The sequence below is a fragment of the Mesoplodon bidens genome (assembly GCF_964165515.1).
Source record: "Mesoplodon bidens genome assembly, chromosome: 10".
Classification (NCBI taxonomy): Eukaryota; Metazoa; Chordata; class Mammalia; order Artiodactyla; family Ziphiidae; genus Mesoplodon; species Mesoplodon bidens.
In genome coordinates, this window is record NC_138172.1 from 43,347,720 (window position 1) to 43,491,378 (window position 143,659).

General features: G+C 50.1%; 1 protein-coding gene and 1 long non-coding RNA gene across 8 annotated transcripts; one reads left to right on the forward strand and one right to left on the reverse strand.

Annotated features, from left to right (window-relative positions):
• Positions 1 to 9,599: 9,599 nt before the first annotated feature.
• Positions 9,600 to 12,360, forward strand: LOC308623616. The gene is made up of 3 exons (XR_014016855.1): positions 9,600 to 9,754; positions 12,091 to 12,191; positions 12,287 to 12,360. It is a non-coding gene; the product is annotated as an uncharacterized lncRNA (long non-coding RNA).
• A 20,327-nt stretch (positions 12,361 to 32,687) lies between these two features.
• On the reverse strand, positions 32,688 to 119,181 carry SCN5A (sodium voltage-gated channel alpha subunit 5; the record flags this gene model as incomplete). 7 transcript variants are annotated; one of them, XM_081247693.1, is made up of 27 exons in its annotated part: positions 32,688 to 33,928; positions 36,950 to 37,220; positions 38,408 to 38,508; positions 39,174 to 39,315; positions 39,888 to 39,941; positions 42,081 to 42,362; positions 44,201 to 44,323; positions 48,267 to 48,440; positions 62,949 to 63,103; positions 64,017 to 64,137; positions 66,806 to 66,964; positions 68,396 to 68,836; positions 73,301 to 73,657; positions 74,946 to 75,119; positions 84,208 to 84,443; positions 85,433 to 85,565; positions 90,981 to 91,352; positions 91,982 to 92,161; positions 93,171 to 93,368; positions 93,871 to 94,012; positions 95,401 to 95,464; positions 96,828 to 97,058; positions 100,299 to 100,390; positions 107,388 to 107,516; positions 108,834 to 108,914; positions 116,269 to 116,414; positions 118,909 to 119,181. In XM_081247693.1, the coding sequence occupies 27 exons, from the start codon at positions 119,179 to 119,181 to the stop codon at positions 32,688 to 32,690; spliced, it is 6,072 nt and encodes a 2,023-aa protein (XP_081103819.1). The 7 variants fall into 7 exon arrangements, with proteins under 7 accessions (XP_081103819.1, XP_081103817.1, XP_081103822.1 ...); XM_081247691.1 differs by having other exon boundaries at positions 66,806 to 66,967; XM_081247696.1 differs by lacking the exon at positions 100,299 to 100,390 and adding an exon at positions 100,525 to 100,616 and having other exon boundaries at positions 37,040 to 37,220.
• Between the last annotated feature and the right edge of the window lie 24,478 nt (positions 119,182 to 143,659).

The window sequence follows — 143,659 nt, forward strand, 5'->3', positions numbered from 1 at the left end:
ATTACTTAAGGGAGTCTGTGATAAAATTGAATGATCCCGGAAACAGAGTTAGGAAAATGAAAAGAATTTTAGGGTATATTCTGTCCCACTTGACTGGCTTATTATCTGCCCATATGGCTCTGATGAGCAGTGATGTGTAAGTCTCCAAGTGTTCACACAGGTGCTCACACCCTCAGAGTATGCCAGGGGTTCTTGTGGGAGTGAAGGAGTGGCAACAGAGTTAGTATTCCAAGCAGAGTAATCTCTCTCCTCTCATCAACTTACTAATTTTCATATTTTTTTGTAATATTAGAAGAAAAAATGGCTTAAAGCTCTCTATATTCTCTTATTTTTCAAATACTAATTATTCTTGAGCTCTGGTAAATCCTCTTTACTCTTACCTTTGGAAAATAGGTTCTCCCAGCTTTTACTTCTACACCTTAAGTAATCAAATTACAGTTTTGTGAGTGCTGTGTTTTCATAAAATTGAAAGATTTGTATGACTAGCTTACCGTGTAGTAAAAGAAAAATGTATACAAAGTTTAAAAGGGAAAATTAACCAGTAATTAAGGGCATTTCATGAAACAGCTTTTTGTGTGTGTGTGTGTGTGTGTGTGTGAGTATTTCTCTTAAATGTGTTTTGGGGCTTCCCTGGTGGCGCAGTGGTTGAGAATCTGCCTGCTAATGCAGGCGACATTGGTTCGAGCCCTGGTCTGGGAAGATCCCACATGCCGCGGTGCAACTAGGCCCGTGAGCCACAACTACTGAGCCTGCGCGTCTGGAGCCTGTGCTCCGCAATGAGAGGCCGCGATAGTGAGAGGCCTGTGCACCACAATGAAGAGTGGCCCCCCCTTGCCCCAACTAGAGAAAGCCCTCGCACAGAAATGAAAACCCAACACAGCCTAAATAAATAAATAAATAAATAAATAAATAAATAAATAAATAAAAAGCCAAGCATTTGTAGCCCTTAAAAAAAAAAAAAAACTTGTATAAGCAATCGGCAGGCTAAAAGAATAACCTCATGTAAAATGCAGAATCCAATTACCATTTAAAAAAAATGTGCTTTGGCCAAATGCTGTCGTGGAAAGTTGTTTTTCTTAAATTGGATATAATTTGTATTATCTATCTGCTGAAAGGGCCTAGAAGCAGTGATATGCTGTTAGCAATGTACCTTGAGACCAGATCTTCGTTTCTAGAAAAAACATCTCCTGCTGAAAGAACCCAGCACTTGCAAAAATGGCTGATTCCAGGGATGGTGCAGGGAAAGTACAAACTGGAACATTTTGTGCCAGGAAGCAAGAAAGTGCTCAAACAAATGGTGAGGTCATGTCAAAAGGACACAGGAGTCCGCTTTATGGAGATCTAACTTATCGTGTCGGGAACTATTTGATATCAAAATAAAATGGATTATAGAACTAATAAATAGGAATCCATATTTTAATACATAAGTAAACAAGTGGGTGTAAGGAGAAGCTTCTGTGTACCATGGACTGTCAACTAATAAGTTTGTAAGAATGAAAGAGAAAAATCATTTCACAGCCGTCACGGTAGTAAGTGTTTCAGACAATCATCAGTGGATGTTAAAACTAGAGAGTGGAAGTTTTATGAGGAATAGGACATGTATATAGTCTAAAAGAATCCCACTGCAAATTACTTATTGATAACAAAGCAAGAAATGATAACTTCACAGTAAAGAAACTCCCCCTTAACTGAGTGATCAAAGTTAATATTGCATGTATGGGACTTGCTGATAAACTCTACTTCCTGGTATGATGCGCTAAGAAGGATACAGTATCACTTCTGTTATATTTCTGCACAAAATGCATAATGTTGAGTCTCATCATGCAGGAGTATCAGGCAAACCCCAACTGAGGGACATTACATGAAATAGCTGACTTATATTCTTCAAAAATGTTAGTGTCAAAGATAAAGCCTGAGAAATAAACTGTTCCAGATTAATGGAGACTAAAAACTAAAGATGAAAATGCATGAAAACAAATTGCAGGGCTTCCCTGGTGGCGCAGTGGTTGGGAGTCCGCCTGCTGATGCAGGGGACGCGGGTTCGTGCCCCGGTCCGGGAGGATCCCACATGCCGCGGAGCGGCTGGGCCCGTGAGCCATGGCTGCTGGGCATGCGCGTCCGGACCCTGTGCTCTGCAGCGGGGGAGGCCACAGCAGTGAGAGGCCCGCGTACAAAAAAAAAAAAACAAAAAAACAAATTGCACTGTGTTATCTTAGATCAGATCCTACATCAGAAAAACAAAAGTTGCTAAATAAGACTTTATTAGGACAATTGGTAACATTTGAGGTCTGTAGATTAGATAATTATATTTTATCAATGTTAAATTTCCTGATTTTGATCATTGGACTGTGATTATGTAAGTGAATGTCTCTGTGCTTAGGAAATACATCCTTAAGGATGTGTCTATGACTTATTTTCAAAAGGTTTAGGGAAAAAATATATATAGAGAGAGGAAAAGAGTGATAAATTGGGAAAAATGTTGAGTTGATGAACTTGGATGAAGGGTGTGCAGGTGTTCCATATGCCATCCTTACACATTTTAAATTTGCAATTAATTCAGAATGAAACAAATATATACATACATACCTTTTAGTATATCTTTTCTATAACAGAATTCTTATTACACTGGAATATATAAAACTAACCACTAAAAAGACTTAACCTTGTTTCTCCTAAATAGTTTATCAGTGAATGATATTCAGGCATGCTCAAGTAGCCTTGAAGAGAGTTTCAAAAGAGACCTGTCAGCTCTTCTTACCCTAACTAGTGTCATAATGATGAATGTATGAGGGCAGTCAAGATCACCTTCCTGAAGAGCATACTTTGAGTAATGGTCTTGTTTTCTTGTTTTTATTTTAAAGCATTATTGGTCTTTGGTCTTTTCTTTCAGATTCTGGGCCTCTGAACCTATAACGTTAGTTTTCCATGTCTATATTAATTGATAGGACCTATTCATGCTCACATTGGCAAATCTTTAATTCAACAAATCTTTAAGTATCTCTCATGTGGGAGGAATGTATATGGAATTATAAATGACATGCTTCAAACTACATTCTTGATTACTTTCTCCCTTCTTCCTCTATTTCACATCCTGAGAGTCATCTCTCTCTCTTAATTTCTTTGGTGTCAGCAACTTTTATCAGTTCTTTTACTTAGTAACTTGTACTCCGATTTTGCTGAAGCTCTGAACACCTGCAATATTGCTGCAGCTTCCACTAAGTTTCTCTGCACTTCCTACTTTCTGGCATAACAGGATGTTCCAGACTCATCTTGGGCAAACTCTGGAATCATCCATTTCTCTTGGATCGTTTTAATGGGGATTGGTATTTAGAAACCAAGATCTGGGCAAGTTGATTCTCGAGTACTCGGTCTGGTGTTTGGCTTGTCATGTGTGTTCACCACATTTATTTTTAGACTTTTTTAGTGGGTGGAGAGAGCCCCAAAGAACATAGTATATGAATTATTTTGCCTTTAGTGGCGTACTGTTGGGAAGGCCTTTTTTCTCCATCTTCAATATTCCTATGCTTTTTGAGAAGGAGATTTATAGACCCTGGTCATAAGGGAAGCAGATTGCCCTGTGTGTTATGTATGTGTATGTAAAGTTGGATGTTGATAGGAATCTATATCCCTGGATGGGTATGTAGTTTTTCATCTTTCTGGGAAGCATATCAAAGTGGCATCTACTTTTATATACATATTTATGTTTTTCACTAACAATTTCTATTATATCTTTTGTTAGATTTGGCATCATTTTTCAGATGAAACTTGATTTCAGGTGGAATTTTAAATTTAAAAATCTTTAGTATGTCTATTAGCATGAAAGCAAAATATGACCCTTTAATAAATTAAATTGGAAAAATTGTCTCAGAGCTTGCCATTTTAAGAATTTAGTTGAGCCAGAAATATTATATGTGTGCATACAAATATATACACATATAAACTTGGGCAAATTTGGTTAAGGAAAATAGACATGGGAGACAAAGGTAGGCAAGGGGAAGAGGTAGGAAAAGGTAGGATGTGTGCTGAGAAACAGTAAGTCCCAGACAGTTGGATTAGAGCACTTGTATAGGGAAGGAGACAAACATAAAAGGAAAGGATAAACAACAAGGACCTACTGTATGGCACAGGAAACTATATTAAATATCCTGTAATAACTATAATGCAAAAGAATCTGAAAAAGAATGTATATGTGTGTGTGTATAAAACTGAATAACTTTGCTGTACCTGAAACAAATACAACATTATAAATCAACTATACTTCAATAAAAAGTTGTTTTGAAAAAAAAAGAAGAAAAAAGGGAAGATTTGCACCAAGTGGTAGAAACCTTTAATGCCCAGCTAAAAGTTCCAGTTATTTTCTAGCAATTCATAATAAAATCATTGTGGATAAAACCATGTCCTTTAGTGATGCTGAGAAAGGGGACACAGCATTGCCCAGCCCTCGAGGTGGGTCTGTTCCTCTCAAGGGATAAATACGTATTTGAATCATGAATTCCTGTTTCCCAGGGAATGTCTTACAATTATGTGTGGCAATTCAGAATGCCTGAGAAGTGTTCGTGTTTTGTTTTCTTAAATCCAGCCATTTAATATTTATTTCTTGTTTATGACTGTACTCTGAACCTTATTCTAGGAGAATATACCTAATAAAAGCGAGGTATTTATTTACTTTTCTATCTAGGTAATGAAGCATATATGTGTCTACTTTGGAGGAAGTGAAGCGGATGAGCTGGTGTTTATCGAGGGCCATATATACCACCCGGTGTGTAGGTAGCTTTGTTCACGCCATCCCAGTCAGTCCTCACAAACGGCTCTTACAAACAAGCAGTGGTTATCTTCTTTTATAGGCAAGGAAATTGAGGTTTTGAGGGGTCATGTCCAAGTCACATTGCTAGTAATTGTCAAGGGGGAACTCCAAAGGTGCGTCTCTCTACTTGTATGAGAATTGCCAGTCATTCATAGTATTGTTTTTTAAGATCTCATAAGTCTACAGTGAAAGGATTGCTGTGCTCTTCACATATAGAAGCTTAAGGCCAGGAGGTAAAACATGGTGTGGATGGAGAGCAGTTACAAGTGATATTTGCTAGCCTGCAAAAATAAGAACAGAAAATGGGCCAAGAGGAAGATTCGTTATAGCCAGGCAGAAACGTCTGCTAGAATATGTAGGAAAGAATCACAGCATCATAGGACTTGAGTAAATGTGAGCCTGAGGGAAGATTGGTAGCAATGATTTTATCAGAGTGAGTCATCTGACAGCTCTAATCAGAATCACCCCCTTTATTATAGCTTAGGTCATCCATGTGCCTATTTCTAGAAAAGACTGAATCAAGACAAGTGAAACATACCTGAAGATCCTGGCCTGAACATTATAATTGACCTGGCAGGAAAGTGAGCTTCAGATTTGACAGCTCAGTAGTGGTGGTGGTGGTGATGTTAGAAGTACTTAACAGTCTGGGTTTTCCTTCTACAGCATTATTTTCCAAACTTCCACAGTTCCTGGAGGGGGAGGAAATTGAAAATATGTCTCCAGGGATCTTGAGACATCAGCTGAAGTGATCGGGAATTTTTTTTGAAATCTCCTCTTTTATCTTTAGGCAATCTTCATTTTCATATCTGTTTTAATTGAAATTACTTCTTTTACTGGTTAAATATTTCTTTACCCCCATCCTAAATCACCCAGTGGAATTGACAATTTGGGAAAATGTGCTTATTTCACTGGCCTGGCATCTCCCACCTCTGCGCCGGGTGGGTGCCCCGTCTGAGAAGCACCATCTCCCAGGGTTTGAGCTCCCACAGAGGCTTTACCGGTAGCACACGGGGCTGCCACACCCTTGTTGACTCCCCACCCCTGTGATTTCCTCACTTCTGGTTCCTCTCTATTTATCACACTGTCATGGTATCTTTCTTTCACTTGATTGGCATGACTTTATTTTAAGGGCTTTATCTCTTGATGTGTCCAGCAGTTTTATTTTTAGAATTTCTTTTTTTTGTCTTACCAGGGGAATGTAACCAAATATCTATCTATCTATCTGAGTCTTGCAGGTACATATTTTTTCCTCATGATGCTGCTTGCTATTTCACTTAAGGCACAGTTGCTGCAGATATGACATGACAGAGGGCAGGCTTAGCCTGGGTGTTGTTTGCGACCAGTCTCTGCTGGCACTGAGTCAGCATGAAGGCCCAGCTCTGTGTGTGTGGAGTTGGGGGTGGGATGGGAGAGCAAATTGTCATCTCTGTCTCTTGGATAGGAGGGAACGAGCGCAGGCCAGCACGTACAGAAACTAATTTCAGGTCACGAGTGCCAGCTTTATGATTATTATATATATTGTATTTTCTAGTGATTCCCAGTTGATTTCCAGCTTTTGTTACAGCCTTGACAAGAGTTCAGTGCTTTCTGGTAATTTAACAGCAACAAAGATTTCCTTTGTAAAGCATTTTTATACCTAAGTGTTATATGAAAAGGATTATTGATGATTTACTGATACTAAAGACTTGGTTCACGTTAAGCCCTCGAGTCCTTTGTTTAGAGCATCATTTGTGTCCAACCTGTTTTCTTCTCCTGAAACCCTATTGTCCACCTTGAACTGGTCTAATCTTGCTTGATCCCATGTTTCCCCACTATCCCTCTGCAGAACCACCTTTTGTACCAAATGCAATTGCATTCCTGTCTTTTGAATGACATCTGCTGCAAAAATAGCTTTTTACATAGGCCTTGCAGATTTCAAAATATTTTTTTTAAACTAACCTGTCTTTATATCTTCGGAACTATTCTATGAGATAGACAGCTTGGGGATTGTTATTACTCATTTTATGAATGAAAAAAGAAGATACCAATGGTCGTGACTTGCAACTTCATGCTAAAGCCCCAGGTCTCTGGGGTTTCAATCTGCTGAACCATTCTGCTTCAGTACCCTAGTTTCTAGAAACATTTCCAGTTTTCCCAAAAGTGGGAAGAATTTATTATGTAGGTTGAGTTGTCTACAGAGAAGATAGCTCTAAGATATTTCAGGGTTTTTTTTTTAAGTTTTAAAATCAGGGAAGAAATAAGTTTTCTGAATTTCCAAATAGGACTGGTTCCTATATTAGATAGGTTAAATATTTTTACTTCCTGAGAGCAAAGTGGACTGAATCAGAGAAGATAGTGAGTTGGCTAAGTTTTCCTTTTTCTCTTTATTTCTGGGACTAGTATTTTATCTCCTCTTTGTTGAAATATTGTAAGTCATGGGTGAAAGAGTCGCACTTTGTGGTTCTTAGTAGAACTTCTGTGTTCATGAGGTTTCTCAAAGGTAGTATTAGAGGTCCTCTAGCTATGTGAGAGTTTTTGAAAATCTAATAGAAATGGTAGATTTCCATGTGGTAAATCCATGGATCTTAAAATGTCAAGCTTCTTTACTTTTGGCTGGAATTTAATGCACCTGATTAGAAGCCCTGTTTGGCAGCACATGGGCATGACTGGTTAATTTTTTTGAGAGTTGTCATTTGTTTGTAGACAAGGAGTCGGTGAGGAGAGAATATAATCAAGTGACTGGTCTCCTAAGGCTCCAGATACTTGGGAGTCTGAGATCTGTGCTGCAGTGAGGGAAGATGTCCACCAGGTGGCACCAAGGATTTGCTTAACTGTTGGCTCCCCAGCTAGTTAGTGACTGGACCACCTGAAGCCCATTTAAACTTCTCCCCCACCTTGTAAACTATGGCTCAGCTGCAGCCACACCTTCAGCTCTGGTCCCTGACTTCCCCTGCACCCACCCACTCAGCGCTGCTGCTGCTGCTCTGTATCGGCGTCTCACCACACTGTGGGTGTTGACTCTTCCCCTGGATGGGAAGCTTCTTGAGAGCAGCGCCAAATGAATTTACTTTAAAGCTTATTCCTTTCGCTATTTCCAGCAGTGCCGGGCACAGGACCTCTGAGTTGCAGTGTTGAGTTAATATCTCTTGGTGATCTGTGGGCTAGTTGTGACCCTTTCAGTATGTTTTTTATCTTGAAGGGCATGTTTATTTTCCCAGCTGCATAAATGACTTGCTGGAGGGGGTTGTGTAGTTTCATAAACCTTACTCTAAACTGCCCCCTGACCAACCACTTTCACTAACTTCCAAGACAGTTATAGAGACCATTCCTGTGGAATGATGGGTCTTCCCTGCAGCCCTGCAGTTGGCCTTGGCGGTGGGACTTCCCTGCGTGTTAGGCAGCAGATGGCCTCGGAGTTGTTAGGCTGTGCGCCGTGTGGGTAGGAGCTTGGGAAAAGCAGAAAAGAATCCTCTGTAGCTCTCATCCCTCTGCCTTATCTGGGCTCCCAGCGGGGCCTCCCACAGCAAGTGGGTTTGGCCTGGAAGGAAGGCCTCTTGCCAAGGAAGGGCCGGCCCGGGAGGAGCAGTAGTACCACAAGCATATAGTAGCTGGATTGTGTCATTTTATTGGAGACCATTAAGGAAATGGACGTTCATTTTTTTCTTTTTCAGAAAGCAGATAATGGCTTCTAAGCCAATTGGAAGGAAATTTGAAAAGGTTTCATAACAGTGTTATTTCATTATTACAGCCAACCTCCACAGGCAACCAAGTTGTTTTCAGGCCTGACCCTGGCTCTGGCTTTTTCGTTGTGTGGATACCTTTCCAAAGTGTTTGATCTGATGACACATTCAGGGGTTCTGTGTTTGATAGCAGACCCAAGAGTGTGCGGAACTCTGAGCAAACAGCATTTACATTTACCTAATGTAATTTTAAAAATGAGCCACAGTCTAGGTGATACTGGAGATGGTAATACTGATGTGGTGTGCTTGGCTGCTTCTTGAAAGGCTGTTTGTTTAGCTCCCTAGTGAATTTGATAAACCAAGGCCATATTTTTATTTCTAGAGCTGGGAGTTCCCCAAGCTGGCCGTTTTGACCTTTGAATGTTAGGAGCCCCAAAAGTTCTGATTATGAGACAAGGAAAAAGCAACAGCTTTTCTTGTCCATTAAAAAACCCAGGACCCACTCCTGGCATTCCTTTGTCCTACAAACAGAGCAGAGAATGGGACCCTTGCTCTTTGGGGTGGTGTTACTTTAAAGACAATCAGAATCTACCTGTTAAATGCTCATCTTCTCTGTGAGTCTGTGTTTTGGTTTATTATTACCTTTGGCAGCTGAATTTAAATCCATTGGGGGTGGGGTGGGGTAGGGTAGTTTGTAAGTACGTTTTCAGAAATGCATCTAAAAGTCTTTTCAGGAAAAATTTGGGACCTGCTAGTGCAAATTAGCATCGCAAATATGGCTGCTTTGTTTTTAGGTGATTGGCGAGGACAATGTGGCGGTGCCCTCCCACCTCTGCAAGGTGATCCTGGCGCGCAGAAGCCCGGGGTCCACTGAGCCCCTGGCACTAGGGGCTTCGTGGTGCCCAGCAAGGCCATTGGCTTCCAGCCCCAATTAAGTGAGCTCCAGGTGAGCCTGCAGGACCTGGAGAAGTTGTCAGGACTAGTGTTTTTCCCTCATCTGGATGGAAATAGTGACATCATGAACATCTGCTTGGTGGACACCTGTAAGCTCCTGGATTTCAGGAAGTTCACTCTGAGCACAAGAAAGATTCAGGGAGCCCAATCGGTACTCAGACTGGAAAATCCTTTCATGGAAAATTTGCGGAACGCAGGCATTGAACCCAGTGAGGACTTCATGACTCACTGCAAGAAGAAGCTGGAAGAACTCAAAGCTCAGAGCAGTCAGGAGTCCTGGAAAGAAAGCCCTCGTAGTTCACCTCTCAGAAGTGTGACGTTGTCTGTAATGAAGCAGGTGCAGCCTCTTTGGGGTACTATGTTTTAGTGGCTCTGCTTTAAAATGATGGACTCCTAAATTTCAGACTAAATTTCTCCCCCAAAGATCAAAGATGTCAAATGTTTTGGCTGGTATTTTATTTGACGTGGGAAACTAAGGAAACTGTTAACTTGTGTCAAGTTAACAGGAGGGCTGTGTCTGTAGGATGACTCTGTGTGTGTGTCCCTCTGGATGTATTGTATGTGAAGGCATTATATTTTCTGCCTCCAAATCATACAGTGTCTTTGATGTATCTGCTCAGCCTTCGTGGAACCCAATATTGTACGTGTTCTTTCCCTGGGACTTGAACTGGTCTTAGAGATGGCTTTTGGATATCCCCTATGCATTGTCCTTACCATGTGTGTCATATATTTGTTTCTTGTTCCTCCCCTCATGGGCCTGCTGTTCCTCCTCTTCTGTCAACTACATTTTCTGCTCACTTAGTATGTTCTATATACTAAGCTCAGTGCTTTACATGTATTATCCTACAACTACCCCCTGAGGGAAATACCACTATCCTCATTTTACCCAAGAGGAGATTGAGGCTTAGAGAGCTGAAGTATTTTTCCCAAGGTTCATCTTCCCAAAGAAGTAATCCACAAGGAATGGGCACACAACATGGGGTACATTAAAATCTTCCCCGACACAGAGGCTTTTGACTCAGAAAGACATATGTCCTGAGTGATGTAAGGGGTGTCTGTGATCCTGGGGCCTGCTTGGTAAGAGGGGTCTGGTTCCTTGTCTGCCATCAAGCCAAAGGGACTTTAATGTCCTCTGACTTGAACCCTCCTTAGTTCTTTGGGAAGAAACAGTCACAGGTATTTGAAGGTTAAAGGTCAGTGCTTTGGGGGGTTTATCAGAGTCCCTATTTGCCTTCAGAAATGCAATTCTTCTAGTGCCTGGCTGGTGCCAAATCGATGTGTTCCCTGCTTTCCAGATGGGCTTTTTGTTCTAGAGATTGAGGAACCTTAGAAGGGTCTGTGCCCACAGATTCACCAGCTTGTGGCCCACTCACCTGTGTGCCAGCGTGCCTACCTGGATGGCATACATAGGGCTGGTGGTTGGCCCAAAGACCCAAAAACAGTTACCTCTGGGGAAAACAGTGGCTGTTTTCTGAGCCAGATCTCTAGATTTAGGTTTATGTGGAATCCTTTCATGGGCTGTCATAAGTGTAGGCAGTAAAATATCTTAAAATAGGACACAGGAACTTGTCTGACTGTGTCCTATCACTGCTGTCTTTCCAAGTGCTGTTACTAGAACAGTTTTCATGGTGCCTTGTGTTTGTCTCTAACAGACATGCCAAGGCTTTAAGATAAAGGTAAGATGATAATGATTGACATTATTCTGCTTTATTTGGGTAAAAAAGAAAGAAGTTGGAGGGTCAGAACACTGCAGCCCAATTAATACCTGCCTGTTTTATCCCACAGTTCCCCATTAGCTTGTGCCAGTCTTTTTCTTCTCAGGAAGAAAGAGCCAGAATGTCATTGTGACCAAAAAATCTGTTACTTTCTCTCCTTGTTGGAGAGGTGACAGTGGGGTCTGGGGTTTTTTCCAGGAGCCCGAGGGCGGCTCTGTGGGAGAGGTCCTACCGCCCATCTCAAGAGGCAAGCCCCCATCCGCTGTCCCCGGGGCCTGTCACTACATTCTCCTCTGACCTGAATTTCCAGCAGCCCTGGGGTTATTCCCATGCTGTTCTCACTCCTGTGTCACCACCTCAATGGTAGAGAATCTTGATTTTTAGGTCAATAAATTAAAGTGTCTTAACATGTTTTTAGTTCCTATGAAAAATGTTACCTGGTCATTGTGAAAAGAAGAGATAACTACTCATAATTAAAAAAGCAGTCTCCCAGTCCTCATTTTTATATGTAAAAGTTTTGTTGATATACGACAAGTGATGCTTGAATTGTTGTCTCAACACTTCCTCTAAGAGTCCCTCCAAAACAAACTTTGAAATGTAAACACTGGGTAGAGTTCAGGATTTTCCTCTGGATCAGATCACTTCTGCCATCCCCGTGGGACTGTTGAGTACTTGGACTCAGATGCAGCAGAGCCCTAGGCCTCCCCCCAGCATCAGGTGTGTCCCTCTGGTCAAAGAAGCACCTTATTACTGACCTGAGCCAATCACCATCCAGCCGGGCCCTCTCCGGATCCTGCCGTGGTCTCAGGCTGCACCTGGGACTCTGCCTTCCACTCTGTTTATGCTCAGGGAGCCCCTGGTCTGAGGGAGGCTGCCGAGGGAGAAGGACCCAGGCTCTGCTGCTGGGACCCCCCTCTGGGGGTGAGGGACTCACTCCCTAACCTCTCTCCACCTGCAGTAACATCTTTATTTCGAGACTTCAGGCTCTTTGGTCTACGGATTGAGACTATTTCACCAATATCGTATGCAGCAAAGGGGAACCTTACACAAGTGGCAAAGGTAGGATGGGTGTGCTAGCCCCTTAAATACCTGCTAGTGTTTCTGCCCTTGTGCCTCCATCTTCAAATGACTGAAAACCTCCTTCCCTCCTTCAGGACTTAGAATAGAGCCCAGCAGGAGATACAGAGTCTGATCTTGAGGGAATGGCTTCCTGCAGAGCTGGGCTCAGCCTGCAGCCCTGCTCTTGGAGTGACTGAGTATTACCATGTCGCCTGTGTTCCCTGCCTTGATCACGAGTCCATAAATATCATTGGCATTAACAAGATGAATCTCAAATTTCCCGTCAGCGGCCTGTCCCCGACCCCAGGGTCCACTGTTCTGTTCCCTGCTAACTCCCTACCACGTCCACCCTGTGTGCCCTTCCCCTTTCTGGGCCCTCACTCTTCTCCTTGAGCCTCTAATTCATTCTGGTGGAGCTGGTCAGGGGTGGCCTCACATTGACCATGGAACCCCTGCTCTTGCCCACCTCCATGTCCAGCCTCTCCATCCGGCCTGCTTTTCTGGATGTCGTCATGGAGACGGTCTATCAGCGGATCCAGTGCTGCTTTTCCAGTCCAGCCCCACCTTCAGGGACCAACCCTCAGGTCATCAGAGGGCCGAGTGGGATGCACTGCACTCTGTATAATTTGGGGCAGGGGAGATGGGGTGCTTGGATGGGCTTCTCTTCCATGTTCCTGAACTTGACAATTCGGCCAAGGGCTGGTCCACCCTGAGTGCACAGCACCTCTAGGGGTCACTGTGGCCTAATGCCATACCGCTGGGACCTCATCCCAACACAGAGCCTCAGTAGGCAGGCTCCAAGCTCTCAGGCTGGATGGGACCGGAGCAGGTCATCTCTTCCAGTGCGCCTCATGTTTGGCTCATGTCAGAGAAGCCTAGAGAGTTTAATTTTGCCCCCCAATTTTATTTTGAATAATTTCAAGCTTTCAGAAAAGTTGAAAGTGCAACGAGTGCCCTGTCCCTCCATACTGTGTCTCTTTTGCGTTCTTGTCTTGAACCATTTAAAAGTAACTCATTGTCTAAAAAATGTAAGTTGTAGACACAGCACTTCACTTTTTTTTTTCTGTTTTTTTTTTCTTTTTTCTTTTTTTCTTTTTGGCTGCGTTGGGTCTTTGTTGCTACATGTGGGCTTTCTCTAGTTGTAGCAAGTTGGGGCTACTATTCATTGCAATGTGCGGGCTTCTCGCTGCGGTGGCTTCTCTTGTTGCGGAGCACGGGCTCTAGAGCGCAGGCTCAGTAGTTGTGGCACACGGGCTTAGTTGCTCCACGGCATGTGGGGCCTTCCCGGACCAGGGCTCGAACCCGTGTCCCCTGCATTGGCAGGCGGATTCTTAACCACTGTACCACCAGGGAAGTCCTTTGCTATTTTTTTACTTTATTTTTTAAAATTGAAGTATAGTTGACTTACAATGTTAATTTCTGCTGTAAGGAAAGTGATTCTGTTATACATATATACATTCTTTTTTAAAATATTCTTTTCCATTATGGTTTACCAGAGGATATTGAATACAGTTCTCTGTTCTATACAGTAGGACCTTGTTATTTATCCATCCTATATATAATAGCTTACACCTGCTAAACCCAACCTCCCACTCCATCCCTCCCCCAGTCCCCTTCCCCTTGGCAACTACAAGTCTGTTCTCTGTGTGTGTGAGTCTGTTTCATAGGTAGGTTCATTTGTATCATATTTTAGATTCCACATATAAGTAATATCATGTGATGTTTGTCTTTGTCTGTCTTACTTCACTTACTATGATCATCTCTAGGTCCATCCGTGTTGCTGCAAATGGCATTATTTCATTCTTTTTTTATGGCTGAGTAATATTTCATTGTCTATATGCACCACATCCTCTTTATCCATTCATCTGTCGATGGACATTTAGGTTGTTTCCATGTCTTGGCTATTGTGAATAGTGCACAGCACTTCACTTTTTCATACTTCAGCCTGAATACCTAAGAAAAAAGACATTCCCCTATTTCCAAAGTAACTATTATCACATCTAAGAAAATTATCAAGAATTTGATATCGTCTAATAAACAAGCTCAATTAGAATTTGCCTGCATGTTCCCCAAATGTTTTTTATACTTTTTTGAAACATCCAGGCTTCATTCAAGGCTCCTATATTATATTTTGTTAATTATGTCTAGTCTCTCAATCTAGAATAGTCTGCCTGGTGAGCTTCAAAAGAATAGTAGATTCTCCAACCCCACAGTTGAAGATTTTGATTCAGTAGATCCGATGTGAAGCTGGAATCTGTATTTTCTAAACAAGCAACACTGGCAATCCTGAGGAGCAACCAGGATTTGGAACCGGACCCTATGCCCTTCTTTGCTCCCACCCTCCCCCAAGGCACACAGTCCTTAGACAGAAGTCTTCTGGCAAGCAGGTGGTCTTTGAGTTTGACCTTGTGGTTATCAAGGGAAAACTTTCTCCTATCCCCTTGGGCCCCCAGGTGCCCAATTTTCTTTATAGAGGAGCTGTATAACATTCAGCTGCAACCTTCCCCTGTAACTCCTGCTCATCAATGACAGGCCCTAACTGCCTTTCCAGGCTACACAGAACTGGCTGGCACCCCCTTTCACCTGATAGCCCTTTAGAGATAAGGTGCTCCTAATGACATCAGGGCATCTCATTTCATGCCCAGGCATTCGTGGATTCCAGACCCTTCACCATGATTTCACATGTCTTCCTGGTGTGGCGACCACGTCTGGACAAAGCATTCAGGGTGGGGTGATAGCAGTGCTGAATCGAGGTGGGGGATTGACACCCCGCTTTCCTCACTACACCACTGGTTCACGTGGGACTCGCTCCAACTAACGGCTTCGGGTCTTTTCCACCTGATCTACTGTCAAACCACTGTCTCATCATGTGCTCACATAGTCGATTTTTGGAACACAAATATGGCATTTTATGTGTGCCCAACTATTAAGATTCCACTTGATTATAGTGCCTACCCATCTTCAGGCGAGTTCACATGCTCGATGATGCTGATTTGGCCATCTGACATGTTAGCTATGCCTCCCAGCTTTGAGATTGCAGATTGGAAAAACAAGCCTTCAATGTGTCCGTTAAAAACATTGAAGGAGACAAGAGCCAAGGAAGGTCCCTTTGGTAAAAAATTCATTTTACATGGCAACCTGCTTCACATACCCGTGCAGCAAGTTTCATGTGATAATAATGGGCTCTGATATTTTCAGAACTTAACGTTCAATTCTCTTCTATGTCTTTAAAGAAACAAACACTAAATTGATTGTACAATGCAGAAATAGGTCTCCATGAAAATTTGCCTGTGAGTCACTCTGGGACAGGGAGATTGCCCACTGCACCTCTGGGTGCACACAGCACGGCTGGGCCAGCACTTTGGACACCTGTGCTGTGCAGGGAGACTGCCCAGCCCGTCTTCCCACTTACACATCTAATGTTTGCCCTCCACCCCGCAAGGCTGTTGCCATTATTTTACTTTGCTTTGTAGTTCAGTCATTCATCATTTACTTGTCTTTGCCCTCCAAGGCCTGCTAACTCCCTGGAGGCAGGCAGATTGCAGAGTTGACTCCTTTCTGGGGCCTCCAGAGGGTTCTGTAAACAGCACGTGCCCAAGACGTGTTATGGAGTTACCAGCAAGTCAGAAATGTTGAGCTTATCCTGCTTGAGTGTCACTGTGCTCATGGTCCCTGTGAGGGAACCCAGGAAGGCTGAGGACTAGGGCCTGGCTGGGGGGCCAGTCCCCCTGCAGGGAACAGAGAGACAGGCCTCTGAGACGATGGCTTCTCAGAGGAGGGAGGAAGGCACGTGCATTGTTCTGGCTGTGAGCTTGTGGGCAGGCGCTGCGTGGAGCAGGGCCCTGTGCCTGGGATGACTCCTGGAGGCATGCTGAGCACCGCTTCCAGCCGGCTGGAGTTCCCTGGGCGCTTTCCCCACTCACTTTTCATCAGGATCCACAGGGTCTGGTCCTGAGGCCACCCATCCCAGTGGGAAGATGAGAGCAAGGAGGTGCCCGTCAGAGTGTGCTGAGCAGGGCTTTTGTGTGTTTGGCCCAGAGAGAAGCGGAGTTCAATTTAGGTCTTCCAGCTGTGTGCAGGTGTGGAACCCTGCCCTCTCCCCTGCCCCCAGCCAGGATCTTGGAATTATTTCTCTCCTCTCCCTCCCCCAGCCCCAGTTCCTCGACAGGCACAGGATGAACCATCATGCCCCTGGTGATGCCAGGGCTCATTTCTGCCCATATGTCTTCTAAGGCTGGGGACAGTGGCAGACAGTGGCCTTGAATTTACCAGGCCTCCCCAGCAGCTCCGAGGCCTTGGCACATCTGGGGCCCAACTGGCTCTCTCTTAGCCCACTAGGCAGGACACATATTTTAGTTACCACCACCTCCCATGATGGGCCCTGACTTCTCCCCTGGCCTCCTGATTTCTGTGCTGTGTGCCCCCTCTCACCTCTCTGCCCCGCACTGCAGAGGGAGCCTTCAACCTCTCACTGTCATTGCCATTCAGACACGGGCCGAGACCTTGGATCTTCTCCAAGGTCAGTGGAGTCCAGAGCAGTGTGACGTGTCTGTGTCCTCTTTCCCCATATGAGGCTGAAACTTGAATAGACTGGGATTCCTCAGGGGTAAGTGTGCTGCGACGCCTCCTTCACTGTGCCCCTGGGACCCTTCCTCTGGGGTCCCTGGCTGAGGCTCAGAGCCTTACAAGCTCTGGTCTAGGGTCAGAGCCTAGCCCTGCTCCTCTGCATACTTGCAATATGATTTCAGGTAAGTGGCACCCCCTTAACGCCTAGTCCCCTGTGTGCAGCGTGAGGTTGGGCCGGACACTCTCCAGGGTCCCTCTGTGCTCGGTGTTCTGACTGTCCAGGGCAGAGCATTCCTTCTCAGAACGCAGCCTGCAGGGGAGCTTTGCAGGGAGACATGCAGGGGCAGCCTGGAGGCGCAGGGGATAGTGGGCTGAGGGGCCTCAGAGGAGGCGTGAATGAGGGAGAGGCTGAGCAGGCCGGTGTGGACAGCCCTGTCCCAGCCCTATCTCCCGTCCGCGACACCCTCTCCACACCCCAGCCCCGATAAGCGGGTGTGAGCCACGGCCACCTTGTGACAGGTCCTTTAGTGGGGAGGGGATGGCGGGGGTCCAGGCCTCTGCTGAATCTGGACGTCAGCGCCTTCCACCCCCACGCGCTTTTCCCTGCTGGGCTGGACAGGCCCAAGCAGCCCCATCCTCCCTGACACTCGGCCAGCGAGGTTCAGCCTCCTCAGGGGTGCAGGGAGCAGACCCCCCTCAGTCCTTTCTGGCAAAGAGCCGAGGAGGACGGTCACCCCTGCCAAGCTGCTCCTGCAGTGACCGTGGGGCAGGGGCCTGGCTGGTCCTCTCGTCTCCTGCCCTCACCCAGTCTCCTCCAGTCCCTGTGGCCATCAGCTTTCAGTCTTACCCCCTCAACTCTGACTTTGGGGACACTGTTTCATCGGGGCCCACCTTCTTTCCTCCAAGGCCCCAGCCAGTGTTCACCACCAGCAGGCCAAGGCCAGAAACCCCTAATTTCTGGGTTTGTGGGCCTAGGGGTCTGAGAAGAAGAGAAACTGAGCTTGGAGCTCTCAGGAAGAGGAAGGGAAAGGCAAACAGGCTGGGCTAGAGGCTGCAGGACACCCCCAGGAAGGAGGGTCTTTGCCCCCAAGCCTAAGGCACTCAACTCGGAGCTTCCTTCTGCTTTCTCAGAGGCTCGCTAACATGTTCAGAGCTGAAGACTGCTTTGATTCTCAGGCTGCCACCATTGTGCATCGGGCAGCCCATCCATGTGCATTTGGGTGTAAAGATGTGCGTGTCCTCTGTGTGTGTTCTCATCCCCGGGTTCCGTTCTCAGCCTCTGCACAGCTTATGAGGCATCAAGGCCCACTGGCTAAGAGCACAGACTCTGGAGCCAGGCAGATTGACCTGGGGTCAGATCTCAGCTCTGCCATCTTAACTGCTCTGTGCCTCAGTTCCCCCATCTGCAAAAGGAAGATGACAATGTGCACGATAGCACCACATACCTTGTAGGACTCTTGAAAGTATCAAATGAGTTACTACATGTAAAGTATTTGAACAGCACCTGCCACAGAGTAAGCACCATGGAGTTGTTGGCCATTATTATTATTTGTGTAAATTTTACTTTAATGTAATTTCACATATATCCTTTATGCAGAGTCACCAATTATTTATATTTTGCTCATTAATTTTATAATTCTCTCTACATTATGTATAATATACTGTATATTCTATATTGTATATATACTATACATAGTATATACACATACACACTTTTTTCTCTGAATCACTTGAGAGTAAGTTGAAGACATCATGCCTTTTTACCCCTAAATACTTGAGAGTGTATTGGTGAGGACAAGGATATTCTTTTACAAAATCACAATGCAGTTAACAAAATCAGAAAATTTGTTATCTAATCCACAGGCCATATTCAAATTTCATCCATTGTCTCAATCACGTCTTCTTTCTATTTATTATTTTTTCCTGTTCCAGGGCCACCTGTTGCATTTAGTTGTCATGTCCCTTTAGTCTCCTTTAATCTGGAAGAATTCCTCAGCCTTTCCTTGTGTCTCTTGAACTTGACATTTTTGAAGAGTTTAGGCCAGTTATTTTGTAGAATGACGTTGCTCAAGTTCTGTTGCTGTTTCCTCATGATTTGTTTTAGGTTATGCATTTTTGGTAAGATTACCACAAAGGGGATGTTGTATCTCTCTCGGAGTATCACATGGGGAGGCACGCAATATCCATTTTCCCATTTGGTAACGATGTTGTCTCCGATCACTCGGTTTAGGAGGTGTGTACCAAATTCCCCTGCTGTTAAATTAAGAAAATTAAAGAGCAGCTGTGGGAGGATACTTTGAGACTATGTTCCTCATCAAACTTTTATCTTAATTTTCATCCATTGATGATTTGCTACTCCCTCCCTCCTTCTAAACTTACTAACTGGACCATTCAAACTGGCTTTTGACATGTATATACCAGTCTAAGCACTCTCTTACTTTCTAGGATGGTCCGGGGCTCATCTTGTATTTTTTCTCTGCTCTAGCAATGAATCAGCCATTTCACCAAGGAGTCCAATTTCCTTTGAATGGAGAATGGTATTTAGAAACCAAGACTTGGGGCTGCCTGTGCTCATTGATACTGGTGTATTATTGTTCCTCCTTGACCATTTTATCATCTGTTCACTTGTATGCGAAGGTTGGGGCAGCACCAGTGAGACTGCAGCTTGGAGATGGGAGGGGCAAAGGAGCAAGGTGACCTGCATAGAGTCCCCTCTCCTCTCTGGCTCTCTGCGTCCTCCCCGCCTTCTCTCTCCTTCTTTCCCTCTTCATCATGACCTCATGTCCCCCTTCTTGGTCGGAATTCCTCTGGAGATTCCAGCTGTGGGAACCTCTGAAACCATTTCCCCAGCTACGTGTGTGATATCAGAGACAGACAACTATGTAACCTTTGTGTGTGAACAGTCAAAGGCAAAGATAATTTACAAGAAAGTTTTTGCTTAGAACAATCTGGTGACAGGGTGATTGGGGAAGACACATTTGGAAGATTTCCACCTGGAAATGTTCCTTTTTCCGGCATGAAAAGCACACAGACCCAAACCTGTGCTGAGGTTAAGGCTGGGGTGCCGTTGGAGGTCTGCTCTCCAAATAAGCCTCTGCAAGGCTCAGGGGACCCGCAGGAAAGGTTACAAGCCCCGTGCAGCCCACTTGCCACGTCCACAGGTAGCAGGCACAGGTGCGGCTTAAAAAGAAACTGCCTGGAGTCCGGGGAAGGCCACTTGGCTGGCTTTGTTAGTTAATCAAATGTAGGGTGAGTACATATCCCTGGTCCCCCACTTGGGTGTTAGTTAACTGTTTTGAGTCTATATTCAAGGCTTCCTCTGTCTGAGATCCGGGGTATGGAAAGCTGGCCTCTGGAGGAAGTGCATTAATTTACAGAAGGACCCAGAGCCTCTGAGATGGAGGAAACAGTATCCAGTTGCTACTTCCTGAGATGAGAAGGGAAGGAGGTATACTGTGGGGGAGTGGCGTGACCACAATAAAGGCCTTGGACCAGGGGCTTCTGAAATGAAATGATCTTGGGGAAGCAGAGGTCAGGTGTAGTGACAGGATCCCAGCAAGGGCTCCCCTGTGTTTCATGGGGGAACGCTGGCTTCAGCGTGGAGTCAGGCTACTGTTGGGAGGTGCTGAGCTGCGCTTGTGCTCTCTACTGGAGACTGTGGTTATTTATCCACAGGAGTGTCACCTAGAGATGAATCAAAGTGGGATTCCCTCCCTGGGCTCCCCGTGACTTTGAGGAATGGTACCGCCTTCTGGTAGCCTGGGCTGGATCCTGCGAGGTGTCCAAGTGTCCTCAACAGTGACATGGCAGTGCCATCAGACCTCAACCCCAATTTTGTTTTGTAAACAATTCAAGCAGAAGATGAAGTTCCCTCAAGAGAGGGACTGGATATGTCATGTAAATTCTTGATAGGTTGATAGAAAACATTAAAAGCTGATTGAGAGTGTTCCCTGTCAGTCCAGTGGTTAGGACTCTGAAGCTCTCACTGCTGAGGGCCCAGGTTTGATCCCTGGTTGGGGAACTAAGATCCCCCAAGCCGCACAGCCAAAAAAAAAAATAGCTGACTGAGGCCGCCTTTGTGCTCTATGCTCAGGGGGCAGTTCATATAGCTACATTCACAATGACCAGAGAAGTAGTGTTTTCCTATCAGCAGCGACATGGTGCAATGCCTCAGGCAGGTACAGGAACTTGCTATCTTGTGGAGCTTCTGCTGCCTGTGGTAGAGATAGGAGGTTCTTTTCCATTATGGGTTATTACCAGATATTTTCCATTATGGGTTATTACCAGATATTGAACATAGTTCCCTGTGCTATACAGTAAGTCCTTGTTGTTTATCTATTTTATATATAATAGTGTGTATCTGTTAATCCCAGACACCTAATTTATCTCCTCCCCTTCCCCTTTGGTAACAGTAAGTTTGCTTTTTTTTATGTCTGTGAGTCTGTCTCTGTTTTGTAAGTAAGTTCATTTGCATCATTTTTTAGATTCCACATATAAGTGATATCATATATTTGTCTTTCTCTTGCTGACTTACTTCACTTAGTATGATCATCTCTAGGTCCATCCATGTTGCTGCAAATGGCATTATTTTATTCTTTTTTATGGCTGAGTAGTATTCCATTGTCTCTGTGTACCTCATCTTCTTTATCCATTCCTCTGTCAATGGACACTTAGGCTGCTTCCATGTCTTGGCTATTGTAAATAGTGCTACAATGAACATTGTGGTGCATGTACCTTTTTGAATTATGGTTCTCTCTGGATATATGCCCAGGAATGAGATTGCTGGATCATATGGTAGCTCTATTTTTAATTTTTAAAGGAACCTCCATACTGTTCTCCATAGTGGAGAATTAATTCTTAAATAAAATAGGCCCCCAGTGAATCATCCACCCCGCTTGCCAAGTACTCTTTGGGGCAGATGTCAGAGGCCTGAGGGCCAGCCCAGGAGGTGGCCTGAGGAGGCCGATAGCCTCTTGTGGCACCTTCCTTGTCGTCCTAGTCAGAGACCAGAGGCACCTCCTCACCCATTTTTGGGTGCTGTGTTCTCCAATTTTGCACCCCAAATTGCTCCCAAGTTTCTCACCCTCCACCGTCATCTCTCCCTACAGAGACCACCTGACCTGTTTCCCCTCATCCGTTCTTATGCCCCACAGATCTTTCCCTCAGAGCAAGAGGTAGGATCTTTCTAAAGTACAAACCCAGCTGGCAACCTTGCCCTTCCCTGCAAATAGAATGTTGGCATGGATATGGAGCAACTGGAACTCTCATTGTTGGTAGGAATGAATGATGAACAACCACTTTGGAAAACATTTGACAACTTCTTATAGAGTTAAACATACACTAATCAGATGAAACTGATTAGTTGTCCCCTGAAACTCAATTTCTAGGCATTTACCCAAGAGATAAAAACATATGACCGTACAAACACCAGTACACAATGTTGATAGCAGCAGCTTTATACCTGATGGTGAAAAATTGTAAACAACCCAAATATCTATCAACTACTGAATGCAAAACCAACCACGGTACATCCATATAATGGAATACCTCTCAGCAATGAAAAGGAACAAACCAACACAGGCAGCAACATGGATGAGGCTCAGATGCATTATGCTGAATGACAGCAGCCAGACACAAAGGTTATGTGCAATATTATTCCATTATATGAATTCTCCAGAAAAAGCAGATCTATAGCAACAGAAAACAGCTCAGTGGTTGCCAGGGGCTGGGGTGCAGGAAGGGGTTGACTATAAAGGAGCATGAGGACGTGATGGAAATATCTGATATCTTGATTTTGGTGGTGATTATACTGCTTATACATTTGTCAAAACTAACCACACTGTGCATTTAAAAAGGGTGAATTTTGGGACTTCCCTCATGGTCCAGTGGCTAAGACTCCACGATCCCAATGCAAGGGGCCCAGGTTTGATCCCTGGTCAGGGAACTAGATCCCACATGCTGCAACTAAGACTTCACATGCTGCAGCTAAGAGTTCGCATGCCACAACTAAAGATCCCATACATGGCAACTAAGACCCAGCGCAGCTAAATGAATAAATAAATATTTTTAAAAAAGGAAGAAACAAGGGCTAAAATCTTAAAAATAAATAAATAAAAAGGGTGAATTTGTTATGTGTAAATTATACCCCACGGAACCTGATTTAAGTATAGAAACAGTGGGCTGGAGAGGATAGAAAGTACGATGGTCGTTGTTGCCTCATTGAGAAAGTGACATCCGATGAAGGAGGGGAGCCATGCACTCTCTGGGAGAAGACTGTGACAGAGAGGGAACAGCCACTGCTGAAGCCCTCAGGTGAGGCGCGCACGGCCTGGGCAGGAGCCAGCAAGGAGCTGGTGTGGCTGAAGTGGAGTAAGAGCCGGGCTTGTAGATGGGCTCAGACAGGCCCTGGGGAGTGGGGTGCATTGGGGGGCTGCAGAGGGCTCAGGCTGTTCTCTGAGTGTGATGGGGGCCACTCAGGGGTTCTGTGCAACTTGCCTTTTTTTTTTTTTTTTTTTTTTGCTGTACGTGGGCCTTTCACTGTTGTGGCCTCTCCTGTTGGAGCACAGGCTCCGGACACGCAGGCTCAGCGGCCATGGCTCACAGACCCAGCCGCTCCGTGGCATGTGGGATCCTCCCGGACCGCGTCACGAACCCGTGTCCCCTGCATTGGCAGATGGACTCTCTACCACTGCGCCACCAGGGAAGCCCCAGCTTGCCTTTTAATAGACGCCACTGGCTGCTGTGTTGAGAACGGTCTGGGCCAAGGACCAACCAGGAGGACTTTGTAAGAATCCAGGCAAGAGGTGTTGGTGGCTCAGACCAGCATGGCGACGGTGGTGTTGAGGAGTGGTCTGACTTGGGATATAGTTTGAAGGCAGAGCCGACAGGATTTCCTGCTGGATTGGATGTGGGGTGTGTGAAAGAAAGGAGGTAGGGATGATGCCAGGGTTTTTGGCCTGAGCAGCTGGAGCTCCAGCTGAAAACCCCATGGGGGCTGCTGACTGGTGTTACCTGTCCCCTGGGGCCTGTGGCTGAAGTCAAGACAGACACGGGGGAGGGCTCGGCCCTGCTCCTGGCTCTGGGGCTCAGGGGATGGGCTGCCTGTACTGGTTATTCCATTACCGTTTATTTATTGGCCTTATTGGCTTTTGTCATTTCCTCATTGTCTCCTGGCTGGAGAGAAGACTATAAATGTGATGGATTGATACAGGATACAGGAGGCCCAATTATCTCTGTCGAGCCGGCCTCTCCTCTTGGTCAAACCCTCCCTGTTCTCCGTCTTTGCATCATCTCTCATTGCCTTGCAAGCAGAAGCAGCCTAGTCCCTGGCTGTCCAGGAAGAGGGAGTGCAACCCAAGAGGGTGAGTGGCAGACAGACGGTCCCCTGGAGACACGGCTCCAAGAGCAAATACAGGAGGCAAGCTCAGCCCCACAGAGGCCAGGCGGAGGCCAGCGGGGTGGGAGGGCAGCACGTACCGCCGCAGGTCAGCCCACATCCGGGGAGGGGGGCTCTGCTTCGACTTGCACGCCTTTCTGGAATCCGAGCTGGCGCCTCCCTCCATGAACGCTGGGGTGATGGGGCTTTTCTCTCCGGCAGCAGGTGCCTGGCAGCTGCCCGTGGATGCCAGCCCCGTGAACTGGCCTGGGAGGAAGTGCTTGTCGGAGTGGTGATTGTACGTGCTGGGCTTGGGCTTGGGCTTGGCCCGTCCCCGTCCCCTGCCCTTCAGGCTGACTTGGGACACCTACAGGAGAGCGGCGCCTTGGGTGGGGGCCCCCGAGGTCCCTCTGGGATCCTCTCCAGGGTCCCCTGAGACAGAGCTTGGCAGCTGCCAGGCTTTGAGTGTCATTTCTGAACCAGATCCCTCGGCCCCCACCTCAGGCCTGTCTGCCTGCCTCTGTCCCTGGGAATGTCCTGAGGCCCCTGGTCCAGGGTGGTTGGGACAGGAAGCCTGAGGTTCCTTCTTAGGATTTCAGGCATCTCCCTATGGTCACGCCCTGCTCGCTTCCCAACACGGACCCTGGTTGCTGTGCCTTGAGTGTGCATGTGTGTGAATCTGCACCTGCCTCTCCATGTAGGCGAGGATCTCATGTAGGTGGCGTCCTTCCAGAACAAACAGTGGAAGGTGGGACTGTGGGTGAGAATAGGAGCCGGGGACCTAAGAGGACAGAAGGGCAGGAAGGATTCAAATGGAGGAGAGGATCCAGGTGAACCCAGTGGACAGTGAACGGCTGGGTTGAGGGGGGTCTCTTGTGCCAGCATTCCGGGGCTGTTCTCTGTGCCAGGCACGGGGCGGGGGCCAGAGAGTGTGGTGCAAGCGGGCCGGCCTGGCCTTCCCCAGCCCTCAGGCAGCGCACAGGACGGTGTCCTGGAGGTGTGTGCAGGCGGGGCAGGAGACAGTCCTGCGGCTTCCCCAGCCCATCCACGGTGGCCTTTGGCATCTCCTAGCTCTCAGCCGCTGCCCGCTCTGTCTCCGCCTGTAGGAGTGAGTGCCTGTGCTCTCTCCCTGCCCCTCCCAGCCTCCCAGCACTGAGTCTCGTGGCCATCAAGGCTGAGGCGGAAGAGCGGCTGGCACGGGGCAGGGAGCAGCCAGGGCCCTGGCCCCAGGGTGAGAGCTGACGTCTGTCCAGGAGCATCTCTCTCCCTGCCAAGGGCTGAGATCCTGGGCTGCATGCCTTCCTTCTGACACAGGAGCCGGCATCCGTCCCTCACGGAACCTGGACCCCAGCCTCACCCCAGAGTGGCCGGGTGACAGCTGTGGCGGTGTGGTGACCGCAAGGCCCACTCTTGCCTCCCTCCAGATGCACCTGACACCTCCCAGGCCAATATTTTATATTGGGGGTATAGTTGATTAAAAATGTTGTGTTAGTTTATTGTCAGTTTCAGGTGTACAGCAAAGTGATTCAGTTATACATATACATATACATATATCCATTCTTTTCCAGATTCTTTTCCCATATAGGTTACTACAGAGTATTGAGTAGAGTTCCCTGTGCTATAAAGTAGTCCTAGTTGATTATCTATTTTATATATACTAGTGTGTATATGTCAATCCCAACCTCCTAATTTATTACCCCCACTACCTTTCCCGTTTGGCAAACATAAGTTTGTTTTTTTTATGACTGAGTCTGCTTCTGTTTTGTAAATAAGTTCATTTGTATCAATTTTCATATTCCACATATAAGTGATATAATATTTGTCTTTCTCTGTCTGACTTACTTCACTTAGTATGATCATCTCTAGGTCCATCCATGTTGCTGCAAAAGGCCTTATTTCATTCTTTTTTATGGCTGAGTAATATTCCATTGTATATATACACCACATCTTCTTTATCCATTCCTCTGTCAATGGACATTTAGGTTGCTTCCATGTGTTAACTATTGTAAAGAGTGCTGCTGTGAACACTGGGGTGCATGTATCTTTTTGAAATATGGTTTTCTCTGGATATATGCCCATGAGCGGGATTGCTGGATCATATGGTAATTCTATTTTTAATTTTTTAAGGAACCTTCATACTGTTCTCCATAGTGGCTGTTACGAATTTACATTCCCACCAACAGTGTATAGGGGTTCCCTTTTCTCCACACCCTCTCCAGGATTTATTCTTTTTAGACTTTTTAATGATGGCCATTCTGACTGGTGTGAGGTGATACCTCATTGTAGTTTTGATTTGCATTTCTCTAATAATTACCAATGTTGAGCACCTGTTCATGTGCATTTTGGCTATCTGAATGTCTTCTTTGGAGAAATGTGTATTTAGATTTTCTGCCCTTTTTTTTTTTTTTTTTGCGGTATGTGGGCCTCTCACTGTTGTGGCCTCTCCCGTTGCAGAGCATAGGCTCCGGACACGCAGGCTCAGTGGCCATGGCTCACGGGCCTAGCCACTCCGCGGCATGCAGGATCTTCCCGGACCGGGGCATGAACACGTGTCCCCTGCCTTGGCAGGTGGAATCTCAACCACTGTGCCACTAGGGAAGCCCTTCTGCCCATTTTTTGATTGGCTTTTTTTTTTTTTTGAGATTGAGCTGCATAAACTGTATATTTTGGAGATTAATCCCTTGTTGGTTGCATCATTCGCAAATATTTTCTCTCATTCTCTGGGTTCTCCTTTTGTTTTGTGGTTTCCTTTGCTGTGCAAAAGCTTTTGAGTTTAATTGGGTCCCATTCATTTATTTTTGGTTTTGTTTTCGTTACTCTTGGAGGTGGATCCAAAAAGATACTGCTGCAAGTTATGTCAATGAGTGTTCTGCCTATGTTTTCTTCTAAGAGTTTTATGGTATCCAGTCTTACATTTAGGTACTTAATCCATTTTGAGTTTATTTTTGTGTATGATGTTAGAGAATGTTCTAATTTTATTCTTTTACATGTAGCTGTCCAGTTTTCCCAGCACGTATTGAAGAGACTGTTTTTTCTCCATTGTATATTCCTGCCTCCTTTGTCATAGATTAATTAACCACAGGTGTGTGGGCTTATTTCTGGGCTTTCTGTCCTGTACCATTGATCTATATTTCTATTTTTGTGCCAGTATCATACTGTTTTGATTACTGTAGCTTTGTAGTATAGTTTGAAATCAGGGAGCCTGATCCCTCCAGCTCTGTTTTTCTTTTTCAAGTTTGCTTTGGCAATCTTTTGTGTTTCCATACAAGTTTTAAGATATTTTGTTGTAGATCTGCAAAAAATGCCATTGGTAATTTGCTAGGAATTGCATTGAATCTGTAGATTGCCTTGGGTAGTGTAGTCATTTTGACAATATTTAGTCTTCCAATCCAAGGACATGGTATATCTTTCCATCTGTTTGTGTCATCTTTGATTTCTTTCATCAGTGTCTTACAGTTTTTGGAGTATGGGTCTTCTCCTTAGGTAGGTTTATTCCTAGGTATTTTATTCTTTTTGATGTGATGGTAAATGGGATTGTTTCCTTAATTTCTCTTTTGGATCTTTCACTCGTAGTTTATAGAAATGCAACAGATTTCTGTGTATTAATTTTGTATCCTGCAACTTTACTGAATTCATTGATGACCTCTAGTAACGTTCTGGTAGCATCTTTAGGATTTTCTATGTACAATATCATGTCATCTGCAAACACTAAGTTTTACTTCTCCTTTTGCAATTTGAATTCCTTTTATTTCTTTTTCTTCTCTGATTGCTGTGTCTAGGACTTCCAAAACTACGTTGAATAAAAGTGGCAAGAGTGGACATCCTTGTCTTGTTCCTTATCTTGGAGGAAATGCTTTCAGCTTTTCACTGTTGAGTATGATGTTAGCTGCGGGTTTGTCATATATGGCGTTTATTATGTTGAGGTAAGTTCCCTCTAGGCCCACTTTCTGGAGAGTTTTTATCATAAATGGGAGTTGAATTTTGTCAAAAGCATTTTCTGTATCTATTGAGATGATCATATGGTTTTTGTTCTTCAACTTGTTGATGTAGTGTATCACACTGATTGATTTGTGGATATTGAAAAATCCTCACATTCCTGGGATAAATCCCACTTGATCATGGTGTATGATCCTTTTAATGTATTGTTGGATTGGTTTGCTAGTGTTTTGTTAAGGATTTTTCCAAGCAGCTGTGGGCTCAGGAAGACTTTAAGCAGCCTGTCTGCTGATGTGTGGGGCTGTATTCCCACCCTGTTGGTTGTTTGGTCTCAGCACTGGAGCCTGCAGGCTGTTGGGTGAGGCCAGTTCTTGGTGACAAAATGGCAGCCTCTGGGAGAGCTCACACCAATGAATACTCCCAATATCTTCTCCACCAGTGTCCTTGTCCCCAGAGTGAGCCACAGCTACTCCCGCCTCCCCAGGAGACCCTCCAAGTCCATCAGGTAGGTCTGGCCCAGGCTTCCATGAAGTCATTGCTTTTTTCCTTGGGTCCCAGTGGGCATGAGACCTTGTGTACATTCTCTTGAGAGTGGAGTGTCTGTTTCCCCTGGTTCTGTGGAGTTCCTGCAATCAAGCCCTGTTGGCCTTCTAAGCCAAATGCTCTGGGGGCCTGACATGGGGCTTAGAACTCTCACTCCCGTGGGAGAACCACTGAGATATAATTATTTTGCAGTTTGTGGGCCACCCACCCTGCGGGTATGGGATTTCATTGTATTGTGAATGCACCTCTTCTACCATCTCGCTGTGGCTTCTTCTTTGTCTTTGGATGTAGAATATCTTTTTGATAGGTTCCAGTCTTTTTTGTCAATGGTTATTCAGCAGCTAATTGTGATTTTGGTACTTTCGTGTGAGGTGGTGAGCTGAAGTCCTTCTACTCCGTTGTCTTGTCTCACACCCCTCTCCTCATGTTTTCACTCCTTTTGCTGCAATTTCTAATATAAAATATATTTTCTTTCACCACCCAGTGTACATACAGGCACTCACCCAAGTTTTCTATGTATATCTAAAACAATAGCTTCACAAGACAACACTTATCCTAAGCACATAGCATCCACTGCTATTTTAAATTCTGATATCATTTTTAAAAAAGCTGGTCGTGGCCCACTTCAATGGGACATGGCCTGCGCTTTGAAATGCCCTGGTCTGGTTGGGGAGACAATTAAACAAGTGTCACAGGAGGTTAAAGTGGACTGTCTCTGCCCCTGTTTTGACCAAGGGACTAATACCAAGGGTTTCAGGGTGCCAAACCATGTGTCCCTTGTATGCAGATGGCTTACAAGGGAAATGGAGCCGGACATGGGGACCCCATAGTCACATCAAGGATAGGAAAAGGGAACCTGTTGTGAGTGGGTTTCTTGCAGAGAACTATTATGAGTTGTTTCTAGGACCCTGTGGCCTTCTTCTGGGGGATGGCCTGTGTGTGGAGGGTGCCACCTTCTAACCCAGGCCTGCTGAGGGGGGCTTCCTGGGCCTTCTTGGAGAGCTTTGAGATGGAGGACTGGGCCTCACTGGGCCTGAAAAGCTCAAGTGGACCAGCCCTGGCACCTGGAGGGAGGGTTGCTCTGGTGGTGGCCTTGGAGCACACTGCTGCTGGGGCCTGGCCGCAGGCCAGTGTGGGTGGGACAAATGTGCTTAGTGCTTCCTGAGGACCAGAGGCAGCAGGCAGAGAGGGCCTGTGTGAGCCTCCACAGCAGGGCTACCAGGAAGGTCCAGGGGCTTGGCAGGAAGAGGCTGGGAGTAGACCCACAGGTGCCCACAGGCAAAGGAAGGGTCACGGGGCACCCGGAAGAGTGCATTCCTAGGGCTGAGGAGACCACAGGGAGAAGGTCCAGTAGGGAGTCTCCAGAAAGCCAGAAGATGCCCGTATGAGAGTCCCCTCTAGCCGTCCAGCCACCCCATCTCCGACTGTCATAGGACTGGACACTCTCAGGATGAGGCTAAGATGGTATTTATAATAGAGTGGCTGAAGGCTGCTGTTTCACCCAAGACTGAGTGGAAAAGCCCCAGCATTGGCCTGGTTTTTACCCGGCGCCAGGGAAGATTGTCTCCACTGAATGAAGCTGAAAGGGACAGGAAGAGGCAAAAATAAAGGCTGCATTTGATTACACTGGGGGTCACCTTTGTTTACATACCGGCTTTGCGGGTTTCTGCAAAAAAAAAAAAAAAGTATGTGTGTGTGTGTATGTATATATATATATATATATATATATATGTATATATATATATATATATATATATAACTGAATCATTTTGCTGTATACCAGAAAATAACACAATATTGTAAATTTGTAAATCAACTATGCTTCAATAAAAAAAAAAAAGAACAGAGTCCAGGCCAGGTCATGTAAGCCATTTATTGGTTTGTTTTAAAAATATGTATCTTATTTACGCACGAAGTTTGGTGAGAAGTGCTTGGGTAGTTCAGACAACGGCTGGCACTTGGTGCAGCCAGCGTCGTCTGTCAGCGGCCGGCCCCGGGCACCTGCCTCAGGCTCCCAGGCTGTCCCCACACACAAAACCCCAGTTGCCTTCCGGTCAGCTGGGCCTGCAGGCCGGCCGGCCTCCCAGCCTCATCCCTGTCCATGCAGCAGGCTCTGGGTGCCAGGTGCCAGGGAGGGCACACATCTCTCCAAGCCTTAAGAGCAGAGCACAGAGAGCTACAAAAATAAGATTTCCACTCAGAGAAGCGTCGCTGGGACAGTTAAAAACCACATCCCACACTGAACTCAAAGGGAACATGGGAGAAGAGAAATCACTGGGGTGGAAGGGGGTGGAGGCTAGGGCTGCCACCAAGGGAACTCAGGTGACAAGAAGAAACATAATACTTGTCTCGCCGGCAGTGTCCCCTTAGCTCCCCACGGCTAGCTCCCTGACGGCTCGGCGAGGTAGGTTAGGACAGCCAGCTTCTGGCTTCCCGGGCTGCCCTGAGAGGTGGCCGCCGCCAGGTGGAGGGCGGCTTTGCTGGAGAGCGGATTTGGGCAGCCGAGCCCCTGCCTGCACAGGCTCCACCAGCCACCGTCACTATCAGGGTGACAGTTCTCTACATTAAAAGATTTGCATATGCTAAGTAGGATTGTCAGCAGCTGAAGAGGCCCTGGGGGTGGTAATTGGACTAGAAAAAGTATTTTTCCCTGAAAAGGCCTGCTCATAAGACCTATGGGCAGCCTGGCCGCTTCCCTAGGAGGGCCTGCATGTGGGTGCCACCAGGACCCTGGGCTGAGCGGGAGGGGCTGGTCCAGGGTCACACTACTCCCTTTCCCAGGGGGCCTGCGGTCCATTCGCCTCCCAGGGCACAGGGACTGGGCCTGAGCCTCCTGAGGCCCCTTCTCTGTATAGGGTGCAAACAGCCCTCCCCACTCCCATGCCACTGCATCTGGAGAGGAGCAGGAGGCCACACGGGCATCCCCTCACCGCTGGGCAGAGGCAGAAAGGTCCGGAGAGAGAGCCTGGGTGATGACAACAGACCCTCTTCTCCACATGGGCTGGGGGCCCCCGCCCTGAGGGCTGTTGAGTTTCTCAGCCCTAACCCCACGGGCTCAGCCTTCTCTTCCTCGCCTGTGGGGCAGGGCCAGCCAGGCTGGGCAGCAAGGACAAGCTGGGTGGCAGGAGGTGAGTGGGGCTCCTCCCTCAGGCCCTTCGTTTAACGTTAATACTCTAACAGAGGCCACGCTCTCCAGGGAAAGAAAGGCAACGTCAGTGCCGAGGACCAGCCCTGGGACCCGGGCCACTCTCTTCTGGAAGCTTGTTGTATTTGTAGAACTGACCCCAGGGTGGCCTGCATAAAAATACAAGGGGAAAATGGAACCTTGGGGACAATGGAAGGCCGGGATGAGCCCCGGCTGACAAGAATCCCACCCATGGGGGCCGGGAGGAAAGGCATGTCTCCCTTAGGCTAGGGTAGAAGAGGCTGCCTGGTGCTCACCTCGGGGAGCCCAGGCCACACGTGGCCTGTGTCTGGCCTCTGTGTGTATGAGAGTGTGCACACGCATGAAGGGGAAGGGGTTCAGCCCTCTTGGCACCTTAGCCCAACCCCTGGGCAGTGAAGGCCTGTGGGACCCACACTGGATTTCACTTTTGCTCTGACAACAGAGTCCCAGCAGCTCCATAGACACTCTTGTGCAGAGTTAAGAAGAAGCAGCGGGAATTGCTGCCAATCCATCCATGAAAAAAAGTTAGTTCTTTGCTCAAGTAAAAAAATATCAAATATAATAAATTTATGAAAGCCCGTTCACAACACATACAGTCTCAGTTTTGTATTTTGTCTCAGCAGCTGGGATGGAGTTGCTCGTCAGAGCCCTGGGGTGTTGCCTGACCAGACCCTTCCGCCAGGACTGGTACACTTCGGGCCTCTAGGGACAGGCCACCCCGAACGGCTGGCTTAGCCAAATGCTTACAGCTGTCAGCATAGCGCACAGGACTCTGCTTTGTCGGTCCATGGGGCCGAGGCTCATCTCTCACTCCCGAAGCCCAAAGCAAGGACAGATGGCTCAACGGCTGCTGGTCTGGGGCTGCATTCGGGTTTGCCATGACACTGTGCGCTGGCCCACCGGGGCACGCTCACACAACAGATTCACGGTCCCTGTCTGGGGACAGGGGCATGTCCGTGAGATCCTCGCTGGGGCTGTAGTCAGATGCCCGCGCCTGGGGGTTATCGCTGGTGGCCCTGGTGACGCTGTCATAGGAGGGTGGGAAGGACGTGGAGGAGATGGAGGAGCTGGAGGGTGGGACAAGGCGCTGGGAGAAGTTCTCGTTCATCATGTAGGCGATGAGGCCCTCCTGCTCGGGGGCATCCTCTTCAGAGAGGCCGCTGCCGCCCGCCTGCTGCCGGAAGAGGAAGGAGGCGTGCTTCATGGAGCGCTGCAGCAGGTGCCTGCGGAAGGCCCGCTGGATGATCGTGGCCGACACCTCCTCGTGCTTGCGCCGGAGTGTGGTGGTGATGGGCTCGTACGAGATCTTGGATGGGTTGGCCGCCATGAACTTCTCCTCCATTTGGATCTTCAGGGCGTCCATCTCCCCAGACTCACCCAGAACCCTCTTGGTGAAGGCAAAGAGGATGTCCATGCAGTGGATACGGTCCCCGCTCACCATGGGCAGGTCCATATTGATGAGGCTTATCTGGTTGGGCTTGGCGATTCGGAGCGGCTCAGACAGGGCGTCAGCAAAGTCGGACAGGGCCGAATACTCAATGAACTGGGTGGCCTCCGGGTCAAACTTCTCCCAGATCTCATAGAACATGTCGAAGTCATCCTCGCTCAGGGGCTCCGTGCTCTCCTCCGTGGCCACACTGAAGTTCTCCAGGATGATGGCGATGTACATGTTGACCACAATGAGGAAGGAGATGATGATGTAGGTGGTGAAGAAGAGGATGCCCACGGCGGGGCTCCCACAGTTCCCCCGGGAGCCGTTGCTGTTGGGCAGGTTGGGGTCGCAGTAGGGAGGCCCCGTGTTGAGGATGGGGCTGAGGAGCCCGTCCCAGCCTGCCGACGTGGTGATCTGGAAGAGGCACAGCATGCTGTTGGCGAAGGTCTGGAAGTTGAACATGTCATCAATGCCAGCCTCCCACTTGACGTAGGCGAAGTTGGCCATGCCGAAGATGGAGTAGATGAACATGACCAGGAAGAGCAGCAGCCCAATGTTGAAGAGGGCGGGCAGGGACATCATGAGCGCGAAGAGCAGCGTGCGGATGCCCTTGGCCCCGCGGATCAGCCTGAGGATGCGGCCGATCCGGGCCAGGCGGATGACTCGGAAGAGCGTTGGGGAGAAGAAGTACTTCTGGATGATGTCTGAGAGCACAGTGCCTGTGGGAAACAATGCAGACTGTGGCCACTGATGGCATTGCTGTCCTCCCTCCAGCCCTGCATCGCTGGGAGGTGTCTCTGTACAGCAAGGAGCCAGGGAGCGGAGGCCTGGGTCACCTGGGGCCTGCAAGGACCCTGCCTCCACCCACCTCTTTGAGTCTCCATTGCTGCAACTGTGGTCCAGAAAAGGAGGACCTACAGTACCTGCATCTTTTGCAAAATGCCTTCTTAGCACTCCGTTCCTTAGTCTCCTGAGAACACCTGCAGAGCCGTACCAGGCTCATCTTCCAGATCTTGGGTTCTGAGGCCTCAGGGGACTTTCTCAGCATCTTGGTGGCCCACCTCAGACCAGAATTCGGGAACTTTTAGCTCCTTGCTACTCAAAGTGTGGTCCAGGGACCAGAAGCCTGATCTCCTGGGCACGTATCAGAAATGCAGAATCTCAGCTCCGCCCCAGACCCACTGTGTTTTAACAAGCCCAGGTGGCTTGTGTGCACACTGAAATACAAGAGGCACTGGCCAGGCAGTCGGCCCACTCCCCGCACCTCGCCTCTCGCATCTCAGCCTCTCTGAGGTGCTTCCTATGACCCTCCCAACTCTGCTAGCTGCCAGGCCTGCCCACCCATCTCTACTGACTAGTCTGGATTTGGAGTTTCAAGGAGCAGGGATGTAAGTTATAGGAGAAAGAGTGGAATACACTTGCCTTGTATTGGCCCAAGTGACCTTTCCAGACTCCTCATATGATAATAATGTCACCGGCTGACATGTGTCCAGTGTTCACTGTCAACAGGGCACTGGGTTGAGCAATTCATACCCATCCATTTAGTCCTTCCAACAGAAGAAAGGGCTTACCCTAGGAGGTAAGCTGATACCATTATCCTCATTTTCCAGAAGAGGAAACTTATCCAAGTTACCACCTAGTCAGTGAGAAGCTGCGATTTGACTCAGACACTCTGGCTCCAAGTCGACCTGTTAACTGTGCCTCTCTGGTACACAAGCTCTGGGATCAGTAGGTGTTCTTGAGTACAGACTGCACCTCCTGGAATCTCTGAGACTATGCCTCAAGGGCTCTGTTCCTGTTCCTGACACCCTCATTCTCTAAAGCTTCTCTCCAGTCCCACCAGGCACAATCTCGCCCTCACCCCTGCCTGGGATCTCTCGGAGCATTTCCTGACCTAACTTCCAGCTTCTAACCATCTGCCCATCACTGCAGCCATAGCAGCCCCTGCTTTTGCCTCTGAGTCACTGAAGGCAGGGTCTGAACATGGCAGAAAGATGAAAGCTAGTCACCCCAAGGCAGAGGTCTGTGGGGGCAGGGTCAAGACTGGGCCCTGAACACAAGTGACAAAAGAAAAAAAATATTGATAAATTGGACTTAAAAATAAAAGCTTTGTGCTTCAAGAGATAACAATGAAAAAAGTGAAAAGACAACCTATAGAATGGGAGAAAATATTTGCAAATCATATATCTGATAAGGGACTGGCCTCCAGAATATATAAAGAATTCTTACAACTCAATAAAAACATAAGTAAGTCAATTAAAAAATTGAGCAAAGGATTTTAAGACATTCCTCCAAGACATTATTCTTATTATATACCAAGATATACCAAGGAAAATGACAAATAAGCACATAAAAAGATGTTCAACATCATTAGTCATCAAGGAAATGCAAACCAAAACCTCAATAAGATATCACTTCATACCCACTAGCGTGGCTATAATTTAAAAATACGGAAAATAACAAGTGTTGGTAAGGATGTGGAGTAATTGGGACCCTCATACATTGAGGATGGGAATGTAAAATGGTGCAGCCACCTTGGAAAACAGTTTGGCGGTCCCTCAAAATTTTAGATTACTGGTTGCCAAGGGGATGGGGAGAGGGAAAATGGGGACTGATCGCTAAATGGGTACAGAGTCTCTTTTGGGGATGAGGAAAATATTCTAAAATTAGAGTGTGATGATGGTTGCACAGCTATGTGAATATACTAAAAAGTACTGAAGTGTATACTTGAAAGGGTGGATTTTATGTTATGTAAATTATATCTCAATAAAACTGTTGTTAAAAAAAGAACTTGGGCTCTGAAGTTAAACAGATATGGGCATGTGCTATGGTCTGAATGTTTCTGTCTCCCCCTAAATTCATATGTTGAAATCCCAACTCTCAAAGATGATGGTATTAGAAAGTGGGAACTTGGGAGGTGCTTAAGCCATGAGGGTGGAGCCCACCTAAATGGGATTAGTGCCCTTATAAAAGAGGCTCATGGAGCTCCCTAGCCCCTTCCACTTTGTGAGGACGTGGCAAGAAGGTGCAGGTTATGAACCAGGAAAAGGACCCTCACCAGAAAACATGATTATGCTGGTGCCTTAATCTTGGACTTCCAGCATCCAGAACTGTGAGAAGTAAATTTCTGTTGTTTATAAGTTAACCAGTCTGGTATTTTGTTATAGCAGCCTGAGTAGACTGTGTATGAATCCTGTCTCTGCTTCTCCCTAGTTGTATGATTTCCCTGCCTCAGTGCTGACTTTATAAGGTAAACTGCATGAGGCAGGTGATGTCCGAAGGAGCCTGGCACATACCTGGGTGGCTAGACTCCAGAATTTTCCATCTCCAGGGATAACTTCTACTTTAGAGGGCCACCTGCCTCCCGACTCTGGAACCTCTTCCTCCTTCAGCCTAAGGGGAAGGTTTCCCTTGGGAAGGCAGGAAAGCCCCCACAGGTCCCATTCCCTTTTCCAGACTCATCCTCGAAACTCTACAATCAGAGAGATGTGTCCCAGGGTTCCAGGGAGGGTGGGGCCAGGAGGGGGTGCTGGGTCCTCTACCAGGTTGGCCCCTTGGCCTGATTGGGCCCTCCCAGATGTGTGTGTGTGTGTATGAGATGGGGGGAGAAGCAAGGAATGTAGAGAGAAAAGAATGCAGGAGCCTGGTGTACTTGTTATTAAGTACAGATCCAGGGCTGGAGGAGAGGGAAAGGCCTGGCCTGGGGAGAGCTTTTCTGCCTAGCCGACTTGCATACCCACCCACGATGGAGAGGATGACAACCACGAAGTCAAAGATGTTCCAGCTGTTGGTGAAGTAATAGTAGCGCAGGGCAGCCATCTTGATGATACATTCGCCTGTGAAGATGGCTACGAAGAGCAGGTTGATCTTGGTCAAGATGTTGACCTTCTCAGGGCTCTGGTCATCTGTCTCCACCATCATGGTCACCATGTTCAAGCAGATGAGAAACATGATGGTGACATCGAAGGCCTGCTTGGTCACAATGTCGAATATGAAGCCTTGGTACTTGTTCTGAAAGGAGGGGCAGAGGACGGGCTCAGCAGGGGCCTCAGACAGGCTAGCATGCCCCCATTGCTGCCTCTCAGCCCAGGCCACCTACCCTCTTACTTCATCCTCTGGGGGGGTGGGCAACGCCCCCAGACAGTCACGGAAAGAGGAAGAAGTCAGGATGCTGGCCAGCCTGGCTCTCCTGCTGAAAGCTCTCTGGGCTTCCAGGCCCAGCCCTAGGCTCTCTCTTCCCTGAGACCATCTCTGATGGCTCTTCAGAAACGGACCTCTCTTACTCCGAGTTTCCTCAGCACATCGTTCATCATGCTTCCCTTTTTGTTCCCACTGTCTGAAGGCTCAAGGTCAGATGTAAAGTTCAGTCCTAGTAATTGTCTCAGTCCTCAGGTTAACAAATTTTCTCCACTCTTTTCATGGAATTTATTTTATTTATTCTACTTGGGACTTCCCTGGTGGTCCAGTGGATTCTACTGACTGTATTTTATATGTCTTTAATTGTAAGATTATTTTGGGGAAGAGAGACGATTATAAATAAGTGAAAACACACGTGTGCACGTGCGCGCGCGCGCGCGCACACACACACACACACACAACTAACCTAGAACCGAGCATGGAGAACAGGAAAGTATCAGATGAAATGGATGAATTAGACGCAAAAACTGGGGCTGCCACTTACAAGCTAGTGATTTAGGTATCATTCACCTAATTAACCTCAGTACTGCCCCCATCCTGCTCCAATACACACACACACACACACACACACACTTTTTTGGGCCAAGGGAGTCAGCCTAGCAGAGAACCCAGCACCCCTCTGGGCCCCACCTACCAGGGAAGTCTACTGCTCAGGGAGTTGCAAGGATGAGGTTATGCACGGGGGTGGGGGCAGGCTGCCCTGCGCTCCCTGGGGAAAGCCTGCAGCCCTGCAGGGAAGAAGGGGGCTCACTGAGAGGTTCCTGTGGGAGGGAAGTGTCCCCTGGGCTGCCATAGCTGTCTCATGCCTTCCCCTCTATCTCCATGAGACTGAGGCCCCTGTGCGTGGTTATAGGTCCCTCCTTTCCTGGACAGGCTGAGGGCCCTGGGCTGGGCCAAAAGACTGTGAAGAGGCCCTGATAGCTGGTCCTGTGGCGTGGGGCCTTCTCAGGGTCCCCTCGGCTGATCCTCCCCACTCCCATCAAATCGAGAGCCTGACTCACCAGGGGCCGTGGGATGGGCTTCTGGGGCTTCTTGGAGCCCAGCTTTTTCATGGCGTTGTAGTACTTCTTCTGCTCCTCTGTCATGAAGATGTCCTGGCCCCCTAAGTGCAGAGAGATAGGCATCAGCTTCATTTTGGAGTTCTCAGAGCCCCCAGCATGGAGGGCACATGGATCTTGCCTCCTTGATGAGGGTGCCAGGGTTGCACTCCTCCACACTTCCTCTCCCAGGGCAGAAAAGTGTGCCTCTAGCCTGCACCAGAGATTTCTCCCACCCCCAGACCTGCTTCTCCTGGGCCCCTGTCCCCATTCTCCTTGAGCTCTCTCTGACTTTGTGACTTGCAAATCCAGTCCCTACTCCATCCTCTCCCCTGCCCAGTTCAGCCACCTTGGAAGTTCTCTCTGCCCACTTGGTTTGCCTGCCACCCAATCAGGGCCCCTCTGATGGAGCTCCTGGAAGACCCTGGCCTTTGTGCAGCACCGCCCCCGCCACTGTCCCTGATCACGGACCAGGTAAACAGACACAACCCTCACCCCAGGTTCTCTTAGGAGCCTCATCTCTCAGACTACGGAGGCGTGGGCCCCCTTGTTACAGGCTTACAGCCGTAAGCAGGTCACATCATGGACACACTTCTCTCCCACCCTATCCCAACAGGAGCAAGAAGAGGACCATCCCCAACAGGAAGGAAAAATGGGGCCAGGAGCCAGAAAGGCTCCCAAGTCCCTGGCATCCAGCCTTGCCCTGTAGCCTGGGGAACCTGCACTCTACGTATCTTTTTCTTCTGTTGGTTGAAGTTGTCAATGATGACACCGATGAAAAGGTTCAGGGTGAAGAAAGACCCGAAGATGATGAAAATAACAAAGTAGATGTACATGTAGAGGTTGTATTCCCACTGGGGCTGCTCTTCATACTAGAGGGGAGAAACCAGACGGGAGGTCAGACAGGCGGGAATGGGGGTGGGCTGGCTGGGCGTGTCAGAGGAAGGTCACCACATAGGGTGTATGTCTGAGTGTGTGTGATGGGTGGGTGGGGATGGAGTTGAGAAGAGTAGATGGTGGCAGGTGAGGAGGGCAGGCATGCTGGGCTCAGGGCTGGCACAGCATCCCTGCATGGCTCCTTCCCCTGGGCCACTGGGAGGTTTGAGTATATGGGGGCATCTCTCAGCCTGTAACTGTCAGTGTGATGGGGGTGGAACACAAGGACAGAGGAGAAACTTGATTTATGTCTCTGTTGGTTCCACCCCATCCTCCTGGGGTAAGACTTCGATTCAACTAAATTACAGTGAATTTAATTTGAAAGATATTTGTAAATTTGGGGACTCCTTGGGAGACCACACAACCTTGCCCCAGGGCCAGGCCTAGGCATTCCAGAGAGGCTCAACTCTGGGTTGACACAAGAGACCTGGCCCTTATGGGATGTAGACCAAGCAGCTGGGAACCTCGGGTGCCTGACTCAGGCAGAGAGGCCAGTGTGACAACCTACCCCCCTGGAGTCCACAGCTGCATACATGATGTCCATCCAGCCTTTAAATGTTGCCTGGAAGGAAAAAACAAGAGTAAGGAAATCATTTAATTCTGCATCTATGGAGCTACTTAGGGCTCCTGTCTGGGCAGATGAGGCCAGGAAATAACCTCCTACAAGAAGCAAGCAGTCCATCCCACCCTTTCAGCAGTATCCAAATTGCTGGGTGGTCAGGGAAAGGCCTTCTTGTTCAGGGCTGAGGAGGAGGGGAAGCCAGCCAAGCAGACACCCCAAGAAGGTCATACAGTGGGAGAATAAACTTCTTGATGTTGGCCAAGAGACTGCTCTTCAGATCCACATTCATTTCAGATTCTAAAATGACACAGAAGCGCACAGCAGGTATCAGGGAGAGAGAGGTGGCTCTTGGGCTCTCAGTTCTTACTTAAGGACTCCAGGGCTGACCTGGTCCCCTTTGTCATGAGCCTTATGGCTTCTGCTTCATAGCTTTTCAAAGGAAGTCCCCGAAAAATCCCAACCTTCCCTCATACTTAAGGGGGTCCTTTTGCTAGTGGTGTGTTGGCAAATGGCTAACAAATGGCTTTCCAGAAGAAAAAGAAAAGCCCTGATTGTTGTGTTTGCCAACTTCTCTGTGTAAATACTCCCATCATTGCCATCCTTAAGTTGCCAACACGTCGTTACTGACCACAGAGTCGGGAAGAGATGCACAGAGTCGGGAAGAGGAGCACAGCGTTGTAATATTTCCACTGTATGGATATAATAGGTGTGAATAACCTCAAGAGCATAGATGATAATAAGTGGTAATGGTGAGTTCTGATTTCGTTTCAATATCATTGAGTTAATTACAAGTTTATAAAATCTAATTTTTAATAATGGCTTGCAAAATATTGGAAAATGTAGCAACTGGCTCTTGTGAGTCCATACATGCTGGCGCTGGCATGGCACACAAGGCAGGAAAGAGGAGGCCAAATAGGACAAGGTCCTGGCACTGGCTGCATGGACTGCCCAAGTCTGGGATGCTATGATGATTCAGAAGAGCCTGAGGGACATGCTTGGTGGTGAGACCAATTGCCTAGCGGATCTCACTTGTGTCCTTGGCAAAATCTGATTGTGTCCTGAGCCTACTTTCAGGGTATAAGCTGGTCTGCACAGACTTTCCATGTCTGAGAGTTTTTATGAGTCAGGCAGGGCAGAGGGAAACCAAGGTGGCCGCAGAGAAGGCAACTGCTTCAGCTCCCTGTGCCATGGGGCCCTCACCTGTACAGAGAGGTCTGGAGATGTTGTGGGACCTGCTGGGGACCACCCAAGGTTACGAGATGCCCGTGACCGAATTCTTCCCAGCCACTGTGCGGTTCTGTCTGCAACAGAAAGGGGGCTTTCCTTCCAAGTTCTGACATTCAGAAGGGACAGTCACAGGGATGGAAGGTGCTCTGAGTTTGGCTCTAATCATGTTCCCCACGATGTATTTCAGGGGAGTCGTTGGAGAAAGCTATCCCTGTGATTTAAAAGGTGGGTGGAGGTGTGAGGGGATGTGCCAAACTTCCCTCTATTCTGGGGACTAGAGACAGGTGTCTGGGCTTTTGGTTGGGACAGCAAGAAGAACAAGCTGCAGCTTTGCATGTTATGGTTCAGACTGATTTCTGTTGTCAAGGTTATTTGTATGCTGTGCATTATAATCACTGAAGCCACTGTCCTCACAAATCAATGGAAACTTTGGAAAGACTGGGGAAGGCCATGCCTGTTTAAACATCACACATCTTGCACATTAGGGATGAAAGGAAATATATTCTTTTAACAACGCAGGAGACATCACTACATTTTATAACAGAGGGGTGGCCAGAGTCACAATTTTGCTAATAGTTCAGTTCCTGGGTGTCTATGGTCATTCACTTGCAATCTGTGCCATCGTACTGCCAAACTGACTGCTGTCTGGGGAGCTGGTTCTGCCATAGTGCTGAAGCCCCATGCCATACTTGGAGAATGTAGCATCTTCCTTAGAATGGAAAATCCGGGGCCTTCCCAAGCAGCCAAGAATTCCCTGGAGAATCCTAAGCCTCCTTTGGGCAACATGATCCTATTGTGAGGATCCAGAGTGGCCCCGCTCTCCCTCTCCTGCCCACAGCACAGGGGAAGGTGCCTGTAGCTGGTCAGCCAGTAGGAGGAAGGAAGGCCCTTCCCTACCCCCACAGGACTTACCACCTGCAGAAGGGCCAGGTACCCGGCTCCCACGTTGTCAAAGTTGACTTTCACCTTGGTCCAATACAATTCGCCAGTCACGTTGAAAGACACACAGTCGCTCTTGTTGTTCACGATGGTGTAGTTCAAGGGCAGGTCTCCCTCAGTCTGGTTGATGCATCTCCCAAACTTCCCCGCGAAGAGGTTCACGCCCATGATACTGAAGATGAGCCAGAAGATGAGGCAGACGAGGAGGACGTTCATGATGGAGGGGATGGCGCCCACCAGGGCATTGACCACAACCTCAAGTGGGCAGAGAAGAGGCTCAGTTCCTGGGGGTGCCCAGAACACACACCCTTTTCAAGGCCCCCAACCTACTGAACCTCCTGGGTATAGGTCCCTATGGGGGTGGGGAACAGTTCCTGTCCCCAGTGAAGGGGAACCCATGGCTGGAAGCTCTGGCCGGCAGTGAGGGGAGTGAGAGAGAACACACACGCCTTTTGCTTTGCACCCTGAAGTCTGACACAGCTCAGAACATCTGCCTTTCCCTTCTTGGCTCTGCCCGGAATCCATGACCTTCTAACTTAATTTTCAGCAGGGTCTCTGCTGGACGAGTATGCCACAAGTCTGATGAGAAAGGGCCTCTGGACATACACTCTCTGAGCTAAGCTTCTGGTTTCCTTTGGGGTTGCTGCTACCGGGATGGATGGGTGTTCTCCTGTAAAGTGTGCCCAGGGGACCTCCGGTGGTATGGGTGGTACGTCTGGAGGGTGCTCTGACAGCCTCTCATGCTGCGGTGGGAGCAGGGCTGGCAGGGCGGGTGGCGTGCACACTCCTTGTGCCTCTGCCCTCCCCAGGGAGAGGCTCTCTGACCCCATGGGGCCATGGCCCCATGTTCTTCATTTAAACTCACAGCACCCAGGAGAAGTATCCTTGGCAAAAATAACTGGGGACTCCACTCCAGTGAGGGACCTAGTTCTCAGCTGTCTGTGAGCCAGGAACGTCTGCCACACAGACTAGGAGCGGAGCTGGTGTGGGGCTGGGCGGTGGATATGGTAATGCTGACACACGCAAAGGAGGGGGTCGGTCCATGGCCCCCCAGCAGGCATAATGAACCTGGGAACAGGGTGGGAAACCAACTCTCCTGTTTGCCCTTCTCTGGCTCTGTGGCCAGCAGCCACAGCAGAGGCATTCCGGGCAACTAGTGTCTCCCCCATGTCCCCTTGTCCCAGAACAAAATGTCCTTGCTCCCAAAGAGACATTTAACTTAGGTCGGATTATTCACTTGTGAATGGCTTCCCACCAGAAATAAGCAGTTTGTCTCTCCATGGATTGGGGGTGTGAGCAAAGTTCAAAACCATCAGCCAAATTGGGGCTGTGTAATGGTGCCTGCTGTGTCAGTGAGAGACACACAGACGTGTCTGCTAAAGTCACAACAGAACTGTGCACATTTTGTAAAAACAAGAAACAAAAAAACCCACACACACAAACACATGGGTTTCTTTTCTTGCTATATAAGATGGATAATGTTTTTTCTTAGTGGGCTTTTCAATTTGCCTTATATGTGCACATTCTTTGGTAAAATTTGGTGACTTGAAAAAAACGCAGAGGGCTCTGCACTTAGAAAATAGTGCCAAAGAGTTTACTAAGCAAATACAAACTGCTCTCTGATGGTGAGAATACAGCTGGCTCCTTCCTTGCTTCCTTCATCCTCCCTAGCACTGCCCTACTGCCTATCACAGAGGGAAGGCAGCCTGTGATGGCCAGGAGGCAGGGGACAGGGCCGGACACATGGAGCCGGGGCACACACAGACACGAGGCCCCGCTGGAGAGCAGAAGCCGAAGGGGCCCTGGGCCGGTGGGGCTGGCTGCAGCTGAGACACCTGTGCCCCAGGTCTCACTTCCTCTCCATTATCCAGGGCTCTCTGGCCCTCATGGAGCCCACAGGGCTGGGGGTGGCAGGCCTGGGGGGAGGTTCTCACAGCTCTCCATCTCCGAGTGCCACCAAGCCCAGCCGTGCTTCCTGGAGATCCTGCACATGCTCCCCCCAGGTCGGGGCCACCTGGACAGCAAGTGGGCCTGTGGGTCCCCTCCATGAATCCACCTCCCACTGCCCCTGTGGGAAGAGCCACCCCTCTTACCCTCATGCCCTCAAATCGTGACAGGGCTCGCAGGGGTCGGAGCGCACGCAAGGTCCGCAGTGACTTGATGGGGCCCATCTCAGCAAAGCCCAGCGCGTTGGCCACCAGGCTGATCAGTGAGACCTGTGGGAGGCAGGGTGGGAGTGGAGCCACGAGGACAGCTCGAGACAGTGGCAGGGCTCCTGGCCCACCGAAAACAGGCTGGGTATGAGAGAGCCAGCAGGCCTTCCTGTGTCCAGTCTTTCTGATTCCCGGCTGGATCGTCTTCACAGGCTGTCCTGCGTTGGGCCAGCCTTCCTGCGGCCCAAGAGGCTGGGGGCAAGCCCAAGCATGTCCCAGCTTTCAGACCTTCACCGAGGGCCTGCTGTGTGCACTTCACACACACACACACACACACACACACACACACACACGTCTGTAATAGCCGCACTCACCCCAAGACTTGGAACGCACCTCCCAATGCTACAGATGAGAAAACTGAGTTCCAAAGCCACCCACTAGTGTGGAGGAGCAGGGCCACAAAGACTGGGCTTTAGGTCCCATGTGCTTTCCTTCAAGTCAGATTCTTGGGCCTGCCCCTTCCCTGCCCTAACGTAGACTCTCTGGGGAAGGACTGTCCTGAGTTGAGTATGAGCAGACAGACAATCCTGGGGCATTTCCCCAAAGCTGGACCTCACAACATTCTGCCGTCTTCAAAGAAGGGAAGCGCAGATGGAGCCCCTGAGGACTGTTCTCTGCTGTCTGCTTTCTCTGCCCCGCCCTCACCGGGGCATTTCCACCCAGTGGATTTTATCCTTCTAAAGTTCCAGGGGCATCCAATCCCTTCTTATGTCACTGCTGGCCGGTGATCACAGGTTAGAAGTGGCCTCCTGCCTGACCTCGCCGGCAATCACCATTACCACCACCCTAGCTCTGAGGGCAGCCTGACGGTGGCGAGGGGCCGCAGGCGGGGCCCTGACTCCCGGACCCTCCTCCCAGGCTTGGAAGCAGCAGGTTGGGAGAAGGCTGGGCAAAGGGGCTTGGACGAGGAAGACTCCCAGGATGGACTTCTGTGCTGCCCCCACCCGGGAGAGGATGAGGGGCATCTCTCAGGGACTTGCTGCTGAGGGCAGCCAGGCCTGGCCAGTCTCCCCGCCTAGCTCCCAGCGGGCCAGCCTCGTCTGCTGCTTCCAGAGCTCGCCCTGCCTGCTCCACCCAATGTCAGTTGATGACAACTCCATCCTTCCAGCTGCTCAGGCCACAGGCCTTGGCATCATCCCTGCCTTCTCTCTGTCTCTCACTCCCTACATCCAACCCATCAGGATTTCCTGTTGGCTCTGCCTTCAAAATATGTCAGAAGTCCAAATATTTCTCACCGCTTCCACTGCCACCATCCTGGCCAGGCCGCCATCATCTCTCCCCTGGATCACTTCCACAACCTCCCAGCCTTCTCCCTGCCTCCACTCCCCTCCCCCACCACCCTGACAGGGCGATTCTTTCATAACATGAGTCAGATGATGTCACTCTTCTGTCCAAAGCCCTTCAATGCCTCCCCATTTCATTCTAAATAACGGCCCATGGTTTTCAAAGGCTGCACCCGTTCTACCCCATGCAGTCTGGCCTCATCTCCTGCACTTCCCTTCCCCACTCCTCTGCTCCAGCCACTCTGGCCTCCCTGCAGTTCCTCAGGTATCCCAGGCACCCTCCTACCATAGGACCTTTGCACTGCTGTTCCAACCTCTGTTTGGAATGTTCTGCAGACATCTGCCTGGCTAACCCCAACTTCCTTCAAATGTCACCACAGTGAGCCCACTCTGGCCAGCCTGTTTTTTTTTTGTTTTTTTTTTGCGGTACACGGGCCTCTTACGGTTGTGGCCCCTCCCGTTGCGGAGCACAGGCTCCGGACGCGCAGGCTCAGCAGCCATGGCTCACGGGCCCAGCCGCTCCGTGGCATGTGGGATCTTCCCAGACCGGGGCACGAACCCGTGTCCTCTGCATCAGCAGGCAGACTCTCAACCACTGAGCCACCAGGGGAGCCCTAGCCTGTTTAAAGTTCTAATCTCTATCTTCCTTTCTCCCTGAGTCCTGGCCCTCCTAACCCCCTTCCCTCTCTACTTCCTTTTCTCCATGTGTATACATCACCAGCGTAATATAAAGCTGGCTCATGTATTATGTTTCTGGTTCACAGTCACCTTCCTGTGTGCAGGCAGGGGTTCTGTCTGTTTTGTTCCCCAAGATCCTCAGCATCTACAATAGCACCCACATACAGTAGATGCTCAATAGTATCGAAAAAATGCATGAATTGAACATGGAAACATCCTTTTCCAGACCTTGAGGCCTGAAGTCCACCATTTCCATGAAGTGTGGGGATAGGGGGGCATGGCCAGCATCTGGAAAGCTGGATTCCAGCACCCACTTCCTTCTCCTTGACCTTGGGCCAGGCCCTTCTCTGCTGTGAGCCTCAGTTTCCTTCTCCACAGGCTAATTCTCCAATCTTGAGAATTCCAGGCCCTTAGGCCTGGCCTCAGCAGAGTTCCCCAAAGTAGCAGGTGGTGGGAGGTGGGTGGGCTTCCCCAGAAGTCTTTGCAAACTCTATCTGGCCTGCCCTGGCGGAGTCCCAAAAAGCTGCAGGAACAGCTGGGTGAGGGGGCCTCAGGGCAGAGCTGCCAGGATCCCAGGGCTTCCCCCGGCCCTTTGGCAAGGAGGCTTCAGGGGTCCTCTCCCTCATCTCAGGGAGGCTCTGAGGGCTCCAGGCTGTAAGAGCATCCTGAGCTCCCCCCGTCTCTGCCACCTCTGCACCTCTCACCCCAGCATTAGCATCGGCCACTTGGGGTGATGAAAGAGGCCTGGGCTGGAGGCCCAGCAACGTGGATCTGTGTCTCCACACATACTCTAGCCCACGGAGCCATTCATGTTTGTCCTCCCACCCAGGCCTGGACCCTGGCCAGGCCCACTGGCAGCTGAGCCCCTCCTTTTAGCTTCTGGGCCTGAAGTGGGGACAAAGCACAGGCCTAAGCTCTTCTATAACTATAAGAAGGACAGCCCCTGCTGGTGGGCAGAGCTACGAGTGTCTTCTGGAAAGCTCTTCCCAGCCTGCAGATCCTGACCCACATCCTGCTGTGCGAGACCCACCACAGCCAGATGATGAGTCCTCGCCTGAGCCCTTCGCCATGTTCCCTCTGCCCTTAGGGAGCACAGAACCAAGGTTGCCCTGCATTCTGAGTCTCAATTCTCACCCTGCTGTGGCTACTCTCCCACCTGACTGTGTTCAGGAGCCCCACAAGACCCTGCAGTCACCCTGCTTGGTACCCAGCAGTGTCCTGGGGCCTGGGGAACTGTGGGTCAGGGGCCTCCCATTCCATCTGCCAACTGGGTGCTCAGGGGATATGCCAACCTCCTACCCCAGGTCCCCTGGGCACACCAGAGGTCAGGCAAGCCCTGCCAGCTGCCTGATCACCCAGGGCAGCCACCTGGAACCCCTCAGCCAGTGTTCACACTTTCCTCCTTCTCACAGGTGACTCCAACCCCTCTCACCCTCCCCAAGTGGTACCTTCTACCTGAGCCAGGAGGATCTGCCTGCCCAGCACCCTTTCCCCAATCCTGTGCTCTCTGGCCTTTGGCTCATTCCATCTCCTATACAACACCTCCTCTGTGTGTGGACATGTAGGCTCTTAACTGGTCATCTGTGTAGTGGGCCTGACAGACACTTCACAAGGTGCCGTGGTGAGGGCTGCAATACGGGCTCATCGCTCCCCTTTCTGGACGTCCTGAGAGGGTGGGACCCCACTCCTGCCCTGGCTCACACCGCTGCCGGAACTGCACTTCACTATCCCCCGTGGTGAGTACAGTTTCTCCCAGAAGCCTAGGTTTCCCTGTGTCCCCAGTCGGGGGTTTTGATGGCAGAGCCCAGGTATCCCCTCTGTGACCCCAGACTCGGGCTTCCTGCCCCTTTGCCCACGGGCACAGCCAAGATGCTCCACTTCGTCCTGCTGCCCTGTCCTTCTGTCCTTCTGCCCTCGGCCTCAGCTCCTTCTCACACTGGCAACGGGCGCCCCCCTCCTCTCTTCCCTTCAGGGGCCACACTTACGTCCACAATGAGGAAATCGAGCCAGCACCAGGCATTGGTGAAGTACTTCTTGAAGCCATAGGCCACCCACTTGAGCAGCATCTCCAGCACGAAGATGTAGGTGAACATCTTGTCGGCATACTCCAGCAGGATCTTGATGGTCTTCCGCTCCTCCAGGTAGATGTCCTCGAAGGCCTGCAGACCAGGGTAGACAAGGTAGACATGATATCCTGACCCAGCCAGTCCCACCCTGCACAAGCCTTCATCTCTGACAGTATCTGCTGCTCAGGAGGGCGGGGCAGAGGGGAGCCATGTCGTGGAGGGGATTCCTGAGTGTGCCCTCTGAGCCGCGTGTGCACCATTGCCGGGTTAGGAAATGATGTTATGTGGTGTGTGGACAACAAGGCAGAATGTGTAGTGAGAATGCTTCTTCCTTCACTTTAAAGAGCAAGTCTCAGTTCAGTGCTAGTGCATTGTTAAGACCTCTCTAAAACAGCTCAAGGCCTGCTGCTAGAAACAGCATACACTTTCCCCACCCCCTCTATTCCACTGTGTTTTTACTCAATTTACTTTGGCAATTACCTACTTTTCATAGGAAACAATATTGGTTTCCAATGACAATAATCATTCAAAGTTGCCCTTTAAAATAAACTTACTTAAACAAACAAAAAAACAGTGAATGTTCATCTAAGGCAAAATTTTAAAGAAATGATAGTAAAGGCAGTTTGTAGATATGAAGAGTAGGAAACACAGGACTAGATGAAGTCAAACCTCCTGCAGTGCTCAGCATCTGGGAGTCAACATTCCTAAAATGCTAGAAGTTGTCGGTCTTTTCCCACCTCCTCACTGCTGCCTCAACCCAAATCCCCAAGCCAACAGAGAGACTCAGATGGCCCCAGCTGCCCTCTTCTAACTCCAGGCTTCTGATCTGTACCTGCCCCTCCTGAGTTACCTTCCCCTATCCAGACTGTGCTCTGAGGCTCCCAGTCTAGGCAACTGAATGCGTCACTGAGGGCCCCAGGGAGCTGCCTCCACCTGTCGCTCTGGGCCTCCCTGTCTGACTGCAGGGCCTCTGTGAGCTACAGTGATCCAGGGGGCTGGTGCTGTCAGCAGTCAGATTAGCAGGCCACATAGCTAATCTGGTCCATGTAGATATGACAACAGGATAATTCAGGCCCCAAAATGGACTTTGGTAGTTGTTCAAGACAGAAAGTAGGCCTGTTTTTTTCTGATTATAAAAATGTATGCCTCCTATAAGAAATGAAATAATACAGAAATTATAAAAAAGAGAAAAAGCAACAACAAAAAAACCAAACAACCCAATCAAAAAATGGGCAGAAGACTTAAATAGACATTTCTCTAAAGAATACATACAGATGGCCAACAGGCACATGAAAAGATGCTCAACGCTGCTAATTATTAGAGAAATGCAAATCAAAACTACAGTGAGGTACCACCACACACTGGTCAGAATGGCCGTCATTAAAAAGTCCACAAATAACAAATGCTGGAGAGGGTGTGGAGAAAAGGGAACGCTCATACACTGTTGGTGGGAATGTAAGTTGGCACAGCCACTGTGGAAAATAATACAGAGGTTCCTCAGAAAGCTAAAAACAGAATTACCATATGATTCAACAATCCCACTCCTGGGCCTATATCCAGACAAAACTATAATTCAAAAAGACACATGCACCCACTATGTTCACAGCAGCACTATTCACAATAGCTAAGACATGGAAACAACCTAAATGTCCATCAACAGAGGAATGGATAAAGAAGATGTGGTACATATGTACAATGGAATACTACTCAGCCATAAAAAAGAATGAAATCATGCCATTTGCAACAACATAGATGCAACTAAAGACTATCATACCAAGTGAAGTAAGTCAGAAAGAGAAAGACAAATATATGATATCACTTTTATGTGGAAACTGAAATATGACACAAATGAACCTATCTATGAAACAGAAACAGAATCACACACATAGAGAACAGACTGGTGGTTGCCAAGGTGGGGGGATGGGCTGGGAGAGGGAGGGAGTAGGAGGTTGGGGTTAGCAGATGTAGGCTTTTATATACAGAATGGATAAACAACAAGGTCCTACTGTACAGCATAGAAAACTATATTCAATATCCTATGATAAACCATGATGGAAAAGAATATAAAAAAAAGAATGTATATATATGTATAACTGAATCACTTTGCTGCACAGCAGAAATTAACACAACATTGTAAATCAGAATACTTCCGTTAAAAAAATTGATTAAAAAAAAAGAGAATAAAAGGCATCTCCAATTTTATGACACTAAAGTAACCTCTGCTAACATTTAGGTGAACATTCTTTCAACCCTCACTATTTGTGTGTATATATTTGAGTGCACGATTTTATAAATAGGCTAAGATATTTTGCTTTGAAATTTCTTTTTCCATGAAACAATCTTTTGTGAACATTTACCTACTAAGTAATGTGAATACATACAAGATCTATCATTCTTTTTAAAGGCTGCATAATATTTCATTATTTGCATATACTACTGTTAATTTAGCCATTGTTTCCAATTTATCCCTAGTAGAAACAACACTGCAATGAGCACAGTGTCTGATTATCTTGAGGATAAATTTCTAGAATTGAGGTGCCAGGTCAAAGTTATACTTTTGGTACAGATTAGGAACAGGACCTCCAAAAGGGGACACCAATTTGAGACTCCTTCCACAGTGCATGAATGTGGCTCTTTCCCCACCACCCACACTGGTGCAGTTTCTCCTTCGTCACATTTCCCAGACTAATGAATGAAATTTGTATTTGTTACATTTTAATTTGTCTTATTACTAGTGATACTGACATCATCTCCTTGGATATTTGCAGTGTTCTCTTTATAACTTGCCTGTTCATGTCCTTTACCTATTTTTTCACTTGATGGTCTGGTTTATTTGGGGACATTAACTCTTTGTTTTATATACTTTATCCTAGTTCTGTGCCATTAAATCTTGTTTACTTTTGTCTACCATACTGAAGTTCTATACTTTACTTTCACTTATTATTATATCATTTAATATATTTATATCATTTGTTATGATTTTCATTTAGTAAAACCTTTGGCATCATGTTAAGAAAGTCCTTGCCAGAGACTCCCTGAACAAGATGGCAGAGTAGAAGGACTTGAGCTCACCGCCTCTCATGAAAACACCAAAATTACAACTAACTGCTGAACAACCATCGACAAAAAAGGACGGGAAACTACCAAAAAAGATACTCTACATCCAAAGACAAAGAAGAAGCCACAACAAGATGGTAAGAGGGGCACTTCTGAGATACAATCAAATCCCATACATGCCAGGTGGATGATATACGAACTGGAAAATAATTATATCGCAGAGGTTCTCCCACAGGAGTAAGAGTTCTGAGTCCCACATCAGGTTCCCCCAGCCTGGGGGTATAGCATTGGGAGGAGGAGCCCCCAGAGCATTTGGCTTTGAAGGCCAGTGGGGCTTGAGTACAGGAGCTCCACGGGACTGGAGGAAACACAGACTCCATACTTGGAGGGTGCACACAAGGTTTCATGTGCACTTGGACCCAGGGCAAAGCGGTGACACCATAGGAGCCTGGGCCAGACCTACCTGTGGATCTTGGAGGGTATTCTGAGGAGGCAAGTGTTGCCTGTGGTTCACTGTGGGGGCAAGGACACTGGTGGCAGAGGCCCCAGGGAATGTTCATGGGCATGAGCTCTCCCAAAGGTCAACATTTTGGCACTGAGACCTGGCCCAACACAGCATCCTGCAGGCTCCAGTGCTGGGATGCCTCAGGCCAAACAACCAACGGGGTGGGAACAGAGCCCCACCCATCAGCAGATAGGCTGGCTAAAGATGTCCTGAGCTAACAGCTGCTTGACACACCCCTGCCCACCAGAGGGACAAGACTCAGCTCCACCCACCAGTGGGAAGGCACCAGTCCCTGCCACCAGGAAGCCTGCACAAGCCCCTGGACCAACTGCACCCACCAGGGGGCAAACACTGCTAGTGAGAGGAGCTACAATCCTGCAGCCTGAGCAATGGAGACCACAAACACAGAAAGTCAGACAAAATGAGATGGCAGAGAAATATTTTCCAGATGAAGGAACAAGATAAAACCCCAGAAGAACAAATAAGTGAAGTGGATATAGGAAATATACCTGAAAAAGAACTCAGAGTAATGAAAGTAAAGATGATCCAAGATCTTGGAAAAAGAATGGAGGCACAGACTGAGAAGATACAAGAAATGTTCAACAAGGAGCTAGAAGATTTAAAGAACAAAGAGATGAACAATACAATAATGGAAATGAAAAATACACTAGAAGGAATCAATTGAAGAATAAATAAGGCAGAAGAACAAATAAGTGAGTTGGAAGACAGAATGGCGAAAATCACTGCTGTGGAACAGAATAAAGAAAAAAGAATGAAAAGAAATGAAGACAGTTTAAGAGACCTCTGGGACAACATTAAACATACCAACATTACAAGGATCTCAGAAGGACAAGAGAGAGAGAAAGGGCCTGAGAAAATATTTGAAGAGGTAACAGCTGAAAACTTCCCTAACATGGGGAAGGAAACAGTCACCCACGTCCAGGAAGCACAGAGAGTCCCATACAGGATAAACCCAAGGAGGAACACTCCAAGACGCATATTAATCAAACAGACAAAAATTAAAGACAAAGAAAAAAATATAAGAGCAACAAGGAAAAAGCAACAAATAACATACAAGGGAATCCCCATAAGGTTATCAGCTGATTTTTCAGCAGAAACTATGCAGGCCAGAAGGGAGAGGTATGATATGTTTCAAGTGATGAAAGGGAAAAACCTACAACCAAGAATACTCTACCTAGCAAGGCTCTCATTCAGATTCAATGGAAAAATCAAAGCTTCACAGACAAGCAAAAGCTAAGAGAATTCAGCACCACCAAACCACCTTTACAACAAATGCTAAAGGAACTTCTCTAGGTGGAAAAGAAAAGGCTACAACTAGAAACAAGAAAATTAAAAATGGGAAAGCTCACTGGTAAAAGCAAACATGCAGTAAAGGTAAGAAATCATCCACACACAAATGTGACATCCAAACCAGCAATTGTGGGAAGAGGAGAGTACAAATGCAGGATATTGGAAATGCATTTGAAATTAAGAGACCAGCAACTTAAAACAACCTGTATATATACAGACTGCTATATCAAAAACCTCATGGTAACCACAAACCAAAAATCTACAATGGATACACACACAAAAAAGAAAAAGGAATCCAAACACAACACTAAAGATAGTCATTAAATCACAAGAGGAGAGAACAAAAGAGGAAGGGAAGAAAAAAGACCTAAAAAAAATAATAATGAACAAAATGGCAATAAGAACATACATATTAATAATTACCTTAAATGTAAAAAGATTAAATGCTCCAACTAAAAGACACAGACTGCCTGAATGGATACAAAAACAAGACCCGTATATATGCTGTCTACAAGGGACCCATTTCAGATCTAGGGACACATACAGACTGAAAGTGAGGGGATGGAAAAAGGTATTCCATGCAAAGGGAAGTCAAAAGAAAGCTGGAGTAGCAATACTCATATCAGACAAAATAGACTTTAAAATAAAGACTGTTAAAAGAGACAAAGAAGGACACACAAAAATGATCAAGGGATCAATCCAAGAAGAAGATATAACAATTGTAAGTATATATGCACCCAAAATATATACTTACAAAAAATAGGAGCACCCCAATATATAAGGCAAATACTAACAGCCATAAAAGGAAAAATCAACAGTAACACAACAATAGTGGGGGACTTTAACACCCTACTTTCATCAGTGGATGGATCATCCAGACAGAAGATCAATAAGGAAACACAGGCCTTAAATGACACATTAGACCAGATAGACTTAACTGATATTTATAGAGCATTCCATCCAGAAGCAGCAGAATACACATTCTTCTCAAGTGTACACGGAATATTCTCCAGGATTGACCATATGCTGGGCTACAAAGTGAGCCTCCGTAAATTTAAGAAAATTGGAATCATATCAAGCATCTTTTCCAAACAAAACGCTATGAGATTAGAAATCAACTACAAGAAAAAAACTATAAAAAACACAAATATGTGGAGGCTAAACAATATGCTACTAAACAACCAATGGATCACTGGAGAAATCAAGAGGACATCAAAAAATACCTAGAGACAAATGAAAATGAAAGCACGATGACCCAAAACCTATGGGACATGGCAAAATCAGTTCTAAGAGGGAAGTTTATAGCAATACAATCTTACCGCAGGAAACAAGAAAAATCACAAATAAACAACATGATCTTACACCTAAAGCAACTAGAGAAGAACAAACAAAACCCAAAGTTAGTAGAAGGAAAGAAATCATAAAGATCAGAGTAGAAATAAAATAGAAACAAAGAAAACAGTAGAAAAGATAAATGAAACTAAAAGCTGGTTCTTTGAAAAGATAAACAAAATTGATAAACCTTTAGCCAGGTTCCATCAAGGGAAAAAAAGGGAGAGGACTCAAATCAATAAAATTGGGAATGAAAAAAAAAAAAGAGAAGTTACAATGGACACCACAGAAATACAAAGGATCATAAGAGACTACTACAAGCAACTATATGGCAATAAAATGGACAACCTGGAAAAAGTAGACAAATTCTTAGAAAGGTACAATCTTCCAAGACTGAACCAGGAAGAAATAGAAAATGTGAACAGACCAATCACAAGTACTGAAATTGAAACTGTGATTAAAAAACTTCCAACAAACGAAAGTCCAGGACCAGATGGCTTCACAGGTGAATTCTATTGAACATTTAGAGAAGAATTAACACCTATCCTACTGAGACTATTTCAAACAATTGCAGAGGATAAAACACTCCCAAACTCATTCTATGAGGCCACCATTACCCTGATACCAAAGACATATGAAGATACCACAAAAAAGAAAATTACAGGCCAATATCACTGATGAGCATAGATACAAAAATCCTCAACAAAATACTAGCAAAGCAAATCCAACAATATATTAAAAGGATCATACCCCATGATCAAGTGGGATTTATCCCAGGGATGCAAGGATTTTTCAATATCCACAAATCAATCAGTGTGATACACCACATCAACAAATTGAAGAATAAAAACCATATGATCATCTCAACAGATGCAGAAAATGCTTTTGACAAAATTCAACACCAATTTATGATAAAAACTCTCCAGAACATGGGCATAGAGGGAACCTACTCAACATAATAAAGTACATATATGACAAGCCCACAGCTAACATCATACTCAGTGGTGAAAAGCTGAAAACATTCCCTCTAAGATCAGCAACAAGGCAAGGATGTCCACTCTTGCCTCTTTTATTCAACATAGTTTTGGAAGTCCTAGACACAGCAATCAGAGAAGAAAAAGAAATAAAAGGAAATCAAGGTGGAAAAGGAGAAGTAAAACTGTTACTGTTTGCAGATGACATGATACTATACATAGAAAATCCTAAAAATGCTACCAGAAAAGTACTAGAGCTCATCAGTGAATTTGGTAAAGTTGCACAATATAAAATTAATATGCAGAAATCGGTTGCATTTCTATACACTAACAATGAAAGATCAGAAAGAGAAATTAAGGAAAGAATCCCATTTACTATCATCTCAAAAAGAATAAAATACCTAAGAATAAACCTACCTAAGGAGGCAAAAGACCTGTACTCCAAAAACTATAAGACACTGATGAAAGAAATCGAAGATAACACAAACACATGGAAACATATACCATGTCCTTGGATTGGAAGAATCAATATTGTCAAAATGACCATACCACCCAAGGTAATCTACAGATTTAATGCAATCCTTATGAAATTACCAATATTATTTATTGCAGAACTAGAAAAAATTTTTTTAAATTTGTATAGAAACACAAAAGATGCTGAATAGCCAAAGCAATCTTGAGAAAGAAAAACGGAGCTGGAGGAATCAGGTTCCCTGACTTCGGACTATACTACAAAGCTACAGTAATCAAAACAGTATGGTACTGGCACACAAAAAAATATAGATCAATGAAACAGGATAGAAAGCCCAGAAATAAGCCCATGAACCTGCAGTCAATTAATCTAAGACAAAGGAGGCAATACTATACAATGGAGAAAAGACAGTCTCTTCAATAAGTGGTGATGGGAAAACTGGACAGCTACATGTAAAAGAATGAAATTATAACATTCTCTAACAAACACCATACATAAAAATAAACTCAAAGTGGATTAAAGACCTAAATGTTAGACCAGATACTATAAACTCTTAGAAGAAAACATAGGCAGAACACTCTTTGACATAAATTGCAACAATATCTTTCTGGATCCACCTTCTAGAGTAATGAAAATAAAAACAAACACAAGCAAATGGGACCTAATTATACTCAAAAGATTTTGCACAGCAAAGGAAACCATAAACAAAACAAAAAAGGTAACCCACAAAATGGAAGAAAATATTTGCAAACAAAGTGACCAATAATGGATTAATCTCTAAAATACACAAACAGCTCGTGCAGCTCAGTATCAAAAAAATAAACTCCCCAATCAAAAATGGGCAGAAGATCTAAATAGACACTTTTCCAAAGAAGACATACAGATGGCAAAATGCACATGAAAGGATGCTCAACATTACTAATTATTAGGAAATGTAAATCAAAACTCCAATGAGGTATCACCTCACACCAGTCAGAATGGCCATCATCAAAAAGTCTACGAACAGTAAGTGCTGGAGAGGGTGTGGAGAAAAGGTAACCCTCCTACATTGTTGGTGGGAATGTAAATTGGTACAACCACTATGGAGAATAGTATGGAGGTTCCTTAAAAAGTAAAAATGGAACTACCATATGATCCAGCAATCCCACTCCTGGGCATATATCTGGAGAAAACCATAATTCAAAAGGATGCATGCACCCCAGTGTTCATTGCAGCACTATTTACAACAGCCAACACATGGAAGCAACCTAAATGTCCATCGACAGAGGAATGAATAAAGAAGATGTGATACATATATACAATGGAATATTACTCAGCCATAAAAAAGAAGGAAATAATGCCATTGCAGCAACATGGATGGACCTGGAGATTATCATAGTGAGTGAAATCAGACAGAGAAAGATAAATATCATATGATATCACTTATATGTGGAATCTAAAAAAAATGATATAAATGAACGTATTTACAAAATAGAAACAGATTCACAGACATGAAAAAACAAACTTATGGTTGCCAAAGGGGAAAGGTTGCGGGGGGGGTGGTAAATTAGGAGTTTGGGATTGATATATACACACTACTATATATAAAGTAGATAATCAACAAGGGCCTATTGTATAGCACAGGGAACTCTACTCAATATTCTGTAATAACCTATATGGGAAAAGAATCTGAAGAAGAATGGATATATGTATATTTATAACTGAATCACTTTGCTGTACATCTGAAACGAACACAACATTGTAAATCAACTATACTCCAATATAGCATAAAAATTTAATTTAAAAAAGACTATAGGGACTTCCCTGGTGGTCCAGTGGGTAAGACTCTATGCTCCCAATGCAGGGGGCCTGGGTTGGATCCCTGGTCCAGGAACTAGATCCTGAATGCGTACCATAACTAAGAGTCCACATGTTGCAACTAAGAGTCCATGTGCTGCAACTGAGAAGTCCGCGTGCCACAACTAAAGATTCCACATGCCACAACAAAGATCCTGCGTGCCACACTTAAGACCCGGTGCAGCGAAAAATAAGTGAATGAATGAATGAATAAATAAATAAAATTTTTTAATGTATAAAAAATAATAAAAGACTACAAAAAAATTTAAATTGAGGTACATATGAAAAAAAAGAAAAGCAAAAAGCAAAAAGAAAGCCCTTGCCTATTGCAAGACTAGAAAAAAAATGACCTTCCTTTTCCTTTTCCTTTTTTCCTTCCTTCCTTCCTTCCTTCCTTCCTTCCTTCCTTCCTTCCTCTGTCCCTCCCTCCCTTCCTCTCTCGTTTCATTGTTTTATATTACAATTTTAAAAATCTAATATATTTTGGTTGGAGCAAATATATGTTTTAATATTTTTTTCAGAGTGACTAGTCAAGTGTCCTAACACTTTATTAAAGAATCCACAGAGTAGAAGTCAACACTATCATCTACCACATTTCTATATTTGTTTAAATGTATTTCCAACCTCGGTGTGGTTCTACTGCTCTCTTGGTCTATTCCTGAATTAGTGTCATATGAATTTTCCTGGCCATTTTTCATAATATTTAAGATAAACTTAAGCAATGTTTTTTCAAATTACCTTTAAAATGTTAGAAATTTATTACTGCCTTGAGTTTAATAACTCATTAGTTTTAGGAACTAATACAGTCTTTCTGCCCAAGACCAGAGTATATTTACAGTATGTTTATCTGTTTGTCTTATTTTACACTCCTTAGGCAAGTTTAATAGTTTTCTTCATGTACCTCTTATACATTCCATGTTATATTCATTCCCACTTATTTTATGGCTACAATGCCTGGTATGTAAGGACTATTGGAGAAATGTTACTTGTGACTAAGTGGTTTCTGTTAGTATAAAACAACAGCAACATCAACAATTATTTGTATATTTGTTTTATAACTGGCCATATAATGTTTTTAATAGGTTTTAAATTTTTTCTAAGCAATCACTATCTACAAGTAATGATATATTTCTATTATTTTAAACTCATTTTATACTTGACTATATTAACTTAAATTCTTCTGTTTTTCTGATTTTTATACTGTATGTTTAATTTTCTTGATTAATTGCACTGGCTAGTACTTCAAGATTATTATTAAATAATGAAAAACAGCTAAAAGGTAGTTAAATCATCTTTTTCTTATTCCTGACTTTAATAAGAATGTTTCTAGTGCTTTACTACTAATGATGATGGAAGAAGTTAATTTGAAAGTAAGTTTTTCATTAAGTAAAGGAAATATATTTTATTTCTATTCTTACCAAAGTTTTAAAAATCAGGCATTCATTGAGACAATTAAATGGTTTTTCATCTTTGTCTGACTCATATAAATAGATTTCCTAGTAGGGCATTGTTCTGACTTCTTAGGATATACCTAGCTATGACTCATTTAGTCTTTCAAATATTTTACTGGATCCTATTTGCATGTACTTTAAGAATTTTGCATCACTATTCACTAGTACAGAGTATGAAAACTGGTCTGTAGTTTTACTTCTGGTATACTTAAGGTTTTAAAAATCAGCAGTATTTAGCTTTCATAAAAAGAATTTGTAGATTTTCCATCTTTTTTCATACCCTAGAAGATTTTAAATAGGATTGAAATTATTTTCTTCCTTGAAAATATGAAAGAATCCACTCTTGGAGATGTAAGAGATTAGACCTAGTGGTTTATTTGATTGCTTTAATTTTTGAAGGAATCAGCTTTGGAAATTTTATCATATTTACTATTTATTTTCTAATTCATTAATTTGTGTTTTTATTTTATTAATTACTTCCTTTGCTTTATTTAAAAAAAATTTTTTACATTTGTTTATTTATTTATTTATTTTTGGCTGTGTTGGGTCTTCATTGCTGCACAAGGGGTTTTCTCTAATTGCGGTGAGTGGGGGCTACTCTTGCAGTGCACAGGCCTCTCACTGTGGTGGCTTCTCTTGTTGCTGAGCACAGGCTCTAGGCATGTGGGCTTCAGTAGTTGTGGCAAATGGGCTCAGTAGTTGTGGCTCCGGGGTTCTAGAGCACAGGCTCAGTAGTTGTGGTGCATGGGCTTCATTGCTCCATGGCATGTGGGACCTTCCTGGACCAGGGCTCGAACCCGTGTCCCTTGCATTGGCAGGCAGTTTCTTAACCATTGCACCATCAGGGAAGTCCTTCCTTTACTTTCTTTAAGATTATTTTGTTGTTGTATTTCTAATTTCTTGAGTTAATGAATTTATTCTTTCTATTTAATAATGAAAATGGTTAAGTCTATTAATTTTACTCATCACAGCTTTGGCTGCATCCCACATGCAGTATTACTGATATTGTTATTTTCTAGTTTCTTTCCCCCTCTCCCAAGTCAAAGTTTTTTGTATACCTCTATTTTTCCTTTCTTATTTTTCTAGATTTCAGGTGGACAAAACTGGTTGAACTGTAGTCTTTGATTTATGACACACTGTCATCTTTGGTCCATGAATAGTCTCTATTTATTTGCTTACTTATTAATATAATGAACACCCATGAACCCACCATGAAACTATTTTCTGTTTGATCCAAAGTTTAAGAATAACTTTTACATTTTTAAGGGTTTGTTTTCAATCTATTTTTGCTACACTTAGCAGTCTTCTTCTCTGTAAAACAGTGCTTATCTCACAGGGTTATTATGAGAATTAAATGTATTAATGTTTGTAAAATGTTACAACAGGGTCTGGCACATAGTCAGTACTATTTAAGTGTTAGCTCCTATTTTTATGTTAGATCAAATTTATTAACTATACATATGTTTTACATATCTCATTGTCTTGTTCTTTCTACTTGATTTGTCAAGCGCTAATAGAAGTGTGGTAAAATCTCACTGTACTACAGCACTGTTGCCACTTTTTTTCTGATTTTGCTTTGTGTAAGTGCTATGAAATCCCAAGTAAATATATTCATAATAGTTGTATTGTTATTATAGGTTGGACCCTGTTTATCTCAATTTTTACCTTGAATTCAACCTTGTTTAACATTAACAAACAAAAACACTCTGATTTTTGTTGTCATTGTTTGCATTTGTCTGCTCTATCTTATTATTTCCTTTTACTATTTCTGAGTCACAGTGTTTCAGATTTGTCATTTGAGAACACATAGCTGAAGTTTTTTTTCTTCAGTCCATTTAGAGTCCTTTTCTTTTAAAAGATGAATTTTATCCAGTTACATTTATTATTAAAACACATGCCTGATCTTGCCTTTGCCATACTGTTTCCTCATTTAATGCTTCCTTGTTCCTTTTTTCCCCCTATCTTTTGCTGTAAAATCTCTGTGTTCTTAAAAAAATTTTCCCTTCAGCAATTTCAAAGTGATACACAGTCTGCTTTCTGTTAAACAAGTTTATAACTTTAAATAACACACTCCGACTTCTTTTTCTCTGTATATCATTGATGTGTGGTTTTTTGTTTTGTTTTGTTTTTTTTTTTTTACAGTGCTTGGCTCTCTACCCTGATGAGATTCACCATTCGCTTGCCAAAACTCCTCCTCACTTATGCTAGGCTGAGCTTTTCCTCCCTAGCCCAGACTAAATGGCTCTGGCTGCCCTTGTTTGTGGCTGTTTAAAAACAAAACTCGTTAACATATTGTCAAATCCTCCTTCTCTGAAGCCTACAGAGATTTGGCTCTAGCTGCTGATGGTAAAACAGCATGTAGCCTGCAAGCCATGGCTCCAGGCCCACTCTGGAACAGGGGCAGGGCAGTACAGGGTGGGATGGGAGGCCCAGAGGTTTAGAAGTGATAGCTGCAATGTCTCCCCATGGCCTGCCCTGACAGGAGGCAGCATGTGCTGGAGGCAAACAGCCTGGGATCAGAGTGGCCCTCTCCCTCTCTATAGTCCAAAGCATTCCTTGTTAGTTGCTCACCCATGGCGTTCTAAACTTCTCAACAATATCAGGTGCTTGCTCCCTCTGGGCTAGGAAAGTTTCTGTTTGTTCTGATCACCCTTCTCTCTGCCCACCAGCACCTTTCACAACCCTCTCCAGGGCTGTTCCATCTCCTAGAAGGGCTCTGAGAGATGAGTAAGGTGCTTGGGAACCAGATAGGGCATCCCTGGAGTGCCTCACTGCTCCTCCCAGCCTCACCAAACCTCCCTATTTTCCATAGTCCAGTTCCATCTGCTTCCTCCAGGGAGTCTTCCTGATTGCTCCAGTTCCCCCTGACCTCCCATCACCCTGAGTCATCTACTCCATTCTTACTCAGCTCTCTCTCGAGCTGATCTCTGACTATCTCAAACCTGCTGAATCTGATTTCTCCAACTAGACTGGGAGCCCCTGAGGCCAGAGCCAGAGTCTCTTCTTCCTATTGCTCCTCCATGGCTCACAGGACCAGTAGATACAAGGAGAGCTTAGTAAAGATCTATTGAACAAATGGGAAGTCAAGACAAAGGACTCGGAATCTGACTCTCCTGGCTCAAATGCCACATCTGTTGCTTGTGAGTGGTGGGGCTTTGGGTGAGTTACTTAATGTTTCTACAAAGGGTTGCTATGGGGATTAAATGTGATAATGTGTGAACTACATAGCTTGGCCTCTGGCCCTAGAAGACATGGAATGAGTGGAGCTACCAGTGTAATATCAGCCTGCATTGTTAATTGCATTGAACCAGTCTGACAGCGTGTCTGATGCTGTGTGCGGGTGGGTGTGTCACCAGGGCTTGGGTGTAGGTAACTGGTGACCTGCGACCTATGCCAGCTGTGCACTGTGATCTGGGAAAATTACTTCCCTTTGTGGAACAAGGAGGCCTGGAAAGATGACCTCTGTGAGCCCTTTCTGCTCTGACCTCCATATGTGCTGTGGGTGTTGACAGTTTATGAGTTGGTCCTGATCTGGGGCCCTGGGGGAATGCATTTTCAACAGAGGCTCCGCCCCAGTTTCTGACCTGGTTTTCCAGCTGGAGATCTCCTTTCTCTACCTCCCCTCCTCCTCCATACCTCCCTGCCCAATCCCCAGGAGGGTACCAGCGTTCCACTGCTGAGCAGGATCATGAAGATGATGAACGTCTCGAACCAGCTGTGCTCCACGATGTGGTAGCAGGTCTTGCGCAGCCTCCACCAGACCTTCCCTGGGGCCTGCGTGGTGTCCACGGTGCAGCAGGGACAGCGCCGGACACAGCCTTTGGGGGAGGGAGAGGAGTCAGACCCAGTCCAGGGCCTGCAAATGCCCACATCTGATGGCAGAAAGTTGAATGGTTGAAAGAATGACTGAAAGAGGTTACAATGATGGGTAATGAACTGGGCAACATGGTGGGTGGGGCCATGGCAGGGGGTGGGTGGCAGAGAGGGGTGACTGTGAGTGCTGCCCTCAGGAGCCCACACTCAGCAGGTACCCTGTGGATAGGCTGGATGGACTAGGCAACCAGTAAGTAGATGAAGGGCCTGGCAGTTCTGGGCAGGGGCAAGGCTGGGGTTGGGATGAGCTCCAACTTGTCCTGTGCTCATCTGGGAAACTCTCCCCCTGGGGGAATGTACCAGAACCCCCTGGGGTGCTGTGTCCCTGGCCTTTCTCCATGTTTGCAGTTTCTGAGCCTTGGGAAGGGCAGACTCCTCACTGATAGCCCCAAATGATGTGCCACATGGAGGGCAAACCCTCATTTTATCCCCAGCTGCCCTCCGAATATACCATGGATTCATAAAAGCTCTAGATGCCAGTCACCAGCACAGCCACATGCCATACCCACCTTGAATATTTACAGAGGGCCTACTATATGCCAGGTGCCGTGCCAGGGCCTGAGGGAACAGGGGGAATTAGATCCAGTCCTTGCCGCTGTGGGGACACCTGGTCATGCCACCGTCCCACACACGCAGCCGACCCACAGCTGCCCAGCCCAGCACGGCACGGGCACACTTGCCATGACTCATGTCACAGGCAGGTGGAGGGGCCCCCAGGGTCTCGAAGAATGGGGGAAAAATGGCAGGCACCCAGGTCAGAGTGGGGTGCGACATGGCCCTCTACCCCCAGGAGCTGCAGGTCCTCCTGCCCCGGTGGACAGGGCTGAGGCTGGGCCAGAGGCCCACCCAGGGCAGTACCTTTAGTGAAGCAGTCCTCTGGATCCTTGATCTCCTCTTCGAGGTCGGGGATCTGCTCCAGGAGGTCAGCAGTGTTGGTCATGTCTGCTGTGCTCCCCTCAGAGTAACTGTTCTCATGTGTCTGTGGGCAGGACCGTGGGGTAGGGAGGGTGAGGGCATGAGTGTGGGCCGTGTAGCAGCCTCCAGCCTCAGGCCCAGAGTCTGGGGGGAGCCTGGGGCTCCCAGAGTGGAGGTGCCCAGACTATCCTCCATTGCACACCTGGGGAATCTGAGCCCGGGTGAATGGGAACCTGCCATAAAGGTCACCTAGCCTGGACCTTAGGGCTCCTGAGTTTGTGATTCTAGTCTACTGGTGTCTAGGGCAGGGTACAGGGGGTCAGGGAAGGGTTCTGGGAAAACCCTGGGAATGGGGAAGGCATCCAGGTGGAAGCAAAACAGACATGGGGTGCAACAGGGACACACACTGGGACATGGACACATAGTGGCAGCTCGGTACACACAGAGGAAACAGGCATGCCACACCCAGAACAGAGTCAGAACCAGGATCATGGGCACGCACAGGTACCAGGTCAGACATGAGAAGAACAGGCCAGCAATCCAGACCACATTTCTCACTCAATTCATGTGGGTGCTGGTGTGATGCAGAGCCTGGAACAAGAGTGAGAAGGTGCTGGAAGCTTTCCTGCCCGGCTGTGCAGGGTTCTGCTGCCCTGATCCCACATAACTTGATTATAGAGAGGTGTGTGCAGGTGCCCTTATGAGTGTCTGTGTGTGTCACATGTGGGGTGCCAGTGTATAGGGGTGTTGTAGTCCTGCCCACTTCCCCTCTTTGGGCCAGTGCACCCATCTCCAGCTGCCATGAATACTGTTTAGGCAGCCCCTTCTCCAGAAAAGTGTCTTTAGCCAGGGACCTGCAATCCCTGGAAATGGCTTGGTGGTTACATCGAAGCCAGGGGTGGCTGATGCCTAGTGACCGACTGATATGGAGGACGGCAAGCTGAGGCTGGAATCCAGCCAGCATGCCATCTGGAGCTGCTTCTTTTGCCTCATCCTGCTTCTCTCACTTCCTTATGGGTCTCTCCTGAGGGCACTCCCTCAACAGAACATTAGCACAGGAAGCCAGGCTCCAGCTCTGCTTCTAGGAGCCCACCTTAATGATAAGTATGGTGGGGAAGGGGGTTCTGTAAAGGAAGAGCAGCCTTCATTTGCTTCAGATCACGTCTACATCCCCCAGCGCGATTGGCCAGCCTCATGCCACTCAAGCTCCACTCTACTTAGGGGCGAGCTGGTTTGAGTTCTTGGGCAGCCACTGCTCTCAAAGTTGCCTTCTTTTTCCTTCCTTCCACTACTCACTCCACCGCTGTCTCAAAGTCCTCTTTAACCCTGAGGTTTGTGATAAGGAAGGGCTGGATCCTGGTGAGAATGCAGAGAGTGCTCCTGGGTGCAGGGTGGTCTCCCGTGGCTTTGAGGGTCATGTCCTTCTCCCAGCTTCGTTGAGCGGCACTGAGCTGGGAGAGGCACAGTCAGAGGTCTTCATGCAGCTTTTCTTTTCAGACACTGGAGCTGTCACGCGGGAGGACAAGTACTCAGAATCCCGCTGCAGGTGAGATGAGGGGTCCTTCTCCCAGGAAAGCTCCAGCCCACCTCGCTCTCCCTTGTTCCCACCGCGACCTGATTTGAAGAGGTGATGAAGTTACAAAGCTCGTTCAAAGGTCAACGTTCTAGTACAGGAGCCCCTTCTGTCCGTGACCTTCTGCTACTCCTATGTCTTCCTGTTCCCACAAGCCTTGGTGTGTCAGACCCTCCAGGGGGAGAAGTGTGACCTGTACAGTCAGGATGATGATTCCACCAGGCCCTCGTGCTTACAAACTGGCCATGATCACAAAGCCTCCAATGGGCCCATCTCATGTAAGGAACAAGGCAGAGGAGAAATATCCTGTTGGAGCAAGTCACAGCTGCCTGACTGAGGGCCGAGGTCAGGCAGCAGTTCAAGGGCCCCTGAGTGCTGTCTCTGAACATATAACCTCCACCTTCCTTGATGCTTGGCAGAGCCGGGGTGGGGTGTAGTCAGCTGTGCCACAGTCCAGTTAGCTCAGGGGTTGCAAGCTCAAATGCTTACAGGGCCAGGTAGGTGATGGAATGAGGGCAGGCAGGTGGGAACTGGCAAACCGGAGCGCTCCAGCCGGTGTCAAGGAGGCGGCGGTTAACACTCGTCTCCAGCAGGGCAGCTCTTCTTGCAATTTTTTTTTTTCAAGAGAAGCCCGAAATGTAGATTTTTTTTACATAAAAGCTTCTGGGTTTTAAATGTTGGTAGCAAATTCAAATTAAAACCCTTTTGTGTCCTGAAGCCGTCCGGCAGGCCTTGTGTTTGCTGCCTCTGCTTTTGTCCAGGTGAGAAGCAGCTGGTGGCTCGTGTGCCAAGAACTTGTTCTCAGAGCTCCCCACAGCACCCTGGGTTTGGCTGATTCACAGGACAAACATGTGCCGACAGGACCAAAGCACAGGAACCGAGTGAGGAGGGGGTGAACAAGCAGAAGTTTGGGGTTAGTCTTGCATCGTGGTCCTGAGGGGCTGTTTCCAGAATTTCCCCATGGCTCTGCGCCCCAAGCCGTGTCTCCCCTATGAGGACAGGGCTGCCCATGCCCCCCTCTGCAGACGGGTCTCCCACACTGGCTGTGACGGCGGCTGTGGTTCCCAGCAGCAAATGCAGGCCTGTGCCCAGGGCCTCTCACGGCCTCTAGTCCCAGCAGCAGTGCCCCACCGGCTTCAGGGACAAAGGTGTGCATTACCTCACTGCACCCTGGGGCTGGGGCCTCTGTTCTTCGCTGCTGCCGCAAGTCTGCCTGAGCTGCACTGGCCTCGGCCCCAGAGGAGGTGGTCTCTGACACCTGGCTCCAGGGCCTGGGCTCCGGGAGGGCCTCTGGGCTGCCAGATACAGGCTGGGATTCCTGCTGAAGAGACCCCCCCGCCCCAGCCCATGAGCTACCAGGTCGGAGTATTTCTAGGACCCTGGCTCTGCTTCAGGCCCTGCCCATGCAGCGGGGCACTGCCTCCTGCCCTCTTCATGAGGTCTCATCTCACTGAAGACCCCTCCCTCGGGCGTCCCGAGGCTGAAGAAGGCTCCTGATAGGTTCGGGCAAAGGGCCTAAGGCTAGACAAATCTCCCCCGCTCCCACCCCTTGAAGGGTACCGCTGGGCTATGATGCCCAGCTCCCAGATGCTGGCAGCTCTACTTAGGAAGGACATGCTGACGTTTCCCAGAGTTCCCATTGGACCCCAGCTTGCTTGATTGCGTGCCCGCATGTGCGCACACACACACACACACACACACACACAGGCCCCAGGGAGCCAGGGCCAAAAGGCTCAAGAGAAGGAAAGGAGGAGGAAAAGGAGGGGCAGGTGGAATTCCACTCCTGTGCTGGGAGTGTCCTGGAGCTAATTGGAAGCTGTGGTCCTGGCAACGCCAACGCTCCCCCTCCCCCAACCGACACAGTGGCTGTCCCGCAGCCCGACTGAAAGGGCAGAAGCTGACCTCTGGGACCACAGGGAGGTAGGAGGATGTGGAATCAAGCCTGGAGCCTCAGATCAAATTCCATGCAAGGGAACAGCTGCTCTTCTCAGCCAGACCCACCCAGTGCAGGCCCTGAGGAAGCGGCCAGGATGGGCCCAACGAAACAGAGAGAACCAGTCCTCGCTGTTTGACCTGAGACTTAGGGAGAAGCCATCTGAGCCTAGCTCAGGCCATGAGAAAACTGAGGGAGCTCGGGTGGCGGTGAGGGGTACCATCCCGGTTGTCCAGACTCTAGTCCCAAGTGTTAAAAATAACAGGTTGGGAGATAAGATAGTGCTGTCTCTGACACCTGCCATCTTAGGGATGCTTATTTTTAAATCTCAGAATTAGCCCTGGGCCTGGGAGGAGGGGAAGGGGCAGTGGGGAGGTCTGGAGGCCACATTCCTCCCTCACCAAGACATTCCACCTTGTTAGTCCTGGAGGTGACAAGGTCAGGGCAGGGTCTGGGGGCCAGGTGTCCTAGCTCCGTCCTAGATGCATGAGGAACTCCTAGCAAGTCTCTCTCTTCTCTCTCTTGCTGTGCCTCAGTTTCCCTTTCTGTACAGTTAGCTGCCCGTGACCAGCCAGGGGATGAATGATGGACAGCAGTCCCTCCCAAGACGCCCTCCTGGGCTGGGCTGGGCTGGGCTGGGGAGAGAGGGTTGAGAGCTGGTTTCAGCACGCCTCCATGAGGCTGGTTTTTGGGGGATGGCCTGTCTTCTCCCTCCAGGCCACACCTGCTGGGGCAGATGCTCTGAGTGAGGCTGGGTCCCCTGGACAGTAGGTGCTGCACACACGGTGTGGGGCTGGGATGGGGGATGGGGCTCACCTGCTTGCTGGACTCTTCCTCTGTACTCAGGTTGTTCTCCTCATCCTCCTCTTGGTCATCCGTGTCTGACTCGGCCACGGCAATGGGCACACACACGGGCTCCGGATCCCCAGGTGTGCCCTGGCCTGGCCGTTGGCCCTCCTCAAACCGTGTCTCCTTGTGGGCTGGCAGCACCTTCTCTGTCTCTGAGGGTGGTGGGGGGCTGGAGGTGGTGATGCAGCCAGGCAGCTGGCCCTGGGTGGCGAGGGCCGCAGGCTTCTGAGCCCGCCGCTGCAGAAGCCCACAGCAGAAGTCCCAGGTGGTCCGCTTGATGAAGCGGAGGCCCCGCTTGATGCGGGCCAGGGCCAGCTGGAGGTTGTTCATCTCCCCGTCCTCGTCGGGGGCTGTGAGGTTGTCTGCACTGAAGGAGCTGAGCAGCAAAGCCAGGAAGAGGTTCAGGACCTGTGGAGATAATGCCGTGCCCTGCGTGCTCAGCCTCGGGGCTATGATGAGCACTGCCAGAGGCAGACAGCTCAAGGCTTAAACCTTGGGCCCTAGGCTCTCATCCTAACCCCCCATACTCCTGAATATAGAGAGTTTGGCTATAAAAGGAAAGACAAATTCTCATCCTGAGGTAGGCGATAGGCCCCAGGCTAAGCAGCTGCAGCTGGTCTCCCGCTGATGCTTCAGATGGGATACCAGAGGGAGTATTGGGCCCTGATTGGGTGCGTTCTCATGGATTTTCTGGCCTGACACATGCTCAGAGAAGGTCCTCAGTCTAGGGGAAGGACAAAAGGAGGGAGAAGACGCCAGCTGGAATCCATCTTGGCTGAGAGATGCGTGCCCACACCAGGACCAGATATGGAGATGATTGGCCAGAAAAAAAATCTGGAAAACTGGCCCTATTTAAGCAACCTAAGCCCCTCCCTCTGAGCTTGCCTGTGTGCTCTTCCACACACACTTTGTTTTTTCCACACTTATTTTGTTTCTTCCACACATATTTTGTTTTTTCCACATGTACTTTGCTTCTAATAAATGCTTTTATCTTTTTCACAATCTTGGTCTCTTTGCTGAATTCTTTCTTCAAAGAAGAACTGAGGTCCTTCTTCCAGCTTTTCACTTCCAGAATCAATCCCTCCTCCCGAGGACTCAGATACAGTCTGAATTGAGGGTGTTCAAACCCAGGTTTCTTGGGTGTTGGCCCAGGTTCAATGGGAGAACCATGGGTTCATCTGATGTCAAAGCCTGCAGATGGGGCCTTGCTGTCTTGGGAGTAATGGGGGGCAGTGAGGTCAGGGTGAGCACAGGGCTGCTCCCTGGGAAGTGGGATCCAATCTGGGATCAGCAGGGCCCACCCATCCATTCATTCATCCATCACCCATCTGCTTTTGGGGCTTTCCTGGGAAAACGCCCCTGCATCTGTTGGTGAAGGAGGGGCAGTGATATGCCTCTGAGTTCCCCACTGAAGCTGGGTCACCACTCAAAGATCTGGGGCTCCAGCTGTGGAGTACTCTCCACCTGTGTCCCCAGATCCGACCATGTTTTCCAGGTGAAGGACATGGGAGACTGAGCAGAGAAGAGGGCAATGCCAGGAAAAGAGGCCAGGTGGCAGCCCTTGGGCACCTGGGACTAACTGTAGGGTCAAGCTACTGAGACGGAGTTGTGTCCAGGCAGTGAGGGGTGCTTGGATGGGTGCTGCGTGCAGGATTAGACACTTGGATAGAGTGCAGAGACCTGGGGCTGGTGCCAGGGGAGGGGCTGAGGCTTCAGAGGTGCCAGAGCACACAGTCTCTGCTTAAGTTATTTATTAGGGGTTATGGACTTGATGTCCCTAAGGGGGGGTTGAAAAATCTCTCTGTCCTTGGATGGTTCTGGACTACTGCTTGTTGTTAAACCACGTTGCAAGTGTGAAGTTTTAGCTTTTGTTAAAAAAGAGAACTTTTACTGAGCGACAAGGGACTGGGCTTGGGTCCATTTCCATCTCAGGGAGGGTAGTTGAAGATGGTGGTGGGCTCGTTCCATACAGGGGTCAGACTGGCTCGTGAGCATCACCAGGCCAACAGGACAGAGACCCAATCTCCCCACCTTGGGCTTGGGTCTCCCCTCCGCAGCCACTCCCAGAAGGGAGTCCAGTTGAATGGGGACCCCTATAGCAGGGTGGTGCGTGAAGGTGGACACCCAATCTGAGTCCCTGCTCTGGCTTCTAACAAGCCCCTGAGACATGCTTGTCAGCGAGCTGGGAGTGAGAATTCTGGCGAAAGCAGTGGGCAAGGTTGGAGTGCCAGGCCTCAGAAACCTGCCTTTGGTTTAAACAGTAACATTCATGGGGACAGTATGGAAAGGTTAAGGAGTAGGCTCTCCTGTTCTATCTCCACAGAGAGATGATCACTTTTGACACTTGGCAGTCTCTTTTATGTCGTCACTGGAGGGGTGACGCATGTGATGTGATGCAGAGCTGCTGTCTACACTGACCTCTGGCCAGGCCCCCGGCCGCTGTCCACACTGGCCCAGGCCTGGCCTGCCTCAGCTCCTGGTAGCCCACCCTGGGTTCACATCCCCTGACCTCCAGGCATCCGGGGCCAGGCTGGGGGCAGGGCAGGGGGTGCCTGGGCAGCCTTGTCCACCCACAGAAGACGCTAGGGCCTCCCTTGCCGCCGGCTTCAGAAGTTCGGCTGCTTCCAGTGCTTTCCCTGTCAATCACACTGCTGCTCCCCAGCCCCTGCCTGATGATCACTTCCCATTTCAATGACAATCTTGCTTCCACCCACGCCCCGAAGCAGCCCAATTCCTGAGGCAGCCAGGGAGGGGGCCGTGTGGGCTGCGTTAGCTTCCCTCCTCCAGCAGCCTCTAATCTTCTCATCCCCAGGCAGATCTGCTGGGAAGTCGCAGGCTGCGTGTGCATGAGGGCAGCTCAGCCTGGCCCTGGGCTGAAAGCTCTGTGTACTCGCATCTTCCTTGGAACACACAGAGTCTGGCAGCCCCAGAGCTGTGCCAGGGGCTGAGCGAGGGGCGCCCTGAGGGGCGGCAGGTTTGAGGGGATGGGAGGGGGGTTGCAGGGCCCACCAAAGAGCTGGGTTCCACTGGCACTGTGCACTCTGCTTCCTCTCTGGGCTCCACCCATGGAGGCTGAGGAAGACCGACCCCAACTTGGCCTGGTTAAGTCACATGGGAGGAGAAAGCAGGCAGGTCTGGAGAAGGGCTCTGGAATCTGCAACCCACAGTACTCACATCACCTAAAACCCCTCTACGAGCCGCTGTGAGCCTGCACTGCCCACACCATGGGCAGTGGGAGCCAGACACTGCAGGTGTGACGTTGGAGCGTGTGTGGTCCCCCTGTGTACCCAGGAAGGTGGCTGCATGTCCACAGTGGATACTGACCTCTCCCTGAACAACTGACCCCTCTCAAACTTGCCTCTTCCAAAGGCTCCTTCTCTGGCATTTAGATTTTGATCTCTCTCAACTCCAGAATTGCCCACATTGTAAAGACACAAGGCAAGATGCACTTTCCCTGGGACAGACAGGTGGCCATGGGAGCAAAGACCTGGGCTCCTCATTACAGGACAGCAGGGACTCTCACCACAGCTATTCAGGATGACATACAAGGTTCTCTCGGGCCCCACCTCACCTGGACCACCACCACCTGCCTGTGCCTCTGCTTTGCTTACCTTGCTTCTTCCCTCTCTAGCATCACCCGTCAATCAGGTCAGCGCGAACCCCTTCCACCAGGAAGCCTTCCTTGATTTCCCCAGCTGAAGGGGCTCAGCACCCATGGGCTCCCTCTTAATGGCTCTGACCATTCTGACCAGCTTGAGAGTTATCTCAGGCCTGTTTGAACTCTCCACCTCCTCACTCTCTCAAGGTGGTGAGCAATGTCAGAGCCACATTCATCTCTGTATGCCCAACAGCATCTGGCACAATATTCTGAATGCAATGGGAGCTCAGCAAATGTTTGTTAAGCTGAATTGAACCAGGTGATAAATCACTGACAGTGAATAACTAATAAAACAATGAGTAGATGAGAAAATAATTAATGGATATAAAATGAATACATAATGAATAAATAGGTAAATAGATGGGTGAATGAAAGAATGAGCAAATGAAGAGTGATGTGCATGAATGGATAGCTAAATGAGTGAGTGAGTAGATAGCTGGATGGATAAATGAGTAGATGGATGGGACTGATGAATGAGAGAATAGATGAGTGGGTTGATAGATGGATGTAGAGGTGGATGAATGAATAGAGGGATAGATGAGTGAGTGGAAAGATGGCTGATGGATGAATGAATGGATGGATGGGTGGGTGAATGAATGGATGGGTAGATAGATGGGCAAATGGATGGATGAATAGGTGTGCGTGCGCGTGTGAATGGGGGTTGATGGATGGATGGTTGATGGATAGATGAATGGATGGCTAAGTGAATGAGTAGATGGAGGTTGACGGATGAATGGCTGGGTGAGTGAGTGCATAAATGGGTAGGGAGATTGGTAACTGAGTAGGCAGATCGATGGAAAGGTGGACAGGTGGATAGGTGAGTTGGTGGGTGGGTTATTGATGAGTGGATGGATGGCTGGATAGGTAGATGTATGAATGAGTAGAGAGATGAAAGAGTGAATGGGTAAGTAATAGATGGATTGATGATACATGGATGGATGGGTAAGTGGGTGCACAGATGGGTGAATGAATGAATGGGTGAGTAAACAGATGGAATGATGGGTAAATGAGTAGATGGATGGATGGGCTAAATCGATGGATGGATGAGAGATTGATGGGTGGATGGATTGTTTGATAGATGGCTGAGTGAGGGAGTGGATGGATGGAAGGAAGGGTAAGTGAATGGACAGATGGATGACTGGGTGGGTGGGTAGCTGGGTAGATGAATGGATGGGTAGGTGAGTGAGTGTGTGTGAGGCCCCTGGCCAACTTACCACGAGGTTTCCAATGACCATAACAAGCAAGAAGACCAGCAGGCACAGTGACTGCCCAGACACCTCCATGCAGTCCCACATGGTCTCGATCCATTCGCCACAGAGGATGCGGAAGATGATGAGGAAGGCATGGAAGAAGTCCATCATGTGCCAGCGGGGCAGCAAATCTGAGTCACTGATGCGGTGCCTCAGCTCTGAGTAGTTCTTGCCAAAGAGCTGCATGCCCACCACAGCGAAGATGAACACGATGATGGCCAGCACCAGCGTCAGGTTGCCCAGTGCCCCCACTGAGTTCCCGATGATCTTGATGAGTGTGTTCAGGGTGGGCCAGGACTTCGCCAGCTTGAAGACCCGAAGCTGGGGAGGGAGGGGTCCTTGTGAGGGGCTCTGGCTCCCACTGCCCATAGACACCCTCACCCCCAACAGCTCCTGCCTGAGAACCCAGGGCACCCTTAAAGGTCACCGACACCTGTTTCTCCTCATTTGTCCAAGAGCACACACTATTGCTTCTCTCCACAGCCTGAGGGCAGCTTCATCAGGTCCTGCTCTGGGAGTCAGGTCAACAGCTCCAGACTCCTCCCCCAACCCACCCCTTCTCTTTGTACCCACACCAGCCTCCTACCCACCTTGGTCTCACTTCCAGGAACCACCCAGTAGGTTCTCCATCATGGAATGTCCCTCTTCCAGAACTTTCCCCATCAGGTATCCTTCTGGGTGAGATCAAACCACCCCTGACTTGCCCAGTCACCTCCATCTTTCTCTCCTTTCAGTCATCACAGAGAAAGGGAGCTGGTGTTTAGCATTTATTAAACACCCACTGTGCCAGGCCTTATGTTTAGGATGGATCAGCTCATTCAGAACTCCAAATAACTACATGAGGGTGGCACTATTATTATGTCATTTGACAGATGAAGAAGCCAACCCTTAGAGGTGGAGAATCTTGTCTAGGTCCCTTGGCTCTTGGCAGTGGAGTCGGAATTAAAACCCTCAGCCTAGGCTTTCTATTTTGCCCCCACCAGTCTGCCTTCCTAGCCACAAGTGAAGCCACTTCCTCCAGGAAGCCTTCCCTGACCTACCTCTAGCCCCATGCCTGGACCTCTTAGACATTTTGAACTCAAAGCAGGGTCCACAGACCCATAGCTTTGACATCATCCGAGACCTACTGAATTCACATCTGCACTTTAGCAAGATCCCAGGCAATTTGTGTGCACATTAAAGTTTCAAAAATGCAGATTCCAAAACCAGCAGGTAGAGCCTCAGCGGACTTGGTTCCACCTGTTGCTTGTCATGTGGCTTTGGGAAATTGTTTCATCTCCCTGAGTGTGGAATGGGAATGTAGTAATACTAGCTCCTCTCCTGGGATCCTATGAGGACTAAAGGGGGCATGGTGAATCATTAAGGGCTTTGTAAATCGTCAGGATGGATGGACACCCCAATTGCCCCTCTGGAGGGAGGGCTATCTCCCTCTGTCTTGCCCACCTCTGTGTCCCCCACATCACCAGCACTGGGGTACCTAGCAAACAGCTGTTGGGTAAGGCATGAAAGATCACAGTAGGGGTGATTGAGTGGTGACTCAATCGGAGGGGGTGTGGCTCAGTACCCCAGGCCCCCACCCACTCGCCCCCTGCCGGGCCCAGCCGTGTACCAGGCGGAAGGAGCGAAGCACCGACAAGTTGCCCATGCGGGACAGGCCCAGCTCCATGAGGCTGAGGATGACGATGATGCTGTCGAAGATATTCCAGCCCTGCTGGAAGTAGTAGTAGGGGTCCAGGGCGATGATCTTGAAGGTCATCTCTGCTGCGAAGATCCCTGTGAAGACCTGGGAAGCAGCGGGCATCAGGGGTTCCCGACGTTTAGGCTGGAAAAAGCCTCTGGCAGCAGGGGCTCCCTGCCTCCTGACTCTTGCTCCTGTAGGGTCCCCATTCTGGGCTGTCAGCTCTGACTGCACCCAGAATCCCAGTGGGTGCCTGCTCAGCCATGGCCTGGTCCCTTGGGGACACCTCCAGCCCGATGCCTCCAGCCAACTCCGCTGTTTCCCAGGCATGACCCACCAGCCTGGGCCTCAGAAACAGCCAGGCCAACTGCAGGCTCTGCAGGGACTCACAGCTCTGGGAGGCACCCGGGATCAGCGGAAGCTGGGGTGGGCCTTGACACCACAGCTCCAGACCCCTTCCAGCCCGTGTGTCCACAGGAAGTTTCACACACGCCAAATACACACATTCCCACAAACACGCTTTCATGGCTCATGGCTTTTGCCCAGGCTGTTCGCACTTCCTCCCTGTCCACATGCTGACTCTTCTCACTGTGATAACAACCAGCCACCATCTCTTGAGGCTTGACTATGTACCAAGAGCTGGCTAGAATGCTTTGCATACGTTGTTTCTTTTAATCTGTCCAACAACCTGATGAGAAAAGTATCATTAACCCCATTTTACAGGTACAGAAACTGAGGCACTGAGAGGTTAAGTAACATGCCTGGGGTCAAGTAGCTCATAAATTTGAGAACCAGGAGATGAACTCAGTGCAGTCCTTCAAGATTTAGAGCAACCACTCTCCCTTCTAGAAACGTTCCTGAGGTGGGCAGGGGCTGGGCTTCACCTGGTTCACTGACTCGTGAGTCCTGAGCAGCCCAGCCTCAGCCGGCAGAGACTCAAGGTTAAGGAGTCCATCGTGTGATGGGCCAGGCAGCCCCGACCATGGCCTACGGCTCTGAGCTGTGTCAACTGCTATGGCAGGAGGGAGCATGGCTCTGGGAGGAGGGGATACCCCCTGAGGGTGCGGCTAGCAGGAAGTTGGTGCCTGTATATCAGGCCTTCCTGGAGCCAGGTGGGGTAGGGGGTGGGGTTATCCTGAGGGTGGTGAGGAGGCTCTGCGGTCTTCTGCAGGGGAGGCCTGAGGTCAGAGGGCCTCAGTAGCTGTGGAGGTCAGAAGCAGGGCCATGGCTGAGGCATCTCACTGAGGTCAGCACTCAGGAGTGGGGGTTACCTTGTCCTTGGCACCTGCCCTGAGGAGACTCTGTGCTGAAAGGAGAGAAGGAGAGGCATCTGCACCTGTTGGTGGCCCCAGCACCAGCCCTTTCCCTTCTCCGGAAATGAGGCCCTGTGGCAGTGGGCTGGGGGGCAGGGGATTGCTGTTGGCCCAAGGAGGGCACTAGGATGGCAGGTGGGTGGGCACCTCTGCACTACCATACAGGGCACCACCCATCAGCCCAGCCCATGTGACTTCAGTGGTCCCTTTAGTGCTTGTGCCCAGAGAGAACTGTCCCTCCACCAGCTGGGGTCTTAGGGAAGGGAAAGCCCCCGAAATCCTCCAGCCTCTGCTCAAACTCCTAGGCTGCCCTCACATGTGAAGAGGCATCCTTGGGTTCCGCCGCTTTCCCTGCCCCCAAAACTTTTCCATCTCTCTGACCCCATCTCCCACTACTCTTCCAGCCACGCTTGCCTCCTTGCTGTCACCTCCTCAGGGCCTCTGTACCTGCTGCTGCCTTTCCCTGGATCCTCCCCTCCCCAATACACAGGACTCACTCCCTTCAGGTCTCTGCTTAAAAGCCACCTAATCAACTCAACAAAACTTCTTAATACTTAAAATCGGGGCCCCACCCACGATTGTGCTTATCCTCTTCCTTGCTTTATTTTTTGTTCCCTCCTATGCCACCCTGACAGACTGTACGGTAGCTGTGTGTTTGTATGTTGAGTCTCCTCTGGCTAGACTGTAAACTCCACAGTAGGAGGGACCTTTCCTGTCTTACTGTACCTGGAACAGTGCCCAGCCTATAGGCGGGCCATCAATATTGGCTGAAAAAGCATGCAAGTGGTTGGGCCTTAGACCTCCTGCAGCGCCCAGCTCCATGTCCCTGTCTTCCTGAGGCCTTCCCTACTCAGCAACGGCCCTCACCCAGCTGCATTCCCTGCGTTGGGCTTTGCTGAGAGCCCCTAAGTGTGGGGCCTGGATTTGCCCTTCCTTGCCCCCAGCCCTCTGGTCTCCCCGGCCACTGCCTGAGGATGCCAGGGTGAGTGTGTGCTTAAGACCCACGAATGCTAATACTCATGTCTCGGTAAAGGAGCTCAGGAAAGATCCCCCACCTCACTTTGCCCAGGTTTGCAGCTGTTCTGGCAGCAAAATAGCAGATACAGGGTGGTGTTGGAAGTCAGCAAGAAAAATACAGCAGAGGGAAGCTCTTGGGGGTTGCCTTTGGGGGAGGTGATGAGCAGAAGAACCAACAGCATCACCTGGAAGGTCTTCAGAAATGCAGAATCTTGAAGGCCCCAGACCTGCTGAATCAGAATCTGCATTGTGACCAGACTCACAGGTGATTTGAAGTTTGAGAAGTGCTATTTTTGAGCAATGGTTCTTAAACTTGGTGCGCCTTGAACCCCCTAAGGAGTTTTAAAAATATTGATGCCTGGGTCCCACTTCCACAGATTCGAGTTAAGTTGGACTGGAGTACCCAAGTAGCGAGAGTTTTATCAACTTCCCAGGTGATTCTAATGTGCAGCTAAGCTTGAGAACCACTGCTTTAGAAGTACATGAATTTTGGTGTGACTCCTTCCAAAGGATCACCACTGGCGTTGTAAGGACATGAGATCAAAACTGGATGGTTTAAGATGTGCAGAGAACGGCAGCCAGACCCGAGTTCCAAAGTAGGGTCTGCCACAGAGGGATCTTGGGCCAGTTTCCCCATCTGTCTGAGCCTTGAGTGTTCCCATATGTAAAATGGGGATAATAATAACACCATAGGTGGTTTCTAAGAGTTAGAGCTAATGGATGTCAAGTGGATACTGCCTAAGAGAGGGCGGTTGTTGTTCTCATTGGCCTCATTTATTATAACTGCTGAAAACTCCAGGCCCAGGCAGGGGCTTCAGATACAAACGGCTCTGCATGATATATAGGCTCACTGGGACCTAGCAGGCAGGCTGTGAGTGTGGGCACCCACCTCCCCTGACTCCTGGCAGGTGCTACATGGAGCCATCAGTGCTAATCGTGGCTTCCCAGGAAGTGGGAGGACTTCTGAGAAACCCCAAACTCTCCTGACCTTGGCTAATGTCTTTAATGGGATCATCCTGTACACACTGTAAACTTGCTTTTGAAACGTAACACCTTGTGAACATCCTTCCATGTCATTTAAACATCATCTACAGCATCATTTTCTTTTTCCTTTAAAAAAAACTAGTTGTGGGATATCCCACGGTACAGATGTGCCGTAAGTAGTTTAACCATTTCTTTGTGATGGGCATTCTTTTGTCCCTATTAAAAACATTGCCAGGACTTCTCTGGTGGTCCAGTGGTTAAGAATCCTCTTTCCAATGCAGGGGACGCAAGTTCAATTCCTGATTGGGGTACTAAGATCCCACATGCCTCGGGGCAACTAAGCCCACGCACCACAACTACTGAGCCTGTGTGCCGCAACGAAGAGCCCTCGCGCCAAAACGAAAGATCCTGCATGCCGCAACTAAGACCCCACGTGCTGCAACTAAGACCTGATGCAGCCAAATAAATAAAATAAATAAATTTTAAAAAATTGCCATAATAGATATCCTTTCACATACATATTTTAAAACAACTTGCCCAATTATTTTCTTAGTATAAATTTCTGGAAATGGAATTGCATAGCCAATAAGCATTTTTAGAGATTCTGACACATAACTGCTAAAAGATCCTCAGAGATCGGTTTTAACCAATCCCATGAACCACATGGGATAACTGTTTCCCTCATAAAAATGCTAACTCATGTCCCACTAACCTTTCCAATCCAATAGGACAAAAGCCATCTTTTACTGTTGCCTTGTTGGACATTTCTTTGAGTTTTGTATTTCTCCTTTTGTGAACTTGCCTGTTCATATCCTTTACTTGTTTTCCTATTAGGGTGTTTGCCTTTTTTTGGTGTTGTTTATAAAAGTACTTTATATATTAAGGGTATTATCCCTTTATCTACTGTGTGCATTGCAATTTTCTTGGTTTGCCATTTATGTTTGTCATTGTACTTTCTAAAAATTATAAAATATTTTAAGCATATAAACAAGTATAGAATAATATGATGCATCCTTTGTACCCACTACCAAACTCTACCAAATATTAACATTATGCCATACTTGCTGCAAATCTTGTTTCCTTTTTCCCTTAAAATAAGAGCAAAGACTTAAATAGCATTTACTATATGCCAGGTACTGCACTAGTGCTTTACATATATTGAATCACTTAATCCTCACAATAACTCTATGAGATATTATTGTTATCCCCATTTTACAGATAGGGAAACTGAGATACAGAGAAGTTAAGTCACTGGCCCACATGATGGAACCTGACATGAACCTAAACAGTTGGCTTCTTCTGCATAGTCTTTATCACCACCTGCCATCGCAGGTAAAACCCATAGAACTACATTCACTCCGAGGTAATCACCATCCTGAATTTGATGTTTATCATTCCCATGCATGTTTTTACAGTTTTGATGCATAGTATTTTTGCAGTTTTAAGGTTTCTATAACCATATGTGTTCTTTTTTGCAAGTTCCTTTTATTCTTAACATCATGTTTGTGAGATTTATCCATATTGAAAGATGTATACATATTCTTTCTAATTGTGCACAGTATTTCACAGCATTTCATACTGTGCACTAATTGTGCACAGTATGAAAACACCACAATTTATCCATTTTTAAGTGGAGGGATAGACATTTAGATTGATTCCAATTTTCCCTGTGACTAACAATGCAGCAAAGAGCTTTCTTGCACGTGTCTCCTTGTACAGACATGTGGGACTTTCTCAAGAATATGTATATCTGAAACTAAGTTATAGGGTATGCATATCCGTGACTTATCAGATACTGTACAACTGTTCCCTGAAATGGTTGTACCAAATTGACACTCTTACAAAGTGTGAGTTCCCACTGTTTCATATCATTGCCAACACACAGAAGTTTATTTTTGATTCTCTAATGGGTGGGAAATAGTATCTCAATGTTGATTTTATTTGCATTCCTCTGTGTTTCTTTTCATTGGTTTATAACTATCTGAATTTCCTCTCTGTCATTTCTTCTGTCCATTGCTGTGGTTGTGTTTTTGCCAGTGGATTGTCCCTCTTCTCTTTATTGATGTGTAAGCATTCAATGTATATTCTGGACTCCATGTCTTTCCAGTTAAATACTTTTCATAACATCAATTCCAGTTTGGGGTAGTGATTTCACTTTGTTTACCATATCCTTTATTGTACACATATTACAAATTTTTTAACATAGGTAAATTTAGCAATCTTTTCTTTCATGGTATAAACTTTTTGTATGTTGGAGGAAGCCTTCCCAACCTCCAAATTTTAAATATTCTTCCACATTTTTATTCTAAAAGCTTTAAAATTTTATTTTATTGCTTTTAGGTGTTGAATCCATTTCCCTGCAACTAATTAATGAATATGGTATGGGGTAGGGATCTAATTTATTTTCTTCCATAGAGATAACCATTCTGGGGACTTCCCTGATGGTCCAGTGGTTAAGACTCCATGCTTCCAGTGCTTCCACTGCAGGGGGCGCGGGTTGGATTTCTGGTCCAGGAACTAGGATTCCGCATGCCATGCAGTGCAGCCAAAAAAAAAAGGAGATAACTATTCTTCCCAATCTTATTTATTGAATATCTGTCATTTTCCTATTGATTTATAATGCCATCTCTGTTATTTATCAAGTCTCCAAATATGCATTTCTTATTTCTGAGTTCTTGATTCTGTGTTACTGGTCCATTTTTCTATATTGCACCAATACTATAATGTTTCAATTACTATAGCTTTATAATATATCTTATACATGGTAGGGTAACCTCCCAGCTGTTCATTAATTTGTTTCATAGACATTATTTTTCCATATTAATTTTAGGATTGCCTTTTCAAATCCCATGGGTAAAAATGTGTTGGGATTTTGATCAGAATTACATTAAACATCCAGGTTAATTTGGTAAGAACTGATATCTCTATTCAGAATTTCATCCATGAAAATGGCATATCTCTTCACTAATTTATTCTTTTATATTTTTCAATGGTTTTGTAATTTTTTTCATATAAAATTTACAATCTTCTGCTACATTTATTCCTAGATTCCTCACAGTTTTTATTGCTATTGTAAGTGTTAACTTTTAGAAATTACTCTCCAACTGATCATTGATGGTGGCTAGGAGCAGAATTAGTTTTAGTATGTAGAGTCTGTACCTACTAACATTGCTGAACTCTCTTACTGGTTCTAATTGTCTTTCTGTAGATTTTCTTGGATTATTTCTATAGATAAAAACATAATCTGGGAAATAACATTAGATCAGTTTTCCTTCCTTCTTTCTTCTTTTTCTTCTCTTACCACATGGACAAGGACTCCAGTATAATTTGGACTCGAAGCAGGGAGACGGGAACAAAGCTAGAGCTGCAGCACAGCAGTGTAAGGCACTAGGTAAGAGGATGAACTCTAGATACAAATGGCTTGGATTTGAATCTTGGGTCTTTCATTTCCTGGCTGTGTGACCTTGGTTAAATTATTTCACCACTCTGTGCCTCTGTTACCTTATAAGTAAAATAGGGGTAATAATAATATCATCTCCCTTACTGGTTGTTATAAAAATTAGGTGTTCAACAAGTATTAGCTATGATTACCAGGATCACTTTGTGTGTTAATTTTTCAGACATAGGTTCCAGGAACACCCAGGTATAAATTTGAACTCCAAATCTGTATAAGGTCAAATGCATAGTCACAAGCTTCTGGAGGTTACTTTCCCCACTCCCTCACCCCCCTTCAGCCCTGGCTGAGACTGACAACCTTCCTTCTTTATTGTTTCCCAGGGTCAGTGTGTGGATTTATTTTAGTTCACCATTTTACTGAACATAGGGTCATATTCTTATGGGGCTACTCAGTTCCAAACCCTACCTGCACTGTCCCAAATACAAGTCCTGTCCTTGCGTGTTCACAGAAATCCAAGCCCCCAAGATTACTCAAATCAGCACCCCTCCCACCCCCTAGGGCAACTACAGAACGATTTCACACGTTTACTGCTATGGTTTTTAAGTCCCTCTTTGTTTTTGGCACTTGGGGGTTTTTGTTACTTTCTCATGAACTTTACTATGCATGTCAAAGAAAGTTTGCTGTATTTTTAATTGTTTCATAGTTGGAAACATCTCAGGTTTCCTTGTCCACAGTATTGCTAGGAACAGACGTTTCATTTGCCTTTTACCTTTGTTTATATGATGGGCTAAACATTAGTGAAATCTATCAGTCTTCTCCTTTATGGAATCTGTCTTTAGTGACATGCTTAGAAAGGATTTTTTCACACCAAGATTATTTACCTATGCTTATTTTTGTGATTTTGTTTCTTTACATTTAATATTTAAACCATCTGGAATATATTAACTGCAAGACAATCAAAACCTTACATACTAGCAATAAAGCTATCCAAACAGAACAAAATAAGCTGTAATCCAATGACATGACCTATTACTAATAACTGAATCACAAATTTAACACATCTGCAATTCAATCACAACTTAATGCTCCAGGGAAGCCACCAGTGCTCTTCATCACCTTGACTGCTACTCAGTCCAACCCAACGGTCACATTCCATTAAAACTGTATTCAACTGAAATCCTACGTAACCACCCTCTGAAGACCACCCAACACAAGGCAGGCACAATTGTGCCACGAGACTCCTACAGACTGATATCTAGCTTTTCCTTCTGTTTGTATACAGAAGAAGAAAAGAAAAGCAGAATCACAGCAAAACAGACTCACATTTGTGAAAAAATTTGAATAGACCCTATAGAGAACTATCTAGAGTTCTGGATATGGAAAGTAATAAGGGAAGAAAATCCTCACACTCAACAGTGTAGGAGACATGCCTACCTGTGGGGGCCACCTGTGCAGCTGGGACCAAGACAGGGCTGGGTCTGCAAGAGGAGAGAGCTTGGACTGAATGACCCCCTCCCCCCACTCAACCTCAGTGATGATCCCAGGAGCTCCTTTCAGAGGCCAGTGGGCTCTCTGCAGCCTTGCTCTAGGATCTTCTGCAGAAGGGTTGACCCTTTGTTTACCTGGACAGAGCCAGTAGGACCCTGTCCCCCAGAGTCAGGAGAGAACAGCTACATGCCCAGCTATGCCATCACTATGTCACCTCTCTGGCCTCAGTTTTCCATCTTCAGAGTGAAGAGCTAGGACTTGATTTGGTGTCAAGAAGAAAAAAATCAGAATTAGAACCCAGACATTCTGACTTCCAGGGACAGTCTCCTTAATAACAACAACAAAGATAATTACCACAGCTATCATTTATTTTGAGTGCTTATTGTTTATCAAACTCTGAGCCAAGCACATTATACACATTATCTTATTCAATCCTCATTAGCTTCCTATGAAGTTGATATTGTCATACTAATTTTACATTTATTAAATTCAACAAATACCTTCTGTGCCAATTACTGAAACTAAGTAATTTGCTTGAGGTCACATAGTAAGAGCTGAGTGAGAATTCAAATCTGGCTCTGCCTGATTTACTCACTCCATCCATCCAACCATCCATCTATCTCTCTATCCTTCCCTTCCTCCTTCTCTCCATCCAGCCATCCATCCATCCTTTCCCTAAGAGAACTGCCTCGTTTTGCATACACTCTCCTCCTCCATTACTAACTGCCACACCTCATGTCCCCACACATTTCAGGCTCACACTCAACTCACTTTTGTTTTCTAGCTTTTGGGCATCTTTATCCCCAACCTCTCACTCCCAATTACATCTCTCACAAAAGCTGCTCCTGAGGCTCCTTCCACAATGACTCCTATCTTCAGAAGATCCTTTCGTGTTCTGAGTCACTTCTCCCTTACCCACGAAAGCTTTGCCAGCTGGCCAAGAGCCCTTCACAACACGATGCCCATTTGAGAGTCAGCTGCCAGCAGCCCTTACCAGGTTTCCGACCTGCAGCATCTCCTCAAATTCAGTTGTCATGTTGTAATGCTCCAGTGCCATGAAGAGTGTGTTAATCACGATGCACATGGTAATGGTGAGGTCGGCGAATGGGTCCATGACCATGAACTTCACTCTCTGCTTGATGGACATCCACAGTGGACAACACTCCCAGATCAGGTAGCGCTGGGCGAAGCGATTCCAGCATGGCGGATACTTGCGGTGAGACTCCAACTCTGGGTGGGAGGGGGCGGGGCAGAGAGCCAGTGAGCTGGTTTGTTTTTGTTGACCGACTCTTATATAACTCGTGGTATTCCAGAAAAGATCTATGACCTACCCAGGAGATGACAGGGGGACAGAAAGAGGGGCAGGGAAGACTAAGGGAAAGAGTGGCCTATGTCCTGGCTCCTTACCCTGGGAATACGGGAGAAGAGGGCCACAGGGACAGAAAACCAGGATGGATGTGGGCAAAATGGGGACAAGATAGATTAGGACAGATGTGGGCTCTCTTGAGACGACACTCTCACATAGATCTGGGGACACTCAGGGGAGGTATAGGCTGAGACAACATCTGAGACAGGCAAGTTCAGATATAAGGACACCCAGGACCCAACAGGTAGGAACAGATGTGGATATCTGGGACATGTCAGGACAGATGCAGGGGTGGGATGCCTGGGACAGAAGTCATACTGGACAGGAGAGGACAAATCAGGGGGGTGCCAAGTTCAGGATGGATTGGGTGTGAGGTTGCCTAAAGTGGGACAGGCTTGGACAGATGTGGGAGGCTTGGAATAACCTGGGGTAGATATGGGGATGGCTGGGATAAGCTAGAACAGGCATGCTTGGGATGGGATGGTCCCAGCAGACATGGGGATGCTTGGGAGAGGATAGGATGAGACCAGTGAGCACCTAGGACAGACCAGGACAGCTGTGGGGATGCTTGGAAGAGGATAGGATGAGACCAATGAGCACCTAGGACAGGCCAGGACAGCTGTGGGGATGCTTGGAAGAAACACAGACATGGCTCCTGAGGATGCCCAGGACAAAACAAGATGGAACAGACGAAAAGACACCCAGGACAGGCCACAGAGACTGGAAAGTCTGGGACAGCTGTGCGGATGTCCAAGGCAGGCAAAGCAGCTGGGGTGAACTTGGCTCAGGGCTGGCTAACTGTGAGGGTGCTCAGACTAGAAGCGGGGAGTGTTTGGATGACACCAGGGCTGACCTTCCAGTACACTGGTGAGGACGCTGACTGCACTGAGGGCTCGCCGCCGCTCTCCTGGCTCCTCGAAGTCATCCACACATGGAGCCTGGGGGGTCAGCATCTGAGGCCTGCCTGGCTCCTCCGACGGTGTGGTCTGGGTGTAACCGGGAGATATGTGTCAGCCTGGGGACGGGGGTCTGCCTGGATCTGGGGAAGCTGCCCCAGACTCAGGTTGGAGAGGTCACAGGGGGCCAGCATGGGGGTCTTGATGGGACACTGGGTGCTGGGCTTCTTTGCTCCCAACTCCCTCCCAGCTAACAACTCCCCTCTCGCCAATCATTATCTCCTTCATTCTTTTTTTTTCTTCACCATCTCTCATTAGTGGTGATTCCTGAGTGTGGACAGGAAATGACATGTACCAGGTTCTTTTAACCAGATGCTGACATATACATTAGTACATGCAAAAACAATCTGGGAGTCTTAATTGACCCCACGCTCCCCAGAGTCAAAAAAAGCTGAAAAAAAATCCACCATGCTCTAAGGTGACATTAATGGAAGCAGAAAGCAAAATGCTCAGACATAGCTGGTGGGAGCTTTTGTGGAGGCAGTTTGGCTATATCTACCAAGAAAATTTTAAATTGGCTCTGCAGTTCCTTGTCTAGTAACCGAACTTCATAAATAATTATACACATGCACCAAAAATATGTATGCAACAATGTTCACTGCAGCGTTGTTTCTAATACCATAAAAACAAAACAACTGATCAATAGGAAGAATATTAAAATCAATTACGGATACAGTCCGACTCTGGACTCTGACTCTGACAATAAGGAGAACAAGGCTGTTACACATATGTTCCCATGGGAGCACTTCCAAGACAAACAGTTTGATGAGAAAACAAGAAAAAGATCTGGAAGATAACACACTAAATTGTTAAAGTGGCTACATCCCTGGAATGGGATTGTGTGGGAAGGGCAAGGACTTTTACTTCTGCACTGTTGGATTTGTTTTCAACATGGTTGCACCTTTTTTGTAAGTAAAAGAACCAGGCCTACAAATGGAGATGGGGTGTGTCCTAATGAAGGGGGTGGCAGCAGACATTCCCTAGGCTTACTTCAGAGCCCCCCACAGAACCAAGAGGGGCCCGCAAAGACTTCATGTCAGCATGGCCGTGCAAGACCACGGTCCGTGAGCCCAAGCTGGGGCTGATGAAGGCACTGCACCGTTCAGCACACAAGAGCAAGGCTCTATAATCTGTCAGAGGGAAGATGGGCCTAGACAATGCAGGGTGGCAGAGCCAGGGCCCGGGGTGGGTACCAAAATGATCTGGGCTCAAGTTCAGGTCAGCTTTTGCAATTGGTAGGACTGCCCTAAAGTGTTGCCTAGGGAGGGAGTGAGCTCCCAGTCATTGAAGTATTCAAGCAGAGGCACCTGAGAAAGCTGAGGTAGCTGGTGGAACAGTAGTACCCTAGGTCCAATGCAACTACAAATCTGCCCAGCTTAACTCACAAGCATGTCTTAAATTCTCTCAACTTCTCTCCTTTACCATCTGTGATAGTTTGGGTTATCATTCAACAAATATTTACCCTTTCCTCTCCCACTGTGACTGAAGCAAAATTCCCTGTCTTATTGGTGACACACTTGCTTTGGCCAAGGGAATGTTAGTGGACATGATGTGAACAGAAGCTTTGAATGTGCTTGTGCCATTTGCTTTGCTCTTGTGCTCCCGTAATCCTCCAGGAAAAGAGGTTCCCCAAGTAGCTGCCACACTTTCAGCCCGGGACAAAGACAAGGGGAGCAGCCCTGAGCCTAACCTATAGTATGGAGCCAGGCCATGTGCAGTCTGAGGCAGAGCTGCCCAGCCAAGGTCAACCTAGACCAGCCAAACCATGGTCAACTTGCAGAGAAGTGAGCGTGAGAATAAAGGCTTGTTGTTAACCATTGACTTTGGGGGTAGTTTGTTACACAGCAATATTGTGGAAATAGCTGACTGATACACTGTCCAAGTGCAAGCTGTCATCATCTCTTTCCCAAAACTACTACAACAGCCTCCTAACTGGCCTCTTCTCTCCCCTCTATTGTCTACACAGCTGAAAGGGATTTCCTTAAAAAGTAAATCAGGGGCTTCCCTGGTGGCGCAGTGGTTGAGAGTCTGCCTGCTGATGCAGGGGACACGGGTTCGTGCCCCGGTCTGGGAAGATCCCACATGCCACGGAGCGGCTAGGCCCGTGAGCCATGGCCGCTGAGCCTGCATGTCCGGAGCCTGTGCTCCGCAATGGAAGAGGCCCGCAAAAAAAAAAAAAAAAAAAGTAAATCAGATCATGATAATCCTCTGATCAACAACTCCCCCCCATCTTACTCAGAGTAAAACCAAACTTTTCTACAGCTTACAAGGCCCTGCATAGGCTAAATCCTAACTCCTCAAACTCATTTTATATCCCTTTCTGTTTCCACCACACCCGGCCCTGCCTGGCCCTCTTATCCCTTAAACATGTTGAGCTTCTTCCTCTTCAGTGCCTTTACACTTTCTGTCCCTTCTGCCTAAAACACTATTTTTCCACATCTTCGTGGCTGGCTCCCTAAAATCACCTGTTAGTCAATTTTAACGTCACCTCCACATAAAGGACTTCCCTGCATATTCTAACTAATAGCCCCCACTCCCAGCCCTCCCTGTAGCACCTTTCTATCACATGACCCTTACTGGTCCCTAGAAATATTGATCAGTTTACTCTCTTGTCTTCCTGCCTACGATGCCAACTCCATGAGGTCAGAGTTCTTGTCTGTTCTGTTCACTGTTATATCCTTGGAGCCTTAAACACTGGCACTCTAGGCAGAGGGCTGGCACTGGATAGATATGGGTTAAATGGATAAATACTTGGCACTCAGGGGCTTGGGTTAAGTTCTAGCTCTGTCCCTAAGATGAGGGGGTCAGGGAGGGGGGTGGGTAGGAGGGAGAAGAATCTGTTCAAGGTGCCTCCCCCACTCCCTCTGCCTTTGGGCCAGGCACACATACAGGCAGCAGGCAAAGTAAACCTTCAGCCTCTGCCCCAAATTAAAGTGAGCTGTCTGTTGGGCCTGCCCCCTCCTGTGTTGATGAAGAAACCACTATGTGCCCGACACTGTGCTTTGTTTTCAGACTAGAACTGGGCAGAGGTGTCACAAGGGACTCAGTTGAAGCAGGCAAGGCATCCCCAGGGGCCTACAGCCTGCTAATCTCTTTAACTTTTCAACATCTCCATCTTGATCCACTAATTCCTTTAACTCTGCAGATAACCCCCTTGGCCTGCTAATCCCTTTAAGGTTATAAATGAGCCCCACAGAAGTGAGAATGGGTGAAGTCAGAGTTCCTGGTAATGAAGTGTTTGAACTTGGATTCCTCCCGACATGTGCAGTACAATGAGATGATTTTCTCCCTAATGAGATTAGGGAATTCTATTAGCACTCCAGCTGCTGACCTGGTTCCACAAGGCTGAGGCTCCAGGGCTGGACCTGCAGCAACTGGGAATCTGTGTTCTTGGGAAGTCAGACCCCCGCCCTCCGGGTAATGGCCAGGTGGGTCCCCAGACCCACCCAGAAGCTATGGTCTGCCCCCAATGCGTTCCCAGGACCCTCTCCTTGACTCCCTGCTCCAGAGGAGCACGAGGGCCCCAAGTCTTCACTCCTTCCGTCCTGCTCAATAATAACAATCATAGATAATAATAATAATTATTGAACATGAGGCAAGTACTGGTCTAAGCACCAGACAGATATTAACACTTTTAGTCCTCACCACCACCTTCTTTTTTTTTTTTTTTTTTTTGCGATACGTGGGCCTCTCACTGTTGTGGCCTCTCCCGCTGCGGAGCACAGGCTCCGGACGCGCAGGCTCAGCGGCCATGGCCCACAGGCCCAGCCGCTCCGCGGCATGTGGGATCCTCCCAGACCGGGGCAGGAACCCGCGTCCCCTGCATCAGCAGGCGGACTCTCAACCACTGCGCCACCAGGGAAGCCCCTCACCACCACCTTCTGATGTGGATATTATTTTTATTTCCACTTAACAGATGAGGAAATTGAGGCAAAGAGAGATTAATTGCCTGTGCAAAGTCCCACAGCTAGAGCAAGTGTCTGAGCTGGAGCAAAACAGGCCATCTGGCTGTGAGCCCCCTCTTCAGCCTGCCTCTACCTTCCTGATCAGGTTTCCCTGACTTGTCCTGCTTCCTCAGAAGGTCTGCCCTCCTCCACCTCCTGCAGGCCTCGGGGTCTGAGACCCACATTTGCCCTTTTCCTGGGTGGGCTGCTCTGAGCCCTATGTTGGGGGCAGGGGTCAGCAAGGGCACCCAGTGACTGGTTGGGCAGACATCAGCCTGTCATGGGATAGGCTGACTGAGTGATCAAAGCTCTGACTGGCCTCTCATGATCTGGCCCTCCCTTCCCGTCACCTTTCTGACAATTTCTCCAACTCCCCTCTCTTTTACTCCCTGGTTTCCAGCCATACTGCCCTTGTGGCATTTCCTCCAATACACTAGGCATGCTTCTGCCTCAGGGCCTGTGCACTTGCTGTTCCTTAGGCCTGGAATATGTTTCCCGCAGATGATGCAATGACGGTATGTTACTACAACGTTATCACCACATCAACGTACTCGTGCGTGTCCTGATTGCTTTACGCATATTAGCCCATTCATCCTGGCTTCGATCCTGATGTGGGTATTTTATTTTATTTTACTATTTTATTTTATTTTTTGGCTGCACTGCGTGGCATGCGGGATCTTAGTTCCCTTAGCAGGGATCAAACCTGTGCCCCCTGCAGTGGCAGTGTGGAGTCTTAACCACTGGACCACCAGGGAAGTCCCTGAGGTGGGTATTTTAAATCCATTTTACAGACAAGAGACCTGAGGCACAGAGAAATAAAATAACTTGCTCACAGCCATCCAGCTGGTAAGCAAACCCCATCTGTCTCCAGAATCTGGGTGCTAACCCCTCTGCTATACCACCCCTCACCTGGTTCCCCCGCTCCTTGCCTCCTTCAGGTCATTGTTTAAATGCCTTGCAATAAGGGGGTTTCCCTTTCCCTCTTCCCCACTTTTGTCCTCCCACAGTACTTAGAGCTTGGGCTAATATTACTTGACATTTATCAGTTTGTAAAGTGCCAAAATATTTTGAACTTGATGAATAACTGTTGCCCAGAAGCTCAGAAGTGTTCCCTTGCCACTCTGGCCTTTCTCCAGATTGTCCATGATCTGCAACTCTCCAGGGCTCACACCTGGCACACACAAGACCTCTAGGGCACTGGTCCTGTGCCACCACAGTGTCTCAGTGCCCATGCCTTACTAGCTGCTAAATATATAACTGTCATCTCTGTTTATCATCATTACATACCATATATGGATACATACACATTTTTCTTCTTTCTTTAACTTTTGTCTGTCTGGAAGCTCTAGGAAGCAGAGATTTTTTGGTAGGCTTATTCACCCCCAGAGCTCAGTACACAATAGGCACTCAGTAAATACTTGGTAAGTATTTTTAGACCTGGCTCTGGTGACCAGTCTGGGAGGTGGGACCTGCCTGGCGCTGCATGGCAGGGCGGACTCACCGTGTCCAGGGGGCGCTCCAGCATCATAGGGCGGATGAGGCGGCTCCCTGGGGAAGTGGCCTCAGGGTTGCCCGCCCCCAGCAAGGAGACCACCCCATTGCAGTCCACAGTGCTGTTCCTTTTGCCATTGAGGACGTGGCTTGGAGTTGAAGTTCCGGGACTGGGTTGGCCCTGGGCACTAGGCCGGCGCAGGGGCCAAGGCACCAGCAGTGATGTGCGGTGGCTCTCACTGTCCCCGGCTGTGCTGTTTTCATCATCTGCAAAATCTGTCTCAGAACCCACGTCCCGTCGGCGGAAGGTGAAAATGCTTCCATGGCTGGAGCGTGGCTTCAAGGAGGTCCTGCTGAGGCCGTGGGTGATGCTGAGATGATTCTGAGGGCACACAGAGAGGGGACAGGACCAAGACGGCTCTTCCCGTGCTCCCAGCTTATCACTTGTGGCTTTGGCCCCAGCTCAACTTGGAGCATTGAGGGCTTTTGTCGGCCACATAGGAAGTGGATGGGCTGAGCCGGGGGTGCTCAGAGGAGGGGTGCAGCGTTAGAGGCAATCCTGCATCTTCTGGGATCTCTGCTCACCTGAAGCCTGTGCCTCTGGGGCTTTGAGATTGAAGCTTATCTGGGCGAGAAGGGGGCAGGAAGGCCCCTACAGACAGGCCTGGCCCGAGCAGGGGCTGGGGCAATCAGTCATGTCCCTCACTCATTTGGGCACGTCCTTGAGCTCCTACCAATCCACACCATGGGGAGTCCCTCAGTCCCAGCCCCAATGCTGGGGACTTAGCTGAGGTTGGGGATATCCTAACACCCAAATGTACCCTATCCCTCTGCCCAGGGCTCCTTCACTCGAAGAGTGACCATGGGGAACAGGAGGGGCTGGGAGGGGACTCAAGGAATATTCTCCTTGGGGAGCAACCACGGGGGCTGTGATAGCACCAGGGGACTAGCACGATGGCCTTTTGATGCCGGATCCACCCTGAAAGGGCCAGAGCCACGGCCGGGGATTACCACTGCTCGGGGACCATCCTCCAAGTCGGACTTGGGGAACCTGTCATCCCCACACTCCTCCGACCCTGAAGACATTCGTTTTCTCTGCTTGCTCCTTCTCTCGTGGGAGACTACTGTGGCCAAAGGGGACATCTCCAAGGAGCTGCGGGACACGGTGTCCACACCCCTGATGGTGAGGGCCTGAAAAACGGTGGAAGAAGGGATGTCTTGGTCATTGAGACATGATGCAACCTCAGGCCAAGGTAGGCCAGGCAACTCTCAGCACCTCTGTTTTCCCCAACAGTTAAGTGGACTTTCCCACACACCCCCAAACGAGTACATCATGGAGAGGTGAGCTCAGACAGACCCAGGATGTTTTGAGAAAGATCCAGATCCAGGGATGAAGAGAGTAGTGGCTTAAGTGGGCAGTTCTTGGAAGAGTGGAGTGTTGGGGCAGGTGGGAGAGGGGGTGTCGATGAGCCGAGGTAGTGACAGAAATAGAGGGCAGGGGATCTTCGAGAAGGTTCGGCTGGTCAAAATGGGTGCTGCAGGATGTGGCATGGAGCAGTGAGAAGGAAGTGGATGTCCTTGGCCTAGCTTCTAAAAAGTTTGCTCTGCAGTTAGCCTCCAGCACCCACCATGTGTGGAACTGTGGGGACAGCCATGGCAGCATCGCCAGTGCTCATTTGCTGAGCCTGTTCAGGCCTCCAACCTTGGATCTTCCTCACTACCCCATCAGAAGGTATCCCTTGACTAGGATAAACTGTGTCTACGGACACATGGTTCTCTTCTACCCAGCATGCACTAGGCTCACGGCAACCACCTTTAGCCAGAAGCTACCACCTTTACCCACGTGGCACCACCATCACCCAGAAGACACCAAGGTCATAGGGAAGAGCGTTCCTCAGCAGGCACCATACTCACAGGACCCACCTTTACTCAGCAGGCACCACTTTTACCTAGCAGGCACCTCCCCATGAACAGGATCTTGTCTTTACCCAGCAGGTAACAAATTTTTACCCAGCAGACCCCACATTCACAGGAAATACCTACACCCACCAGACACTTGCTTTACCCAGCAGGCACCAGCTTTACCCAGCATGCATCACTTACAGCCACCAGCTTTTACCCAGCAGGTGCCACACTTATAGGCATCCACAATCAGGTGAAGGCTTGTTCTGGAGGCTCCTTGGCCACACTGCTCACCCACCTCATGCTCTTTCTTGAGCATCTCCATGGCTTCCTGGAGTCGCTTTTCCTTCTCCTCTGTCTCAGCAATGGTGGCTTGGTTTTGCTCCTCGTAGGCCATGGCAACCACAGCCAGGATCAAGTTCACCAGGTAGAAGGAGCCCAGGAAGATGACCAGCATGAAGAAGATCATGTAGATCTTCCCTGCAGACCTCAGGGTCTGGGGGAGCAAGGGGGCGGAGGTCATCTTTACTGGGGCCCCTTCTGGGTCAAGGTCATAAATCCCAAGTTGCCCAGCCTGGCTGTGCCAGGGGTTCAAATGGTCACAGCCTGGAGATGGGGTAGAGCATGTCCCACCTATAGAGGGAAGTGTCCTAACCTACAGAAGAGAGTGACCTGCACACAGTGGGCAGTACCCCACCCATGGAAGGAGGCAGAACGTTTCCGTTGACACAGGAAGTGTCACATAGGGTGGACCAGTGTTCCACTAACAGAGCGTGGAGTATCCTGTATAGAGGGCTGGGTACTTGGTCACCAGCAAAAGGAAAGTTTCTTTGCTTGCTGAGTCCCCATCCCTCAAACGTCCCCTGTGCCTCCTCTCTTCTGACCAGTGGGGAAGCTGCTGGGGTGCTTGTGACTAGTCATTTGTGCAGCCTGGGCCCTGGTGCTAGACACTGAGCCCATTCCTGGCAGCTCTCTGCTGGCCCCATGCACCCACGTACCTGCTGGTAGAGGCGCTCCCAGCAGTCCTGCGTCATCAGTCGGAAGAGCGCAAGGAAGGCCCAGGCGAAGGAGTCGAAGCTGGTGTAGCCGTAGTCAGGGTTCTCGCCTGCCTTCAGGCACCTGTAGCCCTCGGGACATGTCCTACGGCCAGACACGCTGACTTTGTCCTATGCTGTGAGGGGTCCTCTGCCCCTGAGACGCTAGCTCCACAAACCTACCGCCACACTGCGGGGTCCTGCCGCCGTGACTTTTCATGCTGTGCCTCCCACCCGGGACACAGTCATCCTCTTTTCTCTACCCATCTGTATGCTGCTAGGCCTAAATCCAGCTCCCTCTGCCCACGTGACACACCATCCCAGCTGCTGTCTGCATTGCCTCTCCCCTCCCAGAGGAAGTGCCAAGGGCCTGGCTCAGGTTTCTTCCCTGCCTGCCTACCCCAGGGGAGTTGGGCACAGTGCAGACACACAGGGGGAGCATGAGGCTGAGGTGAACAGGATGGAGCCCAAGGCAAAGGTCAGGCGGCCATGGGGCTGTGGGATGATTCTAGGGTGGATGGGCTGGGGCCCGGCCATGTCTGGAGGGGACAGCCTCTCTCCCAAAGAGGGAGCACTGGTCTGGAGCCACGAGTGGAGTGAGTGTGTGAGAGAGAGGATGGGGGCAAGGGGAACTTGGCAAGTAGTAGGATGCAGCCAAGGGGCCTCTGTGCCTTGCTCATCTCCTAAATTAAGAAATTAAGACTTTTTCTTTAGAGACAGGAAGGGCTCTGTGGCCATTTGAACCCCTGACACAGCCAGGCTGGGCAACTTGGGATTTATGACCTTGACCCAGAAGGGGCCCCAGTGAAGATGACCTCTGCCCCCTTGCTCCCCCAGACCCTGAGGTCTGCAGGGAAGATCTACATATTCAGAGATGCGGGACTACAGCCCCGAAGAGCACCTCCCTTAGGTGAGCCTGTGTGACCCTCCCCATAACAACCTATGGCACAGTCACACTGACCCAGGTGCTGGTGTGCACAGGGCCCTGGAAGCTGCACGTGGCTACTGGTCATCTCTGGGTACCACACCCAGGCTGCAGGTTCAGGCCCTGCTTGCCCTGGAGGAGAGTCGAGGCTGCCGGGGGAGGCCATACTCACTCTTGACCTGATGGATGGATGAGGAGGAAGGAAGTGAAGACAGGAGGGGGTGGGTGCCGCCCTGGGGGGCTTTGAGAAGGGAATGGAGCCAGGGTTGGGCTAGTGTGGGGCCCTGCAGGGTTTCCTGGGCTGCCCCCAAGTCCAGTCCCATCTTCAAGGCTCTGTTTGCCTTCCCTGAAAAGCCGAACCCCCATCTCTTTCTTCACCCCTTCCCAGCTGTCTCCCTGTGGAGGTGGGGGGCAGCTGCCATGGGCCTGGCAGGGAAGGGAGGCAGGGAAAGGTCTTGCTGCCTCTGGGGTCAAGGGCATAAACTGAAAGCACAGTCAGCTGATAAAGCACTGGGAGGAGCCTCCCCCAGCTGGGTGAGGTGGCACTGGGGGGGGTGGGTGCTACATACCCAGCGTCAGAGCTGTTCCCACACAGTAACACATCAGAGGTGCCATTCTTGAGCAAGTAGTTTTCTGGAAGAGAAGCATCCAATGGTGAGAGGCACATGTGGCCCAGACTCCCGGGGGTTCAAAACTGTACCCTGGGCTTTGGGGAGGTAGACACTGCTGGGGGTCTTCCGTCCGCTCCTCTGCCCTCTGCCTGACCAGGTCTGAGACAACTCTGGCTGATTCCCTGGGCTTCCTCTGGCTCCTCCTCTGACGTTCAGCTGCCAGTGTCCCCAGGTGCACTCAGGAAATTCCCATAGGGAGCTTCCGGACCCTGCCCCACTCAGGGGGCCAACCTGGGTCAAGAGAGGCCCTGAACAGGAGGCAGGGGTTTGTTCAGACATGGTTGGGGCTGGACCAGATGAGACATAGGACATCAGTCCTATCGCCTCCACTCTGTGACCATCCATCAGTCCCCATCACTCCCCACTATCTACCTTAGTCTTAGGTGTCAGTTCTCCAAGTGTGGTCCCCAGACCAGCAGCATCAAGCATCAACTGGGAACTGGTTAGAAAGGTAACTTCCCAGAGCTACTGACTCAGAAACTCGTGGGGTGGGGCCCAGCAGTCTGTGTTTTCCAGAGCCTTCCAGGTGACTTTGGTGTACACATACGTTTTAGAACAGCTGCTACGTGGCCACACTGAATCACAAGCAAATTGACTCATTGAGTTTCCATCTATTTCTTTTTTCCAAAGTGGACTGCTGGTGTATGTTAGAGGCCTTAACTTCAGAACGGCCCTCGGGGTCCTTGTGGCCTGGAATCTGGCCTTGTACCAGCACCTACCTTTGGTCTAGACTGATGGCTCTAGTCAAGAGAGGTGCTGGTCATCAGCCCGGAGGGTGGAAGTGTAACCCATGGGGCAGTGAAACAACTCGAGGGGCTCATATGGGTTTGTACAATCATCGAGCTTGTCCTGGGGTGCATGGGTATGGACTTAACATCCTGACAAGGATCACTGAAGTCAAGTGACAAAGCCCATGCCAAGCAAATGGGGCCTCTACTCTGAAGCCTCACAAACTACCCCAGCTCCGTCCCCCCACCCTTTCGCAAGCGAAACCCCTCTCCCTGCTGGCAGCCTGGTCTCCTCACCATTCCTGACCCTTCAAATGTTGTAGCTACCGTTCTCCTATCTACCTCTCCATCCTTCCCATTCTTCAAGTGTTATCGCCTCATCTAGCCTGAGAACTCAGGAGGACAGGTGCCGAGTCTGCTCCTCTCCTGTCCTCTCTCCCAGAGCCCCAAAGGGCTGGGGCTGGGATCCCTGACACGCAGCCGCGTCTCTGGGGGAGCAGGTAGGGCTTGGACATCTTCAGAAGGAGGCCTGTGTGGGAGATGCTCGGCCCTGGTGGCCCCACAAAGCCCTGCCTGGGCCACAGAGCCAGTCAGCACCTGGGTCGTTGAGGTAGAGGTCCAGCGATTCCCAGACCAGGCCGTCGGCTTCCACGGAGCCGTTGGTGCCACTGAGCACCGTGAAGTTGCGAACGCACTTGTGCCTCAGGTTGCCCATGAAGAGCTGCAGGCCGATGAGGGCAAAGACGCTGAGGCAGAAGACCGTGAGGACCATCACATCAGCCAGCTTCTTCACAGACTGGATCAGGGCCCCCACGATGGTCTTCAGGCCTGGGGGAGGCGAGGAGGAGCTCAGAGTCACCCATGGCACCCGTGCTCCCCGCTCCAGTGGACAGGGGCCGGGCCTGACGGGTGCCGGGCTTGGGGGGCGATCATGAGGTGGGGGCAGGGGAAGGAGGCCTCTCCTGGGCTTTTCAGACCAAAACCTCCCTTTCCTCTGCTGCTGAGAGTCTGTCCTGATCCCCCTGGGGCAGGAGTCCAGTCTGGCTGTGTATTTTCAGAGGGGCCTAGTTCTCTTTGCTCTCCATAGCCAAATAAATGAAATAAGTATGGAAAATGCTGTTTCCTTGCGGGAGAAAACACTCAAAGCCCATCCCCCTCTGGATGGTCCCAAGTTATGCCAGGCCTGTCCCTTTAAATGTAGTTCCTGGAAAGGAGACAGAGGGCCAGGCCCCCTCCAGGGCAATGGACAGCCTTGGCCTTGATCCTGAGATGGGGAGAGACACAGCCATTCTTGGTAGGGGAATGTGGTGTGTGCACTGGGGAGGTTGGCGGGGGGGTCTGGCTAAGGCCATGGTGGGCGACGTCCTAAGGGGCCTGCTCTGTCTCAGGCCCCACTTTTGGGAAAGGCACAGGGGTACCTGTTTTGTATTTTCCTCCTCTGCCCTGTCCCCCTGGGACCCATCCCCGTCCATCCCACCCCCCAAAGCTAAGAGGCCGTGATCTGTTAGTTGCACGGCCCAGATCCCTGCAGAAGCCAGTGCCGCACAGAAAAGCAAGTGTAGACGCCTTTGGTCTGACACTTGGCTGCGGTCCTACAGCAAGTTCACAAGTTCGAGCAGAGCATTGGGAGCGAGGGGGCATCTCTGCCAGCAGCAGGGACTCACCTCCCATCCCTCCTCCCCACCCGTCCCCCCCCATCAAAGCGGCCAGATCTCAGATTAAGCTCCATCCGTCCATCGTCCAGCCGGTTAATGTGTTAGGAGCACCTGTGCGGCTGTGCCCGCAGCTGCTGTGCCCATGACTCAGAGACAAGGAGGCAGCGATGGGCAAACACAGGAGAGGGGAGAGGAAGTCCTCCCCACAGTACCGCCAACGCTGCTGCCTGCCCAGGGCTCGGAGGCACTCCGCGTTCTCTGTGAAATCATCCTGGCAGATGTTGGCAACTGCCTGGGCACTGGGTGGACCTTGCAGGGGTCTGGGCCCAGAGTGGTGGAGGTGGTGATGGTGGTGGCGGGGTTCACGAGCCCTCTGTAGTCCAGAACTACGCTTCATCTCTAGCAGAGCTTCTAGGACCCTCGGTGGGCATCTGGTTCTCCTCGCCACACTTGGAGACCCACCCATAGTGTGGGGCATGGTGGGGGCAAAGTGAGGGGCCGTGGGCAGCAGCCCCAAATTAAACTCTGCCTCCAAAGTATCTGTGGCCTGAATCACTCAGTTCAAGGCTCTGAAAAGCACCTCCTGGTCTGTGGAGATAGTGTCCTTGAGGACAATCAGTTGGTGACCCATTCCTTTAACCATTTCTCACATTGATGAGAGTCCACTTCCGGCAAGAAGGATTCCAACCAAGTAAAGGGATTCTTTCTGAGAAGACCCAGGAAGAGATGGGTCCCGGGGGATCAAGTGGGAAATCCTCCCTCCACTGAAGTTCTAACAGGCTGGGCGAAGAGCCCTTGGAAACTAACCATTCCGATTCATTCCCATTTTAAAGGAAAGGAGACTGAGGTCTGGAGAGGGCCACGGCTATTAAGCCTCAGCTCAGTGAACCCGTCGTACTCAAGGGAGACGTCGGTAATGCTGACCACAGCGTTTTCCTAATGACCGCTTTCAGGAGCTGCTGTGAGCTGCCTCACTGGGTTGCTGGCAGCTTTGAAGAGATCCAGTGGGACTCCCCGGACTGAGAAATATTTTCCTTTATCAGCCTCATTTTTTAAAAATAAAACAAACTGGAAGATGATTTTTCTTAATTGTCGTGGTCAGTGTGCTCATCTATCCTTGCCAGGTGTGTGCTATGAAGTCCCCAGGGCCCTAGAGGACTGACCCTGGCCAATGATGCCTGTCACAATGTTGGGGGGGGGGCTCCATGGGGATGGGAACAGAGTGCCCCACTCGCTACGGACTCTTAGCAGAGGTCTGGGCCACGTGCGGGGAGCGTGCGGGCAAGTGGCTCCTGGGCTCACCCCGTGGTGGGTTCAGAGCCAGGAGGAGTATTGAGGCTCAGTGTGAAATCAGCATAAGTGGGGGCTCCTCTTATTAGATAATTAGCCCCACCGGGGGAGTCTGAGCTCCTTCAGGGAGCTCACAGAAGGGTCCCTGCCTCCCTGGGGGCAGCAATAGCAAATGCAGGCCAAGGGCCCAGGACCCCTGAGCTTTCCAAGTCAGGAGTGGTTACAACCATCTGGCTCACCAACTCTGACATCTCTCCAGATTGGTGACATGCAACCTGTTTCCAGCTGCCTTCTTAAAAGAAATGCCTTCTCCAGCTCTGAGTGGGGATGCACTTAGAAAAGTTTCTGGAAGGGGCCTCTGGGCTCTGAAATCATTATAAGTCTTTGAGAGCTTTCCTAGATGGATGGGGTGGACTGGCTTTCTAGAGAGGTCGTCTGGGCCTCAGAAGGTTTCCCGGGGACAACTGCCAACATGCGTCAAGGAGAATTTCTTCCCGAGGCTACCATGCACGGTTTGCTAAACCTCTACCGCACATGCAGCAAAGGCTGTTAAACGCCAAGGACCGGTGACACCTGTCCACAGAGTACTCTCCGTTTCACAGAATGGGGCTGCAGTATCGGCTGTGTGTGTATCACCAAAGGGGGCTCAAGGCAGGAAATGGGCACTCAGCCATGAAAGGCTATGCCTGAGCTATCCTTTTTTACTCTGGGTGTGGTTTCCCTCACCAACAGTACTTTTAGTTTCCTTATCGGAGGATGATGCTTCAGGCTGAAGCAATTCACATACAAGCTTTCAGCTATTCCAATAGTTGAGTTCAGTTGGGGAAATAAATCACTACCTTGGGAAGAATTTGGGTTCAATCCAGGACCTGCCATGGAGTACTCTGTGCCCCCGGGGGTCTATGGTGGTGGGCTTTGCTGGGGTGGGCAGTCCAAAGCCCATTCTGAGGCATGGAGGGGACAGCCGTGTCCACTGAAGACAGCCCCCATACCCAAGCTCTGGGAGAGGTATTCTGGGGACAGGCACATTTGAAGGGGCCTTCCCGAGGGTCGCCTTGGCTCCCAGGTAGCTGGAAAGGCCCAAGCGTGTCCCTCCAGCCTTGGCGTTTAACCTGATTTTCACCTGAAATGACTGATATAGTTTTCAGGGCCCGGAGGACTCGGAAGGTACGTAAAGCTGAGACATTGCCCAGGTCCACAAATTCAGTGGTGTATCTGTAACAAGGGAAATTCACACACAAGACAGTGACAACACGCCAGTAGGACACACAGTCAGAGGAGGGGGGTGGGGGAGACGGAGAGAGAGTCACTTGTAGCTGAGATCTGGGAGGCAAACCTGGGCATCTTACCTGGGATAACTGAAATAGTTTTTAGAGCTCTCAGGACTCTGAAAGTTCGAAGAGCCGACAAATTGCCTAGTTTTATATTTTCTGATACATACCTGTAGAATCAAATCACAGTTATTGGGAATTACAAAGCGGCACCTCAGCCCGCCCTCCCCGACCAGCCCTCTCCCTTCTCCCCCTCCCACGGGGAGGGCTGTGCATGACCCAGGGCCTCCCCTAAGTTTTCTTCCTGATCTCATCCCTCCTGCCACGGGGAACCTCAGCGAGGGTGCCTTAAGGATGTCCACAGAGCAAGCTCCCAGGCAGCTCTCTCGGTGATGGTCCTGTGAATAAACAGCGTCACGAGGCAACGACTCTGCCACGTTCTCCATGCCACTTGGGAACTAGGACACGAAGCCACATGGTGGGGTCTGAGACTGGAGACACAGCAAAGAGGGAAACTCCATTTTCCAGGAGGCTCAGGCCAGGTGATATAGGAAGCAAGCGGGTTTCTGGTCCTGGTTTTGCTCTATGTCTTCTGCAGTGTCACCAGCTAGTGCCTGGCAGCTCTGATCCGTGGGACCCTGAAGTCTAGCTGAGACCGCTGTGGAGGCATGGCTGGGTGTCCGAGGGCATCCCACTCCCTCCTTCCAACCACAAATCTCTGCACAAGGCGTGGCTCAGGAGTCCCTGAAGTCAGGAGGTGGAGGTGACTTGAGTACTCAAAGGGAGAAGAGTTCCCAAAATGATGCTTTGGAAGATGAGATGGGAGGTTGCCCAAATATTTAGCTCTTAACTACTCACAGGCAACGGCCAACACAAGAAAAGAAAAAAGCAGGTTGAGGGGTCCTAGGGATGTGCCAGCCCCTCTCCCATGAGTCCACCCCAGTCTGTCTTGGTGTCTCCTCACGATGGCCCTGGGTCTCCACAGGAGTAGTGACCTCGGGAGGCAAGCAGCCCTCCTCGGTGTGTGTCCCGCTTGGGCCCGAGTGGTGCTCAGCAGGGTTGAGTGGCCGTGGGGCTCCCACCTGCAACTTGGACAATCGTCCATCCATAGCTTCCACAATCACAGGAGGAAGGAGTCGGTCTCTGGCTGGCAGGGACCCGCCCAAGCAGAGCGTGAAGACATGCGTGGATGGGTCACATGACCAGGATGTCTGAGAGATGGATGGATAGTATGTGACCAGGGCTGTTGGGACAGTGGCAAGTGACTTGTGATATTTAGCCAAAGGTTTCATATCCAGGGTGTCTGAGATTTAACCAAAGGTTTGACAAAGAACAGCAGACTCAGGATGTCTGATGTTTAACCAACTGTGTCCGAGCCGGTGTCTGAGTGACGTCAGTCCAGGGACACTGGGTGAGGGTCGAGGGTGGGCTGACAGTGCTGACAGACTCACTCTGCCTATCATTGTGGACCTCCAGGCCCTTCCACTCGGCTCAGAGTTTCTGAATCTGCCTTCAAGCTCTGGGGTCTGCAGGGAGGGACTTGGCAGGCTGTGCCAAGGGACTCAATGTCCTCGGGTCAGGCGGGTCCAGCTCTGACCCTGGGCTGACACCAGTTTCCTCTCCATCCACCCATGGGGCTATTCCGTCTTTATGGGGCCCCGTGGACGAGGCCTGCTCCCTTCTTTCTCTCCACATCCCTTCAGAGCTGGGAAGTCAGCAGACTCATTCTCAGCAGAGCTTTCCTTCTGTCTACACCAGATCCTTTCCATGGTGTGGTTTCCATTCCTTCTGCTGGACTCACTGCAGCTTGCAAATCTTTCTTGGGCACAACAGTCAGATGCAGCCCTGTGTTCCGGGGGGCGTAGAAGTCACCTCCCTTGTTCTGGCCCATATACATCTATTGATTTAGTCGAAGCTCCCTCTCAACTTTTGATGGCTATTCTACTTTCTGTGAGGGCTCTGACCCTCAGGCCTCTGTCCCACACTCTCCTCTCAGGCTTGGACTCTCTGTCCAGACATGGTGTGGCCACGGGACTGCCAGGTTGAACCTGGACCATTGCCAATGTCACTGTTACATGGAAGCCACAGTTCCAGCCTGTGGATGGCTCTGGATCCATTTTCTGCTGCTACTCCAATGGGTGTGGCCTGGGACAAAGTTTTCTTGTTCAGGACACTGGCTTCAAGGCTGTCTCTTCTGGTTACAGGGAATGGGCAGAGAACTGTGCCAAATGGAGAGGGAACCAACCGTCCCTGCTTCAGCCTCTTGTCCCTTCCAGACCCTGCCTGTCCCCTCGTGTCTCCAGTGAAGCCCTGCCCATCTCCTGCTTGGATTTAGCCTGTCTTCGCCTGTCCCAGTGTAGACCCTGCCTTCCCCACCCCCTCAGGGCCCCCAGCGCTGACAGTGCTTGCCCTTTGCTCAATACCTGCTGGGCATACGAAAGCTGAGACCCCAAGGTATGTGCTTCCGGCAGCCTTCAAGGCCAGCTGTGTGGCTGAGAACAGGGTGGGGCCAGTGGTTGCGTGTGGGTGAAGTCAGGTCACACGTGGGAGAGCAATACTGAGGAGGAAGAAGACTTGACGGCGGGGCACAGAGCAGGGTGAGGACAAGGTGTGTCTGTGACCATGTCTGTGACACGGGGGCTGCTGCCTCTTTTACTTGACCCAGAGCCTAGTGCCTGGCTACTTCCCATTTGGGGGCCCTAGACCCCCACCAAAGCCTCTCTTGGGGCCCCGGAGAATGGCAAGGCAGGAGAGACCCTGTATTTAGCAAAGGGCCAGCTTCAGCGGTGGCCCAGGTCAGGGTGGAGCTCTGCTCCTGCCAAGCTGGCAAAACGCTCCTCCAAGCCATTCTACTCTTTCTGCTGTGGCCAAGCGGCTGGGCAGGGGCAGACAGCTGCGGGGGTGGATCGTGGGCCCTGACACAGAAAAAGCAGCCGATGGTGGGTGAGAATTCCACCCCATCACACCAGCCCCAGCGCAGGAGGGAGCCTTTTGGAGGCTGAGGAACCATGAGGAAGGCAGACCCTGGCCTTCTTCCTGCTCTGCCCCTATCTTGCTGTGCAGCCCTCCCATTCCAGGCAGACGGCCCCTCCTGGGCTGCTAGGCAGAGGTACAGGCAGCACAGCACTTTAGCTACTGCGGTGATTGCCACCCTTTCCTCTCTGCTCTCCCTCCCTTTCCCTCCATGTTTGGTTTCCATAACAACCCCAGAAGGTGGGAGGCTGCGCTAACTAGCAGGTAATGCCCAGCTCAAAGGGGGCAACAGGAAGAGCTCTGGCTGCGGGATTGCAAGTGGAGCCTGGCAGGCTTCCTGGCACCCCCCCCAACCCTCCACAATGCTAAAGTGGGTGGGGTTGGGGATCAGGTGGAAGCCTAGCCAGAAACATCAGAATAGGGGTGCTTCTCAAGGTTACGGGTTAGGAGACTTCGTTTGAGCCCCAGCGTTGCTGCTGATTCATTCTACAATTTTAGGCAAGTGGTAGGCTCTCTATGAGCCTCAGTTTCTCCATCTGTAAAACGGAGGGTGGGATGGGGAGTTTCATTGAATAGAACTTTGTTGCCACTTAAGACTCCTCTGATGATTCTAAGAGCCCTCATTATTGAATCATTTTGGCTATAGCAGAACACTTTTCACAGCATTACCATGGCAGTAATTCATTGTTTTCATAAGGCAGGAGCACTGTCAATCAAAGTGCCAGGCCAATCCAGCCCAGAGCACAAACCTGACATGCCAATGGGCCCAGGCAGCCCCAGGGGAAGTTAGTGGACCATTTCTGTGAGTCGCTCGGAAAACTGGAAATAGTCTCGTGGCCTCTTGAGGCCCCGTTCTGCTTTTTCTCCCCTGGTTCTGGTCCAGAGTGAAGGCAGGAGGGCTTGGTGAGGAAGGCACTCCTGCTCTGCAATTCCCAGTGGAGGGAGAGGTTTTCTGCGGGATTCCATGGGGACTGACTGGCATGAGACAGGACAGGAGGACTGGCTAAGGACTGGATGGGAAGGACTCAGAGCATCTCTCAGAGTCATGGGCTGATGACAAGCCAAAGCCTGGCTCCTGCCATCAGACAAGGGGCCCGGGTTCTGGGAGCGTAGCTGCCATGACACAGTTCTGCTGAGGCTCCAGGATGGGAAGGTAGGAAAGGCTCAGGCAAATGCTCTATCCTCTTGAAGCCCCTTCCTGTGACTTCGGGCCCTCAGGGGCCAATGGATCACTGCGCACCCCACCCCCACCCCCACTGTAGGGCACCTTGGAGCCTGGGTCCGCCTTAGCCATCTTACTCCATTCCCATGAATGCAAGCCCCTGGCTCTGACAGAGAATGCTCCCTCCATTCTCACACATCAGACTTGCCTCCCAACTCTGTGTTCTCAGCTGATGATCCTGCTTCTTACCACTGAGAAAACAGAAGCAATCAGAAGAGAAATTCCTTCTCTCACTATCGGCTCTATCAATCTACCTCCACTGCCACTTGAAATTCTGCCTTCCCTGTTCTTATGGCCAACACTTCACCCAGACCCTGGATTCCTACCCCTCGGGCCAGCTCAAGGGCTTTGCTCCTGCAATTGTCCCCTTTCCTCCATCACCAACTTCCCCTCTCTCGTGGATTGTTCCCATCAACTTGCAACGATGCCTCCCTTCTTTAAAGGTCCTCCCTTCACCCATCCTCCCCTCTGGCCACCACCCTACTTTGGCTCCTATTTTAGAGCAAACCCCACAAAGCAGATGGGTACATTTGCCTCCCCCCCACCCCGCCCTCTTCCCACCCTCCCTCAAGACTTCTCTAATCAGCCATGTGTCCCCCACTCCCCTGGAAGCCATCTTGTCAAGGTCAAAATCATCAACCATTTTTATGTTGTTGACTTCAACGGTCCGTCTTGGTTCTCACCTTCCTCAGCCTCCTTGTGGTTTCTTTCAAGTCGAGTCACATTCCCCCGTTGGTTTTCAGGATACTGCTCTCTCCTGGTTTTCCTCAGCCCTCCCTGGCAGTTCCCTCCAGTTTCTTCGCTCCATCCTCCTTTTTTGTGACTTCAGGATGTTAGAGCGTCCCAGGGTACAGTCCCCAGGCGGCTTCCCTTCCCTGGCGACACTCCCAGATGATCTCATCCGGTCTCCTGGCTTTAAATACCATCTGTATCCCGACAGCTTCTAAATTTATACCTCTGAGTGGACCTCTTTCCTGAACTCCAGGTTGGAAGATCCAGTTGCCGACTCGATATCTTACCCTGGATGCTTTCATACCTAATACATTCCAGACCGGATGTTTGATTCTTCTCCTCCCTCTGTTTTCCAGGCCAACGAATGGTCGCACCAGCCACCCAGCTGCTCAAGCCAATAGCCACCCTGAGGTCTCCTGTCAGGCCTACCTTCAAATATACTTAGAATCTGACCATGTCTCTCACCTTCTCCACTGGGACCCTGGTCCTAGACACAATCCTCTCTCCTGGCTACGAAAATAGCCTCTGAGCTGCTCCATCACTTCCGCCCTTATCCCTCCACAGAGTCCTGTCCACAGAGCAGCCAGGGTGATCTTCCTAGAATGTAAATCAGACCACGTCCCTCCCTGCTTTTAACCCCCATTGGCTCCCATCACACTTGGCTTTTATCATGGCCTGTAAGGCTGCACAATCTGTCCCCCACACCCCACTACTCTTTCCCTTGTTCACTTAGCTCTGCCCAGGCCTAAATCTACATTGGATTCATGGCAAGTGGTAGCCTCTCTCTGAGCCTCAGTTTCCCCACCTGTAAAATGGCAGGCTGGAGTCAGCTCACAAGCAGCGTGCCTAGAAACAGGGGTTCTGATGCATGTTCTGACCACCAGGCAGAGAGCACCCCATCAGCAGGGTCCAGTTTCCCTCTTCTCCTCTCTCCTCCACTGCATGGATGAGCTCAGAGCCGCTCACATCCAAGGGTAAATAAAGACTTTGTCATGAACAGGTGGGTTCAGTGAATCTGAGAATCCTAGAAAGTGGCAGTTGAACTGAACCTCTGATACCACCCAGCTCAACACCGACCTTTTACCAGTGGGGAAACTGAGGCTCTATAAGGGTAGGGAGTATAACCCTCATCAGCTCTGCTCTTGCCAAGGTGCGGCACCCAGCCCTGCACACACTGGGTTTTCCACACACATCAGGCTTTCACAAAGGGTTTGATGGCTGAGCCCCTGACCATGACTCCTGCATGGGAGGCCTGCCTTAATCACTCATCCCCACCAGAAACCAGCATCCGTTGCCTGAGACATCCAGAGTGGCATGCCTCAACACAACCCCTAAGCAAGGGTCCCTTCCCTGGCAAGGAAGTGGGGCCTCAGCTGGCATGGCAGCAGGCCTGGGGTCACATTTGCTTACTGTGTCCCTGGCATCAGTTTTCTCATCTGTAAAATGGGAGTAAGGAACCCCCACCCAGGTGACCTCTCTGGTCCTCCAGTGGTGTGAGGACCCACTGGATCATGTGAGTGACCAGGCATCTCACAATGTGCCAGACATTGACTCTCTGAGTGGAGACTGAAGCCATGCTGGGGCACCTGGCATAAGCTCCTGGGGATGCCCAGCCACTTCTCTAGCTCCTTTGCTCTCTTTCCTGAAGTTTAAATCACCTTGGAATCCAGGTCACTGTTCATAGTGGTCCAGAGATTTCAGGTTGTAACATTGGTTTCCCTTGACAGAAACAGCAGAGGATGCTAAACCAGAATCTTAATGGAGTCCCTTGAGCAAAGGGCTAACACAGAGCCACAGATGAGCCAGGGGGCCTAACCAGCATGGCCGCCTGAGCTACTCTGAACCCGTCTCTCCCCACCAGCGTGAGCCAAGGGCCTCCACGCCATCTTCCTCCTGCAGAGCTGATGTTGCCTCTGCAGGGAGGCAGAGGGGGCTGGGCAGCCTGGGGCCAGGAGTGGCGCCCACGCCTGTCAGTGTGGCCGCACCCCACACAGCACAGGGGCGAGGTACTTACGCCATGACGATCACACTGAAGTCCAGCCAGTTCCACGGGTCCCGAAGGAAGGTGAACGCATGCAGGCAGAAGCCTCGAGCCAGAATTTTGACCAGACACTCAAAGGTGTAGATGGCAGTGAAGGTGTACCTGGGGAGGAGAGACCAGTGGGCTTTCTCAGGGAGGGTGAAGCCTGCAGGCCAGGTTGGCAGGAGCCCTATGCAGCTTCCCTCTCGAGGGCTCTCAGACCAGGCTCCCTGCAAAGCCCCCACAGCAGAGCTGGAGTTGGGGGCCGGAGCTTCGTTCCAAACACCTGGTCAACTTAGGCATCTTCCCGTTTACTCAGCGTTGTGCATGCCCATGTGAACCCTCCATCTTCTGTCTCTCGGTTGTCTTGATGTAAGAAGACCCTCCATGTATCTCCTCACCCCAGCCCTGGGGGTCCAGGTACACAGGCATACGGTGGCCACTGTGGGACAGTTAGGACACTCAGAGTCCTGGCCCCTCACTCTTGTTTGTAGATCCTCAACCACCTACAGGTAGGTGGGTACAGCTGTCTACCTTGGGCTTGGAAAGGGGGTTTGATGTTCTAACACTTGAGGCTGGGAGGTTGCTGTTCTCTGTGTCCGGGGCCAGCTGAGCAATCCCAAATGTTCGGATGCTGGGACTGCGGCCCACAGGGCCACAGCCATGCTTGTCTCCAGGTCTTAGCAGCTGGATGCAGACCCCAGCACCAACCGTGCTGCTGGGTCCTGTGTGAACAAGGAGCACCACCAGGCAAGCCACTTAGGTAAGAGAGGCTGTCCCCTACATTTCGTTGGCCCCCTAAAAACAGGGCCTGTTGGGTTCCACTTAGAATCTATGGGTCAGGTACGTTCATTTGGGAAGAACCAGGCACAGTTTTCTAAAACTGTGCAAATGGTTATAGGAAGCAGGGCTTAGGGAAAAGAGGCAGCAGAGTGTGGTGTTGAGGTCGGAACAGTCCTGGGCCTTTTCCCGGCAGCCACACCCCCTAGCTGCAAGGTCTGGGGTGGTCACTTCTCCAGTTCTGTCTCTCATCTGTCAAATGGGCATAGTGTCTGTACCTGCCCTATTGGGTTGTCATGAGGGTTACATGATGCTTATTGCTCCAGGATAGTGTCTGGCATGCACTAAGTGCTCAATCAATTATTAGTAGTATTGTCTCAGAGCCTTCTGCAATACCATCAGTCCTCTTTAGGGTGGGTCAGGGAGAAACCCTCACTTTGCCAACCTGGAGAGCTTCCTCTCCTGAGGACATAACTCAAAGCATGAATTTGGCAGGACTGGAAGCAGCGAAGAGGGAAGGGCTAGGGCAAGGACCACCCCCACCCCCCACCAGGTGGGTGAGTCCCTGGGCCTCTGCTGGGGTTAACTTTGAGGCCAAGAGTCTGGAATGGAAAAGGCAGGGCGGGAGGGGCTGGCTGGAGAGGCCCTGAAGATACTCACTCGACATATTTGGTCCAGGGTGGAGGGTCGTGCTGGGCCATGAACACGCAGTTGGTCAGGATGGTACACATGATGAGCATGCTGAAGAACATGGCGCAGGGTCAAGGAAAGCCACCTGCAGGGGGCCAGACGGGCTGCCACCGCCAGGGGGTCCTGCCCCAGTTGTCGGCACCGCCAGGCCAGGGCTGCCAGATCAATGAGACAGGGGCTCCCAGGAGACACACCGGGGCTCTGCCCAGTCCTTGCTAACCCCTCCCCACTGAGGCTGGACACCTGCCCTGTTCCACAGCCCCCAACAGGGACCAGACACCTGAATTCCAACAGCAGAGTCCCTTGTAGGGCCCATCCTGGAGAGAAGGGAGGAGGGGCCGGCCCCCCAGAACTCAGAGGTTTTTACCCATGGCCTAGTGGGAGCCCTGTCCTTGGCCACATTAGAGGGAGATGGGTGTTTATAAACAGCTCCTCAGGGGCCCCTGTTTCAGGGAGAGGAAAGCCACGGTGGCAGGGCCCCGAGTTCCCTCCTCCACTTCTATGGGAGCAGCCCACGCTGACCTTTGAGCTAGGACTTCTGCCAAAATGTTCATGCCTTGTCTGGACACATTGACCCGGGGGGAGGCAGGGGACCACATCTCTGGCTGCTTCCTCCTTTGCACATGCTCTTCACTCGTGGCCTCTGCTTTGCCTAGTACACTGCTTCCCTCCTTCAAGGAGTGCCTCCTCCAAGCAGCCTGCCCTGACTCCTTGCTTGCTGCACCCCCATGGCACCAGGCATCCCTCTTTTAGCATGGCAGTGCCCATCTGTCCCCACCAGAAAGGGAGCCCTTCAAATGCTGGGATTGCGTCTCGGGCATCCTCTGGGCCCTTGGTCTCACACTGAACTGCTCCAGGCTTTGTCTGATCCCTGAGTCTTTTTTTTTTTTTTAATATACTTATTTATTTTTGGCTGTGTTGGGTCTTTGTTGCTGCACATGGGCTTTCTCTAATTCCGGCGAGCGGGGGCTACTCTTCGTTGCAGTACGCGGGCTTCTCACTGCGGTGGCTTTTCTTGTGCAGCACGGGCCCTAGGCGCATGGGCTTCAGTAGTTGTGGCACGTGAGCTCAGTAGTTGTGGCTCGTGGGCTCTAGAGTGCAGGCTCAGTAGTTGTGGCACACGGGCTTAGCTGCTCCGCCACATGTGGGATCTTCCCAGACCAGGGCTCAAACCCGTGTCCCCTGCATTGGCAGGCAGATTCTTAACCACTGCGCCACCATGATCCCTGACTCTTTGGCTCCAAGTCCCAGACACTGCTTCAGGCTGGACAAAGCTCTGACTGACCGCCATGGCCTCCCTTACCTCTACCGGACTTGCAGAGGAACAAGGGCCAGACCCTGGGCCTCTTGTGGGTAGGGGCACCCCCGAGAGGCCCAGCCCAGAACAGGGACACTCTGCTGCCCCACAAATCCTCTCCCCAGCCCGAGAGAGGAAACTGGGCCTCCTTTCCCTGCAGCTGCCCTCAGGCTCACCACCTTGTCCCGGCCTCAGCCCTGCGGGCAGCAGCTGCCAGCCAGGCGATTCCCACCGGAAGCCCAGGAGCTGCAGTAATTGAGCTCCGGGGGCCTGCCTCTTCCCTCTCCATCACAGTTCCACCCGTTCCCATGGCTTGGCCCAGCCTCGGGCCCAATGGGGAGCCCAATGCAGTCAGACTGGAGATGGGTCTGAGCTGGGGTACTGACTTTGGTGGGGGGCTGGCCCAGCTGGAGAGAGAGGTGGGCTATGTCAAGGAATCTAGGTGAATGCCCTCCACACCTCCAGCACTCCTTCTAGGGAATCCAGGGAATCAGGCAATAGCATGTCAGACCTGGCCCCCAGTTCATAACGAATTCTCCAATTTCTCATCTGAGATGAGAGGGGTCAGGTTTTGGGACACCCACCCCAGGGTTTGGATACTCAAACCAGAGTTGCTCAGCTCAGCGGCCAGGGCCTCAGGGAACCTTGATTCCTCCCCAGCCAGAGGGTGTCTCTCCAGACACTGAGGTCCCTCCCTCAGCTTGGTATCTGTGCATCCCTCTGCCTGGGGGAGGGTCTCCATGGCCAGGCCTAGTTCCTCTCCAGCTTTCAAGGGTAGGATCAGATACCCATCTCAGTAGCCTTTCTCCCCTACACACGTGCGCACGTGTGCACACACATTCCCGTCCTCACATCCCGGCTCTCTGCCAAGGCTTTCCTCACTGGGCAGGCAGTTAACAAGCCCCTCAACCAGACTTTATTCATCCCCACAGATCCATTGCTAAACCAACCGAGGATCAGATGACTCCTGAAATGTGAAAGTAATGATGCTAAGAGCAAGTATTTATTGAGCCCTTCCTAGGTGCCAGGCTCTGTTCTCTGCATCTATTAACTAATTCAATTCGCCCAAGAATGCAGGAGGGGTTCCATTTTGTCTCCATTTTGGAGATGAGGAGACTGAGGCACAAAGAGGTTACCCTGAAGGATGCTCTAGTAGGCAGAATAATGCCCCGCCTACCCGCCAAAGACAACTACATCCTAATCCCTGGAAACTATAAACATTAATTTATACAGCAAAAGGAACTGTGCAGATGTGATTAAATTAAGGATCTGGAGATTATCCTGGATTATCTGGGTGGGCCCAATGTCATCACAGGGTCCTTATAAGAGAAAGAGGGAGGCATCACCATGATGCTTATGAGAAAGACACCACCAGCTGCTGTTGACTTTGGAAATGGAAGGGGGCCAGAGCCGAGGATTTCCCGTAGCCCCGAGAAAACAGAAAAACCTAGAAAACAGACTCTCCCCTAGAGCCTCCAGAAATGATTGCAGCCCTGCCAATACCTTGCTTTTAGCCCAGTGAGAACTTTTTTGGGCTTCTGACCCCCAGAACTATAAGGTGGTAAGTCCGTGTTGCTTCAAGTGGCAAAGTTTGTGGTAGTTTGTTATAGCAGTCACAGAAAACGACTGTGAGTACAAACCACAGGGTGAAGGGCTCTGTAAAGTGTGAGCAGATGGCCACCCAGGAAGAACAGAATTATTTGTCATTTTTAAGAACAAACCTCATGTGAGCACATGTGCGTGGCTCTGTGCAGGAGATAGGCAGGCCTCTTCGCCATTGAACTGCTCCAAGATAGGATATTATGAGAAACCAGTCCCGCCTCTGGCTAGGCTGGGCAGGAAGGCTTCCTGGAGGAGGCATTTAGACAGGCACTGGAGGCTGGTTAGGGTTCCTCCAGCCGTCAGTCAGCCCAGCTGTTCCTGGTGAGGCTCAGAACTGGGGAGACCCCTGTCTGGGGAGCCAAGCCTCTCCCAAGCCCTCTCTCAGTGCACACACCACTCAGAGCTCTCATTAGAGTGGAGAAAAGGTCACTTGGCAGACAGCAGCAGTGCGGACAGGCCGCCTTGGACCAGAGGACTTGGCGGGACACAGACAGAGGGGAATCAAGGTCTAGCATCAAGACTTAGGGAAGAACCAGAGTAGACAGCCCTTCTGAGCCCTGCCAGCCAGGGCCTGGGTCACACGGTGGGAAAAGACAAGTGCTCCCTGAATGAATTTTGGCTTTTCCAGACACAGCAATGGAAGGTGAGGCACACAGACTCTGGTCTCTGCCACTTGACTGCTCAAAACCCTGCCTGGCTCTCCTATCCTTGAGGACAGCCCTTCCATTATTCTCAGTCTTTCCTGTGTATGTGATCTTTTCCTACCTAGACTGAGCCTTTAGTCCATGTGACTGCACCCAAGCATCCCTAGGTCCCCCATGGAGCCATGCACACAGCCAAATACCAGAGAGATAAGTCAAGTGTACTCCTGGCCAGGGCACACCTGTTTGCACTGCCTGGTGGTTTCAGGCTGATGATTGAGCTGGTTTCACGTGTGGGCAGAGGCAAAGGCCAGCTCTCCGGGGCTGAGCTCAGCTGAACATCTTCAATCCTGCCGTGTCATTGTCCCCAAACACCCACTCCCAGCCTCATAATTAAAATGCCAGCAAGGACTGCCAGCCTGGGTTGTGGGGGAAGCCTGAAACTGGGGCTGCCTGTCTTCAGGTCCTAAGGAGTCAAAAAACTCCCAAAGAGAAGGGAATTAATGGTCTGGGTATTTTCATATATTTGTGCTATTAAATTAACACACACACACACGCATACAAACATGTGGTTTGATTGCCCATTTGAATCTTCTAGGGGAATGTGGGAGGATTTTGTGAACAGATCCTATGCACCCAGGAAGGCAAAATGCTGCTTGCCATGAATGTGCGGCCTCTCTGAATGTGACTGCAGTGGAATTTGGTGTTCTGTTGGTTTCTTTTATTTAATCCTGGCAGGAACACATTCTGCAGGATTATAACAAAAATACTTCAGAAAAAAAAAATTCTACATGCCCGTATTTACTTTTTAGGCAACTTCCCAGGGACGCGCTGCAAGCGTGGAGCCCAGAGCAAAGCTGCACTGAGTTATCGCACAATCACCAGCATGTCACTGGGAATGCCTGGATTGTCGCAAGTGAGCGGGATTTCTTTCTGGAGAGCAGGGACTGCATCCCTGCCCCCTCGTAAGTTAGTCTTTGCCCCTACTGCCCTGTCCAAAGGGCCTGGCACAGAACTTTGCACACTGGGGACTGAGATGTTTGAATGGCTATAGAAATGTGTAAGCCAACAATCAGTTTCGGTTTTGCAACATGAAGAAATTCTAGAGATCTATGGCACAACCATGTGCCTATAGTTAATATGACCACACTGGACACTTAAAAGTGATTAAGATGGTCAATTTTATGTTACATGTTTTCTACCACAATAAAAAAAATGTAAATGGAGAGAAAGCTCATAATTCAAAACTTGAAATCTGTGGGCATTAGAAATGCATGGTGACTGCCAATGGGCATGGGGTTTCTTTTGGGGGTGATAAAAATGTTTTGGAACTAGAAAGTGGTGATGGTTGCACAACCTTATGAATATACTAAAGTCCACTGAATGGTACACTTTAAATGGTCAATTTTATGGTATGAGAACTGTATCTTGATTGAAAAAAAGAGAAATGCATGAAGAGCTTGTAGATTTCTAGGCCTCACACTGGTGATTCTGGTCTGGAAGGGGCTAGGAATCTGCATTTTTAACAAACTTCCCAGGTGCCACTGGCAGACTGACATTTGGAAGTGACTGCCTTAGAGCAGTGTGTGCAGAAATCATGGAGACCTTCCTAAAATGCGGGTTCTGGGCCCAAGTTTCAGCAATTCCTTTAAGATCCTTGTGATACTGCTGCTGCTGGTCGGTGTACCACACTTTGATGGCAAGACTCAAGGACACAGAGGGGCTGCTCCCAAAGCCCACAGTCCAGGCCCCTCTTCTCCCTCAGTGCCCCCCAAGCCCGCTAAGGGGCGCTATTGGAGGCCAGCAGTGCGCTCCCATCCCCAGGCAGTGGAGCGTCAGGGCAGCTGCTCAGAGCCCAGCACAGGGCCTCCCAGATGCTGAGCCACTTCCCTGGGGCAGCTGCCCTGGGAGACAAGGTCCACCTCAGTGACCTCAGGGCCGGTCCTGCCGGGCGGAACCAGCCCCTCACAGCCTCAGTGCCACCGCTCGGTCGACCCTCTGGCCAGGCTGGGGACTGCATTGCCCCTACCGCCTCCCTGGCCTCAGCTGCCCCATGGCCCAGCTTTGCAGGAACCCTGGGGCTGCAACTGCATCCCTAGGGGCTGCGGTGGCTGCCAAATAGAGCTGGGTTGGTTAGATACCTGGAGGAGAAGCCCCAGGTGGGAGCCGGAGCATGCTTTCAGGGACGCCACACCCTTGGAGTGAGGCTGGAGACAGGCTGAGAGCAAGAAGAAGGCTGGCCTTTCCTCCCGCTGCACTGCTCTCACCAGGCTATGCCCACATGCCGGCAAAAATGACAACTCCTTGTGTGGTTGTCTAATCACTCTGAGGGGACTGTAAAATTCCCAAGGGGGCAAGGACAGTGTCTCATTCAGCTTGACACCCCCAGGGTGCCGGGCAAAGTGCCTGGTGCCTACAGGGAGCTTGGGAACAGTTGCAGAATGGCTCAAAATTAAATCCAGGACCACCCTTGCCTCATAAAGTAGGATGCAGCTGTGAATGGTAGGCTGCCCCTGAATATAGTCTCTCCCCACAGTGTCTGCCCATCCTAGAGACCATCCTACTGATGCCACAGCCATGGCCTGCATGGCCTGGGAGCAGGGGGTGGTCCCTGGACATACATGTGTCTCAGGATCTCCATGAGATAGGCAGGAGCCAGTTGGAGGGGGCTGGAGAGCGTCTGCAAGCAGAAAACAAACGGGGCCCTGAGGCCCTCTCACTGGTCCCTGGGTTTGGAATCCGGCACCAGGGCACAGGTGGGCAGACAGTGGAGCCAGTAAGGAGCACCCCTCATCCCTGCCTGGCAGGAAATGTCCCCCGAGCAGTCAGCATCTGTCTCTGTTACTCAGTCCCCCACTGAGCAGCTGTTTTCCTGAAGCCTCCTGCCCTGACCAGAGGTTAATGGGTGAGACCTTCGCCTTCGCCTCAGAAAAGGTCCATCCGGAGGGGGAACTGAGGGGGGACCTTGGGGAGCTCTCGGGACAACCCGCCAACCCAACAACTAATCACACCACTGAGCCCAGCATCATTGATTCAATTAAACAGGCAAGTCAGCTGCAGCTAAAGCAAAGCTGCCCAGGCCCTCACAGTGAAACACACATGCCTCTGACTCCACAGCCAGACACCTGCACCCCCACCCCAAGAGGCTCCATGTGTAGGCCCCTTTTCAAAAGTCCAGAGAACAGCTGTTTCCCTGTCCCATGCTCGGCCCGAATGGGGTCCTCCTAGGGCCCAAAGACCAGTACCCGTCCCTTACCACACTGCAGCCGTCCCATAGCTCTCCTCCGCAGCCTGAAAATTTTTTAGGTTGTGGTTTATATAACTTAACGCTAACCAGAGTTCTTTGAGATACTCGGAAACTGCAAACATTTTGTCAACACCTAATCAAAAAGCAAGCGATGCCTCCCTTGAAAGAGGCCCACGTGTGAATAAACCAGAGGCCTCTTTACTGGGAAGCATTTTTTCCTTGGCTGAGCCCCGGTGACCTGCTTGAGGTCCCAGCTGGTAGGCGGGGAGGTGCAGGCCCAGGGGGTGCAGTGGGAGGGGACATGTGGAGCCAAGACCAGAACCAGGAGACACTGATCGGCCTCATTTCTTCTGGGATCCTTAGTAGCTGAGCTTCTAGGATGTTTCTCTCCCGAAGGATCAGAGCCGAATCCCCCAAACTTTCATGTGTCCATGATCCCCTGGGATCTTGTTAAAATGCAGATGCAGATTCGGGGTGGGGTCTGAGAGACTAATGTCCAACCGCTCCCAGGTGACAACTGTGTGCTCGTCTGAGGACAGACCGGGAATCAGCACCACCCTCAGCCCTAAACGCCCCATCCACCACCCGCCCCCCTCCCCCGCCCTGTTTGGGGCCCACACAGCAGGGACAGACTGCCAAGGATATGAATGAACGAGGATCTTCACGGCCACTCTCCGGATGGGGTGGAAGGGGCTGAGGACATACAAGGCGTTGGTGGCACTGAACCGGAAGATGGTCTTGCCTTTGTTCAGGACGATGAAGGTCTGTGGACGGAGAGCTGCTTTAGGTCGGGTGGCAGCCCCTAGGCCCTTATGGAGAGAGGCTTTTGGGGGGCAGCTGTTGGCTTAGAGCCCTAGAACTCTGGAGAAAGGGTAGGGTGAGAGGAAGAGGAGAGGGCCTGAGGGAGAGGTGGGGGGTAGGGGCAGTCGGCACATTTGGCAGGTGAGTGGACCCTTGCTGGGTCACCCACGGCTGGGGTGGGATGAGATCAAGTTTAAGGGATTGTCAGGTTGGGTGGATTTAGTTTCGTTTGAAAATTACAGTCCCAACCAGAAGAGGCCTTTCATGATCCTAGCCGAGCTGTTATCATAGCGGAGGCCAGGACCCAGCTGATGCCCCCTCCTTCCCCTCTCCCTTCTGACCCCTCTGTACTCCCCCACGAGGCCCACTGAGGAGTGAGGGTCTGACAAGGAAGCTGGGTCAGCAGGGAGGACTCAGGGGTGAGAGTAGGGATGAGGAAAATGCAGAGCTCAGCCCAGGAGAGTGAAGCTTTCCCGGGGACCGTGTCTCCTGGAGTCCAGACAGATGACAGCCCCACCTGACCCCAGAGGACACGACCTAGTGTCTTCCTCGGGGGATCATGTGCAGCCCAGGGTAAACCCGCTCCCTGCGCTTCCAGAAGATTCTATCTACATAGCTCAACGGGGCATGGGAATGGACAATGGGTGCTGGAGGCTGAGCCACGAGCACATCGAGTGGGCATTTGAGCCAGATGCCACCCTTGAGGACAGCAGTCCACTCCCCCTGTCCCGGCTCAGTGGGCACAGCTGAGGTGGCATAGCCTGGGGCTGTGCTTCTCCAAGGGCTGAGTTGTTGAGATAAGGTTCTTTTTACTCGGGGCTGGGGAGACAAGTTGACCAGATAGATGAGGACTGAAAGTTCTGCTGTGGTGCCTGCATCACCCGGTGGGGCTGCAGGCAGGGTGACCGGGGGTCAGCAAGGAGAGACGGGAGGTTAGAGACCAGAATCCTACCTGGGGCCACCACTCAAGTGTCCCCGATCACAGGGACAGGAGAGTGTCCCTGACTCCTCCCAGGCTCAACTGCCAACAGCCCCCAAAGCCCAGCCCAGCCCTGGCCTACGCTCAGCTGTCCCTGTGCCATGACTCCTGCCTGTCCCAGCTAACTTCAACCGCATCGCCACTTTGATGCACCACTCACACCTTGACTTGTCCCCAGCTGCAGCCTTAACCCGACCCTAATTCTCACTTCCAGCTCTGACCAGCCAGGACCTAGGCCCACCCAACCTGACTAATCCCAATGTCTAGTCTAACTCTGACCCCAACCGTGGCCCCAGGCCCCCACCTTAACCCAGCTTGAGTCACTCGAACTCGGGGGGGAATCGAGACCAGGTTCAAGGTCTCTTCTCCCACCTGTGCATATAGCCTGGGTGGGCTTTCCTTCCACCTACCCACTCACATGTGCCTGCACACACAGAGACAATCAGCACCTCTCCCACCCTCAGACTCCTGGTCTCCTGAATGAAGTCTCAATGCACAGTGACACACAACTCAGACGCCCGGTGACACTGACACGCAACACTCATACCCGCCAGGTGCTCACATTCACTTCCTCAGCGCTTCCTCAGCCCTGGACCAACTGCAGTGATGTGGGCAGGAACCATCCTCCACGGCACCCAGCCTTCTGGGGAAAGTCCTCCCCCAAACTCAAACCCGCCTTCTTCCGGCAGTGAGGCCCGAAGTGTGGGCAGCCGGGGTGGGCATGCCCGTGGTCTGGCTGGGTGCAGGGCTGAGCACACGGTCCTGAGAGGTGAGGCCAGGGCAGGGGACCCAGACGGGGGAATTGACCTCCTGGGTAGAAATCCATGCCTGAGGAAGCCTGGGTTACCCTGCCCTAGTGGACAAAAGCCCCTTCCTCTCCCTACACTCAGGACGGACAATGGCAGAACCATCCCTCCCTACCCCTCTCAGATTTCCCACTGGCCGTCATGGTCCCATCACCAGCCCACAAGGCCCAGGATGCTGCTGCTGTGGCCCCCAGCCTGAGCTGTCATTACATAGCCAGTGCCTAGCAAATTCCGTGGGGCGGGGGATGGGGGCTACATGCTGTCTCTGGTTAGGAGAGGGATCACATGCTGTGCTCTGGGGCCCAAATTGGACTCACGGCCTGACTCCAATCCACACATACCACGGGACCGGGAGGAGTCCTCCAGGGGTGAGAATAATCTAACCACAGATGATTCCCAAAGTAGATACTCCACAGGGAGGCAAGATTTCAAGTGTGGCTGCCTGCTCTTTCTTTCATAGCACCAAACCACCTCAGGCTGCATAATTCTGGCCTTTTATTCCGGAACTCTAACACTAAGGTGATGGGAATATAGATCACTAATGACTCACTCTCCCAAGGCCCAGGGAAGCCAACCCCAAACAGAGCCCCGTATGGAGGCGAGGCCCTCTCGCTGTCTGCTGTGTTTACAGGGATGCTGCAGGGAGGTGGGGTGGGGGTGGGCAACAGTCACCTTTTGGGTGCTATAGAAGGGGTCCAGGTCCTCCAGGGGCTCCCCAATGAGCTCTCGGGGTGGGTTGCCATAGAGATCCGGCAGCTTTTTGGAGGCCTGCAGGTCCAGCTGGGGCTGGGGAGCCTCCTCCTTGGGCAGCCCGTCTCGGCTCTCCTGCGAGGTGGCCGAACCTCGGGCCTGCTTCTCTGCCATGCGCTTCTCGATGGCCGCCAGAGACTCCTGGGTGAACCTGCGGAAGCTGCTGGTGCCCCGACGTAACAGGAAGTCTGCCATCTTCTCATCCTGCTTCTGGGGCACAGGCTGTCCTCACACTGCCTGCAGGGAAGCTGAAAGACACAGACATGGGGCTGATGCTGCGCCCACGGCCAGGGGGCAGGGTGGCCAGACCTGGGGGGAGTGGCTGGGCTGGTGGAGGGAAGGACCAGCATCTTGGCAAAGATGCTCCCCACCTCTCCACAGGCACACTTGGCGGATGCCGGCCTGGGCAAACCCAGAGCCCTCCAGGCTCCAGGGAATGCATGGGGACCTGCAGGAGGGTCACTCCTCCCTTTCCCATCCCAATGAGCATGTTTGAATGCAAGTAGGCACGAGTGACTGGGTCATCGGGGACCCTCCATTCTACCCCACTCGATACAAAAGGGCACACTCACACCTGTTGGTTCCTTAACCAAGCCCACTGAGACACTTCTCACAACTGATGCCGACACACCCTGGGCTGAGGGGGACACTCCATGGGGCAGGGAGGGGGCCTGTCACCTTTTTATTTCAGATCCCTGGCCAGGCTGGTCCTGAACAAATGAAGGATGGAATGAATGACGAACACGTAGATGAGGGGCAAGGGCGTTCGCAGGTACCCACTGCTGCTCTTCCTCTCAGCTTGTCTCCTCTCCAGGAAACCCTGGGACCCTAGGAGGGTGATCAGAGCCCTCCTGGGCCAACGTCCCAACCCTGGGCTTCTTTTCCAGGCAGATCCTCGGCCTGAGTGGTGGGACCAGAGGGTGGGGGACAGTCTGTCTGGCCTTCCCACAGCACCACGCACCTGCGTGGGGGAGGGCACCCAGACTTCACCTGGGGCACGGAGGTTCCAACATCTGGCCACTGAGGGGGTATCTGGATCTGCTCACCGAGGCCCAGGCAAGCCCTGCAGGTTTTTGGAAACAGCTGGGTAACAACTTGGCAGCTGCCATCCAGATGTTGGCACCACAGAGCTATGTACACAGCTGCCACAGAGCCCCCTGAGAGGATCTCAAAGAAATCCCCAGAGTGAGGCATCCTTCCAGAGATGGAAAACGCTGATGGAGCATCCCAGACTCCTCATGCCTCCACTCACTCCCCTTCTCCTGAGTCTGAACAAACCAGGGCCCATCTTGAGTAATAGCAGAACCAGAAAATGGTGACCGCGCTTCCGCTAGGACGTCCAGCCGGCAGCCGCATGTGACGTCAAACAGGGAGAATGTGGCCCCCAGTGGCCTCAGATGATCCAGGACCTGGTGTGAACAGGCTCTGACTCTGACACGGAGGCCGGAGAATGTGTACCCGACTGCCCCACCAAAACAGGATGTGGTCGGCGTAGCTCCTGACTGGGACGCCACTGCCACCGGGAGCGGGAGGCCCTGTCACTAATTACCACATCAAACCCGGGGAAGGCCAGGCACCTGTTGGAGATCTCTGCCAGGACAGAATCCCTTCCCGTCAAAGACCAGCTCTGCCTTGATCTGACTCCTGGAACACATGTCACCAATGACCCCAATGAGCGGCTGCCACCCCGACCCCTGCACATACCCCGCCAAGGGCCCAGGCTCCGGTCACTGTGAAGTAGGCACCTGGCCAGGTAACAGGTAAACAGTGAGCAAACACAACACAGCCAGGTCTCAAAAGGCCGCCTCTGGTCCGCAGGGAGATGCAGCACGGAATGTGTGACAGGAAGCCAAAGGAGAGAGGTCCCGGGACAGACACTGTCAGAACCACCCCATCCTTCAGCCTCTTGTTCTTCTGGTTCACTCCAGTGAAGTTAAAGGAACATCTTTGTTGAAAACAGCAGGTGAAGGAGGAGGTCCCTGTTTAATACAAGCCTGTCCCTGTCTACCTCCATCTTTGCGTGAACAAAGAGAGGCGTCTGTAATACTCGTCACCAAACATGAATGGTGACGTTTTTTCCTCGGCTGGTGGAAGTTTAGGTAATTTTAAACTTTCTTCTTCATGCTTTTCTTCAGTTTTGAATTATTTATGATGATGTTATATTATTTTTTCAAAAACAATAAAGTCATTATTCTTTTTATTACAAAACAAAAAACAAGGCAGCCTGGATGAGAGCAGCCCCTTCCTTGCAGGGCAATCCTCTCCACTGTAAGCAATCATTAGTCCTGTAAATCAGGAAGCCTCCTCTTTTACTTGGAATTAGTTCCTAAAAATAGTGTTCTCTGTCTCACTGTATCCATCTGTGTCCACATGCCTGCAAGGGTTCTGGAGACACGTGGGCACCCATGGACCTAGGGCCCCTGGTACAGAGCGGCGTGTGTGTGTGTGGGGGGGTGTGTGTATGTGTGTGGTGTGTGTGTGTGTGTGTGTGTGTGTGTGCACGCAAGCTTGCACCTGCATATACATCTGTTCTGGTAAAGGTGTTTTTAAAATTTGTATTGAAGTCAACTGTTCATACAGATTGGTGCCCAAATCCTAAGTGTACACACAGGTGGATGAATTTCCACAAACCGAATTCACGCAGTCACTAGCACCCAGGTCAAGAAATGGATAATTTCCAGTCCCTCTGACTAGGGTTCCCCCCTAGTCAGCAACTGGATAACAGTCAGGAGACTACCTTTGTTTGTCTCTGCAGCTCAGAGGAACCTAACAGACCTCTTGGAGTGATGGGGAAAAAATCTGGGGGGAATTGCATCTCATTCTCATTAACCTCTACCTGAAATTTAACATTTCCTTCCATTATGAATGTAGGCAGCAAGATGGAAGTGTTAGCGATACCTGTGACCAATAGAAATGCAGCTATTTCCCTGTTCCATTACAGTGGCTGCAGTATCTCAAATATCATTAATGCCATGGCTACTTCAAAATTACAACACTTATTAGATATTATTATTTAATATAGTAATAACGAAGCCCCAATGACAGGGCCCTGGGTCCTCGGAAGGGTCTTGCCCCAGCTGGCCTCCAGCAGGGCACCAGAACCCCTGGGACTCGGCAGTTTGTGAAACCAGATTCCAGATGAAGTTCCCTGCTCCCCAGCAGCCAGGCAGCTTCAGGTTCCAAAGTAAACCTGCCAAGAGCGTCCTTTGTCTCTGGGTCCCCACAGGTGGCTCACTGTGGGTGGGTGGGATCTGTTTTCTCCCTTGTTCTCCCACTGCCTGCACCTGGCTCTGGTCCTGCCCTTCCTTCAGCTGCTCAGGGCCCACGCCCTGTTGAGGCTGAGACTGGCTGAGCCCTGGCTGGAAGCTTTCCGGTGATGCCAGGGTAAGGAGAGATCGGAGTAGATCTGAGGACACTCCAGGCTCAGGCCCAGCCATACCCCTCAGGCCTGGGAGGGCAGGCCCCCAGCTTTGCAGGGAGGACCCACTTCTGGCTGGGGAAGTGCAAGGAGCCTCTATCTCACACAGCTCCATCATGTAGGGGAGCCTGGACGAGATTTGATTCAAAGATCACACAAAGATCATACTCTTCTAGATGCCGGCACCCCATGACTCTCACCCTCACACAGGACAGCCTCTCCACCTGCACCAGCTTCTCCACCAGCAACAGTCTCTCTCCCTGTAGCAGCTTCTCCACCTGCACCAGCTTCTCCACCTTCACCAGCTTCTCCATCTGTACCAGCCCTACACCTGCTCCCCAGGCTGGGACAGCTTCTTCCAGATGATCCCTCTTCTTGGGCCAGTTTCCCCTGTCCTATTGGTGTCCCTTGAGCTCTAGGGACCCCCTATTCCATCTTGTCTCAAGTTCATCAGCTTCTGTTACTGGGTGCATCTCTCCTTCAGTTCTGCTTGCTCCTGAGAGTTGCTGGGAGCAAACTGTGAACCCTCCTTTTCAAACTGGCTCCTCCTGACACCGTTTCCTCTGACACTGGCCACAATTCCCCAGCTCCACCAAACATCAGGCCTCCATCCCCAAGGCTACGGTCATGGGATGGGCCTTCTGGCTCCAGCTGGGACCAGTCTGATCCCATTGCCACCAGCCTCCTCCCTCTTTCCCTCCACCCACCATGTGCAGCTCCCATCACTCCCTAGTTCAGACATTGCCAAACACTGTCCATGCCCTGTGCAACGGCAGAGCCACCCCATACTCCCCTCACTACGCCACCTCCTCCAGGACGCCCTCTCTGATTGCCCACCCACACTGACCTCCCTCCTTTGGGTCAGGAGGCTGAGCCCCACATCCAGCCCTGGATCTCTTCCTGGCCTCGACTGCTCTCTGTCACTTGTTAGCGTGGGTCTGGTCTCCCCAAACATCTTGGAAACCTCATCTTAGGGCAAGGCTGGGTCCCCCCTCCTCTGAGTCACTGGCCTGTAGGTGTGGGAATTCACATCAGGGCGGAAATGCTGTGGGGAGAGAATATGGACTGTTCACACCAGAAACTGGACCGCCCTAGACTATCTCATCTTTTTGTCTCCTCCTGAAAGACAATCTCCTGAATGCACAGGGCACATAGCTGGTGCTCAGTCAATGGTGGTTACAATGCCGTGACACGGGACACGACAGCCCAGCAGCCTGCAGTGCAGCCATGCAGTGCTGGGGTGGAGGGGGCGTTGAGGAGGGATGCGCAGGACTTCCCTGGTTTTAGCACTAAAATTCCTGCATCCCAGATGCCCTTCAGTCCTGGACAAACCAGGCCAGTTGGCCATCCCTGGGGTGAGGAGGGACCAGACTCCAGCCTAACCCCTCCTTGCAGCCCCTTCCTGCCCACTCCCCTCCCGGCTCCTGAAGGCAGTTCCTGAGTCACTTCTGGCATTCTGCTCACCTTGGAATCGGAGCCTCTGGAACACAACAGGCAAAGAATATTCTTTGCCATGTAAATTTATTCAAAGAGCTCTGTGGAAGTGATTCCCTGGCTTCCTAGAAAATCTCTGCGGGCTTCCTCCGCTCTGGGCGCCTCCTTCCCGCCCTGCAGTCCAGGTGGCCTTGGGCTGGAGCACCCACCACCCTGGGCACTAGTTCCACCTGTGCCCTTCCACTGCCCCTCAGTCCTGAGGGCTCAGGGAGAGGGTGTGGGTGGCCCTGAAGCAGGGGCTCACTCCCCACAGGTGTGAGGAGCCACTTCATTTCTCCCTTGAGGAGAACCCATTGAAACTAATCAACACCTCAACCCACAGACTCATTTTAATGACTCAGTGAACATTTAATCAGCACCCACTGTGTGCATGGCCCTACAAATGACTTCTTAGAATACTTTTCTTCCCTAGGTGATAGGTCCCAAATCAACAGGTGTGATGACAAGAAAGGGGGAAAAGTCATCAGCAAAGAGAGTATGGTAGCTTTTAAGGAAATTTCTACTCGGTCTTGTTGAGATTGGCAATGAGAAAATGCCCTGGGCCAGAGAACCCAGCCCTGTGACTGGGTCTGCTCACCCCTCTATCTCTGGGAGGCTTACTAGTCCTATGCAGGATAGGGGCATGGTTAGGGCTATGGCTTGGAAGCAAGACTGCCTGTGTGAACCTGGGTTCTGGCCACTTGTATGTTCTTGGGCAAGTTAACTGATGGTTCTCTACCTCAGTTTTCCCACAGGTAAAATGGGGTTAATAATAGTACCTATTTCACAGGGCTGTTCTGAGGCATAAGTGTATTAATACTTGCACATGCTCGGCACACAGAAAGTGTTCAATGAGTGTCATTTGCTATAATCATTGTGGCTATTGCTGCTATTCTTTTTCTCCTAAGAAATCCAGCTCAGAAGACCCTTCTCTGAAAAACCTCGTCGCTGCCCACACCAGTCCTCCCCGCCTGGCTGGGCCTTCCCTTCTCTGCATTCCTGGCACACTGCGTTCCTATACTGGCTTCATCACAGGGTAGAGTAATTTGCTTCCACATCTGCCTCTCCCTCTGGCTGTGTCCTGAGCTCCCAAAGCACAGTCTGGCCTCAAAGAGGTGCCTATAAGGGCCTGGTGAATGAAGGAATGAACGCATGAATGAATGAGTGTCAGATTAACCTTCCTACTGCCCAGCCACTAACCCACACTGTGACCTTGGGACAACGTTATTACCACTCTCCCTCCCCCCTTTCTGGACCTCAGTTTCCTCAACCATGAGCTGGGGTGGGTCATCCCAGCAGCATCACTTGCTCATTATGTGCCTGGGACTGCGCTTATTCCATCCTTATAACAATCCTAGGAAGAGGGGACGTTATTATCCCCATTGTACAGATGGGAAATCTGATGCTTCAGTCTGTCTGAAGCTAGGCCTTAAGCCTAACCACTGCACGACATTGCCTCCCACCTCTGAGGATATGGAGAGCAGGGAGGAAGGGTCAGGGCTATCTGTGGCCTGCCTACCTGGGCTGAGTATGTCTGTGATCCTCGCTCCAAAGCTAAGAGCTGGCCCATCAGCCTCCTCTGAGGCTGGTCCTCCCTCTTCGCAGCCTGTGTGGCCAGATGGTCCCACAGAGACCTGGCCAATTTCTGCCCTTGTCTCTCCAGCTCTCCACACCAGATAGAGCTGCCCAGTCGCATAGGAAAGCCACTCTGCACCTGTGGCTAGTGAGCACCTGGCAGGTGGCTAGTGCCCATCCAGATGTGCTGTTGTTACATCCACACTGGTTTGGAAGGCTTAGCATGATAAAGAATGTCACCTATTTCATTATTAACTTTTAAATATCCATTAAAATTTAAACTGATCATATTTTGGATATATGTACTGGGTGAAATAAAATATATTAAAATTAATTTCACCTGTTTCTTTTTACTTTTTTTTTTTTTTTTTTGCGGTACGCGGGCCTCTCACCATCGCAGCCTCTTCCGTTGCGGAGCACAGGCTCCGGATGCGCAGGCTCAGCGGCCGTGTCTCATGGGCCCAGCCGCTCCGCGGCATGTGGGATCTTCACGGACCGGGGCACGAACCCGTGTCCCCTGCATCGGCAGGCGGACTCTCAACCACTGCGCCACCAGGGAAGCCCTCTTTTCACTTTTTAAAATGCGGCTAGTAGAAAATTTTAAATTGCATATGTGACTTGCATTTGTAACTCAAATTATATCTCTATTGGATGGCACTGTCGTAGAGTTCCAGCCACGGGCCCTAAACCCTTACAGAACCCCACCTGCTTTGGGGCTGGGCCTCAGGCTAGCCTGGGGGTGGGGGAGGGGAGGGAGCAGAAAACGGGGGGGGAGGAGGGCTGGAAGGTGGGGATGGATGGAAGGAGGGTTAGAGGGTGGGGATCCCACAGGCTGGGATGGTAGGGGGTGGGGGGAAGGGGAGGGGTCGACAGTGTGTTTCAGGCCATCCCTCCTGCCCAGGCAATTATATGCACAATCCTGGCTCTCCCGGGGTAACCGCTTGGACAAAGGCTCAGCGGGGGTGCCAGCTGGTGCTCGTGGCCTGTGCATTCAGGTCCCTGCTCCCAGATCAAAGGCACATTGGCACGTCCCTGTGCGTGCAGGGCCTCAGCTAACCGGCTCCCTGCAGGCTCCTCTCCTTTGAGGCTGCACAGGCATTAACCCTGTCCAGTCTGGACCCCAGTCCTCGGGAAGGGGGCGAGGCATCATGAAGGGGCTTTCCTTCTCTAGCTGCCATCCCAGCCCCCAGCAATCTCGGGAAGTCTTGCAGAATCATCCCATCCCTCCCAGAGGTGAACACACCCACTGCAGAAGCCGGGGATGCCCTCATTTACATGCATTTGCATCTCATTTATTCCAACAGTCAGGCTGAAGCCGAGGCTAATTCAGCTGACAGTAAAACCTCACCCTCTTGCTCTGTTGAAGTGATTCTCCAGGCAGGGATGAAAAGGGGGTCCCTGAGACCAGGCCCCCTGCTGGACTGGGAGCTGATGGAAGAGCTGTATGGAGGCAGGGGCACTTTTGACCTGAGTTCTGAACTCAGCCCAAGCCTCCTTCCTGCCTTTTCATCCCCCTTCCCCATTTAAGGATGGGGACCTGGGGGCTGGGAAGTGCCAGTTCATCCCATCATCTCATCTGAGTGTTCAGTGGTGTTTTGGTGCCAGGCCAGGGGAAACACAAACTCTCCAGGTCATGTAGGGCCCCTTCCACCAGGCACACAGCACCCCCTTCCCCCAAGCCCGAGTCTTCCTCCAAACACCCTGTACCGCTCCATGACTAAGGGAGCTATAATGTGCTGAGCAGAGCAGCTCTGAGCTGTCAGAGCTGCTGGGGCCCTGGGTCTCCTGGGTGGAGACCTGGATGATCTACTATTCGGAGACCACAGAGCCCAGAGGTTGAAGAGCTGGCTCAGTCAGCCTGGGGCACTTCTGCCCCAGACCCTGTAGAGCTACACCCACACAATAACAATCGGGCCAGAAAGGTGTCCACTTGTGACCCAGGAAACACCCTCCTGGAACAGAGGTGCCTCTGAGACAGCAATCAGCATCCCAAGTCTCTCTCCAGCCCAGTTCCTTCCAACTCACTTTCCCCATCTGGGCTGAAAAAAGGTTCCGCAGTGGAACTGAAGACGCCATGGCAACCTAGGCATTTTGGGGGCACCTACTGTGTGCACTGAAGGAGACAGAAATGCGCCCAGAGAAACCTAGGAGCCCTATGCTACAGGGTCATTTAGCCCCCAGAGGGATAAGCCAATCCACTAATCCACAAAATCCACAAGGCAGAAGTGTCCATGACACAGTATAGCCAAATGTGCAGCCCTTGTGCCTTGATACTCTTTTAAATTGAGGTATAATACATATACAAGAAAATGCAGATTTTAGGTGTACAGCTGGATGAGTTTTAATAAATGTATACGCCTGTGTAACTACTACGCCAATTAAGATGGTTCCACACTGTCCCTTTCCAGTCAACTTTTCTGACTTCTATCACCATAGATTAGTTTTGCCTGTTCTGGAACTTCTTATACATGGAATCACACCGTATGGGCTCTTGTGTGTCAGCTGTTCTTACTTAACATAATGCTTTTGAGAATTTTACTTTTTATTTGTCGGTGAGTGCCATTTAAGTTACTTGTGCAATACACTGGGAACACAAGTGAACCATCTGGGGACAAGTCCTTAATTCAATCATAAAACTTGAGGGCTGGAAGGGACCCGAAGTCCAGCAGTCTCCGGGGACAGTTGGCCCCAGGGGATCCTTAGGGAGTTTTTTTCTCTCCTTCCCTCAGACATTTCCTGAAATGGAAGCTCAGCAATTACACACCTAATAAACACCCAGGCCCAGCAAGTGAGTGGGGGCTTTCCCTACGTTTCCAGTTTTGTTATCAACTAGCTGTCGCTTTATTTCACTGGCAGTCTGTGCTGCTTGTGACCCAGCACGGTGGCAGGGTCGGCGCCGCAAATGGCCAGCTGAGCTCCTGTGTCTTCTTCGGCTCAAGTCTGGCCGTGGTGGGCAGGCCTCTGTCGCTCAGCCTCCCTGCACCCACACACCAGTAGGGTGTCCCCTGGGTGGGGCCCTGGGCCCAGCAGGGAATGGACCCAGGGCTGGTATTCTTCCCAGGAAAAGACCCAGAGGCAGGCAGCAGAGGGAGGGCACCTGGGCTCTGAGGGGCTCTTGGGACCACTTCTGTGCTATCAGCCCAGGTCGATGAGGCTGGGACTTTGATGGCCAGGAAGAAGGTATTGATTGGGCTGGGCTGGTCCCTCCCATGGTCTGATCTCCCCCTGCCCCTCATCTTAGATCCTCCCAGGGCACCTCCCAGGCCAGCCCCGATGGAGGGATGCTAAGGTAGCCTGAGAGCCGAGTTGGTACTTCAAGCCAGATTACCCTTCCTGCTCTGCTGTCTCTCTGAGAACTGCCTCTTGAGCCAGGTCCTTCCTTCACACAGGCCTTCAAGGAATCGATACCCGCCAGAACGGTGTTTACCACCCTCCTGATGCCACGAAGAGCCTTTCTACTGTTCAAGATCCATTCCCAGAAAGCACGGGGAATACCTGGGCAAGGCCTGGGTGGGGCAGGGAGTCACTGGCTCTAGGCTTAGTGCCACTTGCATGCCTGTGTGACCTTGAGCCTATGGGGTGACCAGTACCAGCCCTTGGCCTCTCAGAGCTGTAAGGAGGGGAGTGAAAGTCCTTGCAGATGACAACAGCGGTATCTCCAAGGGGGTGAGGCATCTTCTCGGGCCCACACAGACTCCGTGAGAGCAGCTTCGTCCTTCCACTCAGCTAATACCTCTGTGGGGACGTGACTTTCCACTGTCTCCCTGGGAGATTTAATCAGGGAAGAAAAACTGAAGGGGAGAGAAAGAGAAAGAACTCCAGCCTCGGAACATAAACATTCTTCCAAAAACAGGCCTGAAAACTTGATCTGATCCCTTTCACCTCTCCAAATGCTATGCATCTTCCATGGCTGGGCTCCAATCCCACCTCCTCCAGGCAGCCTTTCCTGGCTGCTCTGGGCCACACTGACCTCCCACTGGGAAGGCTAAGCTTCCAATGCCAACCTCATATTTACTCCTGGGCAGACCTCTCTCTGGCCAGTGGGGTAAACCTGGGAGGCTCTGAGAGTCCTCTTCTGCCAGTAAACAGAGCGAGGAATGAACAAGAGATTGACAAACTGTCCCATCAGACTATGGTTTCAACAATCACAATGAAATTTTCTGTTGGGCTTGGGGCACACTGGATACCCCTCCAGGAAACAGAGTTGGAGATGGGTGGACTATGGGCATCCAAGCTCCCCAGCCCATGGCTGTGGTAACTCTGCAGGGATGGGATGAAGCAGGCCTGGCAAGGGAGGTGATACGAGTTTCAGAGTCTGTGAATCAGATGGCTCCAATGCTCTGCCAGATGCAGTGACTGCCCCCGAAAAGCCTGGTCCTGGATTTCCTCCACTATTTGAGGGCCCCAGGTCCCAGGAATTCACTTGGGGTCTCTATAAATAGCACCCATCCCATATTGATCATCTTAAAAATACACAGGATGTTCCAGGACCACAGAGAGGAGAAGTGTCTAAATATAGTGTCACCCTCAGGAACCGCTGGCAGCCCGAGGTGAGTGGTGTAAGCCATGCATAAGCAAAGGGGCAGTCTGAAGGGGCTAACGACTGAGGGAGGGAGGTGGAATGGAGGCAAGGGACCTCTCTATCTCCACCCCAGTCCCTTTGCTGGAGCACAGCAGCCAACCCTGCTCAGGAGCTTGGCCCTGCCTCAGGGCCTTTGTACTGGCATTCCCCTCTTTACAAGACATTCTTGCCCCAGATCTCCTCAGGATTGCTTCTTTCTTGTTATTCAGGTCTCAGTTTAGTCTCCTCCTTCAAGATGCCTTCCATGACCAGCCAGTCTAGCATCACTCCCATCTCTCCATCACATCATCCTGTTTTATTTCCTTCATAGCACCGGTCACAATCTAAAATTATCTTCTGTATTTAATTGTTTCGTGGTACCCAGACTGTCTTTCCCAACAGTATGTAAACTTCATGAGAGCAGTTATTGTACCTGAATTGTACAGCTTCTAGAATGTTCCATGACAGAGATTAGGTGCTGGATGTCCTGTCCAGGCTCTCTCCGACTACCTGAGGCCGAACTCAGACTCAGACCTCTGCTGCAGGTTAGTCTGGGCTGGCAGAGGGCAGTGGGCATCAAATCCTGGGCTCACTTCGAAGCCTCACCACCCCTGTGACCCCTCCCTGCATCGTCCAGCCTCTCTCCACAGGCTGCCCCCTGGCTTCACCTTCTCTTCTCTGTCTCCTTTGTGGATTTAGCCACAGGACTTTTAGCCCAGGCCCTCTACTCCTGGAAACCTGCTCTAGACAACCTCATCTTATCCTCAGACACTGGCTTTCTGGAACACTTTTCTCTCCTCAGAGCAAATCTCCCTCTCCTTCCTACTCCCTGCCCCCAGCAGGAATCACAGCTCCTGCCATCAAAATCACCCTCTCAGAGCTTCATAGGAAGAGTCATTTCACCCCAGGGCTTCCTGACCGGCCCACTGGACAAACCAGAGCAACTGAGACCCCACGGGCACACTTTCAACTCACAGACCGCTGGCCCTCCCTGTGAGGGAAAGCATCTTCCCCACAATCTCAAGCACATGGACACACTGCACGGATGCACACGCCTGCAGTGTCCACTCCAGGCTCTTCCTACAGCCCTCCCTCGACCCCACCCTCCCCCCAGCTCCCCTCTATCTCTCTCTTCCCTCTTAAACCATCAAACTCTTTGAAAAAGCTGTCTACACATGCTCTCTCCACATCCTCACCTTCTGCTCACTCCTCAACCCACTCCAAACTGGATTCCATTCTCACAAATTCATTCATTCATTCATTCATCAAAATCCATCTCTACTCAGCACCACATTCTGTGGGTGCCAAGAGGAAAATTTCTGTTGTCAAGGTCACCAGCACCCTCACAGTCGCTCAGTCCAATGGACACTCTTTTTTAAATTATGCATTCTTTTTCATCTTCCCATGAACTTCTCAAAACGTATCTTCTTAACTCTCCCAGCACAAACAGGAGACTCCCGGGACGCGCGCCCTCCGTGCTTTCTGTGACACCTCCCACTGCTGGCTGTCCTCCTACCTCTCTGACTGCTCCTTCCCAGCCTCCATTGCAGACTTCTCCAGCCTCAAGTGTTGGAGTGCCTCAGGGCTCCAGACTGAACTCTCTTCTCTCCCCCCCCCTCTTCTCCACATTAGGATCACCTGGGTGCTTTCAAGACTACTGATGCCTGGGCCTCACCTCAGAGTCAAATGAATCAGAATTTCTGGGGGTGGAGTCTGGGCATAGGTTGGTTTTGTTTAAAAAGCTTCCCCTGTGCACCTGCAGCCTGTGCTCTGCAACAAGAGAAGCCATCGCAATGAGAAACCCACGCACCGCAACAAAGAGTGGCCCCTGCTCTCCGCAACTAGAGAAAGCCCACGCGCAGCAACAAGGACCCAGCACAGCCATAAATTAATTAATTATTTTATTTTATTTTATTTTTTTAAAAAAGGTTTCCAAGTGATGCTAATATCGCCAGGGTTGAGAACCACTGGTCTGCATTCTCACTGGAAAATCTAATTCACTGCCATGGCTCCAACAACCAGCCTCTGCAGACGATTCCAAGTTCCTACCTCCAGCCCAGATCTCCTTCCTGAACCCTGGACCCTTCCCTCCAACTGACTGCTGGATATCAGCATCTCCCTGGAAGCACTACGCGTTCAGATCAGAACCCTGAAACATCCATCACCTTCTCTGTTCTGCATCAAGTTTGCCAACCAAACTCCACTTGCCCATCCCCCCCACTCCCCACCGTGTGATACAGCAGCAGTGAATCTCACTTAGTGAGAAACCTATGTTGGGGATGGGAGAGTGCCATATCCCTTAACAGGGAAGGAAGTGGGAATATCACAGGTTGTATCACCTGTGGTCACCTGCCTGTCCCTCTCCTTCAACTGAAAAACTTTGGACGGCACCCATGGTCTGCCCCGGAAAGGTAGCACAGTGCAAAGCAGATATACTGACACCTGGGCTCAAACTGAAGTCCCGCTACTTAGTAGATGTGTGACAGTGAGCAAGTTACTTAACCTTTCTGGGCCTTCAGTTTCACCACCTGCGAGTTGGTCATTATTATGGTATCTGCCTCCAGGGTTGATTCAAGGATTCAGCGAGATGAGTCTTATAAAGTGCTTAGTGCCGTGCCTGGCTGGCAGAAAGCACTCAGTGAATGTTAGCTATTTTTAGTACCATTACTGAGGATAAATTCCCAATTCCTGAGCGGAGCTCCAAGGGCCCCCGTGACTGTGACCTTGGCTTTAGCTTTTGCTCTTCTCTTCCTCACACCATGGGACCCAACGGGTCACTGAACGAACGATTGTACTGTTTCACATCTCTGTGCTTTTGTACGTGATAGTCCTGATGGCTAGACTGCACCTTCTCTACCTAGAAAACTCCTATGCATCCTTCAAAATCCAGTGGAAAGTTATTTTTGTTAGATAGATACCCTTGACTCTCCTGGCCAAAGGCAATCATTCCTCTTTTGAGTGGGTTGTGGGCACACACTTCTATCGTTGTACACTTTTCCAATAAGCTTCCCAAGGGTCAGCAGGAACCAGCCTCCTACGAACAGAACAGACACTGCCATTTACCACTGTCCCAGGCTGCCCCCAGGACTCCCTTCTCCTTGGATTCCCTGAGCACCAGCCTCTTGTTCTCCCCAACTCTCAGTTGTCTCTGGTACTTCCTACCACTCCTCCGAGCTCCATCTTCATGTCGAGTGAGTCAATCCTGGAAATTTTCCAGAGGGGCTTCTATCACCACTGAGTCGGGACCAAGCACCCCAAAGGCATAGCAGCTGCCCGTGCCACACTGGGCTGAATGCTAGTTCTTGGCACCTCAGGGACACTTCCCTTTCTGCTCATTCTCTTTGATCAGTCCTAGGTCAATTTGGCTCTCAGAAAGTAGATCTCAAGGCATCTTCACCCTGAGTGGGGCTCCCAATCCACTGACTCTCTAGGTGACCTTGGATTAGTCCTTGACTCACTCTCAGCCTCAGTTTCCCCCCTGCCCCCGCACGATGTGGTGGTGATGATAGGGTTACTGAGGCTCATTTCAGCATGGGGCTGAACATTCTAGTGAAAAATCTGTGTTCTGCACTCTGGCCGTTCCCTGACCCTCCCCTCCCCTCGCTCCTGTGACTGCAGCGGGGCTTAAGCTATCAGCCCGTGCCAGCCTCATTCCACCTTCCAGCTCCATTACCACCCACTCACATGCACCTGCCCAATTCTAACTGCGAGAGGCTGAGGGCAGCAGCAGGGGCCTGGCCTCCTGATGCCCTGGGCCTCTGCCGCTCAGGGTCCCTCTGGATCCTGAAGAGATGGTGGGAATCAGGGAGAGAACGGATGTGCTGTGGCAGGCATGGTGGGGTCATGTGGAGTGCCTGTCTCCACGGGGCAGTCTAGCCTCCCAGTGGAGGTGCCTGCGTTCTCAGCAGGATGGGAGGAGACAGCTGGGGAAATGGAATGGCAGCCCAGAACCCCAAGAGGAGACTGATCCCGTCACCCGCACTGGTCTCAAAGCACTAAGGAGAGATCGACTCCTGCCACAACCTCGGCCATGGCTTCCTGATTCGGGGCTGTGCACTGGCCTCCAACAGGTGTTTGCAAGGCGGGCCTAAGGCCAGGGCCTTGTGCCCAGCACCCCCACCACCACCAGCACTCTCCACACCTCCATCCCCCACAAGGCTAGGCACCTCTACTTCCTTCCAGGGCACCAACAAAGACGATCAAAAAACAAGTAGAAAACGGCCTGGCCTCCGGCCTCCCGGGTCAGAGCTAGGAGGGCAAAGAACTCTCCCCATCCCAGAGCACAGATATCTCCCCTGTTGAGAGCACACGGAGATCTCTCCACTTCAGGGCTCACAGAGACCAGATGTGTCCCCTTTAGGGCGTCAAGAGGGCAGAGAGATCTCTTTACGGTCGGAGCGCGCAGAGATAGGGCACACAACACAGATCTCTCCCCCGTCAGGGTGCACATAGGTCTGTCCCCGGTCAGGACCGGCAGAGATCTCACCCCAGAGAGGACACCCCCAGCGGACTGCTCCGCGGGGCCCAGAGAAAGGGGGGGGTGTATAGCCCCTTCTTCCATTCCCAGCCCTTCTCGGTCAGTTCCCCCACTCTCTATGCGCCTAGTCGCTGTTCTGACCTTGGGGTCTCTGGCCTCGGGAATCCGGGTGCCAATCTCAGACCCTCCCCGAGCTTGCGCCAGGATCGGCCGGGAAGCCGGAGCCGCAGCTCCCCCTCCCCCGGCCCTCGACAGCGCACTGGGAAACCCGGAAGGGAAGGGAAGGGGAGGGGGCGTGCGCCGATTAGCAGACGCCCCCCGCTCCCGGGCATCCCCTCCAGCCAGGCTGCTCTGCGACCCTTCTTCTCCCCTTCCCACCCTCGGGGGCAGAGATGGGGGAGGGAGCCTGCCTGCGGACCCGGGGCAGGGGAGGGGCGCGCAGCGGTTGGAGGCTCCAACCCTCGGGGAGGAAAGTTGGGCGGCGGCAGGCAGAGGGGGTTCCGGCCGGGCCGGGGCTGCCGGGCGCGGGGGTGCTCGCTCACCTGCTGGTCCCCCGGCCGGGGCCCCGGAATGGGTGGCTGCGGCTCGGCGCGGACTCGGCTCGGCGCGGGGCTCCGGGCACTGGGCGCAGGTTCAGCGGCCCCGGGGTCGCGATCCCCGCATCCCACGGGCGCCGCCGCCGTCGTCTCGGCTCCGCGGCTGGGCTCGGGCTCCGGCTCCTGGGCTCCGCGGGCGGCGCGGGCTCGAGCTGGGGGCGGGGTCGGGGGCGGGCCCCGCCTGGGCTCGGCCTGGGGCTTGGGGCCCCGGGCTGGCTCCGCCCCAGAGCAACGCGCCCCGGGCTCTGCACGTGGCGCTCCTTCCGCTCTGAGGGTGAAGCCCTGGGCACCCGCTGGGGCGCACACCCCCGCGCTGACCCGGGGGCGCCCCGCCACAGAAAGCGGCCCACGCGGACACGGACAGACGCGCGCAGACCCGGCACACGCGGGGGTACACACACAGCTACCTGGCGACGCTTCGCCACAGTTAGCCGCCTACGCCGACGCGGACAGGCACACACCCCGGCACACGCGGAGTACGCACGCACACATCCTCACTGACTTGGGGACCTTACCCACAGACATACACTGACACTCGGAGACACCCGCTGTCACTGACACACACAGACTCCCACACGGGCACAAGCAGACACATCATCGACACACACCGACACTGAGGCAGTCATACTCTGACAAACTCAGGGACACCTGCATGACTCAGAGACACACATCCACTGACACACTGACACAGAGACACACACATAGAACCACAGTCTCCTAGAGACACACACAGAGCACACAAGTCTGCACAATGGTAGACACTTATACTGACATACAGGCACTGACAGAAACACACACCCAGACCAGAAACAACCAACAGACACAACCAACTAACACAGACACACCCACACTGAAACACATGCACTCACTTCACCCTGTTGAGCTACAGAAGACCTACACCTGGACACACACGGAGGCACTTACATACTGACAATGAGATAGACTGTCTCTCACACATGGATGCAGAGACCCATACACTGACAAGCACAGTCGCTCACACACGCAGGCTGACCTACAGGGAGATGTACCCAGGAACACACATCCTTGTTTAAAAGAAACAGGCTACCAGGTTTTGCCCACAGGCCAGTAGCATCATTGGAAGGGACCAGCTATTGCCCAGAGTCAACACAGGAGTACACACGTAAACACACATACACACACACACAGCGTTTGTTTTCTTCCCCAGCAGCCTTCTAATCTCTCCTGACACACTTTCAAGGCTCCTAAATCGTTCTCAGAGGGCATCCAGGTGCTGTGTTTGGGAGTTCAAAGGCTATGACCTGCCTCTCCAATTTTGGGGTCTTGGAGAGGTCACCAGGGGGCCATCCTCCGTTTGGGACTTGGGTGTGGGGCTCCTGGGGTCACTGGGTGCCTTACGTATATACTGAGGAGCTACCGGTGCCTGTAGGAGGGGGCGAGTCAGCCAGCCCAGAGTGCGGGAATCAGTAAGAAAGCCAGTCTACAGAAAAGATCCGGACACAAGACCCTTTCTGGCCCTCGGTCTGGTAGGGTGGCTGGCAACGGACAGATAAACCACGTTCTGGCCACCTGCTTCTAGCCCTATGGTGGGCCTCAGGTTGGCCAGCATCTCCCACTAGCGGCCAGAGAGGGAAGTGCAGACAATGTCCATTTTTCAGCCCGGTGTGGCACCATCTGAGCCCACCCCTCCTAGGTGGGAGGAGCGGGCAGCAGAACCCGGGTCCTCCCTGAGGTTTTCCACCAGGCTTCTGGGGCCCCAGAATGAAGATTCAAACTTGCAGACGAACATTGGGCCAAGCAGGAGACTGAGATAGAACGGAGACCGCTGGGAGTGGGCTTAGAGAGACCCCCTGCTTCCTCTACATCTAGCAGAGGTGGGGTTCTCACATTCCTCCTTGGCGCTGGGCACTTGGATGTTGCCCGCAGGAGAGGCACGCATCACGGATTTAAGCGAGGGGAGAGAAGCTCATGAGAAGGAGGAAATAGAACTGGAGATTCAGCCAACGTATCTGGTGGCCTGAGAGTGGCGGGAGAGGGCAGGAGAGGTCAACGGGCCAGAGACAGGGCACCTCCTACAAGGAGCCCTTGCCAAGATCTTGGAGACTCCCTTCTCTTCACCAGACCCCATTTAATTAAAGCAGAAACATGCAGTCGGCAGTCAGAAAACAATCCAAGCTTTTTTGTGGTACGCGGGCCTCTCACTGCTGTGGCCTCTCCCGTTGCGGAGCACAGGCTCCGGACGTGCAGGCTCAGCCGCTCCGCGGCATGCAGATTCCTCCCGGACCGGGGCACGAACCCTTGTCCCCTGCATCGGCAGGCGGACTCTCAACCACTGCGCCACCAGGGGAGCCCCAACCCAAGGTTTTTAAAACTCCTGTTGCTTTTATTCCGCCCTTCCCCTTAGCTCAGGTTCAAAGTTGGGTTAAGCACTTTGTTGTTGTGCATCCACACAGGATTCCTCTCTGGTATTACTTCCTTTTACTTCCGCTCCCTGCTACTACTGTCATCTACTCCCTGGCTGTCCTCTGTCTCCCCACACAGGCACCCATTCTTATAGCTAGGTCTTTAAATATGTACACATCTTTGTAAAATATGCAGTATTGTTGTTTGTGCCTATGGATTTTCTTATGCGTTTTTACTGCCCCAGGCTTTTCTTTTTATGTTTTACTTCCACTGAACCTACATATAGAAATGTGCACAAACCCGAAGTGCTCAGCGCGAGAGGTGTCGCTAGTTGAACCCATCCCTGTAACCAGCACACAGGTCAAGAAACTAAACAGTACCAGCACCCCAGACATCTCCTTCCTGCCCTCTTCCTGTTACCACCACTTTGTCCCCAGGGTTAACTACTATATTCACATCAAATTCCCTAGGTTAGTTTTGCCCACTTCTTATATTTATTTAAATAGCGTCATATAGTACAGACTCTTGTATCTGATTCTTTTGATTAGCTTTGGGTTTGAGAGCTTCATCCTTGCTGCTGCTTGTAGTCGTATATATAGTTTGTTTGTTCTCACTGTACAGAATTCCACTGTGTGAATATCCCACACTTTATTTATCCACTCTTAGGCTGATGGGTGTTTGGTGGTTCTAGCTGGAGTTACTATGAATAGCACTGCTATGAACATTCTAGGGTGTGAATTTTGGTGACCATCTATGTGCATTTCTGCCAGGTGCCTGCCTGGGAGTGGCATTGCTGGGCCATGGGAGGGAGTATGCTTGCTTTTAGGAGACACGGCCAAACAGTTTTCCAAAGTGGTTCTACCAACACACACTCTACCAGCAGTGAATGTAAGAGAATTCTGGTTCATCTGCATCCTCTAGCACTTGGTATTTTTATCTTTTTCATTTTAGCCGCTTGAGTGGGTGTGAAGAGGTTTCATATTGTGGCTTTAATTGGCATTTCCCTGATGAGTAATGAAATGGAGCACTTTTTCACGGTTTATTGGCCATTTGTGTGTATGTGCTTTCCATTTATATAAATGCGCATTGTTCTAACTTTCATCCTTTTTCTTATGTCTCTCCCTCAACACTTTGCTTTTGAGCTCTATCCATGTTTTGGTGTGGGCAGCTAATTCTTTGCTTCTGATAGCTGCAGAGTGTTCTGCATTATGCACCCACCGAATTTTATTTATCCATTCCCCTAGAGATGGATGCTAGGTAGGATTGAAGATGGAAGAGTAGTAACCTGCTTGTGTTTCTGTTAGCTTCACTCTGCTGATGCCTGAGGTGGGGGTAGGTGAAGAAGCAAGCTGACTAGGGGTTCAGAACCCATAAACACTCAGGACTAGGCATCATAGAAGGTGGAGGTGCAAGTTGGGGCTAAAATCAGGAGGCGTGGTGGAAAGCTCACACAAAAGCCCGTAGAACCAGAGACGCCTCCTCCCTACCCCCTAAGACAGTGGCTGGTCATCCCCCATCCAGCCGACTAACTCTGGCTCTGGGAGGGGGCATCTGGCAGGAGTGAGGAGCTTTCCTGAGACTAAGGGGATCTAGTGAGATCCCTGGTTCCCTCTGCTAGGTGCCAGAACTCTGGCAAAGGATTGGGGAATTCCACATTGAGAAAATGACCAGCCCAAGAGAGAAGACCTCTGATCCTGGACACCCACCCAATCTCTCCCACTGGAAGCCCTCCTGTCCGGGAGCTCCGCTCGCTCCACATTCATTCCCATCTTATTTCTCCTTACCTGTCTCGCCTATGAAGGCTGGACAAGCTAAGTATTTGCCTGTCCAATTTTCCCTTTACCCAGTGCTGGCCACGTGACTCTACAACGCTCTCGAGCCATAAGCAAAGCTTGGCTGGGGAAGGGTGGTTTCTGGGAAAGCATTTCCCCTCCTGATAAAAGAGGACAGGAGCACTGGAAGGAGCTGTCTTCCCTCTTCCCCTTCCTCCTGCCTTGAACAAGGGCACAATGCTTGGAGCTGATGAAGCCAATTACACAACCACGGAGGTAAGGCCAGGAGATTTGCAGCTGTTGGCCCCAATGACCGTGAACCGCAGAGCCCACACCTTCATATTTTCTTTGAATCTTTGTGTAAACAAATGAGACTGAATTCTCTGTGATTTGCAGCCAGATTGTGTTGGGTGGGGAGGGATCTGGAAGCTAAGGTGCTCTCAATACTGTTCTCCAGCTCTCTTATTTTTGGTCCCATCCCCCTCCCCACTTCCAGAGGTACCCAGTGTCTGAGTCCCAGAAATGTCCCAGGGTTTCGAGGCGGAGGGGTCCTTTGCTCTCCTTGGCACCCCTCCCTCCGAGGGCTCTTTGAATTCAGCCTTCCCCTCTCTGCTAAGTCAGTTACCACTCACACTTCCAAAAAGTTGTTGTCGCATCCGCTGTTACTTCCGCTTCCGGACTTTCTGTCCTTGTAGCGTTTATGCATTTTAAAATTATTTCACTAAATTTTAGTGAAATTTTAAGAGATGTCTTCAATCCACTATATTTTGAAGAAAGTCCTCCATTTCACTGTCTACCCCAGATAAGTTTAAGTAGTAATAAGATGGTACCCTTGTGGGTTGTCAGCATTCTCCTTGGAAGAGACTTTGCTCACGGTCAAGGGCAAGAACATGACTTGCTTCCAAAGGGTTGGTGACCTGATGCCCCCTTTATACCTAGATAATGGGCAGGCTAACGCTTTTATTGAGGGACTGTCGCCAGGTGGGATGTGCTGTGTCCTACATCTACCTTCTGCCTTAGTCAGACACCCACCTCCTTACCTCTGCCAGGTCTCCACCAGCCCAAATGATGCTGGCCTTCGAATGGTCCCCTTCCTCCAGACAGTCGACTGCCATCTGCTGGAGAGCTGAGAGAAAATAGACATAAATCTCTGATATCTAGGAATGCACATTTTGCCCCCAAAATGTGTGAAGCACAACTGTACATGGCAGCCTGCTCCTGCCTCCACCTAGCCCATCTCCTCCTTGTAAAATTCTGTCCCTCACCCATCAGCTCTGGCCAGTGTAGTGAGCTAGAGAGCAGGGCTTGGAGGGTCAGAAGTTCAGATCAGATCAATTACTATTGTCCATGTGACCTTGGATTACACATATAACCTTTCCAGAACTTACTTTACTCATATACAAAATGGAATAATCATATACCCACCTGATTGAGTTATATTGAGAGAATCAAATGAAATAATACGTGAGAAACAGAATAAATATTTTACAGGCTGAACTTGGCATTCGTACTAACTAAAGCCTATTCACTCTTTGCCTTCAGTTGGGTTCCCTGGAAACACTCTGAGATGGAGATTTGCGTGCAGGAGGTTTCTAGGGAGCGCACTGGGGAAAACGTCCGTAAGGATGTGAGGGAGACAGGGTTAGGCAGAGGGAGACGTTGATCTCCAATGCAGCTGCAACAAAGGCTTCAGCCAAAGGCCACGGGAAGCTCTGGAGCTGGGTGACCCCGTGGAGTTGTCCCCAGTTGAGACCAGAGGAGAGGGAGCAAGCTTTTCTACCTGCACTTCAATCAGTCATTGGCGGTGGGCCGGCGAGTCAGCTCCCGCAAGGCAAGGGCAGTGCTCAGAAGGGTGTGCAGCTGTGAGCTGTCAGCAGCCACACTCCTGGCAGCTGGAGGGACAATAGTATCTCAGCCCTAAAAGGGGCTCTGGGCAGCTTGCTGCAGCATCCCCCTACCCTGTGTCGTATATGTGGGGTGGTGGGTTGGTCTCAGTGGATGCGACATGGGAGGTATCAGAAAAGAGCCAAAGATTGATTCTGTGCACAGAAGAACCTTCCTGGGTTTGGTTTTGTGGAGTAAGAAGCACTAGACTGCTGTGGCCAGGGTGGGGTCTCCTGGGCTTCATCCCTTCCATTCAGCTGGCCTTTTCCCCGGCTTTACCGGCGCAAAGCATATTCCACAGAAGCATCCCAAGTCCACATAGGGCAACCTGCTTCCTGTTCCATTGCATTCCACGGAGGACATGTGGTCACCCTGAGTCCCACCACCTTCATAACGGTGACGTCGTTGCCCTGTGTCATAGTTTGCATCAACGCAATGGTGGATTTGAGGAAAAGGTTCAACGTGAGAGATTCAGAGGCTGTGAACCAGAGTCCGGGCACCTGAGTGCAGCCCACAGATGTGTTTTTCAGGGGTGAGGGTGTTGGGGGGGCAGCTACAGTGTACCTAACAGTTTATAGTGTTATGAATGTCTTTAGGGAGGACACGCACTGTCCTGTTCTCTTTGGTTCCCACCATTTCTTGTTGTATTATGTTTATTAACATTACCTGCATGGCCCTGCAAGCGTTTGAGTTTTTCTCTCCTGGATGAGGGCCCAGCAGCCCCATGAGGACTCTGGAGCACCCCATGTGGTCACGTGAACGAGGATCAGAAGTAGATGGGTGCTGATAGGAGGGCTAGGAATTCCAGGTTCTGGGTAGGCTGTGTGTTTGTGGGAGCCGGCAGTTCAGGGCAGGAATGGAATTGAGGCTGATGGAGGATGATGCTGGTTACAGGGGAGCTGGGGAGCCGTGCTCAGAGCTGGAGACCCCGCCAGAGGGGCACTGTGCTTGGGCACGGAGTTACCACTACAGCTTTGTTTTTCTACCTTTACAAAGCATTCTTATTGATACACATAACATGGATGAATCTCAAATGTGTTATGCTGGGTGAAGGAAGCCAGCCTCAAGAGGTTACATATATCGGAAGATTCCATTTATACCACGTTCCAGAGAAGGCAAAATTAAAGGAACAGGAAACAGATCAGTGGTTACCAGGGGTTGGGGGTGGAGGGAGGTGTGGGAGTGGAGGGGCAGCCTGAGGGAGGGAACGTTTTAAGATCTGGATTGTGACCGTGGTGGTGGTTACATGAATCTGCACTTGACAAAATTCACAGAACTGTACACTAAAAAGGATGAATTTGCCTGAATGTAAATTAAAATATAAATAGAAAAATTAAAAATAAAAAAGGAGGCACCTTTACCTTTTTGAACAGAAGTGGTACTTCCTTCAGCAATGTGTGAGCATGCAGGTGTGTGTGTGGAAGAGAAAGAAGAGGTGTGTGTGGTTCTCGAAGAGACCATGGTCTCTATTCTGAGCCCCAGAGAGCTGGAACGGGGTCTCTGGGCTTCAGGTATTTGATCTCCACTGCTCTGTACATGAGCTTGAACTGAAGGCTCTGGTTGCCCAGAAACAGGGGTTGTGGACTTTGAAACGAAAGACTGGATTTTTTTTTTTCTCTTTTGTCAGACATTTCCTCCCCAGTGCTGCCATGGTAAGAACAGGGGAGCGAGCCAGCCAGTGAGTCCCTGTCCCACACCTAGGGAACCTCTGAGCCTCCCCAGCTCCTGCCCCTGTCCGGCATCCACAACTTGCTAAAAATAAAAACATCACAGATACAGAAAGAGGATGTGGGGTCAGCAGCCCCCATCGACTCAAGCCCCAGCGCTGTGCAAACCAACTACCAGACTCCTCTGGGTCTCAGTTTTCCCATCTCTAAGAGGAAAGCCTGGGGATTACGAAATCCCCTAACATTCCACAAGAATGGAAGCCCACAAGCCCACAGGTCCACAGGCACCCAAGGAGGGACTCTGTCCAAACGCTGACATGAGTCCTGGGGCGCCACAGCTGGCAGAGCACCTGGCACCCCAGCCCCACCCCCAGCCCTGCCACCTCCACACTCCCGAGAGAAGAGGGTGAGCAGAGGGGCCCAGGCCTGACGAGAGACTTCGGAAAACTTCGTAGGGAAACGGGTTTTTTCACCGGCAGTCAATGCTTTGGACCAGAAAATGCTCAGAACTGGCAGCAGCTGACAAAAGCTGCCTCTAGTCTGTGAGTGTATCAGCTTTTGAAGAGATAGGAGGCGGGGCTGGAGCGCAGCCTTCTCAAGTGAATGCTGACAGGAGAACAGAAGAGCTGCCTCCCACTCTCACGGCTCGGCTCAGAGCATCCGGGCTGCCTGGGTGGGGACATCAACTGCACCATCCCCTCACTGTCTCACTGTAGGAGATGGGCCCGGGACAAGGAGAGACCTGCCTTGGACCTGGAAGTGGCAGTGGCTGTTGCTGGGGTCCCTGAGGGTGAGTCCGGGGCCCTGGTATCTTGAGCGTGCACCGTGGGAGAGTGCAGCTGCTCCAGACTCAGGTAGCCTTATAATT